The following is a 144,179-nucleotide window of genomic DNA, read 5'->3' on the forward strand; positions in this document are numbered from 1 at the left end:
CAGGCGTGCGTCGGAACCGGCGCCTTGGGATGATGACGATGGTATGTACAAAAGAAAGAAGAAGATTATGGTGTGCACAAATGAAAGAAGGTCCGTGGAGGGCTCACAAAATCTTCCCGGGGGGTCGGAAGCGGATAGCCTGGCCGCTCCTAACCAACCGATGCACCGCGGCGCACAAACGGCTTCAAGCGAGAGACGTGAACAATTTCAGTTCCACGGTGGCATCGTTCGGCTGGGGGATCAACAGGTGTGACCTGGTAGTTCACAGGGGAAGTTTGGTAGAGGACCTTGTAGGGACCAAGATAGCGGCGCTGAAATTTATCACTGAGGTCAGGGGGGCGCAGTGGTGTATAAAGCAGGACTTCGTCACCAGGACGAAAAGAGACCGCACGATGCGTAGAATCGGTGCGACTCTTGCGGTCTTCCTGGCCCGCTTCTGTGTTGAGGCGGGCAAGATGACGGCATCTGACCACATGGGATAAGAACTGGGCTGGCACTGATGAGGAGTAGTCGGGCGTAGAGAAGAAGGAAGTGTCGAGCATTGAGTGGGAAGACGGCCAAAAAAATTGAGAGTAACCGGTAGTCCGCTGTACTGCTGTATTATAGGCGAATGTGACAAATGGTAGAATAGGGTCCCAATTTCGGTGATCCGGTGTGATGTACATGGATATCATATCTGATAGAGTGCGATGAAATCGCTCAGTCAGACCGTTAGTCTGGAGATGGTAGTTTGAGGTTGTCTTATGAAGGGTGGATGACGCATGAAAAACTTCGGCAATGACTGTCGATAAGAAGGCCGTCCCGCGGTCATTTAGAAGCACCCGAGGAGCGCCATGACGCAATACAATTGATCGCAAAAAATTAGCTACCTCTTCAGTGGAGCCAGTCGGTACAGGGGCTGTCTCAGCGTAGCGTGTAAGGTGGTCGACAGCTGTTATAATCCAATGGTTACCCCCATCGGAGAGAGATAGGGGACCATATAAGTCAATGCCGACTACGTCGAATGGCGTGGCAGGACACGGAAGGGGCTGTAGGAGGCCAGCGGGTGAAGAAGTCGGCCGCTTGCGACGTTGGCACAAATGGCAGGAAGCGACGTATTTAGCTACGGTAGAAGATAGGCCAGGCCAAAAGAATCGTCTTTTCACGCGATCATATGTTTTGTCAAAACCAAGGTGACCTGCAGTAGCATCATCGTGGAAAGCCGCCAGTATACGTGGGCGATGCACACGTGGCACGACTGAGAGCCAACGAGTTCCATCAGGGCAATACACGTAGCGGCATAGTATGCCATCTTCGAGCTTGAAATTGCGAAGCTGTCGGCGAAGCCTAGCATTAGGCGGGTTCGAAACGCCGATAAGGTGGTCGATGATGGGCCGGCAGTAGGCATCTGCTCATTGCTGCGAGCGGAGTGCTTGTTTGTGCTCAGAGTCGTCAAACGAAACTGTTGTGATATGCATCGCAGGAAGAGATGGTCGGCTGTGGTCAGAGGTGGAAATGCGTTGCGAAGAAAAACAGCATCCTGATACCGTAAGTGCACAGCGAGAAAGAGCGTCGGCGTCATGGTGTTGGCGACCCGATTTATAAACGACGTCGAAATTGTATTCTTGCAGGCGTAGAATCCAACGGCCAAACCGGCCTGTCGAATTTTTCAGAGTGAAGACAACCAGCAAAGAGCATGGTGATCCGTCACAACTGTAAAGTGCCGACCATAGAGGTAAGGGCGAAACTTTTGAACAGTCCAGACGACGGCAAGGCATTCCTGCTCGGTAATGGTGTAGTTTTTCTCAGCTGCAGTCAAGGTCCGACTGGCGAAGGCAATGACTTTTTCTCGCGAAGTTGCATCGCGCTGCAGAAGAACAGCGCCAAGACCGTGACCACTGGCATCAGTGTGCAGGATGGCAGGAGTGCTGTCGCTGAAGTGCCCAAGAACGGGATCTGATGTGAGGGCGTTCTTTAGGTCGTTAAAAGCAGTGCTGCACTGTTCAGTCCACACGAAAGAGCTGCGCGCTTTAATTAGTCCATGAGGAGGCATAGCAATACTCGCAAAATGCCTTATGTAACGCCGAAAATATGACGACAGGCCGAGGAAACTGCGCAAATCTGCAGTCCGTTGCGAAAGAGGAAAGTTCAAGACCGCGATGATTTTTTCAGGGTCTGGACGAATGCCGTCATGGCTAACCAGGTGTCCCAATATTTTAATTTCCTTCTGTGTAAAGTGTCACTTCTTGGTGTTGAGCTGAAGGCCCACTGAAGAAAGACACGTCAGAACTTCATTCAGGCGCGTGAGATGGTCGTTAAAAGTGGCCGAAAAGATAACAATGTCGTCCAAGTAACATAAACAGGTTCTCCATTTTAGGCTACGAAGTACCGTATCAATCATTCTTTCAAATGTCGCTGGTGCGTTACACAGGCCGAAGGGCATAACATTAAACTAAGGCCATCGGGAGTTGTGAAAGCGGTTTTTTCTTTGTCGCCCTCATGCACAGGTCTTTGCCAATAACCTGAGCGGAGGTCTAAGGTCGAGAAATATTCGGCGCCTTGGAGAGAGTCAAGGGCGTCATCAATTCGCGGCATCGGGTAGACATCTTTACGGGTAATTTTGTTGAGTGCGCGATAATCAACACAAAATCGTACCTATGCGTCCCTTTTTTTAACTAATACTACTGGGGAGGACTAGGGGCTTGCTGATGGACGATTAATGTCGCGACGGAGCATGTAATTCACATTTTCTTCGATTACTTTTCGTTCCGAGAGAGAAACCCGATAAGGTCGTCGGCGTACGATCGAGTTACCTTTAGTAATGATGCGGTGGTGTGCAACACTAGTCCGTCCCAGTGGTGGGGAAGTGGCATCAAAAATGGCTTGATGGGCTTAAAGCAATTCCAGCAATTCTTGGCGTTGGTGCGGCATGAGGTCTGGATTGATTGTCTCCGATAGCATGGGAAGAGAGACGCACGTGCGATAAATCACGTTGCTGAGATAGCGGGGCGGTGAGCACCATCATGGACACTGGGTGAGCATCCACTATGCATGGCAGGGAAGTTCCTTTAGTCAGCATGGGGGATTCACGAGATGGGTTCATGGCAGCTGCTATCGCTGAGCCGCTGCGGAATCGTACGAGACTTGATGGGAAGGCGATTCCACGTGCAAGATGACGATGAGATGGTGTGGTGAGTACATCCACGTCAGTGATCTGTTCAGAAACAACGGTAACAAGTTTTTCTCACTCTGGAGGCAATACAGTATCAACTGCGGCAATGAGGGAATGACGTCCTTCAGAAATGTCAGATGAAAAATCACTGCCTGTCATATGAATGACACGGTCGCCACAAGAATTGAACGCTGAAGCAGTCGACAAAAAATCCCATCCAAAACTCATCTGATGCGCACATGATTAAAGCGCAGCAAACTGTATATGGTGGCGAACGCCGTCAACAACAACTCGTACGGTGCACTTCGCTAAAGGGCACAAAGGGACGTCATTTGCTCCACGAAGTTCAGGTCCGTCATATGGTGTCGTTACTTTCCGCAAACGGTGGCACAAATCAGCGCAAATAACAGAAATTGCAGCTCCTGTGTCAATCAAAGCTTCGACCAGTAATCCTTCAGCTAAAACGGAAATCATATTGTACGGGCGATGAGGAGGACTTTTGGTAAGTTTGCAAAGTGCAGTTTTACCTCCGGAAACTGCATCGCTTAGTTTTCCGAATGACGGACGGGGAGAGTTGCTGCTGGTCGAAGTGGAGAAACAGAGCGGCGATATTGGGAAGGGGACCGGCGTCGGGATACATGGGCTCCATTTGGTTCAAACGAGGATACCGGCGGTGGAGAGGATCGACGAGGTGGGCTGGAAATTGGTCGTCGCTGATAATATTGACGTATGCCATTCATAGACGACGAAGATTTGAACGGGCGATTCGGAGAAAACGACGAAGTGAAACGGTGCTCCACTTTCGTGCTGACCTGACTGGTTGTTGGTGTTCTTCGGTGCCAGAGTGCCAGAGCGCCTTCTGTGTAACGTTACGTTACAAATCTGATGGAGGTGCTGGGTATCGATCCATTCCTGCATAATCAACCTGTCACTACGGAGCTTACCCCCGTACATCAACGCCTCGGCCGCCGCCTACGTGGAGAGCCCCCTGAATTCGGACCCCTTCCGGCCGCTACCAGGACGACGCACCCACGGCCGTAGAACCTGCTGCAATGACATCTGAGAGCAGGCTTCAAACCCACATCCTGTGTTATCAGCCGCGAACACCCCCCTCTTTTCATGGCGACATGTTCGAGGACGCCGAGGACTGGCTTGAGACCTACGAGCGAGTCGCTCGTTACAACGGGTGGACTGATGAGCGTAAGCTCAACAACGTGTACTTCGCTCTTGAAGCGACTGCACGGACATGATTTGAAAACCATGAGGCTTCCTTCCCACCCTGGGCAGCCTTCTGTCGAGATTTGAAAGCCACTTTTCCTAGCTCCGACCGCCGGGAGCGAGCAGAAGTTGCGCTACACTCGCGCAGTCAGCGCCAGAACGAGAGCGTGCGTATGTTCTTTGAGGACATGACACGCCTTTTCAAGCGTGCAGACCCACAAATGCCAGAAGGTAAGAAGCTGTGTCACCTGATGCGGGGCGTTAAACAAGAACTTCTCGAGGGACTGATGCGCAGTCCACCGCGCACTGTGGCGTAGTTTTTCAGCGAGGCAGCGACTGTGGAGACAACGCTGCAACACCGAGCCCGTCAGCACAACCATGACGTGAACATCATTGGGTCCGACGCACCCCTGTGCATGTCGGTAGCGACATGGACGCATTACGCAATTTATTCCGTTCTGTCGTGCGGGAGGAACTGCAAGCACTCCGGATGCCTTGCAACACAACACCTTTTCCTTCACTGGCTGAAGTCGTCCGGGATGAGGTGCGTATGGCAGCTGAGCACGTTGCTGACGTTCCCCAGCAGCGTGTTCCCCACCAGACGTTCGACGCGAGAACCACCTACGCGTCCGTCCTACGTAAGGCTCCCCCGCCGGACCATAGTATCAACGCCGCAGCTCCAGCAATGGAGCCGCAGGGTCCTCGCATGGAGGACCTCGCATGGAGCCGCATGGAGCCTCGCTACTCCCCTCCGCCAATCTACCAGCGACCCCGCAAAAGTCAAGTATGGCGGCCCCGGGACCGTCGGCCCCTGTGCTATCATTGCGGTGAAGCCAGTCACCTCTACCGGGCGTGCCCGTACCGCCGCGTCAACATGCGGGGTTTCGCCTCGGAGGACCTCTACCCTCGGAATGCCGAACTGCCTACTGAGATTGCAAGCGACCTTGCAGCGCGACAGTATCCTGTCACGTCCGGTTACCAAGAGCGTCGGTTTACGTTCGCGACGAGCTACCGTTCGACAAGTCCCAACTCTTTCCGACGTCGCTCTCCCAGCCCTAGCCAGGAAAACTAACACCAGCGGCCTTAGAAAGCAGGGTCGCTGATGTCGGGAAATGTGAAGATCCTCCGTGATCGTCAGGCCGACCCGACGAGATTTCGCTGGTGTCAGGTAGCGACAGCATCCGGCATACTACCTCCAATTTGTGTGTAACGATTGATGGATTGGATGTCACCGCGTTACTCAACATTGGTGCCGATTATTCAGTAATGAGCCGTGGTCTCGCCTGAGAATTGAAGAACCTTTGGACCTATTGGTCCGTCCCGAAAATTTGCACGGCGGGAAGTCACTTGTTTGAACCTGCAGGCAAGTGCACAGCGCGGGTCGGCATCCGTGGTTTTGTGTATGTCGGAGAATTTATCGTGCTTCCTGAGTGTTCGAAAGACTTGATCCTTTGTCTAGACTTCCTGCAGACCAACGGCGCTGTCATTGACCTGAAAGAAGCGCGTGTTTCCTTTTCGACGAAACGAGCCGTGGCGCGCATTGAAAACGAAGATCCGGGTCTGAACGTTTTGCGTATAGTCGACGATGACGTGAGGGTTCCGGCCCGTTCTAGTGTGCTGGTTCTTGTAAAGCATGATTTGTTCCACGATTACGAGGGCATTGCGGTTGAGGACCTTCCGCTACTACTCGAGAAGGAATTAGCCGTTGCTGGAGGAATCGTACAACTCCAGAACAGTTGTGCTACTGTCCTCCTGACAAATTTTGCTAAGGAGATGCGGCACCTCGCCAAGGACACGGCTGTTGCCGTTCTTCACGATGTTACTGCCTTGCCTCATTTATGCACCGCCGCAGCGAACCCTAAAGAAGAGGCCGCACCTTGTCATGCTCTGCAAACCGTTAAAATTAGCCCCGACGTGAGGCCCGATCAGAGGAATCTTCTCTCGGCTCTTCTGAACGATTTCGCAGACTGCTTCACCAAAGGCTCTAAGGTCGGTCGTACTCCTGTCGCCAAGCACCGCATCATCACCGATGAGACCACGTTACCGGTATGCCAGCGCCCGTACCGGGTTTCTCCTAAGGAACGTGACGCCAGTAAAACGCAAGTGGATGAAATGCTTGCAGACGACGTGATCCAGCCTTCAACGGGCCCATGGGCGTCGCCAGTGGTCCTTGTCAAAAAGAAAGATGGCACCTTGAGATTCTGTGTCGATTACCGAAAGTTACATAACGTGACCAAAAAGGACGTCTATCCGCTGCCAGGATTGATGATGCCCTCGACCGACTACGCGACGCCAGGTACTTCTCCTCATTAGACCTCAAAAGCGGTACTGGCAAATCGAGGCGGACTGCATTTGTGACGCCTGACGGCCAATACGAGTTTAAGGTGCTTTCGTTTGGTATTTGCTTCCAACGTATGATGGACACGGTTTTATCAGGTCTCAAGTGGCAGTCGTGCTTGGTGTACTTAGATGATGTCGTTATTTTCTCGCCTACTTTCGAGCAACACTTGGACCGGTTGCGCATCGTGCTTCAAGCACTCAAAGGCGCGCAACTAACGATCAAGCCTGGGAAATGCCACTTTGATTTCAAGGAACTACGCTTTCTCAGCCAAGTTGTCAGTGCACAGGGCGTTCTCCCTAACCCCGAGAAGACTACCGCAGTGTCAAATTTTCCACGCCCCACCGACAAAAAGGCACTTTGACGATTTCTTGGTCTTTGTTCATACTACCGACGCTTCGTCCAAGAGTTTTCTAAGATAGCTGAACCACTGACAGCACTAACATACCCTTCCTCTGGGGAGACGATCAAGAACAAGCCTTCCAGGAGCTTAGAAGCCGCCTACACAGACCCAATACTCGCCCATTTCGATGACGACGCCGCAACCGACGTACATACTGATGCCAGCAACGTTGGTCTCGGCGCGGTACTCATTCAGTGGCAAGGCGGAGTAGAACGGGTTATCGCTTACGCGAGCCGAATACTCTCACGATCCGAGCCGAACTATTCGACAACAGAGGAGTGCCTTGCGGTGACCTGGGCCATCAGCAAGTTTCGATCATATTTGTATGGACGATCCGTATTGTCAGCGACCATCATTCCTTGTGCTGGCTGGCAAGCCTTAAAGACCCGTCTGGACGCTTAGCTCGCTGGAAACACCAAGATGCGGATTGCTTGTCACGCGCGCCATTGGACTCCACTGCAGTGCAAAACGCCGACGATTTTCCCTTTCTTGGGGCCATTACCCAATCCCATATGGCTGACTTTCAACGCAAGGACCCGGAGCTGGCGCCGCTCATCGATTATCTGGAAGGACGCGGTGGTAGAGTACCGCTTGCTTTTCGTCGTGGCTTGCAGTCATACGCTTTACGAAGTGGAGTTCTCTACAAGCGCAATTTTGAAAGATCAAAAGAGACATTTCTACTCGTAGTACCTACGCACCTACGGCCTGACATCTTGAGCGCTTATCACGATGAACCGTCCGCCGGCCAGGGAGTTAGTCGTACTCTTGCAAGAATTCGGGAGAAATACTATTGGCCGAAATTATTACCTTCAATACGATCTTACGGTAAAACCTGCCGTGACTGTCAATGCCGAAAGACTCCACCCATGAAACCAGCTGGATTTCTTCAGCCGATCGCTCCACCGAAAACTCCTTTCCAACAAGTGGGGATGGATCTTTTTGGTCCTTCCCCGAAGTCAACTAATGGAAAGCGTTGGATTATTGTCGCGACAGACTACTTGACAAGATATGCTGAGACCGCGTCGCTCACAAATGGAACTGCCACCGAAGTAGCAGAGTTTTTTGTCCACGACATCGTATTGCGTCATGGCGCTCCGGCTGTTATCATTACCGATCGCGGGGCAGCTTTTACGGCCCGCCTGACTAAGGCTGTACTGAACCTTACACACACTAGCCATAGACGGGCCATGGCATACCACCCACAAACTAATGGCTTGGTGGAACGGCTAAACAGAACTCTGGCCGACATGCTGTCTATGTACGTGGAGAGCATAAGGCCTGGGATCAAATCCTCCCATATGCCACGTTCGCATATAATACGGCACTTCAGGAGACGACGCGGCTCACACCCTTCGAGCTTGTCTTCGGTCGTCGAGTGACCACTCTACTGGATACAATGCTGCCCGTATACACCGACGACGAGCATGAGCTTGACCTGGACATCGCTAGTTTTACTCAGCGTGCGGAAGAAGCGCGGCAGCTGGCAAGACAGAGCATATACCTACAACAGCAACTAGACGCTGACCGTTACAAGGGACGGCGCTTCGCTGCCTACAAGCCAGCCTGGTGACTATGTCTAGATTTGGACGCCCGTTCGTCATCGTGGGCTCTAAAAAATTGCTGCGCCGGTACTTCGGCCCATACCGTGTCCTCCGCCGCCTCAGTGACGTTACTTACGAAGTTGAATCCGCGACCCAAGATCCCTCAAGTCGCAGACGACGCAAGTTCAGTGATGTTGTACCACGGGCGGTCTCGATGGAGAGCGCGTTTCTCTCTTCTCTTACGGCCTCTCCAATGGGGTCTGTTTCCACTGCCCGCCGCGCCTCGGTGGGGTCGTCACCGCCCCACTGCTGCTCCTCCGCTACAGCCGTTCACGCGCAAGGGAAACGCGCGTTCGCTTTTAGCTTCGCTCGCGTCAGTTGCAACCGGCAGGTCCTGATATTTCACCCCTTATGGCTTATAGGAAGAAGCCGTAATCAGCGTCTGATTTATCGTGTATGAGCAATAAAAGTCAATAATGCGCGCGCGCGAGAGCGCGCGCGCCTTCGTCAGTGCTGTCGCTCACGGTCGAATGAAGTTTCGGGTGCACTTACATCAGCACTTTTTGCCCCTAAATTTTTCACAAAACTATATGTACCATTTTATTCAGTGTGCCTTTGAAAGCTGTAAGCAGGTATAGCGCGACCTGACGCTAGTGCATGACAAACTGTTCAGTGGATATTCTGTCAACCGCTGCCGTTTTCGTTTAGAGCAAAAGAGGCACTGACGAAAATTCACAGCACGTCTCAGATTCAGAGTAAGAAACAAAAATTTACGCATACAGTTAAAATTTCAGTTGTCTAGTTAAGTGGGCTGTTCTAGTTTCGTTTAAAAAAAATCAGTAGGTTGAAAGACAGCAGATGTATATACGCAGTCTCGCGACTGACGCACACGTAGACAGTCGTCAGATTAATACAGTGATAAAAAACATTTAATCAAGGAAATGGGCATAAACAGATATGCATAATTGAAAAGAGCAGCAAACAATAAAAAAAATGTCCTTCAAAGTTAACACATTGCACTCATTCATCAAAACGGTACATGCGGCTAGAAAATTAGTCTCAAAATCTTTCTGGACGGTTTGTGCACATAAGGAGCTGGCCTTTCGTTCCTGTCTGTCACCTTCTTAGCATAATTGACAAGAAGGATTCTGAGAAATTTCTCACGTATTAAAGAAGCCGACCTTATAGCATGGCTGTTGTCAATGCCTTCCAGGCAACTCAGCAAAGGTGAGTTCTCAAGTGCTGGCTGGATTAAGATTTGAAGGACTTCAATGACATTTGTGTGTGGTAGGTGCACAACAGCTTTTTCAAAAAGACACAGCCTTGTCCAAGAGGGCTACAGACTCTGGTTTTGAATAATGCAGTCCGCTAGAATCTTGTCCTCGCAGAATAGTGTACATGGGGCTGCTTCTTTCGTTGGTTTCAAGAAAGATAGCATGAGCGTCACACCCGAAGTCACTGATTAACTTCACAATTAATGTATCCAGCGACGTAAGCTAAACCAGAATACGTGACAGTGGGTAATGGGATGACAGGAGATACCATCACTTCTTTCAGTTCCTCGGTTACTGATTGCGGCAGAGCTGAAATGATTTCGTCGGTGTCGACACTAGGTGCCTAGGCGCGCAATACAGCGCGACATACAACTCCTATAGTCACCCCTGAATAAATAGCACAGAGAAAAGCTTTTATATCCATTATTGAGGAGTGTCCCTTGAGTAACAGTGGCGAATGTGTAATAAGCAAAGCATTCTACCAAAATAATGGGGCAACGATTGCTCTCTAAGGCAGGCATTACTGCACAGATAGTTACAAGGAACTATTAGTTCAAAAACATGCTAGAAAAAGAAAGAAAATATTGCTAGGAATTAGTGCTTGAAATAGATTTCCTGTTTTTTCATGAAATAATCATTATATCATGTAAACATTTCATTAAACCAACGTTTATTTGCAAAATTAAAATAATGTTTATAATACAACATAAAACATTTACTGGTCTATAAATTATAGCAAAATTGAAAACAAAACTTAAAAGCGTTTACCCTGACGTTATACTAATACTTTATGTCATGTAAGCATTGTGCAACTTACATTAGATTTTTATAAAATTATTTTCATCTTAGGTGTTACCTCGATGGTTTCTCATCTAGCGCTGAAAGACGGTTTTGCCATTGTTGCTGTTATGTTTGCCTTGAAGAAGCTTCGATGTGATCACTGCTTATTCACTTTTTTTTTTATTCATCTTCTTGTACAGGCTTGGGAAAAAAATCAGATTAAAATGAACAAAAGTAGATACCATGCCGCAATACATGTCATATGCTTGTCGAGCGTTTGCTGAGCGACAGTGTTTTTTAATATAAAGACTCCATTCACGCGTGTAGCACGCTGACAGAATGTCGCTGCAGCATCTACCTTCTGTAATCGTTCATTTAGGGGCTGCACTCACCACGAAACCCGCGGGCCACAGCGCGAAACCAGGCAAAAGCCACCCGCCGCCACTGAAGCAGATGCGGAGCGAACAGTGAGCAGGTCGCGCCCCTTGCGGCGGCGGAGAGCGTGACTCAAGGAGAGAAGTTCCCATTGTTCACGCGGCCCGTAAGAAAGAGCGCGCGCTCTCTCCCTCGAGACCGGCCGTGGTTGTACACGTCGTCCGGATGAAACCCTACCACGATCGCCCCGCTGACTTATCTTGAGACTGATGGCGTCCCGTTGTGTGTTGTGGTATCCATACCAACATAGCATACTATCTGTCAGCTCATCACATCAAGCAGCATTTGCAGCATCGAGGTGATGCTGCCAAGAAGGGGGGGGGGGGGGGGGGGGGGGCAATGACACATGCTATTTATAGACGACGAAGGTTTGAACTGGCGATTCGGAGAAGACGCCGAAGCGAAACGGTGCTCCGCTTTCCTGCTGACCTGACTGGTTGTTGTTCTTCGGTGCCAGAGTGCCAGAGCGCCTTCTGTGTAACGTTACGTTACAATATGAGGGTATGTCACATTCGAAGGCGTCGTAACCACGCCGCTCGTTCTGAATGCGTCGACGACAGAAGCGGGATATATGTCCTCGGATTCCACAATAGTAGCACAATGGGCGAGCGGGGCGCCAAGGTGCGTAAAAGGGTGTCATAGGATGAGCCGTTGTCACGGCATTGATGTGGTTGTAGGGCGGTGTTTGTCGTGGTGGGGGAACAAAAGGAGGAGGGGATGCAGCAACGTGAGCATAAGTCGGCGCTGGGCGAGGTGCAGGAGGGTCAGGTGTACAGTGAACTAGAATATATATTAGTTCACTGTAGTCAGGTGCGACAGGGTGGGTGATAGTTGTCAGCTCTTCTTTAATGATGGTGCGCAGGCTGGCGTCATTAGAAGGAGAAGAGTGATCGCAGACGTGCCGGCAGAAAGGGCTGAGGGCTTGGAGCTCTTCGCGGATTATCGTTCGAATTAGGGCTCGCAGATCGAGGTCCGTAGAGGGCGGGCCAGTAGAGAAGCCGGGCTGCAATCGGGAGGACTGCAGCTGTTCGAGGCGTTGGCAGGTCGTAATAATGGAATCAACACTTGATGGATTCTGGGCAAGTGGGGTGTTATAAGCCACAGAATTGATTCCTTTCATGACATGGTGTACGCGTTCAGGTTCCGGTATGGTGGGACTAATACGCCGGCAAAGTGCAAGTATAGGCAACCTGCAGTGGCCAGGCGGCGCTAGAGGAGCGCAGCGTTCAGCGCCGCCAACGGCGGCGCCGAGTAATCTGAGTAGGCTGGCGCGGTCGGGTTGCGTTCGCGTTGTACGGCTAGAAGCATCTCGGCTCTCATTTTCTGCAGTTTTAAGGCAATCGAATGTCTTGAGAGCTACTTCTGAAAACCAATACTGGCGAAAGGACACCGCCTGTTCGAGAATGCTCATGTTTAAAACGTGAACGGTGTCGACGTCACCACGAAGTGCGCGCCGCTCGCGACGGAACACCCGCGCGCACAGCTTTGAATGTCGCGTGAGTAGACGGAATTTTTTTAACGAAATTTATTCTCTCAGGGCATTAGTCGGATATGTGATGATGAATTAAGAAATAATTAAATGAATGAAAAATGTTGTAAACGTAGCTTTTCATTCACCTATCGCGTTCACACCTCAAACCTAAACACTGAAAGTGCAGAGAGAACCTGAGAAGAGATTGATCGCCGTTTCTTCTTTTTTTGTTCTTGCTGTTTGATTACAGCAGCACAATAATTTCCTCGCGGTTTTGCTTTAAAGTTTAATACCATGACGGACACTTTTGTTCGTGGTGCACCTATCGACAGTGCCGCGGAAGTTACAGGAGGCATGGTGCGGTACCCGCTACGGATGTCGTGGCGATTGCAAGCACTGTGCGGTTGTAGCGTGCGTCATCAACGAAAACTGTGCGTGCCGGGGGCGGGGAGTAGGGGGCAATGAGGGGGCCTCCTACACCGTTGGAAAAATAAAGCCCTTAACAACAACAATAACTGGCATGTATTTTGTATCTCCGTACCTCAAGCTTGGGGAAAGCCGGCGGGAAATGCTGGCACTCAACGGCGAAGCTTTAGTAACGGAGGTCGTTAAGAGTTAGAGTTTTTTACTGTTGTTACTAATGATGAAATATTCTATCGTCTGAGACAAGAGACTCTTGAGTAGCTTGACCAGTCGGTGAAAGAAATATTTGGCGCGGAACAATAGAACGAAATTCCATTCTCAGCGTACACAGTATCACGGGCCTCTATACACTCCACCACTTCAACTTTTTCAGCACCTTAAGAACTAATTTACGGATAAATATGCTTATTGAAATCTGTAATTGGAAGTTTTGAAGATATTTTGGCTTTGTGGTTCCGAATAGACGCCGCATTAGAAATCCGGTTCACAGATTCACGAACATTTTTTTTTTATTTCGCCTCCGTTGAAATGCGGCTGGAATACGATGCTGCGGCTGCACGGCTTTGTTGATTTTCTGGACGTATGCCACTCGATCTTGCACAGCATATACCAGTACACGCCAAATTTTACAGCGCGTACTGAGTAGTGTGCCCCAACCAGCGTGCGACTCCCCGAGTCAGAAGTTCATACCGTTTCCTCCGCTTACGGGCAATCGTCTTATTTTAGCTTCTTGGCGTCTGTACGCCAATGGCCCCATAACAAAACAAATTTCAGTTACATTACTCTCTCGCAGCCAATATCTCCTTCTCTGATCATTCTCCCCAGGTTCTCCCAGCAAGCGGTACGCTTAGGTCTCCTTCGTGATGGTGGTAGTCTTTCTTGCCGCCCTTGCGCTTATTTTTATTCTTGTTCACATCCGTAGTAGTCGAAGCATCGCACGAGACCACTGAAGTCACTAAATGAGTAAATCACACTCACTGGGATAACAAAACGCGAACGCAGAAGGAACACAGCGGCCGCAACATATACGGCGTCAGCTTCTGCGCCGCCTCAGTATTAGCTCCCGTCGGCCGCCAGATGGCGCCACATGTCTCAGCAAACTCCATTGCAGGTTGCCTATGGCACGGCCGCTCGATGGAAGCGCACTGTGGCCTGCTGCGTCGCGCCGCCGTCAATGGGCAAGCGCGTCCTTGGGGAGTCTACAGTTGCACCCGCTATTTCTGCTGAGGGCGCCACTGTTCGGGGACACGTCGCCGCCGGGGTCGCCGGCTCTGAGCGCGCGGTTTGCCTCCTTTCTGGGCGCGTTCGCCTCGCGTCTGCGTGGTAAAAGCAAACTTTTTTGTGTGCGTGTGTGCAAGCACGCTAACATTGAGACGGGATGCGTTTGTTTTTTAAGACGAAAGCCGTTCTAGGCTCATGGAGCGAAAATCTGTGCGCAAAAGCTGTGCCTGTAATCTGTACGTCGCATCGGTGCACTGGTGTGTCAGTCACAAAAGCGGACGTGCAAGGAGGGAGATTAAGAATGAAAATGATTGATGGTGATAGGTAATCAATAAAAGTATAGACATTGATAGATGTAATGACTAATGCTAATGACTAATAATGGTTAATAACGACTAAAATGATTTGTAATGACCAGTATATCAAACTACGACATGTAATGACCGCAATTGATTAGAAATGAGTAAAAGTGCTTAGCGATGTGTGGTAATGACTATAATAGCTAGGCATGACTCATCATTACTGTTAATGACTACGAAATGACCAATATGTGAAACGACGACATGTAATGACCACTGCTGATTCTAAATGAGTAACCTGCTTAGTTATGAGTGATAAGGGCTACAGTGACTACGCAGGAAGACTCATCATGACTGGGAAACGACCAATATATCAAACCGACGAATGTGGCAAATGATAGGAGAAGGGTAGGCTTTCGCCGTCCTCCGCTTAAGAGACATCTAAGAGATCCTCTAATTTTATCTGCTGAGCTCGCTTCAGGCAAAGACAGCAGCGAGGAGTGGAAATGCACTCGCTTCCTCTGAAATGAAAGCGGCGCTGAGGTTAAAAAGTTCAGATGCTGAAGCATAATACCCTATCAGTTGCCATTGAATTTGCTACAAGGGACAGAGTAGATTGAGATCCTAAGTGGGATCTCTTCTGCACCACTAATGTATCGCGGGTGAGGAAAGTCCAATCGAAATTTAAATAAAACGGTCTAGTACCAAAAGTGCTTTATATATATAAAAAAAATATAGTAGAGGGGGGAGGGTCGAGTAGAGGTTTGAAAAGAGGAAGAGAAAGATAGAGAGAGAAGTATACCATCATCGCGTCCCCCAGCCAAGGGAGCAGGCAGCGCAATCAACGGCGTTTATTTCTTAATGAATGTTTAGATTATACATAAAATTCACTGTTGTAACATGATATAGGTTACATATAATACTGATGTTGTTATACACATATTAGCAATTACACAAACAATATTCATTGTACATTATTCATTTAGATACACTAATAATTATATAAACAATTTTATTCTGAACATGACAAATTATATAGGTTGCATATAACACTGATGTTGTTATACACATAATAACAGTTACTCAAACGATATACCTTATACATTATACATTTAGATTCACCACAATAATTATATAAACACAAATTTATACAGAACTTATGGATAAACATAAACTTCATAAACATCTTGCTTCTGCACACTTATACTTGATATGTTCAGTTGCATTCCATGCTTCTGGGCTTCACAACATAGCAGAATAGCCTTCCTCCTGGTTTGTTGTTTCACAGAAGACGCGTTTCGAATATCAAACACCGCACCTCACAACACTGCACTGCACAAAATACTTTTCGTCTTGAACACACCAATACTGCACTTCACACCGCTGTCCGATCTTCAACACTGCTGATCTTGCACATCTTTTTCCTTTCTCGGTATACTCTTGACGTCAAGCGACGTCATTGCACTCTTGTGTTGTTGACTGCTATGTAAATGTAAATGGTATCATGTACTTTCCGAATTTTCTTATTTGCCGTTCCTTGCTGTGTTTTGTTTGTGTTGTTGTGTCCCAATTTGGTGTGGGGCTAAAGGGGCGGTCATTTGTGCCCACCTCGGTTGGCCTGAGCTGCCCCTCAGTTCCCACACCTGTTATACCCAAAATGTATCCTATATGATCTAATTAATTTCATACGATTTTTCTAATATTATTTGTCCCATTCTTTCTAGAATTTTGTATGTTTCCAGGTTTTTAATTATTTCTGGTTTACGTAGTTGTAAATTAGGGCCTAATATTTTTATTAACTTTTCTCTTTCTTTCTTCTTATCCCGAAATTTTTCAATATAAGGATCGAAATTACATATATTTTCTCCACATGAGCATTTACGAGAAGCTGAAAGGCTGAATCTGTGCAGATAAAAAGGAAATCTTCCATGAGATGATATTGCCTGTGAAGTGTAGTGATTTGTGGGAAAATGATACGATAAGTTCTTTACACTTCTGATCCATTCAAATGCACTACTTTCTTTACCTTCTATGTTCCAAATCTCATTCCATTCATCATAGATTCTCTTTTGCAACTGTTTCTTAACAAATATTTTTGAAATTGGCATATTTGTTAGTTCTCCTTTCTCTAATGCTTCTTTGGCTAATGCATCCGCCATTTCGTTCCCCTTAATTCCACTATGTCCCCTTATGTATGTTAAAATAATATTGCTTTTCTTCCTTTTACTTAATTCTTTTTTAATTTCTTGTATTGCTGAATTCTGGTTATTTGGATTTTTAATCGCTTGAAGTGCCGATAGACTGTCTGTAAATATTTGAATTTTGTTACTTTCATTGCCGCTGACGTATTCTATTGCCTTTTTAATAGCAACTACCTCTGCATCGAAATTGTTTGCATATTGTGGAAGTTTATATTGTTTGTGAAATAGCTGTTCTTCCCTACCATTGAACACTACAAATGCTGCACCCGTATTTTCTTTAATCTGCGAGCCATCAGTATATATATTTATATCTGCTGTTATATTAGCTTCTTCTGTATAGTTATATGCTAATTTCTCTGCTGGATTGTAGTTCCACATGTCACACTTGTTCGTTATTTCTTTACCAGAAAATTGTTTTCCTTTGAAATAAAATGTTTTCTACCCTTGCATTATTTCAAAAACTTCTTTCTCTGCCCTTATTTTTAAATGAACAGGTGGAATATTTGCTATCACATTTAATGTTACATTTGAGGTGGTCCGATAGGCTTCAGTTATTAATATTAATGGAATTCGCTGAATCGATTTTAATTTTCTTTGTATTATTACTTTATCTTCATACCAAATTGGAGCGCCGTATACTATCATTCTTTCTATTCCTAATGTGTATAGTTTTCTTAAGTGTTGTCCTTTCATTCCCTTGCCTACTTTAGAGAATTTGCTTAAGTTGGTACTCAACATCTGAACCTTCTCCTTTACATACCTTAGATGTGGTAAAAAGGACATACTATTATCGAAGATTACTCCAAGTATCTTCAATTCGTTTACAATTTTTAGTTTTTCGTTATTAATTTTAATCACCGGGGGTCGATTGCCATAACTTTTTTTGATGAGGAGACATTTCGATTTGTTTGGATTAAATTCTAAGTGGACTTTCCTCCCCCATTCTGAAATGGTTTCTAATGCTTTGTTGGCTTGATTTTCAACCTGTACTGCAGATTGCACTTGTTGGTGATTAATTATAGGTTAACCGTGCAAACAACGTGACGGGAACACAGGAGAAGAAGACGGCACAACCGCGCTAGTTGGGTCGGTCTCTTTTCCTGTGTTCCCCTCACGTTGCTTAAACTATTTAGTTACCAAGGAGATGGCCAGTGAACTAGGATTTTTAACGATGTGTTGTGAAGCAGATGAACACGATGAGGTAGCACCAGAAGCTCTTCTCGCAGGTTATGTTGCGAGGACATATCAGAAAAAGCTACGAAGGTTTTTTTTTTTTTTATATATATATATATATAAGCATGCAATTTGTTCTAAATTTTGCCGCGCTAGTCTGAGTGGCCTTGTAAGTAAAGAAGCCTGTGCATACAACATTTGTTTATACTCTTGAGACTGTTTGAGCCCATGCGATAAAATGAAAAGCCACGTTCCACAGAAAATCCGGCGCCCGCTCTATCTGCGGAAAGTTGGAAAAGATGTCTCTGGTAAGAGGCACTTTAGTTGGTGATATGGCCAGACACCTTTGGCGCAATGAGAACACATGACATGTTCAATGTGGCAGGAGCTACCAAACCAGAGAGAGTCAATAAGATGTAAGGGTGAAATGGGAATTATTGAAAGCGGGACCCTCAGATCCCAAGTCAGGCACACTATACTCCTATAGGGCACATTCGTACGGTTTCGGTAAAGAGGGACTTTATATAGCTATGTGTAGGGTGCTATTTCACATAATGCGGTGGCTTAAGGCTGCATTCTAATAATATGCGACAGAGGCAGCAATTACGGGATACGGTGAATAAGCAGGTAGCAAAGTGCGGGCACTCTAACGAGGCTCCTCAAGGAGACTTAAGAACCCCAAGTTTTGTTTATCACTACTAGGTTGTTGCTTAATTTATGTGACATTTGGTAATGGTTTTGAGGCGACGTGTCAGTCATGCAAGACCTTGTTGCAGGAAATATGAGTCAACTGGACCAGTTACAGGTTAATGAAAACCAAGGACAATGGAGGCTTGATGTACCCCGCAATGGAAGTAATCAAACTTTGTCAGCTTACGATCACCTTCATTAACAGGATGATGAAGTCTGAAGAGGTCCGGTGAAGTAGCAAGCTGTGTAAACTTTTGATTTCATCATTGGTTTCTCACTGTACACAGTACCTGCAGCTAATCTATAAAAACAATGATCGTGTCCATGCTAAGGCGCTATGCAAGATATCGTTAAGTTGCTGACCCCACTGATAGCGAGCTGGGCTGGAAATGTCAACTCAACAGTGTAGCGACATTTATGGCTATGGCGTAAACCTCTCTCAAAAAAGGTTTTCCGTCTGCGATTGGTAATTTTCTTCCCTTTTTTTGTGTGTGTGGCCATTAAATAAGCGTACTCGGCTGCTCGCTAAATCTCGGCTGTAGTTGCGCTCTGAAGCGTGAACATTCTTGTGATCGCAGCTAAGAGTTTCACAACAAGAACACTCGATGCACGTTTTTCCATTGATATTTACGAACCAGCAAAATTGTTTTGGTTTGCAAGCAGGAAATAAAAATAGTAATAAAAACTTTCGGCGCATATACATAGCACCTTGAGGCAAACTGGCTCTATCAAGCGCGCTTACTTTGTCCGGTCATGCAAAATGCGGGAAGCCATGACGGATAGCGTTCTGGCGTACAAAGTTTAAGGTCTCCAACTGAGTCGAAGATCCCAGGTAATCATCTAGATTTAACCTAATATTCATCTTCATATTTCCACCGTAACATTTGTCAGAATGAGATAGAAAAGTTGGTTACATGTCGCATTTTCACAGAGGTTGCTCATAGTAGGACATTTTTGTATTGGATAGCGCTGGCAGCTTAGAACAGGTTGGCATCAATTTGTGTATAAAAGCTGTATGCAGGAATGAGTAAATGGTATGAAAATGACACACGGAATTCGCAACATAGTTAATTAAGGGGTTATGCATTATGCTACCATGGCAGCTGAACAGTTTCGAATTGTTCACAGCCGGGTCACATTTTCATGTGACAAACAATTGGATCCGAATGCAACCTCACGATAATGTAAGCTCTTCAATCGAGTGGCCTTGAACCACCGTCACTATAAGTTTTTCGGGGTACACTTCAGTATACATCCTTGCCGAGCAAGCGCTAAGTGCTGACATGGTCACACTAGACATGACAGTATATACTAATTCGTGTTGCCAAATTGTGTGAAGCGGAGCTCTTATATAAAAGGCTTCTACCACGCCGACGCCTCCCTCAAAGCGCAGCCAGGCGCAGCTCTCCACGCGCGGCTGTCCCCGAACGGTGGCGCCGCGACGGTGGCGACTGGAAGTAGGCGCCTCCCGCCGGTTTCGAGCGACGTAGCAGGCCGCACCTAGTGCGCTTCCATCGAGCGGCCGTGCCTATGGCCTCTATGTAAGATGCATACGACTCATCGGGACCTTGAAGGCGGGACGCGAGCTTGTTCTTCGCGATCTCAGTCCGAACTGCCGGGTCGGCGAAGTATTGGCGGAAGTGCTGTTTGAAGGTGGCCCAGTTAATGGTGTGAGGCTCGCGGTTGATAAACCAATTCCTGGCGACCTCAGTAAGGTAGAAGGAAACATTGAGGAATTTTAAAGCATATCCCACCGGTTGTAGGCACTGCAGCGTTCATAAGTGTCACGCCAGTCATCCACGTCTTCGTCGCGACGACCAGCGAACAGCGGCAGGTCGCGCTGTCGTGTGGGCACAGTGGGCACAGTGGGCACAGTGGGAGGCGGCGGTGTAGCCGAGGTAGAGGGTCCGGCCGGGTCGGGACTGCTCTCGGTTGACATAACGATAGCGGTTGTTGCCAAACGGCGACCGGAACGTAGCTCCAGCGAGAGGCAGGGCACAAGACAGCAAGGAGATTCACCTCCACCACTTGTGAAAGAAGGCCAGGTCGAGACGGCAAAGTCGTGACGGCAAGGCAAGGTACACCGTGTCGGCGTTTACTCTGAGGGTGAAACCAGGCGCGCGCTGGAACCGGCGCCGCGTTATGATGATGATGGTATGTACAAAAGAACGAAGAAGATTAGGGTATGTACAAATGAAAGAAGGTCCGTGAAAGGCTCACTATATATATATATATATGTGTGTGTGTGTGTGTGTGTGTGTGTGTGTGTGTGTGTGTGTGTGTGTGTGTGTGTGTGTGTGTGTGTGTGTGTGTGTGTGTGTGTGTGTGTGTGTGTGTGTGTGTGTGTGTGTGTGTGTGTGTGTGTGTGTGTGTGTGTGTGTGTGTGTGTGTGTGTGTGTGTGTGTGTGTGTGTGTGTGTGTGTGTGTGTGTGTGTGTGTGTGTGTGTGTGTGTGTGTGTGTGTGTGTGTGTGTGTGTGTGTGTGTGTGTGTGTGTGTGTGTGTGTGTAAGCAGATAAATAAAGGGAAAATGAGGGTGCTCGTTATAATACATGAAGGAAAGAAGCCGACAGTCGGCGAGGCCAAGGAAGGCATTGGGGATTGTACTTCTTTTTTTTAATTTTTTACTTCATAATCACATAAATTAGTAATGTAATGTGTTTAGGGGAAGATAAATAAACACAAAGTAGAAGGAAAAACAACGTGCCGATGGTGGGAACCGAACCCACGACCTCCGAATATCACGTCCGGTGCTCTTCCAACTGAGCTACATCGGCCGCTGTCCCCTCCGTCTTTGTTGGATATATATATATATATATATATATATATATATATATATATATATATATATATATATATATATATATATATATATATATATATATATATATATATATATATATATATATATATATATATATATATATATATTGTGAAAGAAGGCTAGTTTGAGACGGCAAGGCCAGCGATGCCTTGTCTAGCGTTTTAATCCGATGACAAAAACCCAGGCGCGTGCCGGAGCCGGCGCCACGGGACGATGATGATGGTATGTACAAATGAAAGAGGAAGATCATGGAATGAACAAATTAAAGAACATCCACGGAAGGCTCACACAGTCTGGCCGGGGGATCGGAAGCGCCCAGCCTTGCCGCTCCTAACTAAGCGATGCATCGCGGCGCACAAACGGCTTAAAGCGAGACACATGAACAATTTCAGTTCCACGGTGGCATCGATCAGCTGGGGGATCAACAGGCGTCACTTTGTAGTTCACTGGCGAAGTTTGGCTTATGACCTCATAGGGACCTACGTAGCGGTGGTGGAATTTGTCACTAAGGCCAGGGTTGCGCAATGGTGTATAAAGCAGCACTTCGTCGCCAGGACGAAAAGAGACCACTCGATGTGTAGAATCATAGCGAGTCTTGGGGTCTTCCTGCCACGCTGCCATGTTGAGGCGGGCAAGATGGCGGCATCTGGCCACACGAGATAAAAAATGGGTAGGTACTGATGTGGAGTAGTCGGGTGTAGAGAAGAAGGAACCGTCGAGAATTGTAGTGGGAGGACGGCCATGAACGAGGAAAAATGGAGAATAACCGGTAGTCCGTCGTAATGCTGTGCTATAGGCGAATGTGACGAATGGTAGAATAGTGTCCCAATTTCGATGATCTGGTGTGATGTACATGGATATCACGTCTGACAAGGTGCGATGAAATCGCTCAGTCAGACCGTTAGTCTGGGGATGGTAGCTTGAGGTTGTCTTATGAAGGGTGGATGACGCGTGAAGAACTTCGGCAACGACTTTCGATAAGAAGGCTGTACCGCGGTCACTTAGGAGCACCCGAGGAGCGCCATGACGCAATACAATTGATCGCAAAAAGAAATTTGCTACTTCTTCAGCGGAACCAGTCGGTACAGGTGCTGTCTCAGCGTAGCGTGTGAGGTGTTCGACAGCTGTTATAATCCAATGGTTACCCCCATCGGAGAGAGGTAGGGGACCATATAAGTCGATGCCGACTACGTCGAATGGCGTGGTGGGACGAGGAAGAGGTTGCAGAAGGCCAGCGGGCGAAGAAGTCAGCCGTTTGCGACGTTGGCACAGAGGGCAGGATGCGACGCATTTGGCAACGGTGGAAGATAAGCCAGGCCAAAAGAATCGTTTTCTCACGCGGTCGTAGGTTTTGTCAAAACCAAGGTGACCTGCAGTAGCGTCATCGTCGAGAGCCGCCAATATACGTGGGCGAAGCACACGCGGCACGACTGGGATCCAGCGAGTTCCATTAGGGCAATACACGTAACGGAGTAGGATGCCATCTTCGAGCTTGAAATTGCGAAACTGTCGGCGAAGCCTAGCATAGGGCGGGTCCGAAGCGCCGATAAGGCGGTCGATGATAGGACGGCAGTAGGTATCGGCTAATTGCTGTGAGCGGAGAGCGTGCTTGTTCTCAGCGTCGTCAAAACAAACGGTTGTGATATACGTCGGGCAAAGAGATGGTCGGCTCTGGTCAGATCAAATGCATTGGGAAGAAAAGCAGCAAATTGATTCCGAAAGGGGACAGCGAGATAGGGCGTCGGCGTCTTGGTGTTGGCGACCAGATTTATAAGTGACGTCGAAATGGTATTCTTGCAGGTGTAGAATCCAGCGGCCAAGTCGGCCTGTCAAATTTTTGAGTGAAGACAACCAGCAAAGAGCATGGTGGTCGGTCACAACTGTGAAGTGCCGACCGTATAGGTAAGGGCGAAACTTTTGGACAGCCCAGACGACGGCAAGACACTCCTGCTCGGTAAGGGTGTAGTTTTTTTCAGCTGGAGTCAGAGTCCGACTGGCAAAGGCAATCACTTTCTCACGCGATGTTGCATCACGCTGCAGAAGTACAGCGCCAAGACCGTGACCACTGGCATCGGTGTGCAGGATAGTTTGAGCGCTGTCACTGAAGTGGCCAAGAACAGGATCTGATGTGAGGGCGTGCTATTTAGGTCATTAAAAGCAGTTTCGCACTGTTCCGTCCACACGAAAGGGCTGCGTGCTTTAAGTAGCTCATGAAGTGGTGCAGCAATAGTTGAAAAATGCCTTATAAAACGCCGGAAATAAGAGGCGAGGCCGAGGAAACTGCGCAAATCTGTAGTCCGTTGTGGACGAGCAAAGTTCAAGACCGCGATTATTTTTTTCAGGATCTGGGCGAATGCCGTCATGGCTGACCAGATGTCCCAATATTCTAATTTCCTTCTGTGCAAAGTGGCACTTTTTGATGTTGAGCTGGAGGCCTGCCGAAGCGAGACAGGTGAGGACTTCATTCAGGCGCGTGAGATGGTCATTAAAGGTTTCCGAAAAGATAACAATATCGTCCAAGTAACACAAACAGGTTCTCCATTTTAGGCCACGAAGCACAGTATCGATCATTCTTTAAAATGTCGCTGGTGCGTTACAAAGTCCGAAAGGCATAACATTAAATTCGTAAAGGCCATCGGGTGTTGCAAAAGCGGTTTTTTCTTTGTCGTCCTCGTGCATAGGTATTTGCCAATAACGTGAGCGGAGGTCCAAGGTCGAGAAATATTTGGCGCCTTGGAGAGAGTCAAGGGCAGCATCAATTCTTGGCATTGGGTATACATCTTTGTGGGTAATTTTGTTGAGTGCGCGGTAATCAACACAAAAGCGTACCGAGCCGTCCTTTTTTTTAACTAGCACTACTGGGGAGGACCATGGGCTTGTTGAGGGACGAATTATATTGCGATGGAGCATGTCATTTACATTTTCTTCAGTTACTTTTCGTTCTGAGAGGGAAACCCGATAAGGCCGTCGGCGAACGATAGAGTTACCTTCAGTAATGATGCGATGGTGCGCAGCACTGGTCCGTCCCAGTGGTGTGGAAGTGGCATCAAAAATGGCTTGGTGGTGTCGAAGCAATGTCAGCAGTTCTTGGCGTTGGTTCGGCGTGAGTTTAGGATTAACAGTCTTTGCGAGAACAGAAAGAGAGACGTCTGACGAAACACTTTGCTGAGGCGGAGGGGTGGTGAGCACCATCAGGGAAAAAGGTTGAACATCCACCATGCAATGCAGAGAAGTTCCTTTTGGGAGCACGAGGGATTCACGTGAAGTGTTAGTGGCCAGTACTGTGGCTGAGCCGTTGTGGAACCGGACAAGACTTGACGGGAAAGCGATGCCGCGTGCAAGATGACCATATGATGGTGCTATGAGTACGTCCCCGTCAGTGATGTGGTCAGAAACAACAGTAAGCAGTTTTTCGCACTGAGGAGGCAAAACAGTATCAGCGGCGGCAACGAGGGGATGATGTCGTTCAGAAAAGTCAGATGAAAAATCGCTGTCTGTCATATGGATAACACGGTCACCACAAGAAATTAACGCTGAAGCGGTTGACAAAAATCCCATCCTAAAATCATCAGGTGCGCACAAGGTGAGAGCAAAGCAAACTGCACATGAATGCGGATGCCGTCGATAACAACTCGTACGGTGCACTTCGCTGAAGGGCGCAAAGGGACGTCATTGGCTCCACGGAGTTCAGGCCCATCATATGGTGTTGTCACTTTTCGCAAATGGTAGCACAAATCAGCGTGAATGACAGAAATTGCAGCCCCTATCAAGCTTCGACCTTTAAACCTTCAGCAATAACAGCAGTCACATTATACGGGGGATCAGGAGGACTTTTAGTAAGTTCGCAGAGTGCAGTTTGACCTCCGGAAACTACAACACTTAGTTTTCCGGATGGCGGACAGGGAGAATGGTTGCGGGGCGAAGAGGGGAAACTGAGCGGCGGTATGGGGATGTGGACCGGCGTCGGTATACATGGTTCCCACGAGGCTCAGAGGAAGATACTGGAGGTGGGGAGGATCGTAGAGGTGGGCTTGGAATAGACCGGCGTTGATAATATGAGGTTGAAGGCATGTCACTTTCGAAGGTGTCGTAACCACGGCGCTCGTTCTGAAGGCGGCAACGACAGAAGCGGGATATATGTCCTATAATACCCCAGTAATAGCAGACTGGTCAGGAGGGACGCCAAGGTGCGTAATATGGTGGTGTAGGTTGAGCCATCGCCATTGCATTAACGTGATTGTAAGTTGGTGCCGGTGGGGGCGTGGGAACCAAAGAAGGGGGGATGCATCGACGTGAGCGTAGGTCGGCGCTGGACGGTTTGCAGAAGGTTCGGATGTCATGGGGTGGCTGATAGTTGATAGCTCTTCTTTAATCATGTTGCGGAGAACGGCGTCATTAGAAGGTGCGGAAGAATGATCGCACCCATGTCGACAAAAAGGATTGAGGGCTTGGAGCTCCTCGCGGATGATTGCTCGAATCATTGCCCGCAGATCAAGGTCAGCAGAGGTCGGACCAGTTGCGAAGCTGGGCTGTAATCGAGAGGACTGCAGCTGGTCGAGGCGTTGACAGGTCGTTGTAATTGAATCAACACTTGAAGGATTCTGGGCAACTAAGGTATGATAAGCCATAGAATTGATCCCTTTTAAGACGTGGTGCACACGTTCAGGTTCTGTCATGGTGGGACCAATGCGCCGACAAAGTGCAAGAACAGCCTCTATGTAATACGCATATGATTCATCAGGACCGACCTTGAAGGCGGGAAGCGAGCTTGTTTCTCGCGATCTCAGTCGGAACTGCCGGGTCGGCGAAGTATTGTCGGAACTGCTGTTTGAAAGTGGTCCAGTTAGTAGTGTGGGGTTCGCGATTAATGAACCAGTTTCTGGCGACCTCAATGAGATAGAACGAAACGTTGAGGAATTTTAAAGCATCGTCCCACCGGTTATAGGCACTGCAGCGTTCATATGCGACCAGCGATCAGCGGCGGGTCACGTTGACGTGGGGGCAGAGTCTGAGGCGTCGGTGCAGCCGAGGTAGAGGGTCCGGCCTGGTCGGGATTGCTCTCGGTGGACATGGTTATGGTGGAAGTTGCCAAACGGCGACCGGAACGTAGCTCCAGCGAGAGGCAGGGCCCAAGGCAGCAAGGGGATCGAATTTGACCTCCACCACTTGTGAAAGAAGGCTAGTTTGAGACGGCAAGGCCAGCGATGCCTTGTCTAGCGTTTTATTCCGATGACAAAAACCCAGGCGCGTGTGGGAGCCGGCGCCACGGGACGATGATGATGGTATGTACAAATGAAAGAGGAAGATCATGGAATGAACAAATTAAAGAACATCCACGGAAGCTCACAATATATACATATATAGACCTTTTTAGTTTCGATGCCTGGGCGCAGCCATCTTAGTTTGATGGTGGCGCCCCGTGTCAGCCAAACTGCAAAAGTCCACTGCGGCTCCTCTTGACGTCATCTTGGGCTGTGCTATGCGTGTTGCTGCTGCTGCTGTGCGGCAGTGTAAAAATGCTGTTTTGCGGTGCTCGTGAAAGCTATCCGACACCTTGGTACTATTTGTGCTTTGTTTTAGCGCGCCAGGAAACCGTATACCATCCGTTTGACATGGCGGCAGCTGTTGGAAACAGCACTAGCGGCCGGGGTGACTGCGAAGGACTGCGCTCCACTTCAGCAGTGAGGATGAATCTGTTGGATCTTTCACAATTGCATGTATTTTCAATTATATTTTATAACCGCAATAGTAACTGTACACATAAACACACGGCGAATGAACCGCACGGGCAGCTACCGAACGCGGAATGCAGATATTAGGAAAGATTCATTCCAGTTATCGCCGCATTGATTTACGTGAAGTGCGACCCATTTCGATATACGATCGAGCTGTCCTGCTTCAACAATACATACTTTCAAGTTAAACCACGGTTCAAGACCAGCACATAAAAGAAGTAGTGTCTAAAGTACCATCCATCGACGTTTTTATGCAGCCTTGCAATGGTGTTCGTCCCGCGGCGCAACATCGTATACCCCTGTCCCGTACGTCGTAGCAGCATCGTTTGCAGGACGTATTGTTGAGCAAAACGTCGAAAAATGCGCGTTCTCAGCTGCACCTGAACGAAGACAACAAATTCGCAGCACATACAGCAACGCTTACGAAAGCGGCGCCGCCCGCTGGCGCGGCGGACGACGGCACTCTCGTCGGGCGCTACTCGCTAGGCCTACATTGTTTCGCATCGAAGGCACATCCGAAGGCGCAATTTGTAATTGCTCAGCGCTAGAGTAAATGGTCTCTCTGACTGCCGATCCAATTGTATCAGTAAAAGAAAGATGCAAATTTAGGTGACGCAATAGCAGCGGATCCAGCGTGCAGACGATGAGCCGCGCGCCGCACCATGCGGCAATGTGTTGCGTAACTTATTCATAATAACACGGCATGGGTCAGAAATCCGCAAGAAAGATTTTCTTTTTTTTTTTGCTTCGGCTTATTGTTTAAGTGAAGAACAGATTTTAGCACGCTCTTCTTGCGTAGGCGGAAGAGATCCACCGTATATCGTTGGCGCTGAGGGCTTGCGGGTGGCACGGTCTGCCCGGCGCGCGTGGTTACTACGGCGGAGGAAGTGAAATGGGCCTCATATTCGTGAGTCCGTCATTGGTAGTAAGTCTATCTGGCTTACATAAAACATTCATGGGCGAATTAAATCAGGATAGACTGGAAAGCAGTGAAACAAAAACATATACAGCCGAACTCGGGCTGTGGATGCTTCCCGCAATAGGCACTCGGCAATCATCTTGCGTTTTTTTTTTTTATTGTTTGTGCAATCCACGATCACGCAATGCTGTCTCGATGACATTACCACTAAAACGGGCGCTAATAAATGTATTTAAGTCTCTCAAACGACTATATACCCAGATGCAAGGCCGCTCTGCTATCCATGAAGCATGCGAATGCACAGCCCAGAATATATATATATATATATATATATATATATATATATATATATATATATATATATATATATATATATATATATATATATATATATATATATGAAGGAAAGAAGCCAACAGTCGGCGAGGCCAGGAAGGCATATATATATATATATATATATATATATATATATATATATTGTATGTACATAATTGAGGCGTAACTTTTAAGGTGCAAAAGCGGCTGATTGAGCCAAGTAAACGGCACAGCAAATCTTCAGCATTTCCGCCGCTGCCGCTCAAGCCGAACCAGCCCATACCTCACAGCTAGGGAAAAAGAAAAAAGGAAGCAAGCGTGCATACTGCTTTACCGAGGGCAGCTCCAAGCCGTCCCTCGTTTGAAACCAGGCTGTCTAGGTTGGCTAGCCTGCCCGCCCCTAAAGCCCCTTTATTGAGGGGCTATACCCGCCCCTCCTTTCAACCTCTCCCCACTAATAGGAAAAACAAATACAGAAGAAATCGTGCGTGATGTTGAGTGTGGACGGGACGGCTAGCTGCTCTCCCTCCGCCAGCTCGAAGCCGCGCTCCGACGGCCGAGCGCTTTTCTCACTGTCCCAGTAGAATTTAAAAAAAAAACGTTGACAGAGCACGCAGAAGTGACGTAGCTCTACATCACTTTTGTGTAACGTGGTTGCTCGTCCACGATCTGCATGCAAACACGGGAGAATATTTTTGCAGATCCTGAACGCGCAATCACGTGACACAAAAGTGACGTACAGCTACGTCACTTCTGCGTGTCCTGTCGATGTTTTTTTTTGTCTTGTTTTTTTTTTTTTAATTCTATTGGGGTAGTGAGAAAAGCGCTTGGCCGTCGGAGCGCGACCAAGGCCCATCGGCGCGGCTTCGAGTTGGAGAGGGGAGAGCATCTAGCCCTCCGCATTCACCAGCACGCACGCTTTCTTCTGCATTTTTTTCTTTATCAGTGGGGAAAGGTTTAAAGGAGGGGCGGGCAGGCTAGCCAAAGTAGACAGCGTTGTTTCAAACGAGTGACGGCTTGGAGCTGCTGTAAGGTCGTCAATAGGGCATGTTTACTCCGGTTTTCCTTTTGTGTGTGTTTGTGTGTTTCCTCCCGTATCGGAGAGCCGGCCAGCGAGGCGCGTGGGTGTAGCGGCGCCCGCACCCAGGGAGGGTGGGATCTTTTTCTTGTTTTTGTTTACAGTGTGAAGTTGGTTGGTTGGTTGGTTTGTGGGGTTTAACATCCCAAAGCAACTCAGGCTATGAGAGACGCCGTAGTGGAGGACTCCGGAAATTTCGACCACCTGGGGTTCTTTAACGTGCACTAACATCGCACAGCACACGGGCGCCTTGCTTTTCGCCTCCATCGAAAAGCTGCCGCCGAGGCCGGGATTCGATCCCGCGTCCTTGGGAACAGTAGTCGAGCGCCGTAACCACTGCGCCACCCCGGCGGGGTTTACAGTGTGAAGTGTCCCTGCGTGTGCGCGTTGTCTGTTTTATGTCTTTCTTGAGGGGCGGGGGGTCTCGCGCATTGAAAGGCGCTCGGCCGTTCTGTGTTTGGCCTGGTGGTTAGCGCGCGAGGCTCCGAACGCCGTCGGCGGACCGTGTCGAGTGCCCGTTGGGTTTTTTTTTTTTTTCTTTGGTATGTGTAACAGGCAGCCGTAAATCTCGTGCGCGTCCTCGAGAGTGGAATGCCAGTGGTGGAAAGGCCGGGGTTGGGACGTTTCGGCGAACTGGACCTCGGCTACGATTTTCCAGGAATCTGTGTGAACGGGGGGACACCAAGGACGTTTTCACGGAAACGTGGGATCGCGCGAAAACGACGAGGTGCGATGGGTAGCCCGGAGAGTTGCGGCCCGAGCGAGGGAGAAGACGGACGTTCTCCTGTACGCTCGCTTGGGACGACGGACTGTCCTAAGCCGGAGGGCGACCTAACTCGGTGTCTTATTTGTTCTTTATTTCGACTGTGCTGTGCTTGTTTATCCAACCAACCTATTATTTTAATTAAATTAGTTTGTTAATTTAATTCGGCCCATTGAAATTCTTTCGGCGAAGCAAGGAGACGGGACCATAACCAACAAGAAGAAGAAGAAAAAAAAGGGAACTTCAAGAAACATCAAAAAGAAGTTTACTGCTGCCCTCGGCAAAGCAGTGTGCACGCTTGCTTCCTCTCTTCTTTTTTTTTTCCAAAATCGGAGCTCCTGGTAATGACCAGCAGTAGTGGGAAGATAACTCCAGATATCAAAATTAAAGTCAACGGAAACGAAGCCCCGAAAGTAGATGAAATTAGAATATTAGGTATGATTATCAACCGCAGGGGTAGTCACAAAAGCCTGATTAAGAAATTAAAAGATCAGGCGGAGCTCGTAGTCAGAGTATTTAAGAAGACGTCCAACAGAAGGAGTGGTCTCACGGAGGCTAGTAGACTCAGACTCGTACAAGCTTTTGTCACGAGCAGAATGTGCTACGCGACTCCATTCCTAAATATCAACAAGACCGAAGAACACAAATTAAACACCATAATTAAGAGATGCACGAAGTGCGCTCTAGGACTCCCCATAACTACTTCTAACGACATTCTAGAGAAAATGGGGTTGCATAATGAGTGGAAAGAGCTGGCTGCGGCGGTCAGGCTGTCCCAGAGAGAGCGACTCGCAGGAACGGCGGCGGGTAGGCAAATCCTCGACTGGGTAAACCTACTAGCGCCCGGGGAAGGCGAAAGTGTCAGAGAAAGCATAGATCGAGAAATCAGAAAGCATCTATACGTCTCGCCCATACCGAAGAACATGCACCCCGTACACGACGAGGGGAGGAGGAAAAGCAGAGCTAAGCACCTCGCTAACAAATTAGACAAACTCCCGCCGGGATCGGTCGCCTACACCGATGCAGCGATCGGGAAAGAAGGCGACGTAACCTCGGTCGCCCTATTAGACACTGGGATCGCCATAGGAATAAAAAGAAACCGAGATCTACCGCCGGTAGAGGCGGAGGAGATTGCAATAGCCATTGCCATTGCACGACCAGGCGTGAAACACGTCATCAGCGATAGCAAAGCGGCGGTTAGAAATTTTAGCAAGGGTACAGTCAGCAATCGTGCTGCAAAACTTCTGAACGAGTCGTCTCTCGCCGAACGCGTGACCATAATCTGGACCCCAACACACGCCGGTCTCGCCGGCAACGAGGCTGCCCACATGCTCGCTCGCTCCTCCCTACCTCGGGGTGCTGCGGACGCCTCCACAACATCTAAAACCAAAGAATGTATTGGTACCTTTAGAGATGTAACCGACAACTTGAAGAAAGACCGGAGGATATATCCGCCACCGGTTAGATCCCTGAGTAAAAAGGAATCGTACGACTGGAGAAGACTCCAAGCTCGAAATTTCTTTTCGCCCCTGTGGAGGAGTTGGACGGGTGCCAGAGGGCGGAAGAGGGACGGTGCAGAAACCGAAATTTGTAAATTTTGCGGCCACGTGGCAACATTAGATCATATAATATGGAGATGCGTTCGTGCCCCAGGGCGCAACGCGATTAAAACTAGCGATGAATGGGAGACCACGCTAAGAAGCTCCGACGAAAAAAACAGCGATTCGCCGTCCGCCTGGCGGCCGAGGCTGAAGACCTCTTCTCCTAGACGAGGCCAGGTGTCCTCTGGCCGCGGTGCGACAGACTGCCTCCCCGGACGCCTGCGTGCGGACCCGTAGGTGGCTGCTGCACCATATTCGGCGGAAGTAAATGTTCTTCCTCCTCCTCCTCCCCCTAGCTGTGAGGTATGGGCTGGTTTGGCCTGAGCGGTAGCGGAGGGAATGCTGAAGATTTGCTGTGCGCGTGTACATGGCTCAATCGGCGGCCGTTTTGCACCTTAAAATGTACGCCTCAATTATGTGAAGCAATTATATATACATATATATATATATATATATATATATATATATATATATATATATATATATATATATATATATATATATATATATATATATATATATATGAAGGAAAGAAGCCAACAGTCGGCGAGGCCAAGGAAAGCGTTGGGGATGGTACTTTATGTGTTTTTTTTTTAATGTTTACTTGGATAATCACAGAAATTAGTAATGTAATCTGTTTAGGGGAAAGATAATTAAACACAAAGTAGAAGAAAAAACAACGTGCCGATGGTGGGAACCGAACCCACGACCTCCGAATATCGCGTCCGGTGCTCTACCAACTGAGCTACATCGGCCGCTGTCCCCCCTGCTACTTGCTTGGGTATTTATGTTGTCTGTATACGAACCTTGAGAGTGTTCACCAGCGCCACCCTCAGCCAAAGCGGCGGACGTGGAACGTCCTTTGTTACCGCCAGCGTCACGTAGAACGTGATCAAGAGCGAGGGCGAAAGCTGTGCTAGAACCCTCTTACGCTACCTATGGCTTCAAGACTGCCAGAACCGAGACCCCCGTAAGCTACAAGCAGATCAATTAAGGGGAAAATGAGGGTGCTCGTTATAATACATGAAGGAAAGAAGCCAACAGTCGGCGAGGCCAAGGAAAGCGTTGGGGATGGTACTTTATGTGTTTTTTTTTTTTTTAATGTTTACTTGGATAATCACAGAAATTAGTAATGTAATCTGTTTAGGGGAAAGATAATTAAACACAAAGTAGAAGAAAAAACAACGTGCCGATGGTGGGAACCGAACCCACGACCTCCGAATATCGCGTCCGGTGCTCTACCAACTGAGCTACATCGGCCGCTGTCCCCCCTGCTACTTGCTTGGGTATTTATGTTGTCTGTATACGAACCTTGAGAGTGTTCACCAGCGCCACCCTCAGCCAAAGCGGCGGACGTGGAACGTCCTTTGTTACCGCCAGCGTCACGTAGAACGTGATCAAGAGCGAGGGCGAAAGCTGTGCTAGAACCCTCTTACGCTACCTATGGCTTCAAGACTGCCAGAACCGAGACCCCCGTAAGCTACAAGCAGATCAATTAAGGGGAAAATGAGGGTGCTCGTTATAATACATGAAGGAAAGAAGCCAACAGTCGGCGAGGCCAAGGAAAGCGTTGGGGATGGTACTTTATGTGTTTTTTTTTTTTTAATGTTTACTTGGATAATCACAGAAATTAGTAATGTAATCTGTTTAGGGGAAAGATAATTAAACACAAAGTAGAAGAAAAAACAACGTGCCGATGGTGGGAACCGAACCCACGACCTCCGAATATCGCGTCCGGTGCTCTACCAACTGAGCTACATCGGCCGCTGTCCCCCCTGCTACTTGCTTGGGTATTTATGTTGTCTGTATACGAACCTTGAGAGTGTTCACCAGCGCCACCCTCAGCCAAAGCGGCGGACGTGGAACGTCCTTTGTTACCGCCAGCGTCACGTAGAACGTGATCAAGAGCGAGGGCGAAAGCTGTGCTAGAACCCTCTTACGCTACCTATGGCTTCAAGACTGCCAGAACCGAGACCCCCGTAAGCTACAAGCAGATCAATTAAGGGGAAAATGAGGGTGCTCGTTATAATACATGAAGGAAAGAAGCCAACAGTCGGCGAGGCCAAGGAAAGCGTTGGGGATGGTACTTTATGTGTTTTTTTTTTTTAATGTTTACTTGGATAATCACAGAAATTAGTAATGTAATCTGTTTAGGGGAAAGATAATTAAACACAAAGTAGAAGAAAAAACAACGTGCCGATGGTGGGAACCGAACCCACGACCTCCGAATATCACGTCCGGTGCTCTACCAACTGACCTACATCGGCCGCTGTCCCCCCTGCTACTTGCTTGGGTATTTATGTTGTCTGTATACGAACCTTGAGAGTGTTCACCAGCGCCACCCTCAGCCAAAGCGGCGGACGTGGAACGTCCTTTGTTACCGCCAGCGTCACGTAGAACGTGATCAAGAGCGAGGGCGAAAGCTGTGCTAGAACCCTCTTACGCTACCTATGGCTTCAAGACTGCCAGAACCGAGACCCCCGTAAGCTACAAGCAGATCAATTAAGGGGAAAATGAGGGTGCTCGTTATAATACATGAAGGAAAGAAGCCAACAGTCGGCGAGGCCAAGGAAAGCGTTGGGGATGGTACTTTATGTGTTTTTTTTTTAATGTTTACTTGGATAATCACAGAAATTAGTAATGTAATCTGTTTAGGGGAAAGATAATTAAACACAAAGTAGAAGAAAAAACAACGTGCCGATGGTGGGAACCGAACCCACGACCTCCGAATATCGCGTCCGGTGCTCTACCAACTGAGCTACATCGGCCGCTGTCCCCCCTGCTACTTGCTTGGGTATTTATGTTGTCTGTATACGAACCTTGAGAGTGTTCACCAGCGCCACCCTCAGCCAAAGCGGCGGACGTGGAACGTCCTTTGTTACCGCCAGCGTCACGTAGAACGTGATCAAGAGCGAGGGCGAAAGCTGTGCTAGAACCCTCTTACGCTACCTATGGCTTCAAGACTGCCAGAACCGAGACCCCCGTACGCTACAAGCAGATCAATTAAGGGGAAAATGAGGGTGCTCGTTATAATACATGAAGGAAAGAAGCCAACAGTCGGCGAGGCCAAGGAAAGCGTTGGGGATGGTACTTTATGTGTTTTTTTTTTAATGTTTACTTGGATAATCACAGAAATTAGTAATGTAATCTGTTTAGGGGAAAGATAATTAAACACAAAGTAGAAGAAAAAACAACGTGCCGATGGTGGGAACCGAACCCACGACCTCCGAATATCGCGTCCGGTGCTCTACCAACTGAGCTACATCGGCCGCTGTCCCCCCTGCTACTTGCTTGGGTATTTATGTTGTCTGTATACGAACCTTGAGAGTGTTCACCAGCGCCACCCTCAGCCAAAGCGGCGGACGTGGAACGTCCTTTGTTACCGCCAGCGTCACGTAGAACGTGATCAAGAGCGAGGGCGAAAGCTGTGCTAGAACCCTCTTACGCTACCTATGGCTTCAAGACTGCCAGAACCTCCAGATCCTTCATGTATTATAACGAGCACCCTCATTTTCCCCTTAATTGATCTGCTTGTAGCTTACGGGGGTCTCGGTTCTGGCAGTCTTGAAGCCATAGGTAGCGTAAGAGGGTTCTAGCACAGCTTTCGCCCTCGCTCTTGATCACGTTCTACGTGACGCTGGCGGTAACAAAGGACGTTCCACGTCCGCCGCTTTGGCTGAGGGTGGCGCTGGTGAACACTCTCAAGGTTCGTATACAGACAACATAAATACCCAAGCAAGTAGCAGGGGGGACAGCGGCCGATGTAGCTCAGTTGGTAGAGCACCGGACGCGATATTCGGAGGTCGTGGGTTCGGTTCCCACCATCGGCACGTTGTTTTTTCTTCTACTTTGTGTTTAATTATCTTTCCCCTAAACAGATTACATTACTAATTTCTGTGATTATCCAAGTAAACATTAAAAAAAAAAAAAAAAAAAAAACACATAAAGTACCATCCCCAACGCTTTCCTTGGCCTCGCCGACTGTTGGCTTCTTTCCTTCATGTATTATAACGAGCACCCTCATTTTCCCCTTAATTGATCTGCTTGTAGCTTACGGGGGTCTCGGTTCTGGCAGTCTTGAAGCCATAGGTAGCGTAAGAGGGTTCTAGCACAGCTTTCGCCCTCGCTCTTGATCACGTTCTACGTGACGCTGGCGGTAACAAAGGACGTTCCACGTCCGCCGCTTTGGCTGAGGGTGGCGCTGGTGAACACTCTCAAGGTTCGTATACAGACAACATAAATACCCAAGCAAGTAGCAGGGGGGACAGCGGCCGATGTAGCTCAGTTGGTAGAGCACCGGACGCGATATTCGGAGGTCGTGGGTTCGGTTCCCACCATCGGCACGTTGTTTTTTCTTCTACTTTGTGTTTAATTATCTTTCCCCTAAACAGATTACATTACTAATTTCTGTGATTATCCAAGTAAACATTAAAAAAAAAAAACACATAAAGTACCATCCCCAACGCTTTCCTTGGCCTCGCCGACTGTTGGCTTCTTTCCTTCATGTATTATAACGAGCACCCTCATTTTCCCCTTAATTGATCTGCTTGTAGCTTACGGGGGTCTCGGTTCTGGCAGTCTTGAAGCCATAGGTAGCGTAAGAGGGTTCTAGCACAGCTTTCGCCCTCGCTCTTGATCACGTTCTACGTGACGCTGGCGGTAACAAAGGACGTTCCACGTCCGCCGCTTTGGCTGAGGGTGGCGCTGGTGAACACTCTCAAGGTTCGTATACAGACAACATAAATACCCAAGCAAGTAGCAGGGGGGACAGCGGCCGATGTAGCTCAGTTGGTAGAGCACCGGACGCGATATTCGGAGGTCGTGGGTTCGGTTCCCACCATCGGCACGTTGTTTTTTCTTCTACTTTGTGTTTAATTATCTTTCCCCTAAACAGATTACATTACTAATTTCTGTGATTATCCAAGTAAACATTAAAAAAAAAAACACATAAAGTACCATCCCCAACGCTTTCCTTGGCCTCGCCGACTGTTGGCTTCTTTCCTTCATGTATTATAACGAGCACCCTCATTTTCCCCTTAATTGATCTGCTTGTAGCTTACGGGGGTCTCGGTTCTGGCAGTCTTGAAGCCATAGGTAGCGTAAGAGGGTTCTAGCACAGCTTTCGCCCTCGCTCTTGATCACGTTCTACGTGACGCTGGCGGTAACAAAGGACGTTCCACGTCCGCCGCTTTGGCTGAGGGTGGCGCTGGTGAACACTCTCAAGGTTCGTATACAGACAACATAAATACCCAAGCAAGTAGCAGGGGGGACAGCGGCCGATGTAGCTCAGTTGGTAGAGCACCGGACGCGATATTCGGAGGTCGTGGGTTCGGTTCCCACCATCGGCACGTTGTTTTTTCTTCTACTTTGTGTTTAATTATCTTTCCCCTAAACAGATTACATTACTAATTTCTGTGATTATCCAAGTAAACATTAAAAAAAAACACATAAAGTACCATCCCCAACGCTTTCCTTGGCCTCGCCGACTGTTGGCTTCTTTCCTTCATGTATTATAACGAGCACCCTCATTTTCCCCTTAATTGATCTGCTTGTAGCTTACGGGGGTCTCGGTTCTGGCAGTCTTGAAGCCATAGGTAGCGTAAGAGGGTTCTAGCACAGCTTTCGCCCTCGCTCTTGATCACGTTCTACGTGACGCTGGCGGTAACAAAGGACGTTCCACGTCCGCCGCTTTGGCTGAGGGTGGCGCTGGTGAACACTCTCAAGGTTCGTATACAGACAACATAAATACCCAAGCAAGTAGCAGGGGGGACAGCGGCCGATGTAGCTCAGTTGGTAGAGCACCGGACGCGATATTCGGAGGTCGTGGGTTCGGTTCCCACCATCGGCACGTTGTTTTTTCTTCTACTTTGTGTTTAATTATCTTTCCCCTAAACAGATTACATTACTAATTTCTGTGATTATCCAAGTAAACATTAAAAAAAAAACACATAAAGTACCATCCCCAACGCTTTCCTTGGCCTCGCCGACTGTTGGCTTCTTTCCTTCATGTATTATAACGAGCACCCTCATTTTCCCCTTAATTGATCTGCTTGTAGCTTACGGGGGTCTCGGTTCTGGCAGTCTTGAAGCCATAGGTAGCGTAAGAGGGTTCTAGCACAGCTTTCGCCCTCGCTCTTGATCACGTTCTACGTGACGCTGGCGGTAACAAAGGACGTTCCACGTCCGCCGCTTTGGCTGAGGGTGGCGCTGGTGAACACTCTCAAGGTTCGTATACAGACAACATAAATACCCAAGCAAGTAGCAGGGGGGACAGCGGCCGATGTAGCTCAGTTGGTAGAGCACCGGACGCGATATTCGGAGGTCGTGGGTTCGGTTCCCACCATCGGCACGTTGTTTTTTCTTCTACTTTGTGTTTAATTATCTTTCCCCTAAACAGATTACATTACTAATTTCTGTGATTATCCAAGTAAACATTAAAAAAAAAAAAAAAAAAAAAAACACATAAAGTACCATCCCCAACGCTTTCCTTGGCCTCGCCGACTGTTGGCTTCTTTCCTTCATGTATTATAACGAGCACCCTCATTTTCCCCTTAATATATATATATATATATATATATATATATATATATATATATATATATATATATATAGTGATGTAAAATTGTTTGCCCATAGATAAGTACCATCTTGTAGAATTTCACTGCTTAATTCCAAACATTTACGTTTACACGCAAGATGCTATCATGCAGTTATGCTTTTTGCCACTACAAACCTGCTTGTTTGTGGGCGCGCGTGTGTGCAAATACCTCATGCGCAGGTACTCAAAATATTTGCGGCCCCGCATAAGGTCAGTACTCTTGCACGTTTTCATTGTAGTGAGGAAGCAAACTCACAATCCCTGCAGCGCGCTGCAGACTCGTGACTCGAAGTCCCTGAGTCCCTTCGAATACCAGCTAATCCCGCCAGACCACCGGAAGAAAGAGAATGAAAGCAAAAGACTGCGAACGCACAGAATCTGCGCTCACTCGTTCCCCCGGTGGGAGGGAAATTCTGTTTTTCTGCTGCCCATAGTAATGTCGCTCTGATTTATTTTATAGGAAGTTAAAGGCGCGGTAACTGTCTCACTTGTTTTTCTGTGGACACTGCAACCGCGCCGTAAGGGAAGGGAGGAAGCTGGGACTGAAAGTGGAAAGAGAGAAAGAGGAGGCGTAGTGGAGGGCTACGGAGTAATTTCGACCACCTGGGGATCTTTAACGTGCGCTGACATCGCACAGCACACGGACGCCTCTTCTTTTCGCCTCCATCGAAACGCAGCCGCCTAGGTCGGGTTCGAACCCGGGTACTCCGACACAGTCATGACACAGTCATGCCCACAGTCATGTCAGCACTGCTTGGCGCCATTGCGGAGAGGAGAAGACTGCGTTGGAGGAGGAGCCATGGCGTGGACAAAACAAACTGCCGCGAGCGCTTCCTCTTACAAGGAAAAAAACAGAAAAAAAAAAGACTCTTCGAGATACGCGTACGTGACGTGCAGGCTATGTCACCCATGTTTCACGTGATTGCGCATCGACTATTTGCAAAAACATTCTCCTATGCCGCCACCGCGGGAGGGTACTTTTGCAGATCGTGATCGTGCAGTCATGTGACATAAAAGTGACGTGGAGCTACTACGTCACTTCTGCGTGTCCTGTCGATGTTTTTTTTTTTTTTTTTTTTGGTGTTTATTCCACTGGGGCAGTGAGAAAAGCGCTTGGCCGACGGAGCGCGGCTTCGAGCTGGCGGAGGGAGAGCATCTAGCCGCTCGTACGCTTTCTTCTGTATCTTTTTCCCTATTAGTAGGGAGAGGTTGAAAGGAGGGGCGGGTAAAGCCCCTTTATGGGCGGGCAGGCTAGCCAACGCAGACAGCGTGGTTTCAAACGAGTGACGGCTTGCAGCTGACCTCGGTAAAGCAGTATGCACGCTTGCTTCCTTTCTTCTTTTTCGCTAGCTGTGAGGTGTGGGCTGGTTTGGCTTGACACGCAGCGGAGGGAGTGCTGAAGATTTGCTGTGTCGTTTACTTGGCTCAATCAGGCGCTTTTGCACCTTAAAAGTTACGCCTCAATTATGTACATACAACTATATATATATATATATATATATATATATATATATATATATATATATATATATATATATATATATATATATATATATATATATATATATACGCATAAGTAAATAGACGTACTTGGTTGCTAGAGGTTACATAAAAATTGCTTCATACTGTTTCCAAGTTTATATGTAGTCGACGTTTCGGCAGGAGCCCTGCCTTTCTCAAGACTGATGGTACATGATTCTTGTTTGTCTTCTTATAGGGTTGGCCAGAGGTGATACAAACAATATGGGCACACACAGGTGAGTCAGCTGGAAACGCACAACACACACATACACACACACACAGCTGCGGAGAGCAGGCTAGGCCCAATGGGCCATCAACCCAAGGCACCGGCCGCCGCGAGTCATCTGTATACAGTACAAGACACAATACAGGCAACCGCGGAACAACCTTGGAAGGAAAAAAAAAAAAAGAAAAAAAGAAGACGAAAACAGGTGGGGGAAGGTGTTTGCTGCAGGTGGGGAGAAAATTATTTTTCTTGTTCTCACTAAAAGATGGGAGCGCCCAGCGTGATGAGAAAACCAGGTGGACACTGCTGGTTAGAAGAACCTGACAGCGGCGAGTAAAGTTCGAGCAACTTGAGACGGGAGATGAACCTCAAAGAAATAGAGAAAAAAAAGAAGAAGTAAGTAAATATGTGGGACAGTAGAATGGTGAAATACTTCGAGGTTTTCGCTAACAGATGTGAGGGCTAAGCAAAAGAAGAAAACAGGTGGGGGAACGTGTTTGCTGCAGGTGGTGAGAAAATTATTTTTCTTGTTCTCACTGGGAGCGCCCAGCATGATGAAAAAACCAGGTGGACACTGCTGGTTAGAATAACCTGACAGCGGCGAGTAAAGTTCGAGCAACTTGCGACGGGAGATGAACCTCAAAGAAAGAATAATAAAAAAAAAAAAGAAGTGAGTAGAATGGTGAAATACTTCGAGGTTTTCGCTAAAAGATGTGAGCGCCAAGCATGAAGAAGGTTTTTACGAGAAGTGGGATGTGGAGGGTATCAAAGAAGCGAGAAAAAAAAAAAAAAAAGAAACCGAGGAAAAACTGTAAAGGGATAATGATTGATATATATGTATATGTAGCATTAAGCTTGCAGGGCTCGTAAGGACGACATTGCCCCAATGTTTTCATTTATCCCAGTATTAATTGTCCTAAACTTATAAATAAAGTATGACTCACGCTGCTCCCGCTCCCGTGTATTATTGAATCCCCCCTGAAGAACTGTTAGTTTGACTGAGTCGAATGAGTGCTGTTTCTGGTTGATATGTTTTGAAAAAGGAAGGTTGGGCAGAGAGCGGACATGAGCTCGGTGATTATTAAACCGCATTCGAAGAGGGGTAGCTGTCTGGCCAATATACTGCATGCAGCATACACCGCATTCTAGGAGATATATAACGTTTGAGGCATCGCAATCAAAGTTACCATCTATTCTCCACTTAAAACTTGACGCTGTGCTTGTTGCGCAGCTTGATGTCTGCATGTGGCTGCACACCTGGCATCTACTCTTTCCGCAAGGCCGGCACCCCAACCGCGGGTTATTACCTATTTTTGAGTGGACTCAAAAATAGGTAATAACCCGCGGTTGGGGTGCCGGCCTTGCGGAAAGAGTAGATGCCAGGTGGACTCAAAAATAGGTAATAACCCGCGGTTGGGGTGCCGGCCTTGCGGAAAGAGTAGATGCCAGGTGTGCAGCCACATGCAGACATCAAGCTGCGCAACAAGCACCTCAAAAATAGGTAATAACCCGCGGTTGGGGTGCCGGCCTTGCGGAAAGAGTAGATGCCAGGTGTGCAGCCACATGCAGACATCAAGCTGCGCAACAAGCACAGCGTCAAGTTTTAAGTGGAGAATAGATGGTAACTTTGATTGCGATGCCTCAAACGTTATATATCTCCTAGAATGCGGTGTATGCTGCATGCAGTATATTGGCCAGACAGCTACCCCTCTTCGAATGCGGTTTAATAATCACCGAGCTCATGTCCGCTCTCTGCCCAACCTTCCTTTTTCAAAACATATCAACCAGAAACAGCACTCATTCGACTCAGTCAAACTAACAGTTCTTCAGGGGGGATTCAATAATACACGGGAGCGGGAGCAGCGTGAGTCATACTTTATTCATAAGTTTAGGACAATTAATACTGGGATAAATGAAAACATTGGGGCAATGTCGTCCTTACGAGCCCTGCAAGCTTAATGCTATACATATATATCAATCATTATCCCTTTACAGTTTTTCCTCGGTTTCTTTTTTTTTTCTTTTTTTTTTCTCGCTTCTTTGATACCCTCCACATCCCACTTCTCGTAAAAACCTTCTTCATGCTTGGCGCTCACATCTTTTAGCGAAAACCTCAAAGTATTTCACCATTCTACTCACTTCTTTTTTTTTTATTATTCTTTCTTTGAGGTTCATCTCCCGTCGCAAGTTGCTCGAACTTTACTCGCCGCTGTCAGGTTATTCTAACCAGCAGTGTCCACCTGGTTTTTTCATCATGCTGGGCGCTCCCAGTGAGAACAAGAAAAATAATTTTCTCACCACCTGCAGCAAACACGTTCCCCCACCTGTTTTCTTCTTTTGCTTAGCCCTCATATCTGTTAGCGAAAACCTCAAAGTATTTCACCATTCTACTGTCCCACATATTTACTTACTTCTTCTTTTTTTTTTTTCTCTTTCTTTGAGGTTCATCTCCCGTCGCAAGTTGCTCGAACTTTACTCGCCGCTGTCAGGTTCTTCTAACCAGCAGTGTCCACCTGGTTTTCTCATCACGCTGGGCGCTCCCATCTTTTAGTGAGAACAAGAAAAATAATTTTCTCACCACCTGCAGCAAACACCTTCCCCCACCTGTTTTCGTCTTCTTTTTTTTTTTTTTCCCTTCCAAGGTTGTTCCGCGGTTGCCTGTATTGTGTCTTGTACTGTATACAGATGACTCGCGGCGGCCGGTGCCTTGGGTTGATGGCCCATTGGGCCTAGCCTGCTCTCCGCAGCTGTGTGTGTATGTGTGTGTTGTGCGTTTCCAGCTGACTCACCTGTGTGTGCCCATATTGTTTGTATCACCTCTGGCCAAGAATCATGTACCATCAGTCTTGAGAAAGGCAGGGCTCCTGCCGAAACGTCGACTACAAATAAACTTGGAAACAGTATGAAGCAACTTTTCACTTATATATATATATATATATACATAGTGACGTACCCGTAAGCCAAGTAACATCTTGTATACTTTCACAGCTTAATTCCAAACATCAACGTTACGCGCAAGATGCTGTAAAGTTATTTGCTTTTTTCCACTAAAAAACTGCATGTATGTGGGCGCGCGTGTATGCAAATAACTCATGCGCAGGTACTCAATATATTTGAGGCCCCGCATAAGGTCAGTACTCTTGCACGTTTTCATTGTAGTGAGGAAGCAAACTCACAATCCCTGCACCGCGCTGCGAAGAAGCAGACTCGCGACTCAAGTCCCTGAGTCGCTTCGAATACCAGCTCTAACCCCGCCAGACCACCCGAAGAGAACGAAACCAAAAGACTGCGAACGCACAAAATCTGCGCTCACTCATTTTCCTGGGGGAAGAAAATTCTGTTTACTGCTTGGAGCCATGGGGGAGGGGAGAAGACTGTGTTGGAGGCACTATATTGGAGGAGGAGCCATGGGAGACTCCGCGAGATACGCGTACGTGACGTGTAGCCCACGTCACCCATGTGTCACGTGATTGCTCATTGACGATCTGCAAAAACATTCTCCCTGCCACCGCCTTGCGCTGCATGTGAGCCGCCAAGTCGCCTTCGTGACAAGCACGGTGCTGGCATAGGTGCTGGCGTCTCACGACGTAGTGCCCGTTGTTCATGTGTTCATGAGCTTGTGGTTTAATCCTCTAGTTCATGACAGATACAAGACAATAGCCGGATCTTGTGGGATTTTGTGCACTGATGGGGCAAGTAGTGCCGAGTCTGGTCTATAAGCTAGAAAAACTGACCTTTATTACCGAATTTTTAGCGCGACAACTTTTGTGCGTGCCCTGTGTCGTCGTTCAGCACCGTGAACGATGTCCGATGCCGGCAAAATCATCGTGGTAGAGGACACCGACCGGTCTACGGAGAATATAAAAGTGCTTCGCGCGAACATTGACAGTGCCGAGGCTGCTCAGCAGTGGTTGAACAAGTACAGCGCAGAGTCGAAAACATCGTGGGTTGTCCATTCTGTGAAATCCTCTTGTTCCAGGTAATGGTAGTGAGTGGCCAGGTTTTCGTGCTTAAACCTGTCAGCGGTAGTAGCTGAGATTCGGAATCGTTCTCAGAACAGCGCAAAGACACGGACGCAAAGACGGGCCCACGGAACTGTGTACTACGCCTCATCTTGCGTTCGTGTCTGCGCTGTTTTCATGATGGCCTGCCGCCGATTCATCCAAGCTGCCCAAACTTGAAATGAAGGAAGAAATTAGCTGTAGGCAGATGAAGTGTAGAGAGACGAAAGGTGCGCGGGTGTAAATAATTCAGTTCTCAGTGCAGCATATTGTCCTTGTCTGTGTGTGTTTCTTCTGTGTAATCTGTCTAGCTGTGCGTTTTCTATCATGTGCGACCATCTACGCCAATTTATCGTATTATTGATCCTTTTCACTGTCATGAAAATGGGTTGACCAGTCGCCGAAAAATCCCTCCATTTATTTTCAGGAAGTTTAATTGTGTCGGCTATGATGTTTCATTTTAATACAGCTGCTTACTATCAAGAAGACTGGGAAAGCTGCTCCAGGAATTCAGTTGGAGAAGCCTGATCACCTCAAAACTGTGGCTACCCTGTGACACAGCGTCATCATGCAGCGTATTACCAATGGCCAAATTCGCACTGATTAAATAACTGTTGATGTAAAGAGAATGCTTTCATTGCATGTTGCCATTATATTGAAGCATTGGTAGTGTCCGCAGAGGTTCATTGAGGGGGTAGTTGGTTAGGTACTGTGCAGGGGCTCCTAATATGAATTGAGTAGGGTTGATGCTTTTACTTCCTACCACTATGCCATTGAAGGGTGCTGAAATTGGTTATTTTTTTTATGTAGGGAAGCTGCTGCCATTCTTTTTTTATTTGTTAGGTTAGAAATAAAAACAAGGAACCTGGATAGGACATATGCTATGTATACAGAAGACAAGTGGAGGTTTCTTAAACAACGAATAAATGTCTGTAGATGAAATCATAGTTGAAGGTCAGGTTGCATAGATGTAATGAGCAAAATTCAGGTGTAGCATGGGCACGATTGACGCACACCGCTTGGCAGCAAAAGCAATCCATTTCCTATTATATAAAAAAGAAATGCAAACAACTTTTGAATTGAGCTGCCAATACTAAGCAAAATATAACTGTATTGTTGGTCAAATATTTAGGGCAGGGGTGGAAGGGCTGCTCCAATTGCTCCATTCTGCTCCAAACCACTTTCCCTGCTCCATCCTGCTCCAAACTGCAATATTGCTCCAAAACTGCTCTAAACTGGCTATTTTGATGTTCTGCCATCAAATTTAGCAGAACACGGAAACAATTTCATTGCACCAGTGGCAAAGATATAGCGCATCTTGCACTGGGCTTAATACAAATGAAATTTTCGCAAGGGAAGGAAGCATGGAGCCTAATAAATATTTGTTCGCAGGTAAATTTAATGTGAGCCACCGGCGATTGGCGATAATTGCGGAAAAAAAACGCACTGTGCATGTGACATAGCACCCACTCTCAGCCTTTTGAATTGTGAGATCATCAAGCGAAGCAGGTAGCGCAAACTACTGTGAGCTGTTAGGAAGAAAACTTTTCCTGACTGCAAAAACTGCATGAGTTATTCTAATGGTTCTGCTGTGAAAACAAGCAGGTGCTTCACCATCGAGCCTCTTTGTCAATGACAAGCTTGCCAGGCCTACGGCAGACAAAACCATACTTCAAGCATTAGGGGTTGGTACACCAAAGCTGTGAATCACTAGGCAGGTTCTCAAGATTGTTGGAAAGGCATACGAAATTTATCGCCAAAATATTAAAAATGAGCTCCAGCATTGCTCAAGCAAAGAATGATGAATTATTGGCAGGAGGCTTTCAATATGAAAATCAGATGGTTTCACATTCCTGCTCTCTCTGTCGTCCTATCTCTATTATAGGCAGTCAACCAATTTTGGGCTTTAAGCTCATAACACAGTTACAATAAGGGAGTAATTACTCATTGACATCCACCCGAGCGTAGCCATACGGCTACAAAGGAAAGCTATACGTTGTATTTAAAGAAACATTCGCCCTGGTCCAGGGAAATTTCTGAGAAAGATGTATATCTTTCCTTTGTAGTCGTATGGCTGCGCTCGGATGGATGTCAATGAGTAATTACTCCCTTATTGTAACTGTGTTATGAGCTTAAAGCCCAAAATTGGTTGACTGCCTATAGTAGAGATAGGACGACAGAAAGAGCAGGAATGTGAAACCATCTGATTTTCATATTGAAAGCACCTTGTACTTTTCGCAAGTCAAAATATTTTGAAGTATTTTTATGGGCATCATTACACTGACATGTGCAAGTTTATTGCATGTGGATTTGGGCGGTCTCATAGGGTGCGTTTCAGTACAGGTGAAACTCTAGATTCCTGTGTATTGTGTGAGGTCAGTGTACGTTAAAGAACCCGGAGTGATCGAAATTATTTGGAGCCCTCCTCTATGCCCTTAGCCTTAGTTGCTTCAAGATGTTGAAGCCCCCATGAATCAGAATCAAATCAGCATTGGTTTTTGTGATTATGACTGCAGTTGTGTTACAAGAGGATTGCAGATAGTTTGATGCATGTGGAAAGCTGCTAAAGATTACTTAATTCTGTAGTGCCAGCTATGGCATATTTATGCTGGAGACGTGTTAGCAAGAGTGGCAACTTTATTACTCATAAATATTCAGTCACGTTAGTCTACAAGGGTGGCAGTTATCGGACTCTCTCTAGCAAAAATCAGATGACAGTGTATGTTTAGTTTCTCTTTGAATCCTCGGGGAGGTTACAAATCATTTGATTTTTTAATCCTAATGCACAATGCGAGAGGACTTATGCAAGGGCCCGGTTGACTTTTGCTCTTTTAGGCTTTGTGTATTCTTGTTTTCAGTTTTCAGTACCTTGCCGGAGTTCACCTACAAAAGATAAAAAAAAGTTTTATTGCAGCAGAAATTATGTTTTCTAAAAGTCAGGACTACTTTTGACATGCAGCAGCTATCTTTGAAATCCATAACAAAATCAAGTCTTCATTGCCATTTGTGAAGCTAAGAGATAATTGGTTTATGTGAGAGTGTGCCTTAAAGAGCCACTGTCCAGGGTATGACTTTTTAAGCAAAGCAGCCCAACGCTTTGATCAGGTACCGGATATAGTCTGTGCAAAATGCTGCAGCGATACGCATGCTGCAAAGCAGAAAAAATACAAATTAAAGCTCTTTCATCCTCTCCTCCAGGAAACCAGCTTTCCCGTTCTCTATACTGGCCCGTCGGGCTGCTAGGTTGACGTCAGAAAGCAACGTCATCCATTTGTCTGTCTCGCTGACTGACGGGTGCAGGATGGATGTACACGACTAATTGTGTGCGCCACTCGCTGCACGCTTTTTTCTCGCCACGGCTGGATTGAATGCAATGAACGTAGCGGCCCGCGCTCCCTCGGCCGTTTCATTTTTGCGCATGCAGAGTGCCATGCTCCCCTCCCGCCAAGCTCGGAGGAAGGGGAATTTAGCTTTCGGAGGCTAGACGATCAGATAGGAGAGTAATAAACCTTTGCAAGGGAACGGAAGGAGACAAATACAACAAAATCGGGTGATTGCACTGGCTATAACTGCATCGTTAATTACTCTTTTCAAAAACTTTTTTTTTTGGCCTTGCTTTCAGGGGCGAAGCCTCACAGTCACCGGGGAAGAAAATATTTTCGACCAGAGGGTGGACAGTGGCCCTTTAAAGGCCGATTCACACGACAGATGCAATCGCTGGAGTCCGCGCGAGTACGAGCACCACATGACTTGACGTCACTGGCTCACCTCGTCCGCGGACGGCGCAGCCTTGGCAAGCCAAAAACTGCTGCGCGTTTCCCCTGTCAAAATATGGGAGTCGTCTGCTATTTCTCTAGCAGAACTACATCTTCTAAGTGAAGCAGCAATGGTATTTTCGTTTCTTTCTTATCCTTGTGAAGGCGCTTTTGTAGTGTCAACAATAAAGTGCGTCGATGCTCTCACCTCCCTGGCCATCAAGGCACCTTAGTCAACAATGCGGCGTAGTTGGCTTGGAATGTCGTCACCTGCCATTTTCCTCTTCGGTGGCGGAGCTGCAAGGATCAGTGCGGCTCTGGTGGTTTCCATCCGCGACGTCGTTCGGCGCCTCGTCCGCGGATGAGGCAGAGCCAGTGACGTTGGATGACGTGGTGCTCTGTCAGCGGATGGTTCGTGCGTCATGTGAATTGTCCTTAATGAACACAAAAGGCTCTAAGGAAGACGACCTATTTACATAAGCCGGAAATGACAAAATTTCATTGCTTGCATTTTGAATGAACATTTCGCATTTTTTGTGTGGTAGACAAGCTGGTATAATGCTTAGGGGAATCACCCAAGGCATGGTAGATTTTGTAGTAAAGGAATAAGTGCTCATTAAGATCCACCCAACTATTGTCATATGGCTACAAAGGAAAAGTTCCCCTAAACATTATATCAACAGCTTTCCCTTTTTGAATCTTTGATCAATTCACTCTCACCTTGGTACCCAGTCCAGTAGCTTACCTGTTTAGCTTCGTTGGCAGAGTGACTACCTTGGACAGGCAGTAGTTCTGATTTCGAACCCTGGACCTGCGCAACTTTTTTTAGTCTGCAAAAGTTATGTGTAAGCTGTTCAACTTTATTTTGTAAGTGTATCGCTGCGCGCACCCTTTTTATATAGTAGTCATTTTTCTAAATGTGCATAATATATGCTCCGATAATGCACCATAGCACATCTAACTGGTGCAACTTGGTGTGAAAGTAAAAAAAGGTTGAACTTTCACACTTTTGGATACTTCTCTAGGTGTTTTTAATGTTGCAACCAACACTGCGGCAATCGTGTTTTTGCTCCTTTTTTGGCAGGATGGTATTTCACAAGGTATGGCTATGTCACCTTGGTTATCGGAGAAAGAGCCTCATCATTGCAAAAAAGGAGCCCTGCCCTGCTAAAATGGATATCAAAATCAAGAAAGTGAACTTCAACACAAAGAGGAATGATAAGTTTTTGTCGTGCAACCCTCCACTTACCGCCGTAATCAAACTGCACAACGGTCACAACCATGTCATTGGAACACCCGATGCGCCACAGTCCTTGCGGCCCACCCCAGAGACCAGAGCTGTGTTCTATAGCTACTTTGACATGGGCATGAGTCCGGCGGAGGCGATTAAGCATCATGCATGCCTTCTGGCTGCCGAATCCAAAGACTGTCTTCCTCTTGCAAAAAGTCCTACGAATCCTAATGGAACCTGTGTGTATACGTGGCACCAGCAGTGGAAGAAAGCCAAGTATGGTTCATCTGTGAATCCTTTGCCGAAGCTCGCGGAGAAGGCATCCTATTATGCAGCAAGCGGTAAGCAGGCACTCTGTCTTTTGCTTATTAATCTGCTCCAGCGTAGTTTCTCAGACTGGGCTTCGCAAAACTCCTGGTAGCTCCTTGGCAGCATGTCTTATGAGGTTTTCCACACACCTAAATCAATATATACCTTGACCTTGTCTTTTCCCTCAGCCGCTTTATTTTGGGACGGATTATAGGGGTAATTGCCTATAGTAGGCGTTACACTCTACAGCCGGTCTCTATTAATTGAATGTGTGGGTCCTTTGGGGCATGTATATCTCCACACTGTGTTTTGCAAGGTTGGAAGGGATGGAAGCCAATACATGTGGGTTTTTCTTCTGTGTATCTGGCGTCCTTCCGGTCGCATTTCAGTCTGTGACTCTGAGACGTTTGTCTGGATTATTATTGTGGATTGTAGGAAGTATTGCATGCCTCATTAATAATCTGACACTGAAGGTTGTCAAGGGCTGCAGACCGTTCACATGCAGTGCTGCTGTGGTGAGCTTTACATGGAGATAAGGGCTACAGTGTAATTGAATTGAAAATTTTATTTCCAGTAATATACAGGAAATGGGCCTCGGGCGAAAAGCTATCACGATAGCTTGAGAGATGCCCAAGGCCGAGTAAAGGCAGAGCAATGAGACGTGTGAGATCAAGGCGAACATATACATATATAACATGAAAATTATGAAGCACAGAAAGAGCATTAAAAACTAGCCTAGTAAATTAACGGCCAACAATCATCAAATAGTATGCACGCAACATGGCAAAATTTAATGAAAAGGAAATGACTATTCTTATGACAATGTGCAAGGCAAGGAACAGAATGTACAGAAAGACAGTGCAGAAATATAGATTAAAGTTCTTAATTGGGGTGGTAAAGATGTTTGGTTTGTGTATACTATAATGATTTAGTATGCATGGTAAAGTAAAATGAAGGCTCTGGTTACTGTATAATGTCCTCGTTCGAGGAACGTCCCATATTTGTTTATTTCTTGTGTGAAAGGGTATTTTTGTAAGGCTTAAGTCCAGCAATAGTCTTCAAGAAGTCAGTTAAGCATTGAGGTGGCAATTTAAGGCAGTGCAGCTATGGGGCTGAAACGTGGAGGCTAACCAAGAGTGTTCTACTTAAGTTGAGGACAACCCAGAGGGCTATGGAACGAAAAATGGTAGGAGTAACATTTAGAGATAGGAAGCGTGCAGAGTGGGTCAGAGAAATAACTCAAGTTACCGACATTCTAGCGGAAATTAAGAAGAAGACATGGACATGGGCAAGACATGTGGTGCGAAGAGAGGATAACCGATGGTCGCTTAGGGTAACAAACTGGATTCCAAGGGAAGGAAAGCGTAGCAGGGGGCAGCAGAAAGTTAGGTGGGCAGATGGGGTTAAGAAGTTCGCAGGGGTCAAGTGGATGCAGCTAGCCTAGCATAAAACCCGGTTAATTGGAGAAATGTGGGAGAGGCCTTCGCCCTGCAGTGGATATAGTCAGGCTGATGAGGATGATGATGATGAGTAAACAACACTCAAACATGGTACGTACACGATGAATCCTGTATTGCGGAAATTCCGTGTGGGCAGTGTAACAGGCATCAGTAATCAGTCTGATTGCCTTCTTTTGAAGACCGAGTATGGTGTCTGGATTTGCTTTGTATGTTGTATCCCAAGCGAGGTGACTGTAGTTTATGTGTGATTGAATCATAGCGTGGTATATAAGAGGCTACGCTTTGGGGAAAATTTATGCTACTTTCTTGGTTATTAATGTTGTCTGTATACTAACCTTGAGAGTGTTCACCAGCACCACCCTCAACCATAGCGGTGGACGTGGAACGTCCTGTGTTACCGCCAGCGTCACATAGAACGTGATCAAGAGCGAGGGCGAAAGCTGTGCTAGAACCCTCTTACGCTACCTATGGCTTCAAGACTGCCAGAACCGAGACCCCTGTAAGCTACAAGCAGATAAATGAAGGGGAAATGAGGGTGCTCGTTATAATACATAATGGAAAGAAGCCAACAGTCTGTGAGGCCAAGGAAAGCATTGGGGATAGTACTCTGTCTTTTCTTTTTTCTTAATTTCTACTTCGATAATCACATAAATTAGTAATCTGTTTAGGAGAAAGATAAATAAACACGAAGTAGAAGGAAAAACAACGTGCCGATGGTGGGAACCGAACTCACGACCTCTGAATATCGCGTCCGGTGCTCTTCCAACTGAGCTACATCGGCCGCTGTCCCACCTGCTGCTTTCTTGGGTATTAATGTTGTCTGTATACTAAACTTGAGAGCGTTCACCAGTGCCACCCTCAACTATAGCGGTAGACGTGGAACGTCCTGTGTTACCGCCAGCGTCACATAGAATGTGATCAAGAGCGAGGGCGAAAGCTGTGCTAGAACCCTCTTACGCTACCTATGGCTTCAAGACTGCCAGAACCGAGACCCCCGTAAGCTACAAGCAGATAAATGAAGGGGAAATAAGGGTGCTCGTTATAATACATGAAGGAAAGCAGCCAACAGTCGGCGAGGCCAAGGAAAGCATTAGGGATTGTACTTTGTCTTTTTTTTTTATTTTTACTTCAATAAATACATAAATTAGTAAAGTAATCTGTTTAGAAAACTGCCCAGATGTCCTAAGAGCTCTTATGTTACTGCACGTTTCAAGTGTAGCTGTGCAAAATATTATCAGAAAATTTTATTCATGAGAACAATATTCCTAGGTCTGTATCCTATGTACAACACTATTTACAACCAAGATGAACTCAGTAGCAGTACCAAAGTCCACCATATATTCAATTTGTGTGGATAACCTTCAGATTGCCTAGCACTTGCAAAAGGTGAATGCACAATGCTATTGAATTGGGTTTTGTGAAAGTGACTTCAAATGTTTTGCTGCAAAAAGCTTCAGTTAAGCTTTTCTCATTGAAGCAAGGAGCACAGCCTAATCCTACTTGCTATTTGGACGGAACCCAATGCCTTTAAAATCAGAACTCGTTTTAGTGTCACTTTGGATTTCTCCCAAATTATAAATATCCTTTAAGTGTCACATGTTGGGGCTCCAGCATGACTGGCCCTTTAGGCATGTGTTTTTAAGCAGTACATTCAACTTGAAGTTACAGGTGTACAATATATGGTTCAGTGAAGTTGTCTTAACTGAAGCTATTAGACTCACATACCTTGCAAGAGGAGTGTATTGAATGAGAGCCAAGTCGGCATAGCTGTTAACAGAAGAGCCAACATGTGTTCTGTACAAGCGCAGTAAGGTAAACTGGACTATGTAAATATTTTGTACGTAGATATCTTGAAGCTGGTAGAGAGTGAACTAATAAAAAATGGTTTTCCACATTGGTTAACACAACCATGGACAATATTTTGCACGTGGTAAAGCCACCCCTTCGCAGCTTGCAGTCTTCCACTCAACACTTAGAACGCCTTGTTGAAGTTGTTTTATGTTGCCTTCTCATTGTACATGCGCATCTTTACATGTAACTTCAAACTCGGGAATCCAGGAAATCATTTTTTGTTAACTATATGATGCTGTGGTCACAGTAAACTATATTCCTTTTAAATTCTGAAAGACCAAAAGCTTAGAAAAGTGCATTTAATAACATTTTATTGCAAAAACCAGTGGTCCACCAGCCACAACAGTCAGACCTTTTAAACCTGTATTCCATAAAACATAGTATAACGCTGCCTTTATTTTATCTTCCACACTAGACACTTCCTCCTTTCTGGCTTTTAAATTAGAAAAAGTATTCTCTCTCCTTTTTCTTTCTTGCACGAGTATCATGCCAACCATTTTCTTGCTAGGAGAGAATGCGATTGTCAAAATTTCTTCTCTTTTCTGTCTTAGATTTTTTAAAAGAAGTGAAGCTAATAAATGAACTCTCACCTATTTTTAACAGGAACTGCTTTACCCAGAGTTTGGCGCATGATGGCTTTAGGTGCCTATGCGTCATAAAACACAACACAACATTCCAGAAGTGTCTCACCTGTGGTTGTTCCTTACATATACACGATGCCATTCTGGTAGCATTTTTTGGCTCATCAATTTTGTCCAGCATTGTGTGGCTAGGTTAAAGAGTTTTTGGAAGTGTAAGTCCTCTTCAGTGCAGTTGAGTAAAATGATGAGGATGTGTAAACCAGAACAGCTCGAGTTGCTACTAATGTGCTTATGTGCCTGCTACACTAGTTATAAGAAGGCTCTGCAAAAATGTAATAAGTGAAACACTACACTACTGCCTCACCAGCGCCTTCTCCCCTCAAGTTGAACACAGGTCGGAGCGCCAGCGGCGACAGATGCACTCCACTTGGGCTCCGCAATTTTCTTATCGTAACCCCGGACAGTGCGACTCCAGCATACTATCATCAATGCTACTGGAGTCCTAACGTCGGCAGGATTCTATGGACACCATTGCGAAGTACGTACAACGATTTTTGACCATTTATGGTCGATTTGTTCTGCGACCACGTCGTATGCTCTGCTAGGCCTACCGCCCCTCGCTGCGGCTGCACCGCCAGCTGCATCGGGCGCCGAGCGAGCCCACGCGCCGCCTGCCGCCATGAAGGTGACTGTGGAGGGCGTGGAACTAATGCCCGAAGAATTTGCAGCTAGTGAATGGCTGACTAAAGTGAACAAGCTCCGGGAAGCTAGAACAGTGAAGGGGACACCCGCACCCGAAGTTCCCGGCTCTCAGGATGGAACACCAGCGTCCCAAACGCCCCCCCGATGCTCCGGCTGACGGTGAAAAGGTAGCAGATGCGCTTACGCCTCGCCAATGTGGACGCCAACTCGCTAGACGCTCGGTTGCTTCGAAGCAGCCCCGCTTGCCTAGCAACACGCTCAAGCTCATCGTCCGCTCCAGAGGAGGATTACAACTCTACAAGACAACTACATTTCAACTGCTCGAAGCAGTCTGCACGGCAGCAAACCTCAACCGCGATTCCATCCGGCATGAGGACCGTATACAAGCCAACTACCTACAAAGCACTTTTGCCTACTGCACACCAAATGTCGAACGCGCTGAGTGCCTCATACGTCTTAAAGAGCTCGTCATCGACCAACGATCGTACGGAATATCAGTGTACTGTGCACCAGACGACTGTTCAGGAAAAGGAGTGATCTGAGGGGTTGATCTCCGTCTCGATCATGCAACTATTCAAGCAGAACTCCAGGACAACCGAAACCCTCCTATCGAGAACTTCAGAAGACTCGGCAACACCATTGCCGTGCTGATCACCTTCGCCCAACCTCAGGTCCCTGCATGGATCTATTTTTGTAACAGCAGACACCGCTGTACCATCTTCAAAAAGAAATATGAGGTATGCTACCGCTGCGCCGAGCTCGGCCACCAATCCGACGTATGCGTGAGCACAGTTACCAAATGCCGAGGCTGTGGGCTTCCCAATCCGGCCAACGACCACTCCTGTACGCCGACCTGCCGTCTCTGCAGGAAAGAACACCTCACGGGCGACAGCCGATGCAAAGAAATATTTCACACTCCCTACGCCGTCAAGCGCCGTCAGTGGGAAAATCGCAGACAGGCTGAAGCTGCTAAGCAACAAGAACAAGCCTCCTCACGCCGGGTAATTTTACAACACGCCAGCCGCTGGGACCGCCAACGTTCCGGCAGCAATCAACGCAGTCTCAGGGACCGCTCGGACTTCTTTCCACCCCTCGGGCCCAATGCCTCAAGGCTATCATCTCGGACGTCATCCAGAACGCGGCCAGGTACGCCTGCAGTCGTCCAGCAGCAGCAGCAGCAGCAGCAGCAGTAGCAGCAGCAACCTGCTCCACCGGGGCAGCTCCAGGGCCCGGCTCCGCCAAGACCGCCATCGGCTCCACCTCAAGCGGTGAGTGCGCTAGGAGGGACTCCCACTTCTCACACACTCGAACAAGCCATTACACACCTCACGGCCGTCGTAACACAACTGGTTCATAGAGTCGAAACTATCAAGAAACACTTAGACGCTCCTCCTCCTACTTCCCCCGCACCAACTGGCACTGCCCACAAACGTAAGGCTCTTGCCGCGAGCGATACGCAAACGGAAGACATACACACACAGATAGCGCGCCTCGAAGCACAGAGCGTCTTCTTTCAAGGCCGTATCCCATCGCTGGAAGAACATATTGAGAACTCCTTTCGCACCCTCAGCTCTCAGTTTGCTCTACAGCTAGAATCTATACAAACCGTCGAAACCGTGAGTCTATACAAACATCGAGAACTATGTCGTAGAGCTTACACACCAAAACTGGCACAATATATGTGACCAGATGGATAAGGCTTCTAACACCAGAAGCACCTGGAAACTACTCCGTCACCTCCTCGACCCTGAAGGGAGCAAGTTCCAAGCTCGCCAGCAGCTCCAGCATATCTTCCACCAATTTCCCGGCACCTCAGGCCCCCTCAAACAGGAGCTAGTAGTTACCTACATCCGCCCAGGACCAGTGAAATCTCTCCCTCCTTATCAGGGGAAGGAAAACGTTCGTTTAGATGCTCCCATCACTTTACCGGAGGTACGAGTCGAGCTCAGTCGTCTCAAGACAAACTCAGCAGCAGGCCCGGACCGGATATCTAACCGTATGCTTCGGAACCTCGACGACGCCTCGATTCATGCTCTCACAGACTTTATGCAAAAATGCTGAGAGCGGGGAGCCATCCGCAAGAGTGCAAATGCGCCAACATCGTGCTCATCCCCAAGCCGGGCAAACCACCTATTCTCTCGAACCTCCGCCCCATTTCTCTCACGTCCTGCGTGGGAAAACTATCGAAGCATGTAATTCAGACCCGTCTTCTTCATTACGTAGAAGAACATCACCTACTTCGACCACACCTTGCGGCCCCAGACATCATGCTCTTGCTCAAGCATCAGGTGCTGACACATAGCACTTTGGACACCAAAGTCATAGTTACTCTAGATGTCGCGAAGGCCTTTGACAATGTCCGGCACGAAGCCATTCTACAGAACCTCCAGACCCTAGGGGTGGGACAACGAACGTATGCATATATACGCGACTTTCTCACGAACCGCGTAGTGCAACTTGACACCAGCTCAGGAGATCTTTCCATCATCTCTCCTGGAAGCCGGGGTACACCCCAAGGTTCAGTGCTTTCCCCACTCCTGTTCAATATTGCGCTGCTTGGCCTGCCCAATCTTTTGGCAGATATCCCCCACTTGCACCACAGCCTATATGCCGACGACCTCACTCTGTGGATTACACACGGCAGTGACGGCCAGATCGAGGAGACTTTGCAGACAGCCATCGATCACGTTGGTGCCTACCTGGCCACGGGTAGGCACCATCCTGCTCGGCCACCAAGTCTGAGTACATCATTGTCCCAACCCAGAGTAGACGCCTCAGATCACCTCTGGCATCCTTCAATCTGCAAGTACAGGGCACCCCCATACCCCGTACCGACCGAATCCGTATCCTGGGCCTTCATCTACAAGATAATGGAGGAAACGCCACTACTCTTCAGCGAATAGATCAATCTGTAATCCAGATCAGCTGCCTGGTCAAGCGAGTCGCCAACAAGCATAAGGGCATGCGCGAATCCAACCTTTTGCGCCTCGTAAAAGCCTTCGTTTGTACCTGCATCGCCTACGTTGCCCCTTACCTTTGCCTCACGCGAACAGATCGGGAGCGACTGGATGCATCACTGCGCAAGGCATACAAGACAGCATTGGGTCTACCCATGTCCACTTCCACCACCAAACTGATGACCCTCGGGATCTCCAACACAGTCGGCGAGTTGATTGAAGCGACTCTAAACTTCCCAATATGAGCGCCTCTCGCTGACACATGCGGGCCGTGCAGTACTGAGCCAAGTAGGAATCACTCCTCTCAGGGCAACTTCTACGTATATGGACTTCACGCCTGAGCAGAGACTCAGTCTTCGTTTACCTCCGCTTCCCAAACATATGCATCCAGAGTATCATACAGAGCGCAGAGCCGACAGAGCTCGGCAACTCCACAAACGTTTTACCTGTCGCCCCGACGTTACATACACAGATGCCTCCCACCGCCCTCGTCGCCCCACTATGGTTGCGGTTGCATTGGCACCGCACCGAAACTGGCACAATGCCTGCAGCGTTCTCAACACCGCAACTGTTACCACCGCAGAAGAGGTTGCCATCGCGTTAGCTCTGACTGACCCCTCCACCAAAGTAGTCGTTAGTGATTCCCAACAGGCAATTCGTAACTTCGATGCAGGTCGTATATCCCGACAGGCGCACGCTATCCTCCGATCTCTCCCCTTACCGTCTACACCTCGTCTTCTCATATGGGCCCCAGCTCATGAGGCACTCAGCGGGAACGCACAGGCGCATGCTCTAGCCCGAGAACTCGGCTACCGGGCAGAGCACCCTCCTCAGCCTGCCGCTTCCTCTGACACTCCCCAAGGCACTCATTTACGCCTTGTTACATACACGGACATCCTCCAGCATTACCGGCTCGAACGGTGTCTATACCCTCCTGCACACCGGGAACTATCCCGGCGCGAGGCCGTCCATTGGCGCAAAATACAAACAGGAACCTTTCCAAACCCATGGCTATATAGCAAAATTTTCCCAAATCTTATTGCACCTAGTTGCAAACACTGCTCACAACCAGCCACATTCATTCACATGGTGTGGACATGTACACGACACAACGCAGACAATACAGCTACAGTGGATGCGTGGGAGTCCCTCCTGCATACCACCGAGCTCGCCCAACAGCGCCAACTCATTTTGCGCGCATTGGAGGCCGCAGAGTCCCAAGGGATCCCTGCTGACCTTCTCTAAGCAGTGCAACCAGTCTTTCGGCTGGTTCCCTTTCTTTGGGAGTAAATAAAGAGTTTATCATCATCATCATCATCCCCTCAAGTTATGGTTATTTGAGTGTTGGTTCATCCTGAGCTTTACTTCTGGCCTGGAAAGTGCATTCCTTCTTTACTAGTGAAGTTTCAACTTCATAGCTTTGTGCGCGTAAATGAAAAAAAAAAGAACCATGTAATCAAGGAGCGTACATAGCATGAAGACGGTGACTGGGTCAGAAAATGTACCTACTTGACCTGCCACCAAATGAGCTTTATAAAGAACATATTGTTAAGAGGAATTCCTGAGCGACAAGAGTGACACTCCAAAGTCAGGAACACCATCGGAAGACCAGTGCACACACCAGTTCCAACTTCAGCATCGTCTTTGTTCAACATGATACCCTAACATCCTTGTTGTCTTGCGGCATTTCGGCTAGGCACTGTAAAACTACCCCCCGTGAGGCAAGCACAGTCCGGCTGCTTGCTAAAAAAGCAGGAACAGTAGGGCTTAAGACGAGTGACATGGCTATTTTTGTTTGGTGGTGCAGTGGAGTCTCGTGTGAGAGACGGGCATGCTTGTAGGTCACGTCACTCATTTGCTGCAAGATGCAGTGGGGACACATAATGAGACATGGGTTTTATGCACAGGCCCACATGGTGGGCCATCTGGGCACATGTTGCGTCAGAACAATGTATCTTCACACAGCACGAGCATGGTGATGGAAGGATCGGAGTCGTCATTGCACAGCTAGTCAGTAATGGGTCGCAGGGAAGGGTCAAGATTGTTCGGCGCTGGCATTGCAGGAACTCCGTATCGTACAAAAGTAGTCGTCAGCAGTATGGTCAACCAATTCAGGAGGATCAGTGGGATGATGGGACAAACAGTCAGCGTTGATGTAATCAACCTTTCTTGTAGACAATAGAAATATGTGTTCTTTTAAACGCAAGGCCCAGCGATTTAAGCGCCCGGTAAGATCTTCAAGAGATAACAGCCAACACAAGGCATGATAGTCTGTTGTATGCTGAAGGGCCTCCCATACAAATAAGGGCGGAATCTAGTCAACGCTCAAACAAGTGCGAGGCATTTTCATTCCATAATGAAATAGTTGTGCTTGGAGGGAGATAGCAAGCAGCTGGCATAGGCAATTACACGGGAGTGGTCATGCTGGTATTGGGCAAGGATAATACCAATAGGCGTTCTTCTGTGGCATCGGGCGACTCACAGAAAAGATTTCGTGAAAGCTGCTATAATTTGAAACGTAATTCACAATGATGATCGAATATTTAGGGGAATCCCCCAAGGTGGAGTAAATTTGTAATAAAGGAGTAATTACTCGTTGGCATCCACCCAAGCGCAGCCATACGGCTACAAAGGAAAGCTGTACAGCTTCCTCAGAAACTTCGTAGTTAAAGAAAAATTCGTCCTGATCCGGGAATCGAACCCGGGACCACCGCCTTTCCGGGGCATCCACCCAAGCGTACCGTATGGCTGCGCTTGGGTGGATGCTAATGAGTAATTACTCCTTTATTATTATTCACAATGATGTCATCTTTTAGTTTCACCGCACTGCTACAATGCTGTGAGGAGAAGCCTGAGGCTTGTCGCGATTTTAATAGTAGATTACGTCATAACTTCAAAAAGTACCGCAAAACCCTTCGTGAGCTTAATCTACAATTTTCATATATTCTGATGCGTGTATCTTGGGAAATTGCACAAAAATTCAGTTTATTCTATTAATTTATATTCAACTCGAGGTTGAAGGACCTCAAGGATAGCTTGAAGTGCATAAGTGCCCATACATGGCAGCAGTTTTTCCAGAGTAAATTACAGTGCAAGCTCACATCAATTTAACATCAGTTCGAACAAAATCTAACAAAGCGAAAGGCCAGCTTTGGCTGATTGAATGGGCCAGCAGGGCAGCAAAGGCCGCTGGAGTCCTGGACTGAGGACCCAACCACGGGAGCTCTAGATTATTTTTCTTTTTTGCATTATATAAAGTTTTCTCTCTCTCCCTTTCTCTAACAAACTTCAGAATACAATAATTAACAAAACAGTAGTTCTCCATGGAAATTCAAAGTATTTGCATTATGCCTCAATGCACAATGAAACTTTTAAAGCACTACAGAATTCTAACACATTAGTCCAACTCTAATCGCAAAGTGAGCATGGTTATTGAAACATAGGTAGCTCATTTGGTTATGAAATACTGTTGCAATTTTTTTTATTGAAAGTCTCAAAATATATTTCCCTCTTTTCATGGTAATTGAGAAGAAGTGGAAGTAGGTATTGTAGGGATTGACAGAGATCTTCGGTACACCAGTGCGGTACAAACCACTTGTCACAGCTGCGGGTGCGGTCGTCGTTTTTTTGTTTCCTTAAACATGCGGAGCTCTTTAAAAATGTTTGAAGGTCATTGTTTGCAAAAATGAAAGTATACATTAAGTGATAATCTAGGTAATATTGTGCTTTTATTATTTGATACTTGAGAAACAGCGCTTCTGTCGGATGGTAATACGATACATTAGCAATACTCCGAAGAGCTTTTTTTCTGCAGAAGAAAATTTGCATTAATGTTACCGATCATTGTTGTTCCCCAAACAAGCGAGCAATAGTTTAAATGTGAATAATGCATGGTGAATGTCAACTTTTATTTTTTCAGGGAGATAATACTGTCATCTGGCAAGTGCATCCGCAGCTGATGACAGTGATTTGCGCAAACAATCGATGTGTTTCGACCGTGCCAGGTCAGCCGAAAATTTCACTCCTAAAATCCTATGTTGGCTAACAACTTCAAAAGTACCGTGTGTTAAAAGACAATATATTGCAGCCTGTTTGTTTCTTGGTTTAAAAAGTATGGTTTTAGAGTTATTTGCATTGATCTTAAGACCATTGGCGCGGGACCAATTGATTATCTCAGTCATTTCAGTTTCCGCTTTTGCAGCTACTTCCTGTATGTCATGACCAGAAACAAACATGCTGGTATCATTGGAATAAAGAACACAACAGGCATCAGAATTGGGTTGAGCAATATCGTTTAAATATGCATTGAAAAGCAGTGGCTCCAATAGACTGCCTTGTGGCACCCCAGAAAAAATTACTCTTAAAAGATGAGGTTTGACACTCTGACACTCTGCTTCCGATCACTCAATATGATTCAAACAGCACCATAGATGCATTACGGGTACCATAAGCACTAAGCTTTTTCAACAGAAGTTTGTGGTTCAGAAAATTGAAGGCCTTGCTAAAATCTACAAAAACACCCAACGTAAGCATTTTGCACTCAGTGTTTTTGATGATGAGTTCTTTCATCGTTAACAGTGCTGTTTCAGTCGATTTGCCTCGACGGAAACCATGCTGATACTCTCTTAGTATAGTATTATGTTTAGTGAAGAATTTTTCTATGCGTACCAGCAAGATTTTTTCTAAGCCCTTTGAAAACACGGGCAATATAGACACCGGCCTCTAGTTCATAACGCCATTTTCTTTACCGCCTTTAAAGATGACCGATACTTTTGCTTCTTTCATGCGACTTGGGAAACAGCCAGTTGTAATGATTAGGTTGAAAAGTATACTAGGTGAGGCGAGATAACGTCAGTTACGAACTTGAAAGGGTTTATCTGAATATCTTCGACATCGGTTAAGCTGGTATTTTTCAGGTTAAGGAATGTGCTACAAATTTCAGTTTCGTCCATTGGTTCGAGGAATATGGTTGCATTTTGTTCGTACCTGGGCATTGACCCTGCATTCCAGCTTCATTTCGGCTTTCAGCTTCCCTTTAATCTGTGCTCTCTACAAGATGCGTTCATTGGACTGGTCTGGAAAGCTTAGTAAAAGCTAAGCTTTCTTTGTTTCTACCGCGGCATTTTTGCAGCCGCAACACTATTTGATTGAGTTATGTGAAAGAAAATCAAGAGGTTGAAAACATTTAAGGTTTAATTTTAGTGCATGAAATTTTTTGTCCTTGTGTTGCTGAGAGGTTCCCCTATATAATTTTTACCTTTGCATGCAGGCTCATCCTAATTTCATTGTGTGGCTATAATGCATAATCTACATCACATCTCTTCAGACGTACATCACATGTGCTTATGTAATCACATTTTTTTGCAGGCGCCGATGTTAAACTGAGTAGCGTCGATGACCGCTGGGCCGTCCTGGTGGTTACATCAATCATGCATCGTGCCCAGCAGCTGCGGTCTGCTTCTGAATTAATATTTGTAGACTCTGTGTCATCATGTGACAAAACGGAAAGTATAGTCACCTCTCTGCTGACTGCTACTAAAGCTGGTGCTGTGCCAATCGCCGTGATCATCCACAGTGAGGAGAGTGCCGAAGGATACCAGATGGCCTTCAGCTTGTTGAAGACTTCCAGTTCGTGTTGCTTTTGCAACGAGGAGGTAAGATAACATTCTCTGGGCTCTTTTCGATTTCTAAACATGTACAGGTTCTGCAACTTTATCGAAACCGTTTTGAAAAATTCTCTTGTCTCAACCAGAGACTCATTTGCACTGAAACCATGCACGTTGACACTTTTGCTACATTGTAGGTTTGACCATGTGCTAACTTGATTTGGCTGCACATAATGATAAATGGTAGACCAGAACTGTCTGTGACGAGATTAAGGAGCAGTACATGCCAACGCAGAGTTTAGGGCAGAAAGCAGTTGTGGCACCACTTGGCGTCGCTGGAGGAAAGTGCCACAGTTCTAAAATGCTCAGGTAATCACGGCACATTTTTGTAATGATGCTAAATGGCTCAACCGCTGCCCTTGCTGGAAAATTGGCGTCTGCGGTTTTGTTCCTTCAGTCTCGTCACTGGTTTTTCACCATGTGAAGCCAAACCAGGTAAGCATCATTGTAAGACTGTCTACACAGCGAAAGGGACAACAACGTGCAAGCTTTCTGTACAGTTTCACCACAAATGTGTCTCAGGTTGAGGCAGGTTCATTTTTCAAAATGGTTCCGATAAAGCTGCAGAACACTGCATAAAGCTATGTGAAATTGCCATGCTCTTAAAATGAGCACATAGTGCACATCAGGGTGCTGAGCGACAGATTCTGTGAAAGTAAAATGTGCCGTTTACATTCGTGGCTGTAAGTTGCAAGCTTGCTGTGATCTTATAAACTACAGCCAATTAGCATTGCAAGAGCAACAGTCATTTCTTTGTATTTTGAGTCTGTCAGTTTCACTGTTGTGTCTGGCGCCGAAGGGATAATTTCGTGATACCAGTACTGGTAGTGATTCTCACGATGAGGCTATAAAACCAAGCAATGTTGAGCCTAAATGGTGCCCTCCTCTGTTCAGCTGTCTGTCTGATGGTATGGAACTGCAAATGTTTTAACGTTTGCATTGGTTTCTGTTGTTGCCCTTGCTCTTCATACACTACTGATGATGGTTGGTTTGGGCGAACTTTCGTTACAATATGATGTCCAGCTCTTATCCTTTTCCTCCTATTCACTTATGGCATACTTCCATTGGCAGTCTGGAGCTTTTTATAAATCTGGGAAATAACAAAATGTCTAGGGATTTTATCCTTATGGAACCACTGACACTGATGATCTGAATCTAAGCCTCCCATTGAAGGAGCTGTTCGGTTTAGTGGAGTAAAAAAAGCTGTTCAGACCACTGACAGGAATTTGTCATTAAGGTTGTAATAACACTTTGGCTTGACCAGGTCTATAATACAAGCACGCTGGCTATTTTCTTAAGTTCATCAAGCAGTTAGAAAGTTTGTTGTGTGGTGGTTGCGGTACGCTTGAGGCAGCTACTATAAAGAAAATAATGTGGTAGCTGCTGGTACAGTTGTGCACCGTTTACACATGGTTGCAGCTGCACTTTACAAGGAAATTTGTTGAAACAGCTGCTCCTTATTCTTTTAAATGGCTGATTTCCAGTAGTTTGCTTCTGCATTTAAAGAATGAAGGTGCAGCCATTTTTCAGTGGGATGAAGAATATTACTGATGTCTTAATAGAAACAAAATATTTCAACCTCGCTTTGCCCAAGTATGCATAGTACAGCGATCCACATACCTGCTAAGGATGCTCCGGCGAAACACTTTGGAGTATGCTGGCTGGCATCAATTAAGGATCACCTCTGGCTCCATAATACCATTTCATGCATGGACCTTCGTATCCACCCTATTTTAATTCTCGTATCTTGGAAAGCAACATTAGGCCTAAAAAGGCCTATTCCACTGATGAGCAACAGAGCCTGTCTTTTAAGGGCTTCGTATAAATGTGGGAATACTTCGCTTCCACATAATTCAGCAGTACGTAAACATTGCAAAGTTCGCTCATTCTTTGGTTTAAATCATCCCATGATGAGGGTCCAGTGCAGAGAGTTTTCACGAGTTAAGTGGAGGCAAGGTTTCCATAGTTTGACCATGGAAAGCAGTCTTAAGAGTGATTGTATTTCTGTGCATCAGACCTCTGGTCTGGCATATCATTTATCATTTCTGTGTTTTGCCATATCAGCATCAGCTGCCAAGATCTCTGTGTTGATGATTCTCGAGGACACGTGACATTTATTTGTTTGCCTTGTTACTTTATTTAGAAAATTCTTAATGTTATGAAACAATTATTGCGTGTTACGTACCAAGTGGAAATTATGGGCATTTTGTGGCATTTGCATCTTCAAGGTTTGGTAAGCATCCATTACAACTATTTCACTTTTTGGAATTGGTTGTCTGCCAAAACATCTATTTGAACAACTTGTTAAAGGCATTGCTGGATTTTTTTTTTAACTGCTTGCACATATTTACTGTAGTCAGGGAGAAAAATGTAACAAGCAACAAAAACTACATAGTCACAAAGCGTTCATGTGCAGTAATTGCTGTTTAAACTTCTTAACATGCCTGTGCAAACATAGGCATGCATTGAACAGATGTGCACTTAAAAGGGGACAGAGCTCTTGAAAAGCTGAAAATTGCAAAAACTGCTACTTTTTAAAAATGACGTCATGGAAGCCTATATCCCAACGACCCTTCATACCTAGTATGTAGTTTATTCACTCCCTGTGTCATTCATTCCACTTTATAAGATGCAAATGAGCCATATAAATCCCATCTCAGTTCATTTTTTCTCATTTTCTCAAAACACAAATTTTTGATGGTGTGATGGTTTACAAGCAGGATATCTTTACATCTAGAGCGGACAAAGACAATTTTTATTGTTGCATGATCCTAGGTGTAGGCATGATACAATGTTCGTTACATATTTCTCATTTTACGCTTGGTAATTGTTATGCATGATCTAATTTGAAAGGTTTGTCAACGGCTTTTTCTTATATCAAACTTCAACAAATGTAAAATTACTAATATTACCTTGATCAAAAATGTGGTTTCTACATTGTATTCCTTATACTGTGTGTTATCTAGCCACCTGTTAATAATAATTTCCTGGTTACTTAATTATTCTCTGTTGTTGCTATAAACAAAGAGTGAAAATGTCAAACAATTTGAAAATTAATGACACATCAAAAATATAATTGCATATTTGAAATCAGCACAAAAAACTGATTGAGGCTGTGCATTTTCATTGCATTTAGCTTAAAAGTAAAAATAAATGTTCCAAGAGCCCAGTCCCCCACTTAAATTGAGCCTTGCATGATGCTAGAAATGTGCCCTTCTGTTTTCCCAGTTTCCCAAAGCCTTTGTGAGCAAGTATTCAGCTCCTGTGAAGGCGGCTCTCCAGGGGACCTGGCCTGAAGCCAGACAGCTGCTGTGCCACGTTCACACCCTGCAGGCAGAATGGCGCTGGCTCACTGCGGCCGAGAACAAAGTGCCTAAGGCCGAGCGCCCTGGACTCCTCGCTTGTTTTCGGAAGGTAGGTGGCACTGGTGTTTCATTCCTTGGTGCTTGGTGAGCTGTGTCGGGTCGATCATTTCATCTTTATGTGTATATATATGTATCATTGCATTTTGTTATTTGGTCCTACCTGTCCATTTACCAGCTGTGTATCTCCTTCTATGTGTGTCATACTCAGTACAGACGAGCCCAGGTATTACATTGAACCTGAATATTTAGAATTACAGGCTATATCAAACATGCAGGTGATTCTCTTGAAAATCTTATGTAAATGTACAGGAAAGTTGCACAGTGTATGGGACCATAATACATATCGAATTGTGCACTGCACTCCTGCAAGTAGCAACTGAGGTCTATTTTATATACCAAATTATATATACGGTCAAACGTGTTTGTAAAGAATTGAATCAAGTTTCCGGTTTTTCATTGCATCCAGCTTTTGCGCTTTAGTTTCACTTCATTTCACCATACAGCAGATTGAACACACTATGTGTGGGGAAGAAAATGGGAAAAACGCTGTGTGTGATCCTGGCTGCCCTTGGAATTAGTGAGCAGAACAGCAAAAACAGCTCAAGAACATCCAAAATTGTATACTAGTAGTACGCCGAATGCATGCTATCATTAAGAACGGCGAAAAAGAAAGGCAAACAAAACTCTGAAAACTAATACAGGAAGCAGACTTCCCTCACCTAAACTTGACATGCAAAACATTCTTTGATAATAAACTGGGCTGCTTTAATGTAAGGTTAAACTCATTAAGTGCATGTGGAAGGCTAGACTGCAGCGTTACAGACCATAAATTAGTACAGGCAGTGTGTGCCAGAGTTTACGAAACCTTGTGTAGCAAGATGGTGTGTTCTCTTTGATGTTCATTGTGTATTTAAAGGTGCACTAAAGAGCATTCTGCAAAATTTATTTTAAAGCAACAACCTTAAAGGCTTCGCTCAGTAAAAATCCAGTGCTGGCGGCCCTCCGCCACCATTGGCGTTGAGTAAAACATCACAAGCAAGGCGCTGGCAGGCGGTACATGGCTGAGCACTAACTGGACATAGGGTTGCCTGACATTACTTTTCACAGGAGCTGCCATCTCTCCTTTCACGTGGGAGAGTTACATCAGAATCAGCCTGCCAGGGCCCTCGCATTAATGCAACACCTAGGCCACTAGGGCAAGTTCATACAGCTTGGTTAAAGCAGGGCTTTATATGTAGGCTGGTAGCCTATGCTATCAAATCATACTCTTAAGGGCAGAGTCTAAGTGTCCCCACAATCTTTCCAGCTTTTTTTGTTTGTTTTGAGGTTTTTGCAAATAAATAGTTTTAGTTGCAGACAGCGGAGCAACTAAGTTAAGCCCACAGAAATAAAGATATGCTTGTACTCTTTGCTTTCATGAGGCTCAACCTCATCACTGTGCCAATGAATCTGCATTGACACACAAAGTAATGTTTATTAGTGTTTTTGGACATGATGCAAATAATAATTTGATATAGGCACTGTATATTTGTAGTTCACAGAGCTTCTCACCGAAGCAACAAGACTGGTGCAAGAACACTGCGCTGTCACTATTGCCACCACACGATTGCCTGAAACGAACTCCGTGCATTGGGTGACTCCTCCTACTCTCTTGAAATAAAAGGCAGGAGCCGAGATGTTTTGTCTGATTTTAACAGCAAAATTCGCCACTCAGGGCAATAATTTGTTGAGGTTTATAAGAATGCTTAGAGCGTGTAAATCGAGTTTCTGCAAAAGGTGCCTTCAGAATGCTCTTTAGTGCACCACTAAGTTAGTAAAGTAATGTGCTTACGTAACTGAATGTTTAAATGATGTTAAAAGGTGATATTCATAGAGAAAATCTGTTTTTTTTATAACTTGATATTTTTTCAAATAAGCCCTACGAGCATTTCAGTAAACATTATTACGAAGAAATAAAGTTGAAGTTTTGAAGGAAAAGGGAGAATTTATCGTATTTATATGCTCATTGCACCATTCAGTGCAAGGATGTCTGAGCAGACTGATGCGCGTTCCCACTCATCTATCTTACGCTGGATATTGGCTTCCGTAAGCGCGTCGAAAACTGGCGTTTTCGTCTGCGGAATGGAGACAATACGCATTCCATCCGGTTCGTAGCCCGTCAAGGTCGTCATGATTTGCGGCAGACTTTGCCCGCAGAGACGCGGCGGGCAGCTGAGTGGAGGCCTATCTGTTAGGCTTAGCTACTCGCTCGATACGCTTGAACTTAAAATCCTCGTTGGATTTTCGAAAATGATCCGACCTGCGAAACGGTGGTCTCCTCGTTGTTCTGAAGGCATCGGGAACGAGTCCTGATGCTTTTGAAGCGCTTTAAAAATCCTTATTCGCGAAAGGAGAATACATTTGGCGGAGTCTATGTGACACACGGCCGTCCTTCCCGATTGCTCGCAGCGTCAGATGCATCCATTCTGGAAATTAGCAAACTCAACTGATATTATACGAGGGCATGATAATGCTGAAAAAACGCTGGAAATACAACAGAAATCAGACATTGTAGCAGGGTACAGCATTCCTGCCAAATCTTCAACACATTTGACAACATGAGCAGGTTTGCTGTCTGCCTCTCTGGCCCACTTCTTTGTAACATATAGCAGTTAGCATGGGTCAGGTGTTCTACTGTCCTCACTGAAAACAGCTCATCCTTGTGCTTTTCCTTTTAGACAGCCATTGGTCGCACTGAGTTCAGTGCAGAAATTGGATTATAATGCCTGGTTCTTTTCTGTCTTTTGAGGGCAGCCTGTGCAGAGCACAAACTGAATTTGGGGTCAGCTCAGGCACACTGTAGGGTTCTGTAATTTCATTTACTTTCATCTATAAGTTGTGGCAGTATGAGGGGAGCAGTCTTGTGCCCGCCGCCACTCCGCTGGTGCCACGGCCTCGCTAGCGACCCGCAGAGGGAACAAAGGGACAAGGACGGGGACGACACAGTGTTAATACTCAAATGCTATTTATTGCACTTGCGAATAATACAGAGCATGCCGGCTAGCTACCTCAACTAGGTTTTCCTTGGAAGGGGCAAGGCTACGTAAGAAGGACTTGTGACTCACCAGCTGGGGAATGGGGCTGTGACTTTGGTGACGGACATTTGCACAGGCCGAGAATATGGTGGTCGTGATCTCCTATGCGTGCTACATCCTTAGGACAAAGCCATACCACGGCTTCTGCCGCTGGAGGCAATGAGAGCTTGCGGTATCTACCGATAGCTTCACTATTGGAAACCAGAAGACAGGCAGTCGTGCATGACGGGTCCTCCCTTGTGCGCCGTGTACATCGTGCCTGCTATCCCCCGGGAGACAACTGCTTGCATTGCCGGCTGGATCCAGAAGTTCCATGTCTTCTCGCGGGAATTTACGTAGACGTCTTGGTGATGCACCCATCACTGGTTGCTGCCACGACGCTGCTGAGGTGGTGGTAATCAGCCGTGGGGAAGAGGAGGAAACTGGTTTCTACAATGTCCTCACAGTTGGTGTTAGGAAGCCCATGTATTTCTGTTCTGACATTGCGCTTGCCATTCAAGCTCACTTAGAGAGGCATCAAGCTTTACAGTATCTTCAGTGCCCATCCTTTCTTTTTTACTTTATCAACCTGCTCGCTCACTTATTTCAGTTCTTCATCCTGCCATTTTGCAGGGCTTAAAATTTCATCGTAGTTGTCTGACATTAGTGCTATATAGATGCTTCTAGCTCATCTACCTTCTTGAACAGAGGGCCTAGTAATACCACTTGAACAGGGCAAGCTGACAGGCTAGCTGGTTTTCCATGGTGTATTTCAACAGTGCATACTACACACGTACAGAAGATAAGAATATAGACACATGAGCGATGAACTACAACTTTATTTCAGGAGGGTGCCAACCACTACTTATAATGCCCTCAAGCAACCGCCCACCAGGGCAAAACCAGAATCGCAACACGTGTCAGGCCACAAGCGAGATAAAATATTCAAATAGCATCAGGGTGTCTAGCAACCGGGAAAACCGGGAATCGTCAAGGAGATTTCATGCAGCGGGAAAAATCGGGGAAATGCCAGGGAAACCATCAAAAATTTCACCAAGTAAGGGAAAATGGCGCGATATATTCTGCACTGCATTTTCATTTTAAGCTGACACACAGCGAGTACAATATTGATACAGACTTTATTATTATTTTTTTGTTGTTGTGCTGAACGCGCGGTCGCGCTGACACTTCCATGTCCACAATCGCGAACTCGGTACTGGCGTCGCATTCCGCGCTGACGGCGAGGTAAAACTCGCATTGAAGCTGACTTTCCTGACAGAACGAATTCTGTGCCGACCACTCAACACAGTGCGCCGGCTCCGCCATAGAATAGGACATGGTGGTGGCGTCAGCTCAAAGTGTACCGTGATCAGGGATGCGATTTGCGCTGTAATTTGAACCCGCGGTGTCGTCATAGGGCAGCGGGGTTGATGTTCCTTGCACATCTAACAAGTCTGACATTGGCTGTAACGCAGGTTCCGACGGCAAGCTTGTGGCCGGTGTCTTCTGGTTTTTGTCCACACCCATTTGTTACGGCTTCCAAAGGTTCTTTGCGTGCACGGTTACAATCTACTGTTTCCCGGCATCTCGATCGCAAGGGAGAACTCTGCACAAAGCGGTACATCGAGAAACACGAGCGAAACGCAGACGCGCACGAAGAGGCAGCGATGGCAGTGAACGCAAAACAAAGAAAAAAAAGATGCACCGATCATACCAACCAACGGGAGACTCGCGTGAAAGCTAATCAGAGACCATAAATGGCCTTCACAATACAGACATGGGCAGCCAGTCCACTTGAGCTAAGCCATTTTGAGATGGCATAAATTCTGCACTAGAATATAACTTCAGTTATTTCTCTGACCCACTCTGCACACTTCCTATCTCTTAATGTTACCCCTACCATTTTTCATTTCATAGCCCTCTGCGTTATCCTCAACTTAAGTAGAACCCTCTTAGCCTCCACGTTTCAGCCCCAGAGGTGAGTACAGGTAAGATGCAACTGTTGTATACTTTCCTCTTGAGCAATACCTGTAAGCTGCTAGCCATAATCTGCGTGTGCTTGCCAAATGCGCTCCATCCTAATCTTATTTTTCTTGTTATTTCCTTTTCATGGTCCGAATCTGCGGTTACTACCTGTTCTAAGTAGACATATTCGCTTACTACTTCCAGTGCTTCGCTACCTAACGTAAACTGCTGTTCCTTCCCGAGACTGTTGAACGTTACCTTAGTCTTCTGCATATTGATTTTTAATCTTGCCTTTCTACTATTCCTGTCTAGGTCACCAATCATTCCATGCAGTTCATTTCCTGAGTTACTCAGCAAGGCAATGTCATCAGCAAATCGCAGATTACTGAGGTATTCTCCATCTACCCTTATCCCTAACTGCTCCCATCCCAAGTCTCTGAATACTTCCTCTAAGCAAGCTGTGAATAGTTCTGGGGAGATCGTGTCTCCTTGCCTAATACCTTTCTTTATGGGAATTTTGTTACTTTCTTTATGCGGAACTTTCGTTGCTGTGCAGCCACTATATATATCTTCCAGCACACTCACGTACGGCTCGTCTACCTCCTGATTTCGTAATGCCTGCATCACTGCCGAGGTTTCTACTGAGTCAAATGCTTTTTCGTAATCAATGAATGCTATGATAAGGGCTGGTTATATTCTGAACATTTTTCTATCGCCTGGTTGATGGTATGGATATGGTCTATAGTAGAGTACCGTGCTTGATTGCAGTCTAAGGTTGTCTTGATTCTATTAGCGATTACCTTAGTAAATACTTTATACGTAACAGACAGTAAGCTGATTGGTCTGTAATTTTTAATATCCTAAGTATCCCCTTTCTTATGAATGAGGATAATGTTAGCGTTCTTCCATGGTTCCGGTATCGTTGATGACACCAAGCATTGCGTATACAAGGTGGCCAGTTTTTCTAGCACAATATCCCCCCCCCCCCCCCGTCCTTTAACAAATCTGTAGTTATCTGATCCTCTCCAGCTGCTTTCTCCTTTTTCATAGTTTCTATTGCTTTCTTAACCTCGTCCTTCGTCACTGGTGGAACATCTGACTATTTTTCCGTACTGCTAATCTCATTACAGTCCTGACTACTTTGGCTACTGTAGAGACCAGTATAGAACTCCTCGGCTACTTTGACTATCTTGTCCACATTCGTGATGATGTTGCCCGCCTTATCCCTTAGTGCATACATCTGATTTTTTGCTATGCTTAATTTCTTCTTCACTGCTTTAAGGCTCCCCCCACTCTTTACAGCATGCTCAATTTTCTTTGTGTTATACTTCCTTATATCAGCCACTTTACGCTTATTGATTAGCTTTGATATCCCTGCCAATTCTATCTGGTCTATTGGATTGGAAGCTTTCATTAAGAAGAAGAAATGAGCATTGGCAGGACATATAGTGCGAAGAGAGGATAACCAATGGTCGCTTAGGGTAACAAGCTGGATTCCAAGAGAAGGAAAGCGTAGCAGGGGACAGCAGTAAGTTAGGTGGGCGGATGGGGTTAAAAAGTTTGCAGGGGTGAAGTGGATGCAGCTAGCACAGAACCGGGTTAATTAGAGAAATATGGGAGAGGCCTTCATCCTGCAGTGGGTATGGTCAGGCTCTGATGATGATGATGATGACGAAATTCTGCACAAAGAAAACAGTTTCAAACCAAGCGGAAAATGGCGGCGATCGGCCAGCTGCAACGCCCGCGGTGTGTGGGAGTTTAGAACAAATTTCCTCTTTTCGGGGGGCATTTCGTGGCTGCCGTGACATTTTGAAAGCCGGTTTTATCACATTTCCTGACTGAATTCAGCAAATGGCTCTTTGGGCCAGTTGGTCCATACTTAGCACGTAAAAAGACCAGCGTAAAATACTGGGACAAAGGAACATAAAATGACAGGATGGGCGCTCTCCTTTCATTTCGTGTTTTTTTGTCCCCGTTTTTTTGAGCTGGTCCTTTTACATGCTAATAATAATTTGGGTGCAGGTGCACGAAATGATAAACGTTACGAAAATGAGTTTTTCTCAAAATAGATTTTTGACCATTTTCGACCATTCTAAGACTCGCGTCTTCCCTTAATTAACTCTATGGCTGTTATATTTAAGAATTTTTGCTACTGTAAGTCTTCAACTAATTTTATTTTCCAGGTGATTGCACATTTATCAGCAGTTGAAAGTTTGCAACTTAGACGCAGTTTCCTTAATGGAACAGTGGAAATGACAATACGCTTCAACTCGTATTTTCATGCTGTGCTTTCCACTAAAGATGATGATGACGACGATGTTGGTAATGTGAACATTGTTTGTGATTCCTCATGCGAGCCTCTTGTTTTGGTGTCTTATGAAGGCATCGTAGAGATGCTTCTTAGGCTCGACCAAAGTGTTCTACTGGTCCTGATGGTAGAATCGTTAGCCCATTAAGTAAAGTCTTCCGTGAATCATTGATGTCAGCTTCATTACCCTGTGATTGGCTCACAGCGAGAAGTCACAAGAATGGGGTCCGTTTTTCGGTGGGGAACTATCGTCCCATCTCCCTAACTTATTTTTCCTGTAAGCTCATCAAACATATAGTTGCAAATCATATAATGCAGATTCTAAATAAAAATTCAACTCTCAGTCCATGTCAACATGGTATCAGAAAGGGATTTTCGACCGTTATGCAGTTAATTACAGGTGTTCACACCTTTAGTGCCATTTTAGATAAGTCTGGACAAGTTGACATCATATATTTCGATTTTAGTAAAGCATTTGATACGGTTCCGCACAGTAAAGTGCTAGTAAAACTTAAAATAATTGGAGTACCTGCGCCACTCATGAAATGGATTGCTGTTTGCTTACAGCACCGAACACAGTGTGTGGAGATTGACGGATTTAGTTCCCCTCCACTTTAGGTCACCTCAGGTGTCCTGCAATGGAGTGTGTTGGGTCCTCTGTTGTTTTTGCTATATATTGTTACGTGGAAGATTTACAGTCCCAAAGCTGTCCGCACAACTAACGTTGATGAGGCACCGATTTCACAACACTCAGCGTCGTCGTCTTCTCCAAGTCTGTTGCATTCTTCATCCTCATCACGAACAGCGAATACAGCTAAGTAATACTACCCTCCCGCGGGAAAAGCACAGTCCCGGTATGGTCTATGTTAGCGAAATAGAACGTTGATAATAGGGCTTTAGACGGAACACATGCACTATTTCGGAGGTTGGAGCTGTGGACGGGGACTTCGGAACCACAGATTCAACTTCGTAGGTGACGTCGGTCACGGGGCGCAAAACACTGTAAGGGCCAGTGTAACGGGGCAAAAGTTTTTCACACAAGCCCACTCGACGGCACGGGAGCCACAGCAAAACGAGAGATCCAGGAGTGTAGTGGACATCACGGTGGCGGCTGTCGTACCGGATCTTTTGAGAGTCTTGAGATGCAGAGAGCCTAGCATGAGCTATCCGGCGGGCATCATGAGCGCGGGTGACGGCATCACTGGTGTAAGTACTGGTGGCGTCTGCAGCGGGTAGAGAGGTGTCGAAAGGTAGTAACGGGTGTCGGCCAAATAATAAATAAAATGGGGAGTATCCAGCGGTAGAATGGACAGATGAATTGTAGGCGAATGTGACAAAGGGGAGATGAACGTCCCAATCTCGATGATCATCAGACACATACATGGCCAGCATGTCTGTGAGGGTACGGTTTAGACGTTCCGTGAGGCCGTTCGTCTGGGGGTGATATGCGGTGGTAAATTTGTGGCGGACGGAGCACGAACGGAGAATTTCGTCAACCACTCGCGACAGGAAACAGTGGCCACGGTCAGTTAGTAGTTCGCGAGGAGCACCATGATGAAGAATTACGTTTTCTAGAAGGAAGTCAGCGACGTCTGTGGCGCAGCTGGTCGGGATGGCTCGGGTAACAGCGTACCGAGTAGCGTAATCGGTGGCGACGGCGATCCATTTGTTCCCCGAGGTGGAAATTGGAAAGGGGCCAAGGAGCCAAGGAGGTCAACGCCTATGCGGGAAAACGGGTCAGTTGGTATGGGTACCGGCTGCATATGACCTGAAGGCGAAATTGTGGGCTTCTTCCGACGCTGACACAGTTCACATGCGACAATGTACTGCTGGACAGAGTGGTAGAGCCCCGGGGCCAGTAGAAACGTCGGCGCAGGCTGTCGTATGTGCGAGAGACACCCAAGTGGCCAGCCGTGGGAGCATCATGGAACTGTTCAAGGATAGTGGAACGCAGGTGTTGGGGAACGACGAGCAAAAGGTCTGTGCCATCTGGTCGCATATTACGTCGGTATAGGGTGTTCTCGTGGAGCACAAATAAGGCGAGAGATGGGTCAGGGCGGTCAGAGGTAAGACGGAGAGAGAGAGAGAAAAAACTTTTAATGAGCATAATAATCGGTAAGAATTCGCAGGAGCTGGGTGGTCGGTGCCCCTAGTCCAGGGCTCCACTGGCAGCAGCTGACTTGCGGACTAGCTGGATAATCCAGGCTTGCTGGTCCAGGTTGTCGCTGGTCAGGGCCGCCTCCCACTGCTCGTGTGTCGGGCATGGCACTAGTAACGTTGGGTCAGGTTTGCCCTGGCATTTCCAAGAGATGTGATAGAGTGTGGGGCTTGCACCGCACCAAGGACAGTAACTCGTGTATTTTGTTGGGCTTATCTTATTTAAAATGTGAAGATTAGGGAATGTGTTTGTTTGTATTTTTCTCCAGTCTATAGCGTCCGAGGAAGGAAGTTGTTTGTGTGGTGGTGAGAAAATTCTTCTTTCTAACCGTAGGTGTTCCAGCCTGTCGCCGTAGGGTCCTAGGAGAGGGGTGGGGTAGGGATGGGGATTCGCCCGGTTTGTGAGAGCTCGGGCTAGATCATTCGCTACGTCATTTCCTTCTAGGCCTTCGTGTCCAGGTGTCCATGTAATTGTGTGCATCTGGGAGATGGAACGTAATATTGCACACGCTCTTCTGTGAGGTTTTCCGGCCAGGTAGTCGCTGCAGGCTGGTTGGGAGTCCGTCACTACGTGTGATGACTTCTTTTGGTGGTCTTGTGTTTTTATGGTGACAGCTATTGCCAGTGATTCCGCTTCCGCAGGATCCTTGGCATAGATTGAAGCCTGAATAATTGGCCTCTTCTTGTGGTCTTATTATCCTCCGTCTTACGTTTACAAGCGACGCTCTTGTAGCTTCCCGCTTGTAAACGTAAGACGGAGGATAATGGAATGCAGAGAAGGATCTAAGTGCTGTTCCTTGGCAATGTTGGCAAAGGCGGAGACAGACAAGACATATGCATCATCGTCAGAGTCTGTAGGACTAGGGGAGTCGACGGGATGACGTGGCAAACAGTCTGCATCTTGGTGAAGCCGGCCGGACTTGTAGACGACGGAAAAGGTGTATTCTTGTAATCGTAGCGCCCAGCGCCCCAAACGGCCAGTAGGATCTTTGAGAGAGGAAAGCCAGCACAAGGCATGATGGTCTGTTATCACAGTAAAATGGCAGCTAAACAAATAAGGGCGGAATTTCGTAATAGCCCAGACAAGCGCCAGGCACTCTCGCTCTGTAATAGAATAATTTTGTTCGGGTGTTGAGAGGAGGCGGCTGGCATACGCAATCACCCTTGTACGGCCGTGTTGTCGCTGAGTAAGTATAGCTCCTATTCCATGGCCACTTGCGTCGGTACGGAGTTCAGTATTGGCGGAAGGGTTGAAGTGGGCCAAGACTGGTGGCGTAGTTAGAGCAGCAATAAGCTCTGAGAAAGCTGCAACTTGTTCAGGCCCCCAATAGAATGAAACGTCTTTCTTGAGGAGTTGGGTGAGCGGACGAGCAAGGACTGCGAAGTTCGGGACGAATCGTCGGAAATAAGAACATAGGCCAATAAAGCTTCGGACATCGCTGGATGAACGCTGACGGCACGTATCTTGTCAGGGTCAGGCTGAACACCGGAAGCATTAACCAAGTGACCAAGCACTTTGATTTTCCGATGGCCGAAACTGCATTTCTTTGAGTTGAGTTGAAGGCCGGCGCGGCGGAATAGCTCGAGAATGGTAGAAAGGCGAAATGACGTAGTATAAATGACGTAGTCTCTTCCACTGGTGAAAATGTTAAAGTTAACATTTTTGCTGATAATTGTATGTTATTTAAAGGAATACGCTCTGTTTCGATCAAACCCTACTTAATACTGGTTTAAATAATGTTTCACCTTGGTGTAAAAAATGAAGAATGACCCTGAACCTTGAGAAAACAGTATTTATGCATATCACACCGAAGAAGGCGCCTCAAATGTTTAACTACACTCTGAGCTCTATATCTGTAACTCAGGTCACCAAGTACAAGTGTTTAGGCGTAATCATTAATGACCAGCTTACCTGGAGTAATCACATTTCCCATATAACTTTATCTGCAACGAAAGAGCTGGGATTTTTAAGACACAAATTAAGCATCAAGCGATGTGAAAAAATTAGCTTATGAATCCATTATTAGACCGAAACTCGAGTACGCCGCTATGGTGTCGGACCCTCAAATGAAAAAAGGCATTGCACAGGTAGAAAAAGTTCAAAGGCATGCTGTGAGCTGCACCTACACTAAATATAGAAATTCCGACTCCATCTCTGCATATGAAAGCAAACCAAATAGAACCTCTCCGTATCAGAAGAAAGATAGCAAGGTTAAACTTTTTCGACTGCTTGCATCAGGGAAAATTTGGCATCTCGGCAACGCCTTATGTTACACTATCGTCAACTCGAAAAATGCAACACACACACGCACAGCGATAGCTTGACTTCTCACTTCGCAAAAACAAATTCCCACCAGTTCTCTTTTTTGCCAGAAACAATTGAGGATGTTTTAATGTGTGATGATTCAAACAGGCCATAAAGAACATTTTTAACCATTGAAAGTGACTTACTGCCACTTATTTTTGATGAAGATGTACTCAAAGTATTTTTGTCTGCTTGCATAATTTTTAAAACGTCTATTTATGTAACTTGCTGTCATTAGAATGCAGTGTAAGCATTCCTTGTATTTGACTTTTGCCCTTCCTGCTTAGACCAAAAAGGTATGCAGTATTGTGCAAATAAAATAAACAAGCAAACAGCTGATGCACTGGGCTCAGCCGGTTTTGAAGCTCTATGATTACAATGAAAAAGTGCCTGTTTTTATACACTGCAGCAAGCTGAAGGGATGAATTATGTGCATCTCAGATGACTGCTCATCAGAGACCCTTTCGAAAATAATATTACTGTGGCAGTGAGCAAAGGACAATAAGGGCAAAGGTGCGAGATGAACTGATAATAAATGGTGTGGCCTATACCTGAATTCTAGAAACTAACATTCGTGTTAAGCTGAACAACACTCATGGCAACTCATCCGATAAGGACGTTGACAAACGTTCAGTAATGAACTCGAATTACTAATGGTAATGCTCGCAGTATTGATAATGAGCCTGAAAGTCTCGAATTTTCGTCAGTTTTGCACGAACCTCACCCAATTGCTGTTACCAAAACCTGTTTGTATAGCGACATACAGAACTGTTAACTTTTTCCACTTTTATATAATGTTCTCTGGACAGACAGTAAAACGAGAGGGGGTGGCATTGCCTTTGTAATTAGGAAAACTTTAACTTACAAACCTCTTCATCCCATAGGTGACCATGGAAATGTATAGTGCAAGTTATGCCTTAAGGATACCACGTTGCGTAATGTACAAACCTCCTGGTAGGTCTGTCGAATTTTTTCAAAAGATGAATGATTATATTGCGAATAATACCAATCGGCATAGCAGAATTGCATTGTTGGGTGACTTTGGCCTGCCAGGTGTAGACGGGAGTTTCGGATCCCAGGAACTGTAGAAAAACTGCATGGTGATTACATGTTAGAAATAATGGCTAAGTAAGGTCTAATAATCCAGGCGGTTAATCAAGTGACTCGAATGCAGGGGCAGAGCAGCAGAATACTGGACTTACTTTTTCTACCAGGTGGTATTTTTCAGTACAAAGTACCATAGGGGACAATTTCTAATTGTAAAGCTCTTTGGGCAAATATTCGGTTGGATAAAAGCATAATACGCAGCAAAGCTGTAACTGTTTGCAGTTTTAATGAGACAGACGATACCTCAATATTTGGCAAATTAGATGTTGCACTCAGCAGAATCCCCATTATTAGCCATGTAGATACTTTATTAACAGTATTTATTGATGTATTTTAAAACTGTTCTCTGCTTTATGAAAAGTACAGGCCTAATCGAAAGACTATGAGTTTACTGCTATGTTACGTGATATACTAACTGTGACGTGATACGATGTGGCATGTCTGTGATGTGACTGTACTAACTTCACCCATCCCTCTCTCACAACTTTTATATCCACTCGCCCCCTTCCCCCTGTGCAGGGTAGCAAACCAGTTCCTTTTACGGGTTAACCTCCCTGCCTTTCCTCCTCATCTTCTTCCTCCTCCTTAAAGGGGCTATAAACAGCCATAGCAATACAGTTTCCCTATGCTTAGTATGTGAAACAATGTCGCTGTAAGATAACCTTCCCGCAAGAATTTTTGAAATGCGACATTTGGAAGCAGAGTTATTTGCAATCAAAATTTGAATATCTGCGCCTTCGCGGCTTTCCTCCTCCTTTCAACTTTTTAGCGCACGCAAAGGCTGGCCCTCCTTCACGGGTCTCGCCCACTGTCACGTCACAACTGACGCATTTGCGCTTTTACTTTTTTTGCTTAGCGCCGCACGCCGCAACTTCCGTTTTGGCGCGCTTGCTTGCCGACGCGCCGCCGGGGGCCTCTCATCGTCTGCTTCATCGCGGCACAACTCGAAAGTTTTGTTGCCATGCTATGTATCCCTGGCGTTGACCTCACCTTCGATTTTGTGTTGCGTCGTGTGCGCGACAGGTGCAGAACAGTTCTGGGCTAGACTGGCCACTCTCTTGAGTTCGCGAAGGCAGTTATCGAAGCGCCGAATTGTTGTTGTTGACGGGACATGAGCGGGAGGTTGTTACAGTGTGCAGTCCCTGAGTGTGAAGGTATTGCTAGTGACGGCAGGAAAAACATTCTGCATAAAGTGCCTCAAAACGCCAACCTCCGGAAACAGTGGCTACAGCTCATCGGATAGCCAGCATCGGTGAAGAAAACGTTTATCTACGTTTCCTTTACCCGGATATGTGGTTCGCGATTTGGGGATCCCAACAAGACTGTGTCTGCGTGAAGGAGCGGTACCAACGCTGTTTCTTCCAACACTGCCGGTAAGTGTAAAATGAAAAGATTGTGATAATATTAGTTTTAGACGCGTTATCACAGTATAGTGTGGATTGTTTTTTTAACTCAGGTGATCTTGCTCGGCGTTATGGCATGCATAAGCAAGATTTGTCATGATCACTGTGAATTACACTGCTCAAAATAAACCAGTGGCGAGCTTACGATGGGATTTTGATATTTTTTACTGTTACGCTAGTCGACCCCACGCACCAATGCACATATGAGCCGTATACTATCGTCGTCGGGGTTCAGCAGCAGATTCTTCAATGGCGTGTACTTATGGGGGTCGAGTCCCATCTCGGTACTCATTCGCCGAAGTCGCTTTTCGAGCTCGGGGTCCATAATATCCGTACCGCAGCAAGGGTATGAGATGTTAGCAAACATCTAGAAATTCAGAATCGAGATCGCAGAGAGCGGTCTTTTGAGCGTTGCGGAGGGAAACTCTGTCGTGCACCTTGCTCGAACCTTGAAATCTTCGTGTTTAGGCTCCTCTTGCGTTTGACTTTACGATGCCCCTTCGTGAAGGATAACGATCGATTGTAAAGAAAAAAATTGGTCTTGCTTAGCTTATGGTTAAGCCTAGGATGCAAAGCATACTAGCCTAAAAAATTAAACGTTACCTGGCTATACCTGGTTAGCCATTTCATAGACAAGAACAACTCATGTGTTACTCTGCTTCTTCCTTTATTTTTCTCAAACCAATAAATACACTATGATGATCAGTGTTCAGCACGCATTTTTCGTTTAGTAGCATTTCGCCGCTCGAACCGAGTAGAAGTACTCGAAGCTTCATCCTTCACCTCGGCATCGGTTGTCGAACGCTGCCGTCTAGCTGCATACTGTGTACGTCGCTTGGCAAGCCGTACTTCTCGTTCTTCTCCCGTTTCCGTGGCTGTTTGTAACTTGCGCTTTGCGGTCTGGCGAGCCGCCCTCTCTCTGGCCGACATCTCGCTGCTCAACTGACTCAATGAGTGCGTCACCTTTTATACAATTGCGTGACGTCAGTATCTCCTAGCGGTAGGAGCGGGAGTTAGGCCGCCGGTGCAGGCTGCGCGTCCGCAAGCGAGCGCACGAGTTGAGCCCCAGCTTTCACAGCTGTTGTGACGTCATATCACATGGTGCGTCGATGTAGGTCAAGTGGTAGCTACGCAGCCGCGTGCGGCGCAGCAAGGAAGAGCTCGGTTGTGCGGCTAGTATGCTTTGCATAAAAAAAGGAAGGGGATGAAGAGAAGGGGACTGCATAGTTGTGCGCTGTGGTGTAGCTTGTCAGCAGTGGCGGTTTGGCGTCAGCTGACTGCGGGGAAACGGCGAACGCGCGCGCTGACAGGAAGTAAACAAACTCTGTTCGGTGTCCGATTATTATCGCAGCATGACTCCCGCCCTGTAGCCTTTCTTCTTCTTTTTTTTTTTTTTTTTACGCCGTGTGGTGTTTGTACAGAGCCCACCCTGAAATGTCGCGCGGATGGAGCCGCGTCCAAATTCACCAACCGAGGCAGCCACAGGAAAGAAACACGTGAAAACCGAGATGGGCGGTTGATAAAAGAACGAAGAAAGAAAAGAAAGGGGGGAAACTGTCAGGAATGAAGAGATGAAAAAAGTACCAAGAGGTTTTACCCTTCAGCAGGAGGGCGTTGGGGGTGGGGGTTGCGAATGAAACGTTATCACTCGCGTGAACTGGCTTAGTCGCTCAATGTTGTGCCTCTTTATCCCTAAGCGATCAGCTGCCGATTAAAAGCGTAAGTGTTGGTTTTGACAGGAGCATAGACAGGAATTATACACAACTAGATTTTTCCTGCGGAAAGGGGGGGGGGGGGGATAAATCGCAACAAGGGAAGAGGACTTCTCCAAATGGCTCACGACAACAGTAAGAGCAAGAGCCTTCTCCAGTTCATAGCGGAAAATAATTTGCACGGGTTCTTATAATATGCCTTATGGCAAGCTTGCGTAATAAAAAAAAAAAAAAAACACGCGCATGCAGTAGTCCAACGATCGAGTGACACAGTTCGGCGCAATGTTACAAGTGGCTCACAAATGCACATTTATTTTTGTCCCAGCTTTTCCAGGAACAGCGGGTGCAGATCATCAGCCAGCTGGATTGAATGGAAGTTGACCTCGCAGGAGATGGGCGTTGCGACTCCCCGGGCTACAGCGCCAAGTACTGCATGTAGAACGTTGTTGTCATTCAGACTGACGATATTCTACAATGCGAACAGGTAAGAATAGGAGAGGTAAGGCAATACTGCGATACAAAAATTGGCAAGCTGCAATTCATATTAACTGTGTGAAGTCAGCTGTAGTGCCCAGTAGCGCGAGCATGGGGCCGGGCCTCAACTTAACGAGTCTCAGTGCAGTCTTTAACAAAAGGCGACAATTTCTGCATATTATTAGGAAAAGTTATTTTCAACCTCACCAAGAGTGCCCTTGACAAGAGCTGCTTGCATGTCTATACATAAAAAAAATCAAATTAATCATTATATAATACCAACAATTACAAAATGTTTCATCGTTGCAAACCATTGGGGAAGAGGTACATTTGCTGATATATATTATTATGTAATGAGTTTTTAATTTCATCTATCTACAGACCGCCACCCAGCTATCCGGACATATTGCAAGAGCAGCAGATCGCCCATACAGCACTACTTTGATGCCTGGCACATTACTAAATATGCGTGCAGTTGCTTGCTTTAATAATTAGGGCAAACACATGGTAATAACATCATTCTGTACTGCATTTAAGAAGTTGAAAGCTGTGAGCAGGTCGAAGGGCTGTGAAGCAATAGAACCATGGATCCAGACAATCACAAGTCATGTTTACTATGTTGCTGCCCTAGGCCAGGGTGATGGTGACCTGATCATCAGCATGTGGTGCAACCTGTTGAACCACATATGCGATAAGCATGATGGCCATGATAGACCATACAGTAAATGCCTGCATGAGCTCCTTGCAAACAGGCAATGGATGAGCAGACGTAATCTGTTTTGTATAGGCTTTTTTTGGGAAGTTTTCACTTTGATGTTGTTCGGAATGTGCACGGCTCACATTTGTGGCATTTGTCAACCAATGATAAATTTAAGAGATAGGTAATGCAAATAGAACTTCACGGAGAAAACTTTCTACACATCCTCACATAACAGCAAGTTCACATATGACATAGCCGAGAAAGAAATTCATAATGAAGTGAAGAAACAAAATATTGTAAATGTGAGTGCTGGGACTGCAAGATAAATACTGAGGCAGCTTGGTTATACATGCCAGTATGGAACACAAATACAATGGGATTTTCCATACTGTCCTATACTGACAATTTTAAAGAAGACAAAGTGCAGCATGTTTGCTCGACATCTCTTAGATTTCTTTTCACAGTAATATAGTAGTACAAGACCTGGGGTCTTTTTATGAATATGATGCTAAAACTGTTTTCAGCTGCAATGTAGCAGCTGTAAGCAGGTTCAGCATCTACGATCGACTAGAATACACAACACTGCAACTCATCGGCCAAATATTTATATATATTTTTTATGTATATATTTTTAACAGATTCATGTGCAACTCCATTCTGAAGAACTCCCGGTTTTTGATTGACACTCGACAACTGTCTCCCAAAGCCCAAACATCTTCCCTTGAATCTTTTTACAACTTTGTTATCTGGTTGGCTCCCAAATCAATTGCATACTCGGATGGTGGGATGCAAGTAAGGTAAGTTGAATGAAAGAGAAGACTAAGACATCATTTTTCACTCCAGTGTGACTATGTAGTCCAACTTTTCTGCATGGCATGTGCAAACAATAAATCCTTGCATGAAGCTTTTAATGTATGTAGGTACATAATATTGTCATTATAAGAGGAACAGAGGCCAAAGGATATAGAACACAATGCGAAAAAGAAAGACAGAAGTTCATTTAGGAAAGCTTGTGCTTCATTTGCTCCATTTCCTTTTGCTCCTTTTGATTCTTCAACTTGCTAAGCAGCCCATAGAAACTTGCAGCTAAGCAGATCGTTTTTAGTTTGTGCTATGGAATAGCCCTAGAGGGCTGAAAAATTGCATTGTGACCCACTTCAAGCACCTCAAAACAGTATTTCTCATGGTGTAGTGCTGAGGTTTAGAGAAAAAGAGTTCAAGTGTTTTTTTTTTTTTTGTTTTTTTAATGTGAGGAGGGAGAAGCTGCTGTGTTACTGGACGCATTTGGCACCTTCTTTTTATGGAAGTTGGGCTTGACTTCAGTCTCCTTAGTGCAGTGCTTGATCTGGACCTCTCATTTTATCAGGCCAGGTAAAATGAGACCCTACAATTGCGATTCACAGGAGTCGACCCTGACATCTGCCAAAAAAAAAGTGCCCACCACGTAACTCAATCCCAACTTCTGCATAAAGTAGGCACCCAACGCACCTTATGAACCAGCTGCCACAATCGTGACAGTAAATACACTGCTGTAAAATTGGCTGAACTTATCTTGTGCCTTTCTTTTTGAAACTTGGAACACTGCCATGTCAAAGGTAGTTATCATGCATTTGGAGGAGACTGCAGTGCACACTTCTGACATTCAAGGATGCTTCATATTATATGGTAAAAACATATTTGGTAGGATGGTAACACTAGCCATTCTGTAATCCCCTTCCATGGAAAAAGTCAGACAGAAGGCTATAGACGTACTGCACAGGCCACCCAAGGGTCCTTATTGAGAGTCATTGCTGTTATATTAGAATGGGCAGATGGGGTTAGATAAAGAACAGCGTACCAGGAATACATACAGACAGAAATGACATGAGCTGAGACACTGCAATGACACAAAGTTGAGGGCAAGCATCGAGGGCTGGCTGGAAAAACAACCTCGTCTCTCTTTTGTGCTCCTCATCTTAGTGCAGTCCCAAGACAAAGGTAGTTTTTAAAGAACTGGAAGTTATTAGCGCAAGTTTCCGACCCCTCTAGAACCGTCTCGAATGTCCCGAAGCTACTGTATTGAAATTGAAAGAATGCTCAAGGTTCACTTGATCACTTGGACTAATGATGATCGCTAGAATACAACAGCAGGGAGAACACGGGTGATCCACAATATGATGTTGTATAGCCCATGTCATACATTCATTTTGCTGCTTGAGGATCATTGCATCACATTCTTAATTTGATATAGAGGCGCTGGATATAGAAGCTAAAACAGAAGTAATCTCTGCTGCAGTGGTGTGAATATAATGCATAATGGTTCCTTATAGTAGCCTCTACTTGGCATAATTTTTCTAGTAGGCAACAAGAAACACAATTTTTTCCAAAGTATGAGAAATTAATTCATATTTACCTTCTTTTTAGGTCACATCTGGCTGTTAGTCACTTCAATGAGAGTTCTTCTAAGCTCCAGGCACAGAAATGAAAAGGAGAGGACCGCTGGAAAGTGAAAATAACAAAATCAAGAAAAGGACACCTCAATTCCACTCCAGTGAAAATGGAGCATACTTTTTGTAAGTTAAAACTTTGTTCTACTTATAATATTACACAAAAACTAAGTGAACTGTTGTAATCACGATGACTATTTCACGCAGCGTACGTCCAGAGGCTCCTCCAGGATGCGGAGAAACGGTCTCGGGGCTCTTCACACAGAGAGACAGCTGCAAGCATAGCTTCAGAGCGCCACCTTATGACTGATGCCTATGAAAGACCGTCAAAAGAAGAACTAATTGTTGCACACAGGCACAGATTTGTGCTTCATCATGACTATTCAATTGCACAGTACAACTGTCAGTATACTTAACCCAAATGCTCAACAGACTGGCATCAGCGCTGCAAAGCATTGGCCGCTGGAGCCAAAACAATTGTTTCAATATGTTTGCTGCGACTAACAATAGCTGGAGCGCAGTTTCATATGACGTTTTCTGTCGGAGTGAATGCAGTCTTGTTGTACCCATGTCTCTGTGTTTTGCTTCTGGCTGCGTCCAAGCAAACGTGCTCACAGATCATGTTGCTGTTTGCTTATCGCGGCGACTCCACATGGTGTGCGACCGCTCGCAGGCCCTTCAAGTATTGCATCTTGAAACAAAAAGTAGGAAAGGTAGAGCAAATGTGGGTTCAGGGTGTGTGTAAAGCTAGATTGCGAATAATTATGCCGATCAGAGTTGTTCAGCTTCTTGAGGCCAAGGTGGAAGTAAATGGAAGTAATTAAAGTGAGCCGACTTCACAAGTGACCATGTCACATCTCTCTTTTCACAAGCTCGCTGTTCCTCATCCGTTAAGGTGCACAGTTTAAAAGACAACAGTGTAATTGCGCTGAATTATTATTTGCACGAAATAATACTGTCTTCTTAGCGGTAATTTATACTGCTGAGCGACTAAGAAAGCAAGCGCTTCGCCGCGGAGAGAATTTTTTTTTAATAACGTCAACTGTTTACTGCCTCAGGACATAATGAAATATGCTTTAGCACTTATCTAGAGAAATGCTGTACGCCTTCTCTCGAAATAAAGTTGTTTTCTTTGTTTCTTTTGTGCCTCCTCATCACTGCACGTCATGTGAAACCTTGCAAGGGGCAAATAAAGCATGCGAATCCTAATACGTGTTTAACGCGGCATCTTGTATCTCTCCGGCTCAACCGCTCAGTCGTTTGTGGTGAAGCTGCACACGGAGCTTTCATATTGCGGTAACTTTTATTTGCTTGTAGTTAGTTAGGTAAGTGTGCTTAATTCGTTGCTGCTGCGTACAATGAGAACCCGCAATCTGCGCCAGTATCAGGGGCTGAAAGCTGCCAATGCCGGCACATGATACCGCGAGTTTGCGCATCGCCCACGGCCGAGCCAGGTAGGTACAGTTGTCGTAGCTAATTTACTGTAAGACAAAAGTTCATACGCTACAAACGTACTACGTGACAAAACGAGTTTGATGCAATCAAGTCATCAGTTCAGATGGTAGGATTTTAAAAGCCGCCATAGTATTGATACATTACAACAATGACTAGCTCATTGCACCTGTGAAACCGTCGTTTATCTGTGCGCTAAATTCAGGCTAGTAAACACATTACTTACCAGCGTATGTTGTCACCTTGACTCGATCCGAGGTGCATATTTTTGGTTTGGTGGAGACGAGAACGGAGCGGTTGCCTCCGAAATTTTGCTGCACTACGTACGGCGCGGTGCACTGGGGCACAACATGTAAGACACCAACCTAATGCTGGAGACCGGTAAGCCGATTTCGAAGTCCATTTCGCATTTCGCATGGGAGACACAAGAAACGAGAGCATACACAGGCGGAAAGCGGTAACCACGGCGCGACCGCGCCGTGGTTACCGTGGTTACCGCGGTGCCCGCGTGAGACCGGAAGTGCAAGGAAAAAAGCTTTCAAAAAATGTTTTTCTACAAAACATTCTAATTTTCTTTCCTGATAACTAAAAGCTAAGCGTATTACAATTATTTTGGCATAAGTGGTAGTTTTATGGATGCGGGACGTCCCAAAGAAGCAGACCAATAGTCATTCGAAAACACGTGTACGTAGACGCGTTGCACAGAGGAGATGGGGGACCGCAAAAGTGGAAGGAAAGAGAGCGCGAACTTTCGAATAGGGTTACAGGACCTGTGCTGCGCGTATACGTGTTTTATTACGTTCAGATGTGTATCGCAGCATGACCTAGCGACTGAGATAGTTTGCAAACAATGCTTGGGAGGTGTTTGTGGGCCCCTTTAAAACTGTTGGTCATGGCGGTAGTCTCAATTTATATGAGGTAAGATATGACGAGTAGAAAGGCACAACCCATTGGTAACGTGTAATGTAATTCACTTAAAACGAAAACTGCAGCGTGCATAGCAAAAAGTTCTCAAAAACTCTGTTCGTATTGCTACGCTTAGTAAGCAGTTGCGAGCAGACTTGCAGGAAGATAGAAGGTTGTACTTTTCTACTACATTACAAGCATATTTGCAAAGTTCTTAAAAATTTCTGGAGATACCTATCTGGCTCTAAATCTGAAATGGTGCTGAGGTGAAAGGCAATATATGCATTACTGCATCCATACTTGATAACGCGTTTAACAGTTTCTTCAGCTCTGTCTTTGTCCCAAGCCCAATGATAATATAGCGGTAGCAATATGCAGTGCCAACACTGATTATAAAAATGCCCAAAAAATTGTAATCTTGAAAGAAGGAGTGCTCTCATTGCTATTAAGGATAGACCCGAAAAAATCTTCAGGTCCGGATCAGGTACCAAATGGATTCCCCAGGCATTATTTTAAATGGGTTTCAGAATTCTTGAAGAATTTTGCTCCTCTATCTCTGTGGGAATGTTTTGTTCCGAGTGATTGGCTGCTCGCGAGGGTTTCTCCAGTTTATAAAAGGGGGAAGAAACTTAACATAGAAACTTATCGCCCCATGTCTATTATGTCTGCTTCATGCAAAGTACTTGAACATGTTATAACTTAGCTTTTAATGGGCTTTCTCAAAAATAACAATCTTTTTTTACCCCGGGAAACATGGCTTTCGACGTCGCTTATCGACAGTAACTCGACTTTTTGAAGCTTTTCTGTGGCTTTTCTGTAACCAGGAACTGGTATTCTGTAGATGAAAGCCCACATCATTTTTCTCTTTAGTGTCCCTTTATTGTGCACATCGATCAGATATGTGGTTCAGCTCAGCGAAAACTTGGCTTCTTAAAACATAAATTGAAACATGCAACACCTGATGTTAAGCTTTAAAAGTATGGTCTGACCTATTGTAGAGTATACAAGCATTATGTGGGACCTACAGTGCCTATACTGGATCTGTGAACTGGATAGTGTGTAAAGATTAGCTTTGATATTTGTTTTCTGCTTGCTGCACAGCACAGAGAGTGACAGCTCTACACATTTAGCCTAACTGCCTGAATTAGCCACGCATAGAAAAATAATTCATCTTAAATTCCTTAATCTACTTTGTGAAAATAAGTTTAGACCGTACACTGTATATCTGACCTTCGAAGAAGGTTATCTGCCTGTACTAACCACCCATTTACCATTATACAGTACATATCTAGAGTTCACCTGTTTAACTATTCGTTCCTTACAAAAATCATAGATGAATTTAATCATCTGAACCTGCATGTTTTTCACAGCACCAGCTTAGATGAGGCTTTTAAGAAATAACGGGAATTGTGTTTCTTGCAGTAATGTGCCCGCCTTTCTTCTGTATTTTTTTCTTCATATTCCCACTCTGTAACGTTACAGCTCGTAAGGGCTTACAGTATTGTGAATAAATAAAAACAATGTGGAATGCAAGCTAACCTTCATTAAGCCCTTGGCAGACTCGGATGAGTGGAGCTCATCGTAGCCAACTGTCATTTTGGCTCATGACTAGTCCAGCTCAGCATTTGCACTCTGGCACTCCGATCATGGTTTAAGACGTGCAGCTCTTATCCTAAACATTTTTCAAATCGCCAAGAAATGGGAGCATGGGGGCTGAAGGGCTGATTGGTTTTGCTTGTCCTGGACTGAGAAACTTAACATTACACAAATGAACATGGCAGACTGGCTCGAGGGATGCCAAAGACTATAATGTGTTTTGTTCGTTGAGTGAGTATGCTGGTTATCTTCCTTGTGGTTATCTGAAAAATATGATAAAGATGAAGGGGACACGGTTGCCAGTAGATGTGAATGGTGCAAAATTGAATAATTGATTTCAATAACTCTCCTCCCACACCTCCTAGGCTCATTTTCAAAGGATTGCCTCGGGTCACTTACATCGGCTCTCTGCCGATGTTTAGTGTGACAAACTTCTGATGACATTTATAATTATTGTTTTGGAAGGGCTTCTTGTATGCTTTTTTCCTTGAAATAACTGTATTGCTACAGAGTGCAAATACATGTAAAGAAGATTGCTATACAGAAGAAAAATGACTTTTGGCTGTTTTTTATGATTTACACAAACTAAATTACCATTTCTTGAAAAAGTATGTCGGTTAGGGGTTAAGCATTCGTTATGTCAACCGCGAGAAAAGGAAACTTGCTGTCATTCTGCTATTACATTGGAATCAACATATTCTGTAAGTCTTGTCTGTGAAGCACTTAGGCTCAACAAATAAAACCTTATGTCGTGATGTGTACATTAATAACATTTCTGCTAAGACTTTCCTGAACGGAGTGCCCTGCACAAAAAACTGAAGTGCACTGTGTCAGACAAAGATGGAAGCATACCGTTTGCTAGTTTGGCCAGTTCTAAAACGGATCAATAACGTAGGACCTGGATATCGCTGAAAACACTGCCAAAGTGGAGTGCATTGGGTTTCTCCTTCCAAATTTATTTTTACAAAATGTTTTTTTCTATTACTAACTTTAAAAAGCTTAAATTAGAACCTCTGCATGTGCGGTGACAGATAGGTAGACTAAAGTTTTTTTATCCGTTGCACCTAACAATACTGGTTTAATACATGATAAATAGGGTTTTTGACCATTACTTGAACCCACGAGGTTAGGTCACTTTGTGATAATATGACTGTATTTTGCTAAGACAACCCTCTCTTGGAAATTGCTTTTTTTTCCAAAACGATTGAGCCATAAAACTGTCCCCCTTCCTGTATCAAATCCTCGGGTGTGAACAATCTTGAGTAGTTTTTATTCATGCTCTGTAATGCTGTCTAGTTTGGGCAGCACTAGTTGCTTGCAGTATTTCTAAATAAAAATAAATAATATTTGAATCTTGTCCCTTTTTTTTTTTTTTTAGATTCTCAATGGCAAGTGGGAAGAGGAGATTGAAACAGCCAAAGAAGAGATGCGCCAGTGTAAATTCAGACCCTACGCAGAGCGTGTTGAGGCCTTTTTTACTTATGAGAAAGAATGGTCGCTAGTTCACCGTGTTGGCCTCACCACACAAAGCAAGAGCGTGCTTGACTATTCAGAAGCCTCCATACGGGTCCAACGGGAAATCCTCTTAAGTAAAGCAGTGGCACACAATGCAGTGGCGTTGGTGGACTTTGTCATCAACGAATGGCAGGCATACCTGGAAGCGAGGATACTGCGACACACTGGCTCTGAAATCACAGTGCCCTGTGACCACCAGGGAGATTCATGCATGACAAGCCTGAAAAAGCTTTTTGGCCAAGTTCCAGATGCTTCTCATGAAAGAAAGATTGTTGAAATGGAAAACAAAACCTGTTTCAGCTTTAGGAGTGCATCGGGCCACAAAGACTATGGAGTCCATTGTGATCTCGGCTTGTGTAGTTGCTGGCCGGGCAGCCAGGGTGCCTTTTGCAAGCATCAGGTGGCTGTGGTGCAGACCTTCGGGGCACCTTTTCCTTGTGCCCCTAAGGTGGCGCTAGAGGACCGCTGCCACCTTCTTATGCTTGCTCTGGGGGACAAGGCACTTCCATTTCCTGCCTCCTCTGTGCCTGTGGCGACGGATGTTGAAAAAACTCACCTTCAGGATGAACCACTCCAACGACCAGCTGTTGTGGGCCTTTCAAAAGATCAACCGAAAACCCCGGAGGTGTGCTGTGCTTTTATTTATTAGGCGGATTTAGAATAGGGATCCCAAAGTCTTGGGGGATCCAATAACGTGCCCCTGAGCATGGTGACTAGATGAGTAGGTGTTGTTCACTGTTTCTCCGCTTTATGATAACAAAAGTGGCGCTGTGGACAGTGCCCTATCACAAAGTGCTGTGCATCATCTGCTACTGATGCTGAGCTTTTCTTTGGTAACAGGCTTAGTTTATGAGCAAGTAGGTTGCATGAAATATGAAAAATACTGAGATAACTGTTCCTAGGAAACATTTTTTGCTCCAGTCCTTTGAAAGTTGCTAATCAAAGGGTTTATGTTACCCGGCCTCTTCCGGTGTCGGGAGTAGGTAGGCAAAAATTAAATACACAACGTGCTTCAGAATATTATTGAGGTAAGATAACTTAATTGTACAGTCAGGAAAGGATTACGATCCGTCCAGTACTGGGATCAGTGGAGAATGTAAGGTGGAAACAGGTTGAAAAAGCTATTTCACGGTTCGAGTATGGAAGAAAGAGAAGTGCATCTATTTTTAGTTCTGTTCATTTTGGAGAAAACACATTGGCGGAAAAATTGCTTCAATAAGCGTTAAACGCTATCGAATAAAGCCTGGACTGTGCACCACTCAAGCTTTCTGCTTTTTTTCACATAGTTGAGTGTCATTCCTTAACTGAAACAAACTACAATGCTTAATGCAATAAACAGATCAAACTTTTCTTCTTTGGAGGGGTGCATGAGATGAAAAGAAAATGACCGGGAATACTTACATTTATCACAGAAGCAACTATGGTAAATGCCGTGACAACTACAAATCTGCTAGAGCACAGAAAAACGAAATTCCCTGGATGAGATTGAGCAGTAAATATATAACAAACATTAAAATAACTAATCACAGAAAGTTATAAAAGCAAAAAATGAAACGCAAATAATTAGCTTTTTTCCAGCTTTACAGGGCGTGTCATTGCTTGAAGAGCCTTTTCAGCTCTTGGCAGCCAGGTTAAATTTTTACTTTGATAAGGAGCGGGTGAGGCTTACGATGGTGCATAGAATTTTACGATGCTATCCCACTGGTCTGGAGATTTTAGCTGCAGAAAAGAAGAAAAATCTGTTTCTTTTTGCATCATATTCGCAGTGAAGCGTGAAGCAATGAATGGAACATGTTTTCGATCGACAGGCTTGTTGAGAGTGTCCGATGGACAGCCGACCTCACACTATTCACGTGGGTTGCCAGTGCACAATGATTCAATGGGAAGGGGCTGGCCCAGCGGAGTTCATATAACATCTGAGCAAGTTGCACATTTTATTTTATTGACAAACTTCCTGTCGACATACCCTGCAACATAGAAAATGAGGTTCGTGTCTCTCTTTTTTGTTGCCATGCCATTGGTCAAATTCATATTGTACTCAACACTGTGTGCGCTGCTTCTAGACAGAGTAAGGGGCATGTTGTCAGTAGGCACGCTGCCAGAGATGGGAGTCTTTGCCAGATTCGTGAATTCCACTGCATTGATAGACGCTGGACTGCCATCGTATGATCATTTGCTGCCAAACCTCTTGCATCTGATGCAGGCCTCCAAACAACTGGTCCAAAGCGTCTTGAGATAGCCTTACTATCATAAGTTATCTAAATCCTATTTCAACAGCCAGGTACTCAAGAAGGACCAGTAGGTACTCAAGGAAGGCCAATGCATGTATTGCTGTACTTATAGGTGTGTGCAAGGCAATCAAGTGATATCCCTACTATTTTTGGCTAGTTTGGGAGCTGTTTCAGTTGGTCTGAAATCGTCTGAAGCTTGTTGTCGTACTGAACTATCTCCACAATCCATTTCACATGAATGTCACAGCCATGAAATGAAAAATAATGAGAAATGCTGTTGTTCTCAGCGCAGCTGACCGTACCGTCGACACGTTAGCAGATGATATGAATGTGTAATTTTCATGTTCTGTTCTCTCAACAGACATATACCAGTTACAGTGGGTCAGTTTCAGTAAATAACTGCTAATAAACCTAATTTCAGTTAGAAACACCTTCTACATAGGTATTTACAAGCTTATTTGCAAGGTATTTACAGACGGCTTGCGCCACAGCGATAGGGGACTGGTTGCAGAACCAATTTTGTCGTCGCGAGGCGGAGAAGCAGTGAACTGCTCTAGACGGCACGCCTGCTCATCTAGCCACCATACCTGAGCAACATACAGGCCAACCGGCAAGTTTTTAGAATAGGGGTCGTCCCTATGCCGCAGAGACAGGCTTGCATTTATCAGTTGCAGCACCAATGCGGTAAACCATGAAAATTGATGTACACACTCACGCAAACATGTGAACGTTACAACAAACGCAACTGTTCGTTTTCCAAGTTCGTTTCGCCAACAGTTTCGAGAATATATTCCCTTAGTCAGGGCAGCTATATACAATAATGATGTTTCATGCTCATTGGCTTGAAGAACAGTGAGGAGGTGTGACTCCGCTCGTGCACCTCACTCGAGTGGGAGGGCAAGACTGCACGGCATGTTGCACTCAAAAGGCACCACTGCACCAAAGAAACAAAAAAAAAACATTTAACTGCAGACATTGCAATGGTTCAAGTGGAACGAGATCAGAACAGGTGTGCAGAGTGACAGAAAATGAAAAAAAGGTGAGAAAAGAGGAAAAAACAGGAAAGGAAAGAGCGGGGAGGGTTGGGGTCAAAAAAAAAGAAGAAAAAAAAAAGGGGGGTGAGGGGAATTTTGAGTGCCGCTCTCGGTGCAGCCACAGACAGCCACCGTCTCAAGCCGGCCATGAGCTGGCAGCCGATATCAGGTGAAATGACCTTTAAAAATAAACAGTAGCATTTGTCGTGACATTTCACTGTATTCAGTAAACTGGCCCATTGCTACTTTTATTGGATACACCTATATATATATATATAGATATCTATGTATGTGTGTGTGTGTATGTACAGGGTCCTGAATATTTGGCGCCCGGGTTTTTAAAACATACTATGCGAAATCTACTGGACTATTTGAGCTGAAATGACGTTCACAAAGTAGCAAAATACGGTCTACATTATTTGATAATTCAACATCGGTACTTGCCTAGATTTTCCGGAATCGTCGAAAAGCTGCTTTTACATTGTGCGCCATCTGTCGAGCAGCGAGGCAAGTGCACCAATGGCCGTGATGGCGCTTGCCTCGCTGCTCGACAGATGGCACACCATGTCAAAACAGCTTTTCGACTCTTTTCTGCGAAAATTGTGCATGCCGCCGAGAGCAGTTTTTCGTCGATTCTGGAAAGTCTAGGCAAGTGCCAATGTTGAATCACTTATCAAATAACGTAGCCCATATTTTGCTACTTTGTGAATGTTATTTTAGCTCAAATAGTGCAGTAGATTTCGCATAGCATTTTTTTTAAAACCCGGGCCTCAAGTATTCAAAACCATGTATGTATGTATGTATGTATGTATGTATGTATGTATGTATGTATGTATGTATGTATGCATGCATGCATGCATGTATGGACAGACGGACAAACGGGCGGGCGGGCGGGAGTTAACAACACTATTTTATTGACCAAAAGCTGCTATTATTGTACAAAAGCAATTTAAAAGTACCAGTGATATAAACCGTTTTCATTAGGCAAAACTAAATTGACCAAACTTAGCCTAGCCAGGCTGAGCCGGAAAACGTCATTTGAATCTTCCACGCTTTCTGACATTTTGTCTCCATGGCAACAAAATGAAGCGAGCTTGCTAAGCCTAGCAGCTTGGTAAATCCAGAAGCAATAAAAAAAATATGGTGCATTTTATTGCTAATTTTTTTTTTTTGCCATGAACTTTTGACAGCATGCCGCGCTAATGACACTGCTGCATGGTAATGGCGAATTAGTGCTGATGCGAGGGGTCTCTGCTTTGCTGGGCATTGCCATATGCATAGGGTGGCTTGGGATTAACACTATTTCCAAAAAATTGGGTTTGCCTCAAATGATAGCTCAAGACCCAAGTTCAAGGTGTGCCTTATGTTCTGCACATGCGTTTTTTGATGCGTCAAGCCGTAGCCTCCTTTATACTCTCTGTGCCTGTCAACGTGCCGCGCGAACAATAGAGCTGCGCCGTCGGGTAAAGTTGCGCGACGCTGCCGCTCCCCTCGCTGAGGGCGCCACTGACGTAGGGGTCGAGGTGCACGGGTACGAACGTCGGAGCGGGGGCGGGAGCGCTGTTATTCGCTAGCGGGATAACTGTTCCCAAGCATGAATCGTGCATATTCAGCATATTTACTTGTAAGGCCGACATCCACTAAGCATAACAAGTGATCATGATGCTTGTTAGGCAATAACACAAACGCTGTATGACATTTTATGTCAGGCAGTTTCAAGAAATTGTGCATGGCTCGAAAAACTGCATGACCGCTCCGCTAGCGCCAATGCTAATAGAAAAATTACAATGCTAGTCTACGCTGCAGTAAAACAAAATTTAAGAAGAAAGGCACCCGCATTTGTTTACACATTTCACAACAGCAATTATGCTACAAGAGTACCATGTAGAAGTGGTGTGATGAATAGTTGCCACAAGTAGGGAAACATGTTCACAGTAACTGCTGTCACTGATAGCACTCCAGAAGCCGGCTTGATTTATATATGATTGGAACAACTGCATCACAGTATGCCATTGAGATATGTAAGGAGAACAATTTTGGTTTCGGCTGTTACTTTCAATGATTCAGTGCTTCGTACAAACATATTTTTTTTAACTTGAAAAACAAAGAAAAACAAATATACGCGTTGCACCTTTCTGTTTCGATCACTCTAAAATAATCGTCACAATAGGCAAAGCTTGTTTTTTTATTTTTTCACAGAATTGCATATTTAGCGAAACAAAATATACTGCGCTGGAGCACATGTAACATACCACACAGACGAGCTAACCAGGGAGGAAGTTAGCATCGCAGTCCAGAAAATACATATGCACATTTAATATTATTATCTTGCTGACATGTAATAAGCGCACTTCTGGTGCTGTCATTTTTTTCACAGGCCTTAATGCTGTTGAGTACGAGTTTTGCGGTTTCCGATGCTAGAGAGGGACAGCGATTTAGTTGACAAGTAAAACTAATATAGGCTTTGCACGATTTGGTTTAGCTCACTTTAAAGTAGTCATCTTCACAATAGGTAAATCTTGTGTTTCTATTTTATCACGAATTTTCGTAATTAGCCTATACTGCAAAATAAAACTTCACAGGAGCACATCTAACACAATACGCAGACGAGCTAGGCAGGGAAGATATTAGCATTGCAGTCCAGAAAGCACAGGTGCACATTCAACATTACTATTGCAGTACTGACGCTTAATAAATACAGTGTTTGGTGCTGTCACTATTTTTGAAAGCCTCAAAGCAGCTGAACACTACGCAGCGATCGCCGGAAGGACAAAGCAAAGCTGGCACTCACCATTGGTGCAATGTTGTATTCCTGCAGCACCCGAAGGCAGAGAAAAGTAGAAGCATGACCTTGCACACTGCAAAATAGTCCACGAAACAGCGAGAAAGCGGCAGCGCGTAGCTATCTGGACTGCTTTGCAACACGGCGCACCTGGCACTCGCCTGGCGAGGGTGACCCTACGTCGCTGTCGCCATCTCTCAGCAGCCAGCCGCGTAGCTTGTCAACGGAGGAGGGGCAGCGGTGACGGCCGCAGAGCGCGGAGTTGCCAGGCACAGAGTGTATAAAGAAGGCTATGGTCAAGCTCACTGGGGGCGGGTCCCCTATTCTAAATCTCTCTATTGCCTTCTGCTTGTGTTTTCTTGAAGTGCAGCTCTTAGATGCTCATTCCTAGATTACGTGTCGTCGGCATTGTTGTTGGCGTAGTAGTTGCAACCGGCCATTTACCATTTATGGCAAGTGGTAGCAGAACAAAGCACTACCTGCCATGGTTAGAAAGTGGCAGGGTGAAAGATACAAATTCAAATTGCCTCTCCACGTTTAGGGAGGACAGAAGAGAGGCAACCATTGGCTTAGAGGCTGTGGCGAGAGTTGGGGAATGTATAACCGGAAGATGGCTGCCATGGGCATAAACCAGAAGAGGTTACGATGAGGACCAAATTATGCTCATTCTGATGGTGATGCTACGAGAAGGAGTCAGAGGGGGACTACTGTTGTAGGCAGTAGCCACATGCATGGCTAGGCCGGTTAGCTTAGCTGCGCTGCTGCGTGCTTGCACGACGCTCGCTGCTGCTGGCACTTGTCTCATGCTCGTGCTAGTGTTCGCCTGGAATAAACCTCTCCTCTTGGCATCTCAACAACTACAGTGAAAGTGAAAGCTTATGGCAACAGCGGAAGTATGCACAGCAGGGGGCAGAAGGGAAAGGTAGAGAAAGGGAATGTGGCTGAAGAGGAAGGCAGAAATATAAGGTGGAAGTATATGTGGATGCTTATGGTGGAGACAAGGATAAGGTGTAACACTCAGTTTGCGCCTGTTGATTGTCGCGAAGAATAGAAATGTGTGCAAATAAGATAGTGCAGGAAAGATGTGCGCCTTTTAACCCTGCACTACTTGAAGTGAGGTTGATGAGGTACAAGAAATCTCTGGTGTGATCAGTGTCTTTAGGCCACTTTGTTAGAGGGGGGTTATCATTATCTAGGCAATTAGTTTTTTCGGTCTCATAGTTTGCAGTACATATTGATATACAGAAGGAGGCGTCGACGCCTGGAAGGTAATCGCTGAAATTCACATTACCACGGGGATAAATTCCTGTTCACTTGTTTCGGCTCTGAGCATTTTGGCTTCTTGGCGCAGGAGTTACCTGTCTGTCTCGTAATTTTACAGTGTTATCCTTCGAAGGTTAAAGCTGTGATGTTGTCTTCATTGTGTCTGTGAATTGCTGAACCTAATTGCTGTGCAAACACATGCAGGAGCAAAGTTTCGAAAGCCTGTTGTCCTCCCTGCAGCGAGTGCACGAGCTGGCCAAGCATAATCCTGGCTACGTGACCCTCTTAGACAGACTCACTTCAGAGATGAAGACTTTGACAACAAGCAGTGCAGCGTACTGCTTCTTCTTGCGGCTCGACGCAGCAGCAGCTGCGGAAAAGCGTCGAGCTACAGTACCGTCCGCCAAGCGCCCCAGGATATGCCTGCGTCAGTCACCGCACGCCAAGGACTTTATAGAGCGACCCAATGGCACGTTGCAAACTGTCGCAGAATCTCTAGTGGTACCAAGTGGGGCAGAGCAATAGCCGGGTATCTGCTTAAAGTTTTGATGGCCGATGTGTACTCCTCTGAGGGTCAAACAACATTGTGAATACTTGTTTGTAACACACTGAATTCACTTTTGCAGCCTCGAGTGAATTTGTCAGAATAATTTTTGCACAGCTGGTCCTTCCTTTCTCGAGAGGTTACGAATGTAGCACATCTGTTTATTGCAAAAAAAAAAAAAAGATATGTGGAAGGATGATGCACTGCAGTCATGGACATCTATCATTGATGATTCTGATTTAAGAAGCGCATTTCAAGTGGCCTTGTCTGCAAAATGCTTGCTTTACATCCCCATTTATGGCTCATGCTTTTTCATTTCTCTTACATGAGGCTACCTTTTGAAGCAGTGTTACTATTTTTTTCTTGAAAACGTTTCTTGTGCCAGCTAAAAAAAAAGAAAAACTTTATTTTGTTGGCTTGTGGCATTTTCCTTAGCTGAAATTAGAGATAATAATAAATGAGGATTTTTTCGAATGTTCACAGGGCTGTGTCTGCTACGTATGTGTCTGACTGTAACTGCACTTCTGCCTAATGCCCGTCTGTGGGTTCTACGATCTGCATTGAAGGAGTGTAGTACTTGGCAACTGCATGCTATGCGGCAGAGGAGCCATACCCACGGAAATGAAACCTTTGCTTGTTTCAGCATGCCAAGTGTAGGTACAAAATACGAAAGATTAGTACGTAGAACATCACTAGTGAAGGAGTGAGCAGAATCACATATACTACAAACTGGGAACTTTTACGCCAATCAGGGATAAAGCAATTGAAGGGAAATAACCCTAACAGGGACCCCACAGGACACAAAGCGAGCTAACTTATGTCTAATAAACATCTGCATATGAAAATGAAAATGGCTGAAATTTTATTGAGACATTTTGCAGCCAGACAGCTTCAAGTATTCCTACAGATGTCCTAATGCTCCGTTTACGTAGAGCAGTTTACGTTGAGCTGTTTGACAGGCTTTCAAGACATTTTTTATTGAGCAATGGGTGTTTAGATTGTTATAAATATTTTAAATGACCTTAACATAGTCATTAAGCCCTCTAAGGCTCAATAAATTTTAGGGCTTATTTTTCTGACAGAATTTAAGAGTTAGCACAGAGCTCATCTGCAATAATGTGGACAGGGGACTCACATTACAAAAGCTTAACGACTATGGTCAGAAACTAAATTTGCACACTAGGTATGAAAGGAAAACTTGCCTTTTCTGTTGCAGTGTTATTTATTATACAGTCGAGCCCACTTATAATGGCTGCAGTTTATATGAATGCTCGCTTGTTGCGAACAGTGGTGGATCTACCATCAAAATATGTATTAGGGCAATAGCATATTTTAGAAAAAACAAACAACCATGGCCGCATCACTCATTTGTAACGAATGGTGAGACCCACAGATTCGCCACTGCAGTCGAAAGATGTCTGTTTTTCGCCAGCGCGGGGATTCCCAGGTCCTGTAGCCACCTGACCAAAAAGGGAAACTGCTACACACTGCCTCTGATCAACCAACATCACTGATTCGAGGTCTGAATAATAGATGAGAATCCACACCGTGAATTGCGACCTGCCACCAGATGCCTCTAACACCTCAACTGCTATCACTATTATCGCATTCCTAAAGCGGCTGGTCCCCAGAGAATGTCTCTGCCTGGAGCGCCTGGAGCATATGACCACGCTGGAGGGTCTAGAAAGCAGCTTAAGAGTGTTAGCTTTGAAGAAAGGAGGAGGAGGAGGAGGAACATTTATTTCCGCCGAATATGGTGCAGCAGCCACCTACGTGTCCGCACGCAGGCGTCCGGGGAGGCAGTCTGTCACACCGCGGCCAGAGGACACCCGGCCTCGTCTAGGAGAAGAGGTCTTCAGCCTCGGCCGCCAGGCGGACGGCGAATCGCTGTGTTTTTTTGTCGGAGCTTCTTAGCGTGGTCTCCCATTCATCGCTAGTTTTAATCGCGTTGCGCCCTGGGGCACGAACGCATCTCCATATTATATGATCTAATGTTGCCACGTGGCCGCAAAATTTACAAATTTCGGTTTCTGCACCGTCCCTCTTCCGCCCTCTGGCACCCGTCCAACTCCTCCACAGGGGCGAAAAGAAATTTCAAGCTTGGAGTCTTCTCCAGTCGTACGATTCCTTTTTACTCAGGGATCTAACCGGTGGCGGATATATCCTCCGGTCTTTCTTCAAGTTGTCGGTTACATCCCTAAAGGTACCTATACATTCTTTGGTTTTAGATGTTGTGGAGGCGTCCGCAGCACCCCGAGGTAGCGAGCAGCGGGCGAGCATGTGGGCAGCCTCGTTGCCGGCGAGACCGGCGTGTGCTGGGGTCCAGATTATGGTCACGCTTTCGGCGAGAGACGACTCGTTCAGAAGTTTTGCAGCACGATTGCTGACTCTACCCTTGCTAAAATTTCTAACCGCCGCTTTGCTATCGCTGATGACGTGTTTCACGCCTGGTCGTGCAATGGCAATGGCTATTGCAATCTCCTCCGCCTCTACCGGCGGCAGATCCCGATTTCTTTCTATTCCTATGGCGATCCCAGTGTCCAATAGGGCGACCGAGGTTACGTCGCCTTCTTTCCCGATCGCTGCATCGGTGTAGGCGACCGATCTCGGCGGGAGTTTGTCCAATTTGTTAGCGAGGTGCTTAGCTCTGCTTTTCCTCCTCCCCTCGTCGTGTACGGGGTGCATGTTCTTCGGTATGGGCGAGACGTATAGATGCTTTCTGATTTCTCGATCTATGCTTTCTCTGACACTTTCGCCTTCCCCGGGCGCTAATAGGTTTACCCAATCGAGGATTTGCCTACCCGCCGCCGTTCCTGCGAGTCGCTCTCTCTGGGACAGCCTGACCGCCGCAGCCAGCTCTTTCCACTCATTATGCAACCCCATTTTCTCTAGAATGTCGTTAGAAGTAGTTATGGGGAGTCCTAGAGCGCACTTCGTGCATCTCCTAATTATGGTGTTTAATTTGTGTTCTTCAGTCTTGTTGATATTTAGGAATGGAGTCGCGTAGCACATTCTGCTCGTGACAAAAGCTTGTACGAGTCTGAGTCTACTAGCCTCCGTGAGACCACTCCTTCTGTTGGACGTCTTCTTAAATACTCTGACTACGAGCTCCGCCTGATCTTTTAATTTCTTAATTAGGCTTTTGTTACTACCCCTGCGGTTACTTTCACAAACAACACTTGGAAGTAACAAGCACCATTTTTGTCGGACTTCGCTTTTTTTTTTTGCCCGTTATAAGTGGGCTCACCTCTATCCGGTGTGCATGCACAGAAAAAAGCAGCCAGGAAATAATGCTGGCTGCCATTAAATATGTAAGTTGGTTGGATTACTTGAGTAGCATAAAAATGGAAAGTGTTTAGGTTTTTGACACTCAAGTTTCTAAGCACATGGCAAGAAACACGCTTTAGTAGGCGTTCCCAAATTTACTAGAACTCACATAAAGAATGTGTGCACTGCGTGGTAATGTAGAGCAGTCAAATTCAACTCTTTTCAACAGCCTGCAGGTGTGAAAAATATGAAGTGACCCAAAAGCAAAGCACAAAAGAAAAGCACTAGTAAAAGAACCATTTGCACCAAAGGCCAAGCAGCTTGTCTAGATGCATTATACCATGAAGCATGTGAAAGCCAGTGGCATCAATGCCATGTGCACTATGGAACTCTAACTGAGAACATTTGCTTCTCGTGGTTAACCTTGAGGAAGAGGTGTTTGAGATTGGAAATCCTGCAGTATAGAAATGGAACAAGCAAAAATTACATACTCACATTACCTCCTGAGCTGTATCCTGCAAACAGGCTTTCTTTTATTTCCGCGATGTGGTTGACTGCTTGCTTCATTGCGCAAAAATAATAGCAGAGGTACTTGCATTCTTGGCAGTGCCTGCATCACCTCAAAATATGTCAGGAGTCGGTCAGTTCTTGGAGCTTGTGTGTGGAAATTATTTATTGCATAGGCATGAACTGGCCAGAATTCTTCTTATGCGATATATGCCCCGAAAGAATGTGATGAAAAAAAAGGGAGGGCTAGGACCTTGATTTCAAGTGCTGTGCTTATGGATACATACCTGCTATAAGAAACTCAAAATATACAATTAACCGCCTATCTTTTGGACTCTCTACAAAATGCAAAAAACAGAAAAAATTTAAGTTTATAGAAGTTACTTCACATAAACTTCCGATTGCCACTGTGGTGAAGGAAGAGGGCAGCAGCTTTGTGTCTGTTCTCACATTTGCTGTTCTCGCCACACATTATGTTGACAGTGGTAATTGGAGTTTGGTCCCTGTACTGCTGTTGGCACGTCACAGGTGAACATGTAAGATTAGATGAAACCCAGACGTGAAAGCAAACCTGTCACTAAAAATTCGCTGAACCACTGCATTTCGTGGACAGATTCACATTTCACAGCGTAGTCCTCACAGTCTGCACGCTGAAGCATCCTGAAAACGCTACCACTCCAGGTAGTATTAAGAGGTGCCAATGCTACTATGTCACAGTGTGAAGAGATGTTTTCTAGCTTAAATTTGCTCTGTTTGATCACATTTTGACCGCCTTGAGGGCTGAATTAACACCATTCCACTATATAGGGTGTCCCAGCTAACTTGGACCAAGTTTTTAGAAAATACGGTTTATTTATTTCTTTTTGCCCTTTTATTTTGCCCTAGCCATGGCCCTAGCACAGTGAAACAAATTCAGAAATGTTCAGAGTCACCTATGCTAACCTCCAGTATTTTTTTTCACTACAGTTGATTAATTAGTAAAGACAAGCTTATTTTTATTTATTGCCTTGAGACAAGAAGTGTCAATGCAAAAGTTGTAGACCTTCTCACAAACAGATAGCTACATTGTTTTCATCAGACTAGCATTTTCATAGTGATATTTTTACCAGGTGAAAAATGACGCCTGGTGCAATAAGAAAAAATCTCTTGTGACTGCGGAGTCACTTTAAAGCTTCGAGACGCATCCGAGATGACAAAGTCCGCTTTTCTGGGCCGTGCTCTCTACAATGAAGCTGGTTGTACGCACTTGGCAAATGAATAACAGCTGATCCCATGACAGCATTTTTTGAAGGCCATAAATAGGGCAGCGTAAGTCGTAGCGTGATAGAAATGTACCTATCCACTTTTAGAGAATATCTACAACTTTTGCATTGCCACTTTTTCTCAAGGCAGTAATTAAACACATGAATAATTAGTTTTCACTAGTTAATTGTAATTTATCAGTAATTAATCACACTAATTAAATATTAATTAACTACACTACGTGATTAGTGTAGTTAATAAACTGTAGTGAACAAAAAAATACTGGAGGTTAGCATAGGCAACTCTGAACACTGAATTTATTTCACTGTGCTAGGGCAAACCGTATTTTTAAAAAGCTTGGTCCAAGTTAGCTGGGACACAAGTATTATATATTATATGGAGGCTGGCTGTTGCAGTAGTGCCATGGTGAATGCGAATGAAGTCCAAGAATTCCCTTTCTATTATGGCTACAGTTGCCAGCATACACGGGACACACTGCTAGTTTCAGCATGCAAATATTCTTCCTTTGCCAATTTTTACATATCTGCTTTCCATGGCAGTTAATGCATTCTCACTGGATGGCCAGGATCAGGGTGGCTCACTGGGTCTTCTACATGGGGAATATTACGTTTTTCACCTGGTCCACTCATCACTTTGAGGTGATGTAGACCTGTCATCATCTGGAACACCAGTGGATGATGTTTCAGTCTCTGGGCAGGCATGTGTATTGGGTTGAAATTCAGCTTCTGGCTCCAGATGGCACTTTTCTTCACCGTAGCCATTACGCAGTTCAGTGTAACGTCTCCAGCTTGTTCCTTCAACTTATGACTGTTTCGGGCACCTATTAGCTCGTGCCTCTTTAATTGCGGGCAAACTTCCTTTCTTTTAGGAAAGGAGAACTGTAGTTTACTCTGTTTAGACAATTCATACTTCTCGTACATACATCTACCAAGGGTGCCAAAGTGCAAGTCGAGTGCGTAGTTCACGCCCGAGGAAGAGGATTGCTTATGTCTGGCCAGTAGCACAGTGGGGCGTCATGAAATATGACGAAAGTTTGTCTGCTTCTTGATGACTGATCACCTTTTCTTTTGTGGCCTTCCTACTGGGCTTAACACTTTCCTGTCTGAGGGAAAAGGGGTGTTTCTGGGTGGTGTCATTATTTTTTTATTTCTTTATCAAAACTTGCTTGGTACAGCAGTGTCTAGTACCAAATTGTAGAAGAGGAAATCTTCACAATGGAGGGTATTAGTGACAATCAGCATATTGAATAAGTGATAAAAAAAGACCATCAGCAAAAAATTTTAGCTTAAAAAACACACACATGTAAGCATCAAAGTTTTTTGACACAGATAAAAAATTAAAATTTTTCAAAATATGTTTTTTACAACAGGGACCAATGCAATATTGCAGCAAATTCAAGCTTTCTGTATACAGTATTTGCTGAGTTAGGAAACAAAACAGTAATCGAGGTTGACTACGCCCTCGACTGACCCTGGCTGTCCTCTAGCGGGAAAACATGACTCCCTGCGCTACCAGCGGCAAGTAATACTGCCCACAAGATGTCACCCGGCAGATAACAGTTGTGACCTTCAGAACAGTGATCTCTTCCGATCAGCGCGCAACAAAAGCGGAACTGTTCAGGGGCGAAAGCCCAACTTATCGGGGCATGGCTGTTGATGCTCTAGTTTGGTTTGCTGCAGTTTCGCTGTCAGTGCTTAAGTCTGAAGTGCTGAATTTGTCTTCCAAGTCATTACTGCTGCGTTCACATCCAAAAATGATGTCTCTGATGCGTCAACTTCAGTGGAACCATGCCGTTTCTGCGCAGCAGGAGCGTGCAACGTCGACGCCATTATGTAAATAAGTAGCGCCGATCACCTGACTCCGGATACCATCTCGAGGGGTGCGGTACGGCAGAAAAATAAAACCAAAGGCAAAACTGAAAGGTTCCTCTATTCCCCACTGGACGATGCTACTTGTCAAGGAGCGCTTTGAAAGTGGAAAAATTCGAATCATGAAAACATCGATAGCGGGCTATCGATGGGAAAGTCAGATAGGAAAGTGTTAAAGGACTGCACAAGCTTCTCCACAAGCTTATTTGTCAGCACATGATATGGGGTGAACTGAAGGTATATCACATGCCATTGTTCATGAGGAAGGTTTAAGTTCTTCTGGTGTAATTTGAGTACCACTGTCTGTGACAGTGTACTCCTGAATGCCGCAACGTCTGAATGTGATGCACTGTGCTCCTACATTAAGCTTTGCCATAGTTGACCGCATCATATGAACTTTATGCCATTTTGAGAGCAAGTCAGCGGCAGCAAGAAGCATTTTGCCCTCAAATGGCCCTGCAAAAGCACCATGATCCAATTGGCATTTACCAGAGGTGTACGATATCCTTTGGAGGCATGTTGCTTTCATTGGAACACTCAGCACATTCGGTTTTGGTGTGAAACACCACACAGGCACGTGTGCAAGCCATTTTATTTTCAGTGCACGTTGATGCTCAAGGTGTAAGTCATCAAGAACTGCTGAAAAAACAACCTCTCTGAAATAGTGGTTTTGATGCTGTAGGCACGATACCATACTGTAAAGAGGGTTTGTCTTGAATATTGTGAAGGAGGAAAGGCAATGACAGAGCCTGGCTCAAACCGTGTAACTTTAGTTGAGGCTGTAGGGGGCCTGAGGAAGTTGTAAAATTTGTCTCGGCAACAAGTTGTGCCAGAAGTGCGCAAGACTGGAGTGCCTTGACAGCTTTGTTACTCCTTGCACTCAACAGTACCAATGAAAGTGAAAGCATTTCTTGAAAATGTTTTTTATAAACGAGAAAGGCCATACGATTATTTTGTTCCTTGTACCTATATAACGATGTATGTAAGTCCCTAAATTGCATTTCACAATGTTGACTCAGTGCATACCATGCCCCTTGTTATTCCATATTCTAGTAGACATTCAGCTTAGGGAATCTTTCAGTCAAGATAGCTAGTATTTCCACTCAAGTGAAAGTTTACTGTACCTGTTGAATGAGAGGATTTCTCATCTTGCTGGCACAAGTCCCATTCGTTCAAAACATGGTAATTGACTCTCGCATATTAGCCTGCATGACCTGATGAGCTATCACATGTAGTTGCTCCATTTGGTTCATGTGCAGAAGTTGAGCCTTATCTGGCTTGCTCTCAGGACAGGGATACTGCTGGTTGGGCTTAACATACATGACGGCAGCTGGTGGTCTTTGATCAACTTAAAATGTCTTTCATAAAGGTATGCATATAACATTTATATATACCTCAGACAACAGCTAGTGCTTCCCTATCTGCCAGTACTGTTTTTCTGAAGCAGTTTTCTGAGGCCACGTCAGTTCAGGATATAAATACAATACTTTCACTCCCATCAGGCAACAGGACAGCTTTGAATTCAAGTCGTACAAGTTGAATGCTAGTCGTACATCTAGGCTTGGATTGTAGTACACGAGGACAGCTTCTGAGGCCCCAGTCTTCTTTTATTAAGGCGAAAGCCTTTGATGGCTCATGCTGTTGTGGACAAAGTGTGTTTCGCTTTTGTGGCGTTTTGATTGGCCGAGGCGGGATGCGTCCCTGCCATCTGCAATGCCACACTTGAACGCGCGACAGGAGCGATGGTGTGCTGTCCAAACTCGCACTTGCCGGAGAAAGTGTGATAGATACTGCGCCTTTCCTTTCCTGTAAACCAATTATAATTTTATGTAGCACTGCAACGAATGCCGACAAGAGGCTAACGATGGCAGGCAAAGTATAGGATAGGAAGGGTACGCTTTCAGAGATCCCCTAATTTTAAGGCGAACGCCTTTAATGGTTGATACTGCTGTGGACAAAGTGTGTCCCGCCTTTGCTCCTGTCGCATGGCGTTCCTTGGCGCGCGTTCAAGTGGCATTGCAGATGGCAGGAACGCTAGACAAGATGAGACTTCTGGAGGAAAGGCGCTGTACCTGTCACACTTTCTCCAACAAGTGTGCGTTTGGATGGTGTGCCATTGCTCCTGTCATGTGGCATTCCTTGGCGCTCGTTCAAGTGTGGGATTGCAGATGGCAGGAACACTAGACAAGATGAGGCTTCTCAGGCTTTCGCCTTTTAATTCTTTAGTCGCTAAAGTCCCTCGTAGTTTTTTGCTGAAATGCCACCTCTCTCTTGTCCACTTCTATGGTGATGATTTCTCCTAAAGTAAATGCAGTAGTCTGGGAAGCTTTGCATGGTCTAAAAAAAACTCAATATGCATAATGGCGCATATTGCGACTGTATGCTAATGTATGTGCGAGTTCACAATTTTTTTATTGCTTGCTAATAGAGGCTTACCTCCATCTAGTGCGTCGATTTGGCCTAACCAGCACACAAGTTAAAAAGGGCACAAACTAAGGGATTAGTGATTAATCGGGTACCAACATGCGTGTACGCAGATGAGCATTCACAAGAGGATACATTAAAGCTGTCACTTCTAACCATTAAAGGTGCGGCTCATGTGTCCCCCAGGTTTTCGGTTTTTGTGAAATGTTTACCATACAGTGATCAAGACATGTATGAGAAGGAGAGAAAAGACTTCATCTTATATTGTAAGAGTTAAGCACTCTAAGAATTTCAGGTCTTAAAATTTTTATTTGCATTGAAAACCACGTCATTTGAATTTAACCATAGTGGAGCATCTCAATAAAATATCACTGATTTGTGGAAGGATGCAAATATCGAATTTTATGAGCTGTGAAATAATATAAATTACATGAAAATTAAAATGAATATTTTCGAGTAGTCCTGAATATCATTGCAGGTTATTTTAGAATTTTTGCTTATCAATACAGATAGTTTAAATTAAATAAAAATGCTTTTCTGCAAAGTATAAAAGCAAGCTACATATTGGAGAATTTTGTGTTCACTTGTCATGAGCATAATTCGGTATAGTACCTGTAAGGCCTGCCAGGTGAAAGTAAGGGAGGGGCAGTCATGTAATCTTGGTAAAAGCTGTAAAGCTATCTTGTTTTGAATTATTGAAATATAATTTTGTTCAGTGAACAATGTTTAGTATGACACATGACGAAGGAGTTTACACAACACTCTTGTGATGCGTTCATTGTGGCCAGATACATAGTGACAAAAGTCGATTATTGGAGGCTGCCCTTCAGTAAAAGTTGAAGGCCAGTACTGGTGAAACGCAACATTGCGACTGCTAAATCAAATAGATAATTAGCAACTTGAGCTACAACGCAACTGGTGCCATTCTTTCCGCTCTACCCGATAGGCCTGAATACAAAGCATTTGCTGTGCAGTGCCACTTTGAGCAGTGCAGTGTTCACAATGACATGAAACCATCCCACTTAGCCTCCACATAGCTCCTGCATATTGGTTTTGCAAGAATGCTGAATTGGGCGAGTTGGTGTATTTGCATTGTAGGAAACGTAGCGCAAAGAAGACAAGGACAAAAATGAGGGATACACACACGAGCGCTCATGTGTATACCCCTCATTTTTGTCCTTGTCTTCTTTGCGCTACGTTTCCTAAAATGCATTGGTTTTGCAAGCCTGCAAGCTCCGAGGTGTGCCTGAACTCTGTCGCAAACCGAAGGCACGAAAACCCATGCCGTGTAGTTGGCATGGTATTCTTACCTGTGTGCGTAGGCTGTGGCACAGTGTACATTAGCTTTATGGTTGTGCTGGCTGGTTTGTTTCTCCCATAAGCTCTCTTATCCCCTGTGGCCAAATTGTGCAGTTTCCAGATTCTAGCATACGAAAATTGTCAAGGGTGAGAACAGTTGTAAAACCACCACAGCAACACAAGATGCAACATCACCCAACTTCACCCCTCCAGTTACACTCCATGAGCCCCGTTCCTGGCCATGCGATCAGGAAATACGACACCAGGCCGGTGCACATCTCTGCTTCCAGCAACGGTTTCATCATCACATACAACTTAGCATGCAGAAGCATGTTGATGTGTATGCCATGTTGTGGGAGTGCAGGAATAACATTCAGAAAAGTGTCATTCCTGCTGCATTGAGAACAGTTGTAAAACCACCACAGCAACACAAGATGCAACATCACCCAACTTCACCCCTCCAGTTACACTCCATGAGCCCCGTTCCTGGCCATGCGATCAGGAAATACAACACCAGGCCGGTGCACATCTCTGCTTCCAGCAACGGTTTCATCGTCACATACAACTTAGCATGCAGAAGCATGTTGATCTGTATGCCATGTTGCGGGAGTGCAGGAATAACATTCAGAAAAGTGTCATTCCTGCTGCATTCAGTAATGATAGGTGAAATTGTCTTGTTTATTCTGCTGCACTGAATCTAGCAGTAGTTCAAAAGTGGCAGTTCATGTTGCTTTTATGGTTCGTGAGGAGCACTGCGAGAAACCAAAGCAGCACAAACAAAAACAACGGTGACGGAAGAAAGGTAGACACAAATTGACTACTACCAACTGAGAAGTGGTTCATTTGCATGAACTGATATAGAAACAAATTATGTAAGAAACCACGAGTTTTCAAAAACTAAAACTTAAAACTAATATGGACACAGAGATTGAGAACCTTAAGAGTCAAGATGGAGCTTCCTTCTCCAAAAGAGCGCGATTGAAGGCTTGCTTATGTCTATGATGAAAGCCGCACAAATTTTCCTCACTGTTTTTTTTTTTTTAATATCATCTAAGAATGCGCGTCTAGTTAATCTATGTGCTGCATTTTTTACATTGCTTACAGTTGACTGGGAGAATGCCCTCCGTATCGGTCCTCATTAAACAAGTATGCTCACGCAACTGGTCACTCAGGCAGCATCCTCTATGACCTACATATATATGCAGGCATGTTTGAACAGCATCTCATAAATGACGTCTTTCTAGCATTAAACATAGTTGTAATGTTTTATAATGCAAAAGGCCACTTTGCTGATGGTGTCTTCTTTGAATTGTATTAACTGTGATGCTCTCAATTGCCTTTGAGCACATTTGACAGAAGCAATTCTGACAGGTCCTTCAGAAGAATAAAGAATCAGCAAGGGTTCAACGCTGCTGAACCAAATAACAGAGAGAAAGCATTAGCTGTGGGTGACCGAGCGTTCTTCTTCTTCTCTGTCTTCTTCTTCTTCTTCTCCTCCTTGTTCTCCTTCTTTCTTAATTCGGACACGTACGTGGCATGCATCGACGAGCGGTTAGACCCGGCATAGCATTGCTTTCGCAATAAAAAGGGGGGGGGGGGGGACCCACCATTTTGAGCTTCCTGATTTGTGAAGCAAAGCTGAGGCCAACTTCATGGGGACCATGGCCTTACTTCATCCCTCACTGCAGTCATGCCAATGCTGTGTTCTGCATTGAGAAGGTAAAGAACATCTTTTAAAGCGAGGGGCTCGCTTCCAGTACAGGTAGTGGGGGTCAAAGGTTAAAACTAAATCCAGGATCTTCAGCTGGTTGTATGTGGGAAGTTATTTGGTCAATTAAAGCTGGAGAGGGTTCTTTAATAGGGTGAGGCAAGTGTCAAACTATCATAAGATCTGAGTTGTCCTGAGTGTTTTTAAAATTTTTTTTGCAAGTTCTTCTCATTGCATGCCAAGAGCAGGTAGCTGAGCACAGACACTATGTAGGAGTCAATGCACACTCCTTTTTTCTGAGTGTAAATGTTGCCTTAAAATTTGACCTAAGATGACTGCAAGTAAGATTTTTAAAAATTCTGAAAAGGTGTTCAAGGTTGTCCCACGTGCATTCTGCAAAATGGACTATTTCACTCTTCTATACCCTTCGTAACTAAACTTCAAGAATGTCTGAATGAAAAAGGTATTAGAATAAATCCTTTACATTTTTGTAATGAACCAACTAACCCGAACTGCTACTCTCCATCAAGCAGCATTGCAAACTTATATGGGATATGAATTCGTTGTAATTGCTTTTAATGGCTTTTGAGTGAGTAAGAATTATTGTTGAAAGAAGGTTAAACATGTATGTTGAGGGAGAAAATGAACACAGTGTTCCAAAGCAGGATAGCGTGCTGCTAGCAGCTGCTCACGCTTATCTCACACCCAGCAGCAAATTCAGGCTCTGCCATGAGCAATGCAGGAAGAGCAAACTTGGCAGCATTTTACCACATTATGGATGAGAGTGCTATCTCAAAGTATTTTGTTATATTTCATTGACTCGCACTTTTGCTGAATAAAAATGGCTACGCTAAGGCTGCTGCATCGGAAACACCAGGGTTGGGCCATTTTATTTTCTCTCAATAACTTTCCAATTCATACATCTGCATTTAAAGAGCGTGAAAAATTATTCAAAAAGGCGGAATGGAAAGCAATACCACTGGGTACTTTACATGACCTCTAACAGCATTCAGTTGATTTCAGTTGTGAAGAAAGCTCAAGTTCCTTAAAAAATTGGTCAATCTTAGCTGGGGCACCCTGTGTATGTATCTTAAGCCATAGCAATCAGTGTGCGCCAAGTATCTGTAAGGTAAGGTTGATGAGCCTTCTGTACGTGACAGCGCAATGTTTGCAACATTTCTGGGTATATTGTTAATGTTGCAGGATTAATGGTAAACCTGGCCATAGAGAAGCTTTTGAATGTTGTAACAATTTCTAAGGAAACGTGAGTAGCTATTGTCAGTCACAAACAACTGGAATAGTATAGCTGATATTAGTGGGTTAGTGGGCCAACATTGCATTTTTTAAAAACTAACATCAAAAATCCATTGCTACCGCTTTATTCAGGCTGAAGTTTGTTAACACGTTTTTAATATTTAACTGATGCTTCCTGTTTGCTTCTCATTATGCATAATGGGGCATATTAGGACTGTATGCTAATGAGCAGTATGTGTGAGTTCAAGTTAAAAAGGGCACAAACTAAGTGATTAGTGATTAAGCGGGTACCAACATGCGTGTACGCAGATGAGCATTCACAAGAGGATACATTATAGCTGTCGCTTCTACCCATTAAAGGCGCAGCTCATGTGTCCCCCAGGCTTTCGGTATTTGTGAAATGTTTCCCAGCCAGTGATCAAAACATATATGAGTAGGATATGGCCTAAGATACATACACTGGGTGCCCCACCTAAGATTGACCAATTTTTGAGCCTTGAGCCTTCTTCACAATTGAAATCAACTGAATGTTGTTAGGGGTCATGTAAAGTACCCAATGGTATTGCTTTCCAGACTAAGAAGAAGAAGAAAGGGAAGAAGAAGAACGCTCGATCACCCACAGGTAATGCTTTCGCTCTATTATTTGGTTCAGCAGCGTTGATCCCTTGTTGATTTTTATTCTTCTCCAGGACCTGTCAGAATTGCTTCTGTCAAATGTGCTCAAAGGCAATTGAGAGCATCACAGTTAATACAATTTAAAGAAGACACCATCAGCGAAGTGAACACCTTGCTTTATAAAACATTACAACTATGTTTAATGCTAGAAAGGCGTCATTTATGAGATGCTGTTCAAACATGGCTGCAAATATATGTAGGTCATAGAGGATGTTGCCTTAGTGACCAGTTGCGTGAGCATACTTGTTTAATGAGGACTGATACAAAATTCCCATAAAGAAAGGTGTTAGGCAAGGAGACACAACCTCCCCAGTACTATTCACAGCTTGTTTAGAGGAAGTATTCAGAGACTTGGAACGGGAGCAGTTAGGGATAAGGGTAGATGGAGAATACCTATGTAATCTGCGATTTGCTGATGACATTGCCTTGCTAAGCAACTCGGAGGATGAATTGCAAATAGTGATTGATGACCTAGACAGGAAAAGTAGAAAGGTCGGCTTGAAAATCAATATGCAGAAACCTAAGCTAATGTTCAACAGCCTCGGGAAGGAACAGCAGTTTACATTAGGTAGCGAAATGCTGGTAGGCGAATATGTCTACTTAGGACAGGTAGTAACCGCAGATCCGGACCATGAAAAAGAAATAGCAAGAAGAATAAGATTGGGATGGAGCGCATTTGGCAAGCACTCGCAGATTATGACTAGCAGCTTACCGGTATCGCTCAAGAGGAAAGTATACAACAGTTGTATCTTGCCTGTACTCGCCTATGGGGCTGAAACGTGGAGGCTAACCAAGAGAGTTCTAATTAAGTTGAGGACAACCCAGAGGGCTATGGAATGAAAAATAGTAGAGGTAACATTAAGAGATAGAAAGCGTGCAGAGTTAATCTTATTGATTATATCGTGTTCACTGTGAGTGCAGGCATAATTAAATAAGTGAACTCTGAATAACAAAGATGTGTCACTGGTCCCAGCATCACTGTTCAAAGAATGGAGTATATAAGTCTGCAACCTGTGGATATGTACATTGAATCTGTGTTCCATGTGTGTAATGTTTGTCTTTCATGATTTCTGTAAAAAATTGTAATTTCATTCCACTTGTATAAAAGTTGGCTCCCCTATAACTTCTGGACAGAAAACATTGAAATCGCATCTCCATTCTTTTTTTTTCAAGCTATGTGAGTTCAAACCATTTGGGCTCAATGGGTATGCCATTTGAGTTCAATTGGTGAAAAATTTGGTCTTCATGGGTGATCAGTTATTTCCAATTGGGAGCACCAATTCATATGAAATGGTCAGGCCCAATGGGTGGCGAAAGCACAATTGGTTTTTGACCAATTCATTTCAATTGGGAAATTCCCAATTGGATCCATTGAATTTTTTTGACTGGGATATGTTTCCTCTAGTTCGTACATTATCCCCTTCCAAATTCAGTTGTAGTTAGCGCTCGTCCAGTAGGATGGATGGATGGAAACAACTTTATTTAATAAAAACAAACAAAAAATGCCTCTCTTGTCCTCGTCTGTTCCGCGCTAAGCCTCCCAGTAATCGTCTTACCAATTAGCCCAGAACTCTACTTTGCCCACACTTGAACGCACGCCAAGGAACGCCACGCGACAGAAGCAAAGGCGTACCATCTAAACGCACACTCCTCGGAGAAAGTGTGACAGGTACAGCGCCTTATCTCCATGAGGTCTCATTTTGTCTACCGTTCTTGCCATCTGCAATCCCACACTTAAACGCGCGCCAACGAACGTCACGGGACAGGAGCAAAGGCATACTATCCAAACGCACACTTGTCGGTGGGACTGGTACAGCGCCTTTCCTCCCGAGGTTTCACCTTGTCTAGCCTTCCTGCAGAGAGAGAAACTTTTATTCGTCCAACAGAGTGACTATCCCGCTCTTCGGAGGTTAGACCCGGAAGGTGGCACAGTCTCCTTAGTTACAGGCCGGTAGTTCTTGGACTCCGGCGGCATCTCCGGCCAGTCGAACAATTTCTCTTTGGGCTCTTGGGTCTGAGCTTCGCAGAAGGGTCTCCCAGGCGTCTTTAGTTATATTTTTAGCCATGCCTGGTGACTTTGCACATTCCCATATTATGTAATCTAGAGATCCCTTTTCCTTACATAGTGAACATAGTAATAATAATAATAATAGTTGGTTCACAGGAAAAGAAAGGCGCAGTATCTGTTACACTTAGTCTGTGGACACCTGAACCGCGCCGTAAGGGAAGGAATGAAGATGGGAGTGAAAGTGGAAAGAGAGAAAGGGGAGCCGTAGTGGAGGGCTGGAGTAATTTCGACCACCTGGGGATCTTAACGTTCGCTGACATCGCACAGCACACGGACGCCACTTCGTTTCGCCTCCATCGAAGCGCAGCCGCCGAACCCAGGTTCGAACCCAGGGAGTGAACATAGGTCTTATCGTATTTCTGGCCATATATGGTTGACAAGAACTGGGTGCGGGTATGTATTTGTCTGTAACTTTCTCCATGCTACTGCTTCCTTTTTGCCTAACGTGGAGTGTGGTGGTGGTAGGACCCTCCTGCTCAGTCTGTAGTGCATTGTTATTTCGCTATAGTTAATAAGGTCCTCTTATTTACCTCGCTCTGGTGGCACTCCTCCAGCCCGGTGTGTGAGATCTCAGGCTAGTTTGTGTGCCGCCTCGTTTCCGGGTACTTGAACGTGCGCCAAGGAACGCCACGCGATAGGAGTAAAGGCGTACCATTCAACACGTGTCGGAGAAAGTGTGACAGGTAAAGCACCTTTCCTCCAGAGGTCTCATCTTTGGTAGCGTTCCTGCCATCTGCAATCCCACACGAATGCGCGCCAAGGAACGCCACGCGATAGGAGCAAAGGCATACCATTCAACACTTGTCGGAGAAAGTGTGACAGGTAAAGCACCTTTCCTCCAGAGGTCTCATCTTGTGTAGCGTTCCTGCCATCTGCAATCCCACACGAATGCGCGCCAAGGAACGCCACGCGATAGGAGCAAAGGCGTACCATTCAACACTTGTCGGAGAAAGTGTGACAGGTAAAGCGCCTTTCCTCCAGAGGTCTCATCTTGTGTAGCGTTCCTGCCGTCTGCAATCCCACACGAATGCGCGCCAAGGAACGCCACGCGATAGGAGCAAAGGCGTACCATTCAACACTTGTCGGAGAAAGTGTGACAGGTAAAGCGCCTTTGAGGTCTCATCTTGTGTAGCGTTCCTGCCATCTGCAATGCCACACGAATGCGCGCCAAGGAACGCCACGCGATAGGAGCAAAGGCGTACCATTCAACACTTGTCGGAGAAAGTGTGACAGGTAAAGCGCCTTTCCTCCAGAGGTCTCATATCTTGTGTAGCGTTCCTGCCATCTGCAATCCCACACGAATGCGCGCCAAGGAACGCCACGCGACAGCCAACTGCAGATGCGGGACACAATTATGGCCACGACAGTATGAGCCATTAAAGGCTTTCGCCTTAAAAATTAGTATCCATTCGGGAGTCGAACCTCCATCTCTTGGACCCTAGCCGAGTGCTCTACCGCTGTGCCACGCCGCGGGTTGCGAAGCGCTTGTACCCCACCGGGGTGGCGCAGTAGTTACGACGGTCGACTACTGTTCCCAAGGACGCGGGATCGAATTCCGGCCTCGGCGGCAGCTTTGGCAGCTTTTCGATGGAGGTGAAAAGCAAGGCGCCCGTTAAAGAACCCCAGGTGGTCGAAATTTCCGGAGTCCTCCACTACGGCGTCTCTCTTTTTTTTCTTTATTGCATGAATTGGTACAAATACATCAGTAAAAGATCGTGGTTGCCATGCCCCTTGGCTGACAACCGTGTCGAATAGACTTTCATTACCACAAGTTCGCCCATCAGACTCAAGACCTCCTCCGCAGCGTCTTGCTGCTTCAAAATTTCTTTTAGTTTATACGCTTGTTCAACAAAATAATCACATACAGATCGTGCATCGACATCACAGTGTCTATAAGCCATCCTACTCCTCCAAATACTGTGAAGGCCCAGTAGCATGATGAGGTCATACTGAAAATCATCATTAACAGTTAAGTACCGAATTCCACGTGGCGTCAATGGCAGGTCTTTTTTAAGTGTCCTTTGTAACACATCCCAGTAAAACACCGCATCCCAACAATCCAGGAACACGTGCTCAACTGTTTCATGTTTTCTACATAGTAGACAGTTTGAGACCCAAGGTACAAAAAGGCCCTTTTCTTCCATCCATGTTTTGACCGCGGGAGGGTTTCTGTATGCAATATGAAAAAGAATGTTTTTATGCCCGGTGCAACAGTCATGTTTTTAACTCGTTTGAGCACATCTTTCCCTGGGCCTTCACAGTATGTTTCTGTACAATGGAGCTGGGAACAATTGTGAAATAAGATCCTTGTACAGTCGCTTAGGTGGTACCGTCGCTAAATACTCTACAGAGTACCGCACGCGCAAAAACCTGAACGACCACACCACTTCTCGCAGGAAGCGTGACACAGTGTATCCTCGAGCAGAGCATGAAGAGACTATAAACTCTGGAATTGCACTGGATAGCATGATTTGCATAAAGGTTCTCAGGAATGCATCTTTTTGGTCACGTAGGAAACAAAACCTTAAAACCATCTGCCGCACATATAGATGCATTAGAGACAACCCTCCGTCTTTAACTCGCCGAAAGAGATTATCTCTGCTAATTCGTTCCCAGTTCGACGACCAAATGAAGACTGCAAATACACGATGGAACCTTTGTATATTGCTTCGAGCACAATACAATACTTGAAGTAAATACATTATTCTTGCCACCAATAAGGTATTGCATACAGTCGCACGGGCGAAAATAGAGAGGTTACGTCCCATCCATCCTTTCGTCCTTTCCCGTATTTCTTCCGCTTTTTTATTCCAGTAATTCGTATTTCCCCCGTATTTGTCCAATGGGACTCCTAAATAAACTCCGGGCTTTGTAACCCATCTTAATCCGCAGAAAATTTCCGGTTCCTCTTCCCATTCCCCGTACCAGACTCCGAGACTTTTCATTAAATTAACAGCACTACCAGTCTGCCTGCAATACCTTTGTGTTACTTTCAAAGCTTCCGAAACGCTTTCGCGGTCTTCACAATAAAGCGCCACATCATCAGCGTATGCCAATATTTTCACTTCACATACTCCCAGCTTAAAACCACGGATGTATTCGTTAGCAGTTACAATTCTACACAATGGTTCCAAATATATAGCAAAGAGGAGAGGAGACAGTGGACATCCCTGCCGCACAGATGCTCTTACATCAATTCTTTCAGATAACACTTTGTTAATCATACGGCGTGTAGAACAACATGCATAAGCCATTTTAACGGCACCAACACCAATATGTTCCAACAAACAGTACAATATTTCATGAGACACACGATCAAATGCTTTTTCAAAATCAACTTGAACCATGGCCACTCTCCTGTTTAGAGCATCGCAGCACTCGAACACACTGCACGCTACATGAATATTATTAAATATGCTTCTGGTCTTTATTCCACATGTTTGATGAGGTCCAGCAATATCTTTTATAATGTATTGCAATCTCTTAGCTAACACCTTCATCAGAATTTTATAATCAACATTTGTTAACGTGATCGGTCTATAGCTTGTAACTTTTAAAAGCATGGCTGGCTCATCAGTCTTGGGAACCAAGACCGTATGCGCGTTGCTAAACGACGGTGGCAGATAACCCACATCAAAGCACTTCTTGAAAAGCCTATAGAGCATGATAGATAACTCACTTTTAAGGCTCTTGTAAAAGGCCGCACTCAAACCATCTGGACCCGGGGACTTTCCGACATTCAATTCATCAATGGCTTTTTCTATTTCCTCCACACTTATTTCGTTCTCTAACTATTCAGTAACTTATTTGCCTAATATTGGCATCAGAGGCAAAAAGTTATCTCTAAACCCTTCTTCACTTGGTGCTTTGCTCGAAAACAGCTCACGGTAATGCTCCACGAAGGCGCTCGTAATTCCGTCTTGATCACCATTTCTCTGCCCCTTGTATTCAATAACCGTTATTTCGTTCGCGCGCGCATATCGCTTTTCATCAGCGAGGGCGCGTTTTGTTGGCGTTTCGCCACCGAGCCATTTTTCCCTGCGCGCTCTTATCGCAGCGCCTCTGTACTTCTGGGCATCCAAAGCTTCTAGCCTAACTTTGATGTCTTTTATATCATGCGTGAACATACCCGGCATTCGTTCTTGTTCACGCCCTAAATATTTTAAGAGCTCTTGCAGTTGCTTTTCTTCTTTCTTTTCCTCATACATAATAATGGAAGAGCGCTCAATTGCATTCATTTTAACCTCCTGTTTAAATCGTTCCCAGGATTCAATACAGCCTGTTTCGCTCTTATGAAAAATATCAATGCTTTCCTTAACTTTTCTTAAAAATAGTTCGTCTTCTGTAAGCCTCGAGTTTATTTTCCATAAGTCCCAGTTAATTTTTGATTTACACTGCTTCGTTCCGCCCAGCGTGACCATAACTAAGCAATGGTCACTAAATGAGACTTGCTTCACTTCATACTGTTCACAAGTAGGCGAAAACTCCGGCAACACATATATTCTATCAAGTCGCGCATGACTACTACCTTGAAAATGTGTGAAATGCACGCGTTTCTCACCATTCACCAGGACTGTTACGTCCTCTAAGCTGCACTCATTGAGGATACACGTCAGCAATTCGGCACTTTGGTCTTTTTCAACATTTCTATTCGAACGATCCTTAGAGTCTACAACACAGTTGAAATCTCCCAAAAATATAAGCGCACGACCGCATTCAAGGAAAGGCACCAACTGCTAAAAAAAGTCGCGCCGTTCTTTTTGTGTCGTTGGTGCATGCAGGACCACCACCCTCACCGCACAGGTTTCGTAATTGATGTCACACACGACGAAACGCCCCCTTGCACACGTTATTACTTGCTCCACTGCTATGTCTACACTTTTTCTCAGAAAAGACAGCAACCTGCCGACAAACCGACTGCATGGCTTACGCAAACATTGAAGCGTGACCGAAAACCAAACACCATATTATCTGTTTGCTGCTAATCCTCAACCTTTGTTTCTTGTATGGCTACGATGTCTAAATCTAGTTCGCTCAACAAACGGTTCAACTGCACTTGCTTCCGTCTCGAGGCGAGCCCTCGGACGTTTAGAGTGCCCACTTTTAGCGGTTTTTTCCAATAAGCCATACTCTAAACCCAGCTAACAAACATGACTAAAGGCTCACTTCTTCAGTCTCTCGTCGCGAGTGAGCGACGAGGACCGCAACGCGGTTTGCGATAAGGCTAACTTGCCTTTCTTAGCGCCTTCCACCCTCCACTGCTTTTCTAGTCGACGCAGTTCCCGTTCTGTAGCTGGTACCTTTTCGTAGTCTCGTGGTCTCTTCATGGTGGTGGTGAAAACGTTTATTTCATATTGGGAGGTTTGACGCGGAGCCTTAAGGGCTTCGGCCTTATAATACTGGGTGGAGACCCTAGTCAGGGACCCCATTGGCGGTTGCCGCCGCCCGCGCACGCCGCGTTATGGCCCTTTGGGCCTGTAGGTCACAGCAGCCGAGCAGGGTCGCCTCCCAGTCCTCTCGGGAAGGGTTAGGGAGGGGGGGAAGGGATGGATTTTGTTGGCAGGCCCATACCATGTGGTAGGTGTCAGCCACCTCCCCACAGTACTGGCACTGTCCAGTGAATTGTGAGCCAAAATGTTTAATTACTGCCGGGCACAGCATTGTGTTAGTGAAGAGGCGCAGGAGCAGCCTCTCGTTCGCTTTTCCTAACCCTTTGCAGGGGTTAAGGTATTTGCGATGCGAGTTTTGATAAAAAATTACAATATCCTTGAATAAATAAATAAGACTTGAAATTTCTCCAACCAACACTTTTATTTTATAAAACCCGACGTTTCGGAGCCGGCTCGGCTCCTTCTTCAGGGGTGCATGACGCGGGGCTGCGTGCAGCTATAAGTAAAGGAATGGTCGAGGGGGAGAAGAAGGTGGGGGGGGGGGAGAATGGGGAGGGGGTGGAATGTGTGAAAGGAATGAGAAGGAAGGAGGGGGGTTTAGACGAGTGAGGGTGCCGCAGGTGCAGGTGTGCTCGCTGGCGACTTTTTTCTTTTCTTCTGTGAAGTGGCCAGGAGAGAGCGAAGACCTTGCAAGTATACAGCAGGGAGGTTGCCTGTTGTCCGGTTGATGTTATTTGCGGTAGACTGTATGTGCCATGACTCGAGGAGGCGTCTTTTGCGGTAATTGGTCTCGGTCTCCAAGATGAACGTTTCTTCGAAATTTATTCTGTGGTCGGAATCTTCTGAATGTTCAGCTATGGGGTTGCGTTCTCTTGAAAAATTTCGTACATCGTTCTTGTGGTGCCGAATTCTTTCTTTTAGGTTTTTTGTTTCGCCAATGTAGCTAGCATCACAGTCGGCGCAGGGAATTTTGTAGACAATGCCTTGGGCTCTTTCTCTTGGTGGTCGATCTTTGGGGAAGGGTAGCAGGCTCCCCAAAGTGTTTGAAGGCTTGTGCGCCACTCGAATTCCCTCTTTTCTTAGAATACGGGCGATGGTTTCGCTGGCGCCTCGGACATAGGGGACAGTGACGTACTTTTGAGATGTAGTTGTTTGCTGCTGGTTATTTTCTTCCCGGGGCCTGTCGTTGCGTTTTTGGCGGCGAATGATTTTCCGGATAAATTTTTTTGGGTAGCCGTTCATGGTTAGTTCCTTGAATATTAAGCGTTTTTCGTTTGCTTTGTCGGGCTCTGTGGTGCAATGTGTTTCCACTCTTTGTAATAAGGTCTTCACAACTGACGCTTTATGGCTTGTCGGGTGGTTCGAAGTGAAATGCAGATATCGCCCTGTGTGGGTGGGTTTTCGGTATACGGAGAATCGCAGGCGGTTGTTTTTTCGGGTCCCCAGAACGTCCAAAAACGGCAGGGCGCCTCGCTTCTCCATTTCTAGGGTGAACTGAATCTCCGGTTGAATGGAATTTAGATGAGAGAGGAAATTTTGGACTTCAGATTTCTTAATAATTGAGAAACAGTCATCGACATATCTCAGAAAAATTTTTGGCGGTGGGCGGAAAGAGTTGAGAGCTCGTTCTTCGATGTGCTGCATAGTTATATTCGCCATAGCGACAGAGATGGAGGCACCCATTGGTGTTCCCTTAACTTGTTTGTAGAATTCTCCTCGGCATGAGAAGTATGTGTTTGATGTGGTTGATTCCATTCAACCGGAGATTCAGTTCACCCTAGAAATGGAGAAGCGAGGCGCCCTGCCGTTTTTGGACGTTCTGGTGACCCGAAAAAACAACCGCCTGCGATTCTCCGTATACCGAAAACCCACCCACACAGGGCGATATCTGCATTTCACTTCGAACCACCCGACAAGCCATAAAGCGTCAGTTGTGAAGACCTTATTACAAAGAGTGGAAACACATTGCACCACAGAGCCCGACAAAGCAAACGAAAAACGCTTAATATTCAAGGAACTAACCATGAACGGCTACCCAAAAAAATTTATCCGGAAAATCATTCGCCGCCAAAAACGCAACGACAGGCCCCGGGAAGAAAATAACCAGCAGCAAACAACTACATCTCAAAAGTACGTCACTGTCCCCTATGTCCGAGGCGCCAGCGAAACCATCGCCCGTATTCTAAGAAAAGAGGGAATTCGAGTGGCGCACAAGCCTTCAAACACTTTGGGGAGCCTGCTACCCTTCCCCAAAGATCGACCACCAAGAGAAAGAGCCCAAGGCATTGTCTACAAAATTCCCTGCGCCGACTGTGATGCTAGCTACATTGGCGAAACAAAAAACCTAAAAGAAAGAATTCGGCACCACAAGAACGATGTACGAAATTTTTCAAGAGAACGCAACCCCATAGCTGAACATTCAGAAGATTCCGACCACAGAATAAATTTCGAAGAAACGTTCATCTTGGAGACCGAGACCAATTACCGCAAAAGACGCCTCCTCGAGTCATGGCACATACAGTCTACCGCAAATAACATCAACCGGACAACAGGCAACCTCCCTGCTGTATACTTGCAAGGTCTTCGCTCTCTCCTGGCCACTTCACAGAAGAAAAGAAAAAAGTCGCTAGCGAGCACACCTGCACCTGCGGCACCCTCACTCGTCTAAACCCCCCTCCTTCCTTCTCATTCCTTTCACACACATTCCACCCCCTCCCCATTCTCCCCCCCCCACCTTCTTCTCCCCCTCGACCATTCCTTTACTTATAGCTGCACGCAGCCCCGCGTCATGCACCCCTGAAGAAGGAGCCGAGCCGGCTCCGAAACGTCGGGTTTTATAAAATAAAAGTGTTGGTTGGAGAAATTTCAAGTCTTATTTAGTTATCAACCCAACCAGACAGGCTAATCTGTCGAAATGTTTAGCTTTCAGTCTATCCGCGCAGACTTCGGGCTGCAAGCTATGCAGCTTGCAAAGAAGTACGTCAAGACTATGAAGAGTATCTCGGTGTACCAAACACACCTGGAGTTCAACCAGAAGTGCAAGGATACCAAGGTCGTACCACACTGCCTGCGTCTCCGACGCCCGGTCTCCACACCGGAAGGACGAAACATCATCGACAAGGCAGAACAGCACCTAGTAACTGCTCGGATACGGGAGTGCCGCACAGTGATCAAGAAAAAAGAAACCGACGCCTTTTTTGCTCGTCGACAGCTCGAGCACAGGATGCCCAAGCTTCTAACACCCATTGAGGCCTTCGCCCAGGAGACAGCAGCTTCCGAAGCCAACAAACACCGCACCAGGCAAATGAAGAAGCTGGCAGAATTACAACCTCGACCTGACAACGCCCCTACTGACCATTCAAACGTGGTCACGAACCTGTCTTCCAGAAATCTAACACCCGCCGAAACTTCAATTCTGGCCAAGGGACACAAATTCAATATTCAGGCTCACGGACCTCCTCTCCCGAAAATTGTATCTGCTCTTGAAGACGGCTTCCAACAGCTGAAAACAGGTCCTCGAGAAGAAGTCAGGCTCAAAACAGTCGGAGTACTGAAAGGTCTGCATTCACGCCGAAATGAAGAGAATCTACCACGGGATGAACGGCAGGCGCTCAACGACCTCCAGAGAGACACGACCATCGTAATCCTCCCAGCGGACAAAGGCAACACAACAGTCGTTCTGGACAGACAGGACTATGACGAGAAAATTTCTTCTCTACTCAGCAATCAAGAATACGAAAAATTGAAGAAGGACCCCACAACAAGTACCCAGGCAAAATTGAACAAGGCATTAAAAGAAGTTTTCAAAAACCTCCCAAACCACCGAAACCTCTACCTGCAGTTATCGTGCACCAACGGATCAGCGCCAGCCTTCTACGGTCTGCCCAAAGTCCATAAACCTGGGACTCCTCTACGCCCAATTGTCGACTTCCGTTTCTCCCCCCTCCGTTCGTTGTCGGAATACCTGCACAAGCTCATAACACCAATCACGGGAAAAACCGCGACCCACGTACGACACGCCGGGCATTTCATCGAACTCGTATCCCAGGTGAGCCTTGAGGCCGACGAGTGCCTTGTTTCCTTTGACGTGGTGTCCCTTTTCACAAATGTCCCTGTAAATCTCGCGTTGGCCGCCACTCGAGAAGCCCTACAACGCGACGATACACTCAGCGCACGAACCCCACTCAGTGTAGACGAGATATGCCGCCTTCTGGAACTATGCTTATCAAACACATACTTCTCATGCCGAGGAGAATTCTACAAACAAGTTAAGGGAACACCAATGGGTGCCTCCATCTCTGTCGCTATGGCGAATATAACTATGCAGCACATCGAAGAACGAGCTCTCAACTCTTTCCGCCCACCGCCAAAAATTTTTCTGAGATATGTCGATGACTGTTTCTCAATTATTAAGAAATCTGAAGTCCAAAATTTCCTCTCTCATCTAAATTACATTCAACCGGAGATTCAGTTCACCCTAGAAATGGAGAAGCGAGGCGCCCTGCCGTTTTTGGACGTTCTGGTGACCCGAAAAAACAACCGCCTGCGATTCTCCGTATACCGAAAACCCACCCACACAGGGCGATATCTGCATTTCACTTCGAACCACCCGACAAGCCATAAAGCGTCAGTTGTGAAGACCTTATTACAAAGAGTGGAAACACATTGCACCACAGAGCCCGACAAAGCAAACGAAAAACGCTTAATATTCAAGGAACTAACCATGAACGGCTACCCAAAAAAATTTATCGGGAAAATCATTCGCCGCCAAAAACGCAACGACAGGCCCCGGGAAGAAAATAACCAGCAGCAAACAACTACATCTCAAAAGTACGTCACTGTCCCCTATGTCCGAGGCGCCAGCGAAACCATCGCCCGTATTCTAAGAAAAGAGGGAATTCGAGTGGCGCACAAGCCTTCAAACACTTTGGGGAGCCTGCTACCCTTCCCCAAAGATCGACCACCAAGAGAAAGAGCCCAAGGCATTGTCTACAAAATTCCCTGCGCCGACTGTGATGCTAGCTACATTGGCGAAACAAAAAACCTAAAAGAAAGAATTCGGCACCACAAGAACGATGTACGAAATTTTTCAAGAGAACGCAACCCCATAGCTGAACATTCAGAAGATTCCGACCACAGAATAAATTTCGAAGAAACGTTCATCTTGGAGACCGAGACCAATTACCGCAAAAGACGCCTCCTCGAGTCATGGCACATACAGTCTACCGCAAATAACATCAACCGGACAACAGGCAACCTCCCTGCTGTATACTTGCAAGGTCTTCGCTCTCTCCTGGCCACTTCACAGAAGAAAAGAAAAAAGTCGCCAGCGAGCACACCTGCACCTGCGGCACCCTCACTCGTCTAAACCCCCCTCCTTCCTTCTCATTCCTTTCACACACATTCCACCCCCTCCCCATTCTCCCCCCCCCCACCTTCTTCTCCCCCTCGACCATTCCTTTACTTATAGCTGCACGCAGCCCCGCGTCATGCACCCCTGAAGAAGGAGCCGAGCCGGCTCCGAAACGTCGGGTTTTATAAAATAAAAGTGTTGGTTGGAGAAATTTCAAGTCTTATTTAGTTATCAACCCAACCAGACAGGCTAATCTGTCGAAATGTTTAGCTTTCAATATCCTTGAATGTGTAGGCCGGATTGGAATCGATGTCCTCAGCCGATTCGAGTCCCGAGGAAACTGCCCGGAGAGAAAGCGCGCGGGCGGCTGCGTCAGCTGCCTCATTCCCTGCAAGACCCTGGTGGCTAGGAGCCCAGACGAGATATCGGCACGCGGGGTCCGTGTCCCGACAGCAATTTTGAAATATTCTATAGGGTAAGGGGGTGGTCCACCCTTGGGCGACGTTCCGGCAAGCCCCTCGTGAGTCGGTGATGATATATTTAGAAGTGTGGTCTGAGGCAGCGAGTGCAATGGCTACCTCTTCAGCGTGTGTTATAGATTTGGCCTTGAATGTAAGGCCATCGAGTGTGTTCCCGTTGTGAACGACAGCGGCCGTGTACCAGCCCCCCGGATGGGGGCCCGAGGCATCCACGTAGAACACACCTGATTTGTTGCCATAATGGCGGGCCAAGGCTTCCACCCGCGCCAGGCGCCGCCCATTATGGTCTTCTTGTGACATATTGGCAGGGAGAGGCCGCACTCTGAAGGCGCGTCTCCAGAGTTCTGGGATGCGGAGCCTCTCCTCTGTGAACTGTTTATGTTTAATGTTCAGCCAGGCAAGAAGGCGGCGACCCGACACTGTCAGTGTCAGGCGGGTATATTGGTTCATCAAATGTGCTTTCCGAAGCTCCCTGAAAGTGTTCAACACCCCTAGCGCCATGAGCCGACTGTTGGAGGTGGAGATTGGGAGGTCGATGGCACGTTTCATGATTTTTCGGAGGATCACCTCAGGCGTATCCTCCTCGTGCTTCCGCAAGTGGAGGTAAGGCGTCCAATACAGGATTCGACTGGTTAAGAAGGCGTTTGCCAGCCGCAAGGCATCCTTACTTCGCAACCCCCCGCGTTTGTCAGACACCCGGCGGACCATACGGCCCACCTGGCCCCCCACCTGACGGAGCTTGGCTAGTGTTGTGTCAGGGCGTCTTTGGTGATGGATGAAGAGACCGAGTACTCTGATCTCTTTTGATTCATGAATTAGACCACTCGCAAGCGACAGCGAGATTTGTGGTGGTGGTGGTGACAAACTTTATTAAGATGAGTCTCAGCTGTGACATCCTAGGGATGGGATGGCTCTTGGGTGCGTGTCGTGGCCGGAAGGTGACGTTTCCCGGCGACTTCCAAAGCCCAGTCCACCAGCTGCCGTTGGGCAACCGGCTCAGAACTGGACACCGCAGCCTCCCATCGCTCGAGGTTTGTGAGTTGCCATTCGGCAGGTGGAAGATGCTCAGGGCAAGAATAAAGAATGTGAGCAAAATCCGCTTTTGGAGCACCACAGAGGGTGCATTCTGGCGTGAACAGTCCCGGGTGAACAAGGGCGAGGTAGGCAGGGGAGAGGAAAGTGCGGGATTGTAGCTGGCGCCACGTCACCTGCTGCAATTTAGTGAGAGACTTGTGTGGAGGTGGATAGGCAAGACGTTGTTCGCGGTAGTGCACAGTGATCTCGTGGTATGTGACCATACGATCTCGAGCGTCACCCCAGGCGTCGGCGGCTCCTGCTCGGCTGACGAAATCTCGAGCAAAAGAATGAGCCGCCTCGTTACCTGGGTGGCCGGCATGGGCTGGGACCCAGAGAAGCTGAATAGGTCGGATAGGAACGGGAGATTGGCTGAGAAGCCGGAACGCGGGTTCGGAAACACGTCCTTTCGCAAAGTTTCGGATGGCTATTTTCGAATCAGTAAAAATGAGGGTCGCCGATGTAGTAGAGATTGCTAAGGCTACTACTGCCGCCTCCTCCGCTTCCGCGGAAGTGGAAGCGATGACAGTACCTGCGGTAAGAAGGGTGGAGGAGTTTGACACTACAGCTAGGGCGAAGGCGGGAGAAGATGTGTAAGAGCAGCATCGACGTAGACGGTCTCCGGCTCTGTGCCATAGTGTTTGTGTAGGGCGGCAGCCCGAGCAGCACGGCGAGCCACGTGATGTAAGGAGTCCTCGTGTGTGGCGTGGGAGGGAGAAGGTGTGGGCGTAATATCCAGGGGGACGTAGACCGATAGCGTCAAGAATGTGACGGCCGGCTAAGGTGGAGGAGAGCCGATCAAGTTGGGCAGACCGATGAGCTTCGATGAGTTCGGCGAGGGTATTGTGTACGCCCATCTAAGAAGACGTTCATTCGACGTGTGGCGGGGAAGGTTGAGGGCCGTCTTGCACGCCTGGCGGATAAGGCAGTTGACCTTGTTCTCCTCTACTCGAGAGAGGAAGAGGTATGCTAATGAATAGACTACCCGGCTAAGAACGAAAGCCTGGATCAGGCGACGGAGGTCGTGTTCCCGCATGCCACTGTGTTTATTAGCGATTCGTCTAATCAGGCGGACTGTTTGTTGAACGGTAACACTGAGCTTGGTGATCGTGGCAGTGTTCTTGCCATTGTTCTGAAGAATCATCCCCAGGATGCGAACTCTCTCCACCTCCGGGATTCGGACGGCGCGAATAGTGACCTCGATTCTAGGTGGGGGAGCTTTGTCGATTCTAGCTCTAGGCGGGTGAAGGACCAAAAGTTCAGATTTGGTGGGTGAGCATGCAAGACCGACCCTCTGAGCATGACAGGTCACCACATCTGCACCAGCCTGCAGTCTCTCTTCAATGGTTCCCACATTACCTGTGGAGGTCCACAGGATGATGTCGTCAGCATATAGAGAGTGCGACAGGCCGGGAATGGCTGACAGAGCCTTTGTCATTGGGATGAGAGTAATATTAAACAGAAGCGGAGAGAGCACAGATCCCTGAGGCGTGCCTCGGTTACCAAGGGTAAAGACAGGGGAGCAGAGGGAGCCAAATGTGATTTCAGCTGTGCGCTGGCGAAGAAAGGCTGAGATGTATTGATGAATACAATGGCCGACATGTAGGGATGACAGAGCGTCCAAAATGACCGAATGGTGTACATTGTCGAATGCTTTTTCCAGGTCGAGGGCAAGCACCGCGCGCGTGCGTTTCCTGTTGCGGGGGTGAATGATGTCTTCTGAGATCTGCAGCATATCTTGAGTAGAGAGGTGGGGTCGGAACCCTATCATTGTGGGGGGAAAGAGGAGTTTATCATCCATGTGTTCCTGGAGACGAGCAAGGGTTACGTTCTCGAAGAGCTTCCCGAGGCAAGACGTAAGGGAAATAGGGCGCAGATTTTTGATATCAAGAGGCTTGCCTGGCTTGGGGATGAAAGCTATGCAGGCATGAGTCCACTGTGAGGGGAGGGTTCCCGTTCGCCAGCACTGATTGAACAGGTCCGCAACATACGAGCCGTCCAGATTGAGGAGCATCTTATTAGTGACTGTCAGCGCCGGGGGCTGAGGTGGTTCGGAGTTTGTGCATGGCCGCGCGAACTTCTGCTGGGGAGATATCCGCGTCGAGCTCCGGCTTGGGGCTCCCCGAATACGGGGGAAGAGGCGTGGGTGGGGTTGTGGTTAGATATTGATCTTTAAGGGCTTGGATAAGCGCGTCGTCTGAGAGGGGGAGTTGATGCAAGATGCGTGTGATATTCCTGTGTTGGGTAGCCTTGGAGTGACCCGGGTCGAGGAGATGCCTCAGTAGGGACCAAGTGTTTTTGAGGCCTAAATTGCCACTCATGCGGTCGCAGAGTTGTCCCCATTGTTGATGGGCTAGGTCGCGTGCATGCGCTTAAATCTCGCACACAAGGTTAGAGATACGTCGTTTAAGAGGTCTATTGTGCTTTTGACATACCCAGCGCCGCTGAAGGCTGGCGTGTGCTTCCCACATATGGAGAAGGCGGCTATCAGCACTCGACGTGTCCTCAGGCTCGGGAATGGTGGAAGTAGCGCGGGCGACATCGCGGGTGAGGGTGTCGGTCCATTCAGAGAGGTCTGTGGTGGTGTCCGGGGCCAGCCTCCGTATCTGGCGTCCCAATTCACCACTTGAACTCCTCGTCGTTTTAGCGAGGTAATTGAAGAAATATTGAGCTCTGTGGAAATTATATAATGCTCACTGCCAAGTGAATGGTTTGTGTTGACCCATCGGCTGTCATGGATGTGTTTGCTAAGTGTGAGGTCTGGGCTGGTGTTGTGTTGAACACTTGACCCGATCCGCGTGGGGAGCATGGTGTCATTAAGCAGGGAGAGGCCTTCGTCCTGAATGAATGACCATAGGGAGGTGCCTTTACGACAGTTTTTGCGGTACCCCCAGCTGATGTGGTTGGCGTTGAAGTCACCCATTATAAGCAGTGAGTTGTTCGAGCTTATCGATATCGCCTTGCGGAGAGCAGCAAGAAGAGGGGCAGGAGGACATTTGGGAGGGCTGTAGAGATTTAGGATGAAAAGACTGAGTGATTTGCGTGTGCGGGGGAGGAGCTCCAGCAAGAGACCGTCCACGTCGTCTATCTCTAACGGGTGCTCTATCGCAGTTAGATTGCGATAGACTAGTGTGGCGACCCTGGTCTGTGGTGGAGTAGCTGGTTCGTATGTAGTGTAATTACGGAGCTTGACTGACGCTAGCGTTTCCTGAAGCGCAATGACACTGGGGGTGTCGCAGCTGGAAAGGGTCTGTAAGTGCAACTGCAGGTTGTCTCGTTTTGAACGAAACCCCCTGCAGTTCCACTGCCATGCCTTAATGGTTTGGGGTGTCGCAGCCATTTTGGACTATGACGGAGAGCGCGGAAGATGTAACGGGTGACGTATGACCTCTGGGGGGAGGCTCGAGAAATTGCGTTTGGATTTGCGCGACAGACGCCTTTTGAGTGAGTGAAAAACTTTATTAAGTATATTTAAGGGAGGGGGATGTGTAGGTGGGGTCCCTAGTCCGGGACTCCAGCGGCTGCCGCTGCTACCCGCGCACGTGTCACGAGGGCCCGTCGGGCCTCTAGTCCAGAGCTGGATAGGGGCGCCTCCCACCCCTCTATTGTTGGCACTGCATTCGGATCATCTGGAGGATTGTGTGGGCAGGTCCACACCATGTGGTGCAGGCCTGCCTTTTCCCCGCAATATTTACATTTGGGGTCGCAGAACTCGGGGTGTATTGTGTTTAAACGGGCTGGTGTGTTATATGTACCTGTCTGTAGGCGTCGCCATCTAACTTCCTCCGCTTTGGAGAGCCCCTTGGCTGGGGGTGGATATTTTCTGCGAGAGAGTCTGCAGTGCTGTAACCTCTCCGCATATGTCGCCAGAGGACCGGGATAGGGCGGTGTGGAGGATGGAGGGGTCGAGTCCCGGGGGAGGAGAGCTCGGGCAGCGGCATGGGCGAACTCGTTCCCTTCCACGCCTTGATGTCCCGGTGTCCAGACGAGGCATTTGTCTTGTTCGGGGTGTCCATAATTTTTCAATATTCTGGCAGCCAGGGGACATATTCGCCCTTTGATGTAGTTGCGGTAGGCAGCCATAGAGTCTGTTATTATATAGGCGCAGGTGGTATGCGTGGAGACGCCTCTTGATTGCTCTGGCGTGTTTCGAGCGCCGCCACGCGGTCAGAAATGTTCTTCATCCACGTTTGAGTTTCAGAGCGGAATGTGTTAAGTGTCGCCATCATGCGTTTCTCAAAATCTCGCATGAATGACGTGACCTGATGTACAAGGTTGTCAGTGACTGGCTGGGTAAGGGAATTAGCATCGTCAGCGGGCTTCCGCTTAGCGGGGAGCCCACGTGCTGGTGACGTGCGCGTGAGGAGGAGGTGGAGGGGGTAGAGACAGAGGAGGAATGGGGCATGTTTGGGTTTGTCGGGGTTGCACCACTGGGGGCAATGGCGCTGGGGAGCGTTCACGCCTTAGGAGGATTTGGAGCTGCTCTTTAAGAGCAGCAATTTCGCGATCTTGGGATGATAATTTGGCTCTCAGCTCCGCGTTTTATTTCTCGAGCGAGGAAGGCTGCAGCCGCCAGCTTACCTGGTTTTTAGATGAATCCTGGACCTTTTGGCCTGGAAGTGGCGGGAAGGACACGGAACGGCTCCGACTGCGGTCAGTTCTTGAGCGGGAGGAAGAGCGTCGGCGGCTTCGCGACTCCCTGAGACTTTTGGGTGGTGGATTTGGTGGTAGACCTGCTGGAGGCGTTGTCCCAGTATTGGAGACAGGCGTCCTGTTGCCGGAGCGTTCGAAACGCACTTTGCACTTGCGCTTTCCTGTGAAGTGCGCTCCGTTGCAGATGATACACTTGGGAGTACAATCCGGCGTTTCTTTGATGGGGTGAGACGCACCACAGCGTGGACAAAGGCGTTCCTTGGGACACACATCAGCACGGTGGCCTGGCTTGCGGCAGTTGGTGCACGCTTCAACTTTCGCCTTGAAAGGGTAACATGCGTAGAGGGTGCCGTAGAAGACAAGCTGTTTTGGGACCTCCATAGTGTCGATGAAGGTAACCAATATGGACTTGGTGCGTCCTAGTTGGCGAGCGTCGGTGATCGTAAAATGCCGGCTAGTGTTCAGCGCCACAAGGTCGGAGATTTCTTCTGGGGTCTGGTTATAAACTGCGTTGTAAAGTATCCCCCTGACAGCGTGTCAGGGGCAGCGACGTATGTTTTCACCGGGTACTGTTGGTCGTGAAGTCGCAGTTCTTGAATCTGGACATAGCGCTTCATTCAGGCTTCTGAAGGCGTACTTACGGTGAATGAGTTGTTGTAAGGGTTAAGCCGTAACTTGTCCTGAGCCCGAGAATCTGCATAGTCAATCTCTGTGCCAGTGCAGAGAAGGTGGAGAAGAGCACCGCCATTCACGAGACGCAGGTCGAGACGACCACCCGGGCGGAACACGATCTTGAAATCTGAAGTTGGTAGACGAGGAAGGGGAGCATGCTTCTTGATTTTGTTTGTAGTAGATACGCCTTGCAACGACTGGGCCGGCTTGCCTGGACATGCCTGGGAATTGGACTCTGCTGATGCGTCATTTGATGACTGCTTCATGGTGGGGTAGAGTTTGTTGCGGGCCCGGACGGCGTGGGTCCACCGTGGATCATTTTCAAATTCTTGAGAAGAAATTTCTTCGCCTTCGACGGCGTACTCCATCTGTGATGATGTAGGCTCGAAGACGCAGGAGGTGATGAGCAGCCGGCGGCGTTAAGCCTAACCGGTAGCGCGTTCCCACGCCTGGCGGGACAGGAAAAGCTTCTCAAGTCGTTCCCAATGAGCGGAAATGTCTGAACAATGGTTCGTAGAGGTGCACGACACCTTCGCTGACAGTGTCGGATGGAGTCCAGGTCAGTTCCGCTGCGACGAGTAAACGTTCACGGAGCCCATGCCACGCACGTCCGCACGGCTCGAAGGCAAATGCAGCTCCTGCTCTTCTACGTTGGTGGTGGCGATGCCTCCAGGGAGTGCAGCCGAGCGGTGGAATGAAAAGCGAAGGCTGCGGCGTGCTGCAGAAAGCCCAGAAGAGCGGGAAGAACGTTTGGCCAAGGAGCGTGCTCGGCATGCGGCTCGGCGAGAACGATGCTTCACTGATACGAGCAACGTAAAAACACGTGTAACCAAGGAAAGAAAAGTTTAGCCAAGTGTAACCATGGAAAGCCGAGTTAAGCAATCAATATGCTTCGCATCTGACCAGGCTTAACCAAGCTAAGCCTCAGCCATTTTTTATGTCCTTCTTTCAATTATTATTAACTATTCCATCGTACCACTGTGTAAGGTCATGGAACAATTTACTCTGTACAACTGCAGAAGTGCGTAAGTGCGTGCGTGCTCGTGCATGCGTCACACACGGCTTCGTGCCGATGTACTCAATAATCTCGGACATCTTGTTCATCCTAAAGTTATAGCTAATTAAAGTATGCGCGAAACTTCTGATAAAGCCTAGTGCACACAGGTGCCAACTTTCCCACATCTGTGTTCCTTGACTGTTTATTGATCCAGCCTCCCAATGATAAGAACCTACATGGCTTAGCACGTGTTTTCTTGTGTATTCATCTTGCAAAGTCAATGTACTTTGATTATATTTTCACTATAGCTAGGTAGTGGCGCTATATTTGGGTTCCGCCTTGTCTGCATTACACCCTTTGTTGTGCGCTTATGGGTATCCGAGTTAGTGGATTACATAGGTTACGTTGGGCGGCCTTAACTTTTATACTGGCTTGGAAGTAGAAGGCAGATGTTTGTAGTGCATGGTCAAGGGAAAGACAGGCGCACGTGTTCGCATAGTTAGAGGAGATGTTTGTAGACGGAGCATGGATAGCCATAGCAGTATCTAATCTCTGCGAAGCGCTCTGCTATTCTGCGCCCCTAGACATATGTGCCAAAGGTATGCGAAGTGGGAGACGCCTGTTGCACCCAACCTCCCGGCATGCTGTAAGAGACTTTCGGTGGCGCACTGAGTGTGGCGTACTCGATCCCCACCAAATTAAGACAGGCTTTACAGCTGGCATATTTATCCGTACTGCATCAACTTTGGTCAGGTCGAGTCTCACACACGTGTCCTTAAGGACTGCGTCGCAGCTTGGACATTCCGCTGCCTAGAGCCGTGAGCTTTTTCGTCGCACAGTGGAAGGCCTCGCGAAACATTCGAACAACGTGTAGTGAAATCCGTGGGATTGATCATTTGGCAGAATAGGAACGCGGTCGACCGTATTCTTTCGGTGACCCCGTTGTCTACTGTTACCCATGCTAGTGCGTCTCACCTAGATATAGCCAGCTGTTAGCTCTTGGAGAGCAAAGCTTTATCTGGAGGTTGTTGACGCGGCACATCCACCTCAGGAAGGTCACTTGTACATCGAAGTGATTTGAACTCGGTTCGTGTCTTGAAAGACGCAAGCCTGCGGCTCACGCGTATATGTGTGAGCACAAAGGATCGAGCAATCGACTGTCTGGAAATTCGTTAGGTGGTCAGAGCTCCCGAGGAAGTCCTGTTGCAGCTGCGCATTATTGATTTGTGACCGCGTGACCGTGTGATACGTGTGACCAGAAACCCACTGCATTATATATTTCTTGCCGCTACCTTATATGTTCGGTACTGTTTGCTGTTTTACTGAAACATTTTTTAGTGTCCCAGTGTGCTTTGCTATTTTCATGTTTATCAATAAGATTTCTTTGGTTCCCTGCTATGTAAATGGTTGAAGTTCACGCCTATGACGTCATGATCGTTTCTACTCTCTTATCCCGGTACTTTTCAAGTAGAAATCGTAACCCCCATATTCAAGAATGCTCCTTAACTTAACACACAAGGCGACCTTTCGGAAGAGGACCAAAAGTATCAGCATTAGAAAAGGACGACGCGGGTTTCAGAAATGACCCTGCACTCCATCTCAAAGCAACCTTTCAAAAGGACCGCTTTTCTGGTTAAGAAAGTAGCATGGGATCGAGGCTATGCAATTTTGCGTTCAACCATCCAAAGAATACACACGTATTAGGTAATTTATTTACAAACAGAGGTTTAAAAAATGCAAATGAGCGATTTTAGGACAATCTAAACAGTCTCGCAGCCAGCGGTATTGCTTTAGCCATGCTTTAGCGGCTTATATTGGTGACATCTCTGTTCAGTCTGGCCACAACGCGCAAGCCGTCAGTATAGACCTCCTTCACTCCTTCTACGTCACGAAAATGCGGTGGCGCTGTCGTCGTTAGTGACTTTCGCGTGGTAGGCAAAACAACTAGGGGTGTGCGAATAGTACGTTTTCCAAACCGAATCAAATACGAATAGTGCACTCTTGCTATCGAATCGAATACGAATAAAGTAGCTAAAAAGCGAATCGAATACGAATCGAATAGTGAAAGCAGCGAATCGAATACGAATCAAATAGTGAAAGCAGCAAATCGAATACGAATCGAATACTCTGCAAGTTATGTTCATATCATGTGTATGTTGATTACAAAACATTAAAATTGTCTGAAATTCAATTTTATTCAAAATGCTGTTTGATATACAGTTCACAACAACGTACAGCTGCGTCAACCTTGACTACAGGCGAGATAAAGTCTAAATATTTAAAAGCAAAAAGATTGCACAGAACCATAAGCTAAAGAAAATAGCACTCAGTATAAAGTCAAGTGGAGTTGGCAGGAGTTAATAAAATTATTAGATGCAACTTGGCTAGAAGTACAGCCTGGCACTACTAGAATGCACAACTAGAAATTGAGTACTGTCAACATGGCATCAGTCAAACATCACATCAACTAAGACAAGACTTTCTCAGACTAGTCATCAAAGATTTTAAAAATGCTTGACTAGATTAAGGCTCTAACATTGCCGGGAAATCACACAGAAAATGCAGATACATGTCTAGATTAATCTGCAGTTTTTATTTGAGCCTTTAATGACTAGGACTGAAACTTGTTGCAACAGTTATGAGAAACGACCATTCACAAAGATAAAATTTGATATCCCAAAAGGTGGAACATTAGAAGTAGTGCAGATGCAGTGAAACAAAGCGCATTTCACAAAGATTTAAATGAGTATATGGAACACTGAGCATGTTGCAATGGCAGCACTATACGTAAAAAAAAGTTTTAACTATGGGAACAAAATAAAGGCAGTCTTGCGCATCATAACGTAACTAGGGATATTCACCAACAAATGGTTCTGGACTGTAAAATTGCACAGCAGGTCTGTTGGGAAATGTTACGGAAGCTTCGACCACACTGAGTTGCCGTGCAAGAAAACAAGGTGCTCTACACTGTCCGATGAAAGTGATTCCCGCCGACAAGTCACTGTGTTGGAGCAAGTTGAGGAGCCTCTCGCTTGCCACTTGAGTAGCCGGAATGGCAAGGTACTTTTTGGCCATGGTTGCAAGAGCTCCATACTTGATTTTTCCTTCTGTTTGCCACCACTGAAATGGACTGCTATCACGAGGCAACACAGGGGCCTGAAGATAGTTGGACATTTCTTGCATCAAAGAGCAAGGGGTTTCATTGTGTTTTGATGATACCAAAGTATTAAACACTCCCCAAACGGATGACTGCTCTTCTCTCCAATCCATCTGCTCCTGTGCAGAAGTTTCCTGCGAGCCCAACTGTGACAGCCTTGACTCTTCCTGTTCCTGAAGTACTGAATACAAGAGGGACCGCATGTGCCCCTTTTCTTGCTGGTCGCTCCAGACATCCTTGAAACGAGGGTCAAGCAGAGTGGCAACAGCATGGGGCATCTGTGTGCTTATACCTTGAAATCTTGCTTTCACAGACCTCAGGAGGTTCTTTGAAAACTCTAGCTCCTCAGCTCCACTTGCCTCTTTAGAAAGCAGCACCTGAATGCAGTGAACAAGGGGAATAACAAGAGGCAATGTTGGGTGGGACTCGGAACAAGCAGCGGTAGTGGCTTCTTCAATCGGTTGCAGCACTGACACGAACGCTGCTACTTGACGCCATTCAAGAGAGGTCAGGTTGTGAACAGAATCTATTTCTGCCAAGTCTACTGTCACAGCTGACTTCAGCTTATGCAAGCGCGCTAGCATGGCGTATTCACTATTCCATCTTGTATCTTGTACATCTTGTATCATCTTGCATCACCTCCAATGGCTCCTCTATGCCCATTCTCCTTTGTATTTCTTGCAGTCTTGTTCTCGCGATGCTGCTTCGTTTGTACAACCCAACGATAGCCCGTGCTTTTCCACACACGCTTGCGAATCCGTTGCTTTCTTTCTTCGCGTCCTGAACACAAAGTTGCACAGTGTGCGCGAAACAAGCAACGTGCACCCAGGGGGTTGGCCCAATCGCGGACACAAAGTTCCGAGCATTGTCAGTCACTACATAGCAAGGAAGGTCCTCAGGTACGTCCCACTCTTTCAAAACGTCCATGAGTAAAGAACGCAGGTTCTCTGCAGTATGGGTTGCACACAGGTGACGGCACGCAAGAACAAAACTGTGAGGCACGAAGTCGTCACTCAACACGTGGCACGTCACAGACACGTAACTGTCTCCAGCTCGCGACGTCGAGCCGTTAGTTGTGATGGCGACAGAGCCTACCTCCGTGCTGATGACGCTGTGCAACTTCTCATGGACGGAGCGTTTGACAGCGTTTACATTTCAGGCACGACGGGCCTCGAGAATGTCGTGCGACAGGGGACCTTGTATTCGGGGACCGTGTACCGCATCAGGTCTTGAAACCCTGGCTCTTCGACAACAGAGTAGCTATGCAGGCCACTTACAATGAAAGAAGCAATTTTCACCGTAAGTGCCTTGGCGCAGGGGCTCTGAGGGTTCAGCTGTGGCTTGAAAAACGAACTAACACTTGCCTGTCTGGTATTTGATGTAGAACGCTGCTGAGCAGCAGATGCTCCGCTCTCATACTCTTTGCGGGCTCCCGGATGCCGTCTGAGGTGGTTGATCAAAGGCGTCGTTGTGTTAGCTGTCGTTTTGAGAACCGCTCCGCATAAGACGCACTTGGACGAGCCTGCCTCTACACGTTCGTAAAAAGCCCAAACACCACTGCGTTTCTTTCGGCATGCCGAAGTCGCTGTTTCACCTTCATTCATGACGAGGCAGCAAGAGGCGTCGGAGGAGCGGCGTCAATCGGCGCGCAGAAAGCAGCAGGCAGAAACAGACTAGCAGTACCGTTGTTATAGTGCTCTAGAAGATTGGGCAGTGTGTCGACCGCGCCGCGAAATGCATGGGAGCGAGGGGCCGCTTTTGCGATGACGGAGGCGCCGCAGCGCAGAGGGCGCCACCAGCAACTGGTGTGTCAGCCGTCCGGGCGCCCGCGTATGCGCGCTGTGCGGCGGGGCGGATACCGCGCGGACTGTACGTTCTTGTTTGCTTGTGCGTCGTCTCGAGCTGTTCGCGACAAGATTTTACTAATATGCCAGTTAACGGTGCTCAGTACTGTTAGCAATTACCTAATTTATTTTCCATTTTGGCCGTCGGCAACACCTCGGGGAAGTAACATGACAGGAGTTGGCTCCGAAGAAAACAGCTTGGAAAGGGCCGGCGTACGACTCGCACAGCACGCTTCACTCGCCGTACAGCTTGCTTTAGCATTCCTAAAGCACCTAATTCACGTCCAGAAATGTAGTCGTTTTGAAAAGAGGGCAGTGTGAAGGCAGGATGTATGAAGAAGTGAAACATACAACACGTGCGTTCGAGCACTGACTAAAATTGGTCACAGTAGCCTCATTATCAAAACAGTCCAAAATGGTATATTCCGTTGTTTCCCACGCCAACTATGCCGACTACAGTACGTAACTGAAGCCACAAGAGCAGTCGCCATTCAGTTGGAATTAATTAAATGTGGACTACCCCGCATGGAGGTAGAGATGACCTAATTCTTCAAGAAAATGTTTCCATGGGTGCGCAAGCTACCGGTAATATGCAACTCATTGCCTCTAGAAGATAGCTCTAGTCCTGTTTTATGTACATACAAAATAAAAAAAAATGAATAGCTTTAAAAAAGAAATAACGACGGAAAATAGAGGACGCAGAGGCTATAGGGTACGCTTATTCGCTTCCGCTAGATCATCCTTCTGCGAAAGAGAGGTTGTGAGGCCGCACGGTTTCTCACCACGAACAAAAATAGCGCTATAGGTTCGAAGCTAGGTCGCACTTTACTCAAAAATTTGGCTCGGAAGCACGGTCCTTTTCGACTGCTTTGCACTTCAGATTTTGCAAACTTCCTGTAAAATGTGAAGGTTCAAAAAGTTTACCTACTCGGAGCACCAAAAAAGCTCCCACTTGGAGCAATGAAATTTAATGTGTTTCTGCGGCTTCGCGCTTTGCGAAGTAAGCGAATCATGACAAGAGTTCCTAAAGGGAAAATAATTAAAATCCCTTGGAAGTATTTTACGTGTAATATCAACCTTGTTAACAATTATAGTCTAGTTATTGCAAAGAGCACCCGCGGCAAGTAGCCCTATTATATATAGTCCGGTAAGCAGTAGTTGCAAGTATATCCAGTCGATTACTCATATTTCATACCACAGACTCAAAGAATAAACACGCATTATGTCCGCATTTGATTTCGGCATTATATTAATTGCTTGCGTATTAGGGGCTCGTCATCTTTCTCGCATTTTTCCGCTTTCTCTCGGTGCGCGCCAAGAACTGCATCATACCTGCGAATTCGACGCGCAATTATCAGTCCTTTTATTTTTTGTTTGTTTGCTGTTTACCATTTGATGCCAGTAAAGCGTCCGCACTCAAGTGCCCACTATGAACGTATTACGTATGTGACAGGCTTAATTTTTCACATTTTATCTGAAGCGTAACTGTACTTGACTTTTTTTTTTTCATCTAAACCGCTGGTTCACCCTTTGGTTAGTGGCACGCAAACAAATGTCCGTGATATACGTATATGTTAATCACGAACAAAGAATAAATGCTTGAGTCGCGTATACTTTGTTTACTGTTTTTTTTTTTTTGCCGGTAAATACCACAGTGCTTTAAATTAGTACGGTAGTGAATAAATGTGTTTTGCTCGCACACTGTATTTGTAATTTATATAAGCGGTGATTAGGGCACATAAAGAACACCTATTAAAGAGATATATTACATATTACTGGCGATTTAAGATAAACGTTGTTATGTATTAATAAGCGCAAGCTGCAAAATGTAAGCAGGTGCTCGTAAATAAGGTTTGCAAAAAATAGGTGCTCCTAAAGAGGCCTTACGAAGCACAAGCTTTGATTCGCATATGTACACTGTTTTTCTCCGCGTGTTAATAGCGCTCCTGGGCAGTAGCCTTTATTAACCCTTACGGAAAAAAAAACGAATGCAAAACACCACGCTTCGTTGCAAACATTAAGTACAAATTGCTCATCTGGACGATTTGTAACTGTCCGCAGGAAGAAATGTTGACAGTTTCAGATAGCGATTCAAACATCGCGCGCTGCTGCGAAGGACAACTCATGGACAACTCAAGCGTGCACGATGTCTCCAGATAGACGTAAAAGAATGGCAGGGATCAGTTTAAGCGCCTGGAATAAGTCGCCTCTTTATTAAGTATCACACTAATTGCGTAGCGTCTGAAAATCGCTCCAAAGAGAACCGCACCCCTCTTCTGTACCCCCGCTATCCCGCGGCCGCTACGCGCCGAGCGGCGAACGTGGCACCCCTGTTGCACGTCGCGCCCTCTCGCGGGAGTCGGTTCTTGTCATCGCAAAAGCGGCCCGTTCTCCGGCGCCGGTCGTCACACTGCCCAATATTCTAGAGCACTATACCGTTGTAATTGCGGCGTGCGCGCAGGAGCAGCGGAGCGGCAGTGGTGGTAGCGGCGGCGCTGCGGTAGAGCGCTATAACTCGTGGAGTAATAGATCTGACGGGAAAACGCTGATCTCCTCTAGGGGGCGCAGCTATTATTCTCTACGCACATTGTCAGTTGCTGGTTGTTTTTTATCTACAACAATTACGTTTCAAAGAGTTTATTTAGTGAACTAGGTTGCATGATAGAATATATCAGAGATTACGAATGGCTGAGCGACGCTTTCGTCCGACTTGCGTCCGCGTAACCCGAGGCCATAGAGTTGCGCTTCCCCTGCTGTTGGCTCTTCGAACTAGTTATCGCCGAGCGCGCGATCTCCTCATCGTCCTCTTCTTTTCAGTGACTTTCGTTGCTTCATTCATTCATTCATAAACCTTTATTCATGAGGATGACCTGAGGCCTAGAGGGGAAGGGGGTGGGTTAGGTGAGGTTGAGGGCGCCAGACTCCGACATGAAGTCTAGCAGGGCACTAAGCTTGCGCTTGGCGTTGGTATTGGGGGCCGTGCAGTCTTCGTAGCTCTGAATGTGGTGAGCAGATGTGTAGCGTGCGCGGAGGCCAGCCGTGCCAGGACAGGTCCAGACCAAGTGCTGCAGGTCAACGGAGTCAGCAGGGCAGTTGGGGCAGCTGATCTTGGTTCGGCGCCATTGACTCAGGATGTCCGGTGTGTACGCTGCACCGGCTCGCGCCTTGTGAGTTAGAACTTGGGCTGGACGAGAGAGGCCGGAAGGGATCGGAGGATTAATACCGAGGACAAGGCCCCGCAACAAACCCCTCCGCTCATGTTTAAGCCGCGTGATGACAGAGTCCGGTATGATGAAGGAGACGGGAGAACAGTAAGGGTGGTCCGAGTTGGACGGGCCCACATCAAGGCTATGCCGGCGGTCTTCCTCTAGCTGCGCGCCAGCGGCCTCGTGGGCCATTCTGTTCCCAGTTCCTTGTGCGTGATGTCCAGGTGTCCAATGTATTCGTACCGAGACTTGTGAGGTCTCTCGCAGGTATCGGCAGCGCTCTTTGATGCTGTGTTGTACCTAGGTTTTGTAAGAACGGGCTTTCAGGGTTTTTATAGCCTCTTGACTGTCGGTGTAGATGTGGATGAAACGATCTGTTCCTTTGGTGCAGTGCTGAAGGGCCTCGTCGATGGCTGTTAATTCGTTCTTTCTCAATTAGCTCGCATGCTCCCCTCTAGCAGGCGCTAGGCGATTACAACTGGCGGTAGGCGACCTGAGATATGTAGTGGAGAGATGTATGAGCATGAGCTGACAACATTCATGCAACTCTCATGTCATGCGCCACTCGCATAATAAACTTAACCTCAACTATTGATGATGAAAGTGAATGAAATTTTCAGGGAATAAACATGTAGCGTTACTTCTCGGCAGATTAGAGACTTGTGAACTATGACACGACTACGAGAAGTTGCCTCCGCGATTCGTGATATGTCCAATCTTTAAGAATGTTTCCATGCGAATGGACCGTGTCGTGGCCACGCTGAAGCATGTGGGCTCCCTAAAACGGTGATCTCTGCTTCTCGCGTAGTTTTATTGCGGCAGCAAGCTGTGCCTGCTCGGAGCTGACGCTGCCTTCGCGAGAATGGTCGGAGGTAACCGAGATGTTAATTCGTGCCAGTTATTCGAAAAGTATTCGAAAATTATTCGAAAATTTGCGAAGATATTCGAACAGTTTCGAATAATTTTCAATTTCCACTATTTGATTCGTTTAACGAATCGAATATTATGATATTCGATTCGATATTCGAAAATTTCGAATATTCGCACACCCCTAAAAACAACGCTTCAGTCGCCTTGCCTCCCGTGATTGTGCGATGGCTTGCTGCTGCCGGGAAATGCAGAGCACCATGCCGACTAATCGCTTCACTATGACATGTGCTGAAAGGCACACAAGAGGAAGTTTAGTAAGCTTGCAAACGCTTCTTGCCGACAATGGTCGCCGTAAACAGTTGTGGGCCGCCGCGGTGAAGCGCCAAGGCTGAGTACCGACGCCTGCTCATCGAATATGCGGCAGACACTTCGTTACGGCTAAGCTGGAGCTTATTCACCTTTACGCCAGAGCGGTCTACCGGATCAAAGGTGGCGAATCACTCGAGTTTGGCCTTTTTACGACGCGTGATGGGATCTTGGTGTGCGGGCGCGGGTGCGCTGGTAACATACATAGACGAGGCAGTCATATATATGTTGTATTGCGTAGGCCTGTTTCTTTGTTGGAGCATGCATAGATGTTTACCTATGTGAACTGTTCCTCATGCCCGTTTTTTCACTTTGGTAATTGTATGTATGCGCAGTGAGCTGCTACTCGAAAGATGTGTGTTGCACTCCTCGATCTGTGATATATATGTTGCGGCTAACCTTCGCCACGTTCATGTCAAATTATTTTAATTACTTCCAGATGAAAACTCCCACTTCACGTTAACAGCTAGTGATTTGGATCGGAGCTGCATTTTTTTATTTATGCCGAGCGCTTTTATTTGTATTCACAGCGGCTGATTGTGAATGAGAGTTGTGGGGTTTATCCTACATTACCGCGGCCACAGTGGCGAGACCGAACTGGGCCACCCTAACTACGGAACCACGGGTGAAGGTAAAAACGGCCCCTGAAAAGAGGTGCCCAGAAGATACAGCCACGAAACAAAGGCCCCTGGACTATATGGCCCCGAAAAAAACGTCCAGAAAGGTCCCCTCAGGAAGCGGCCCCTAGGAAAAAATGTCACCGAAGAAATTGACTGAA

At 46.2% G+C, this 144,179-nt stretch overlaps 1 protein-coding gene, 1 long non-coding RNA gene and 2 other non-coding genes across 4 annotated transcripts; 2 read left to right on the top strand and 2 right to left on the bottom strand.

Moving 5' to 3' along the window:
• Nucleotides 1–21,320: 21,320 nt before the first annotated feature.
• On the bottom strand, nucleotides 21,321–21,393 carry TRNAS-UGA (transfer RNA serine (anticodon UGA)). Its single transcript has one exon. It is a non-coding gene; the product is annotated as a tRNA-Ser (tRNA).
• A 12,652-nt stretch (nucleotides 21,394–34,045) lies between these two features.
• On the bottom strand, nucleotides 34,046–34,118 carry TRNAS-UGA (transfer RNA serine (anticodon UGA)). The gene has a single exon. It is a non-coding gene; the product is annotated as a tRNA-Ser (tRNA).
• Nucleotides 34,119–43,686: 9,568 nt separating this feature from the next.
• LOC146193953 (uncharacterized) lies at nucleotides 43,687–99,842 on the top strand. Its single transcript, XM_084602906.1, has 6 exons — nucleotides 43,687–44,175; nucleotides 49,037–49,524; nucleotides 62,411–62,697; nucleotides 65,938–66,123; nucleotides 91,017–91,778; nucleotides 98,668–99,842. The coding sequence occupies exons 1-6, from the start codon at nucleotides 44,000–44,002 to the stop codon at nucleotides 98,986–98,988; spliced, it is 2,220 nt and encodes a 739-aa protein (XP_084459032.1). The 5' UTR covers nucleotides 43,687–43,999; the 3' UTR covers nucleotides 98,989–99,842.
• On the top strand, nucleotides 82,183–86,888 carry LOC146193954 (uncharacterized). Its single transcript, XR_014706500.1, has 4 exons — nucleotides 82,183–82,568; nucleotides 83,897–84,055; nucleotides 85,662–85,810; nucleotides 85,892–86,888. It is a non-coding gene; the product is annotated as an uncharacterized LOC146193954 (long non-coding RNA).
• Nucleotides 99,843–144,179: the final 44,337 nt, after the last annotated feature.

Source organism: Amblyomma maculatum, chromosome 4 (genome assembly GCF_055883805.1).
Source record: "Amblyomma maculatum isolate TAMU_Amacu chromosome 4, ASM5588380v1, whole genome shotgun sequence".
Taxonomy (NCBI): domain Eukaryota; kingdom Metazoa; phylum Arthropoda; class Arachnida; order Ixodida; family Ixodidae; genus Amblyomma; species Amblyomma maculatum.

Excerpts from the sequence above, each read along its gene's own strand:
- LOC146193953 (XM_084602906.1), top strand. The coding sequence starts at position 44,000 with ATGTCCGATGCCGGCAAAATCATCGTGGTAGAGGACACCGACCGGTCT. Across the intron at positions 44,176-49,036 it reads GTGAAATCCTCTTGTTCCAG|GATGGTATTTCACAAGGTAT; the intron begins GTAATGGTAGTG and ends CTTTTTTGGCAG. Across the intron at positions 62,698-65,937 it reads GTTGCTTTTGCAACGAGGAG|TTTCCCAAAGCCTTTGTGAG; the intron begins GTAAGATAACAT and ends CTGTTTTCCCAG.